The 144,179-nt window shown below is 35.7% G+C and overlaps 5 protein-coding genes and 2 long non-coding RNA genes across 13 annotated transcripts; 2 read left to right on the top strand and 5 right to left on the bottom strand.

The window, feature by feature from the left end:
• Window positions 1-46,187: 46,187 nt before the first annotated feature.
• On the bottom strand, window positions 46,188-64,052 carry yata (N-terminal kinase-like protein yata). 2 transcript variants are annotated; one of them, XM_073960802.1, is made up of 13 exons: window positions 63,049-64,052; window positions 62,768-62,991; window positions 62,192-62,518; window positions 62,000-62,078; window positions 61,716-61,937; window positions 61,496-61,651; window positions 61,314-61,429; window positions 61,093-61,241; window positions 60,862-61,026; window positions 59,008-59,153; window positions 58,815-58,943; window positions 58,270-58,660; window positions 46,188-47,068 (listed from the first exon to the last, which is right to left on the bottom strand). In XM_073960802.1, exons 1-13 carry the CDS (start codon window positions 63,427-63,429, stop codon window positions 46,941-46,943), a joined length of 2,613 nt encoding a protein of 870 aa, XP_073816903.1. In that variant the 5' UTR covers window positions 63,430-64,052; the 3' UTR covers window positions 46,188-46,940. The 2 variants fall into 2 exon arrangements, with proteins under 2 accessions (XP_073816903.1, XP_073816904.1); XM_073960803.1 differs by having other exon boundaries at window positions 58,815-58,934; window positions 63,049-64,041.
• Window positions 64,053-65,498: 1,446 nt separating this feature from the next.
• On the top strand, window positions 65,499-101,950 carry LOC141389361 (general transcription factor 3C polypeptide 1). 2 transcript variants are annotated; one of them, XM_073960779.1, is made up of 16 exons: window positions 65,499-65,587; window positions 65,656-65,778; window positions 79,744-79,940; window positions 79,995-80,134; window positions 80,197-80,406; window positions 80,538-80,820; window positions 80,927-81,083; window positions 87,684-87,909; window positions 88,005-89,151; window positions 91,859-92,671; window positions 92,733-93,677; window positions 99,847-100,583; window positions 100,653-100,806; window positions 100,874-101,295; window positions 101,360-101,631; window positions 101,693-101,950. In XM_073960779.1, the coding sequence occupies exons 2-16, from the start codon at window positions 65,691-65,693 to the stop codon at window positions 101,806-101,808; spliced, it is 5,907 nt and encodes a 1,968-aa protein (XP_073816880.1). In that variant the 5' UTR covers window positions 65,499-65,587; window positions 65,656-65,690; the 3' UTR covers window positions 101,809-101,950. The 2 variants fall into 2 exon arrangements, with proteins under 2 accessions (XP_073816880.1, XP_073816879.1); XM_073960778.1 differs by lacking the exon at window positions 65,499-65,587 and having other exon boundaries at window positions 65,590-65,778.
• Window positions 101,951-104,301: 2,351 nt separating this feature from the next.
• Window positions 104,302-107,572, bottom strand: IntS11 (integrator complex subunit 11). The gene is made up of 3 exons (XM_073960777.1): window positions 107,186-107,572; window positions 105,150-106,124; window positions 104,302-105,090 (listed from the first exon to the last, which is right to left on the bottom strand). Exons 1-3 carry the CDS (start codon window positions 107,397-107,399, stop codon window positions 104,486-104,488), a joined length of 1,794 nt encoding a protein of 597 aa, XP_073816878.1. The 5' UTR covers window positions 107,400-107,572; the 3' UTR covers window positions 104,302-104,485.
• An 826-nt stretch (window positions 107,573-108,398) lies between these two features.
• Wdr24 (WD repeat domain 24) lies at window positions 108,399-113,506 on the top strand. Its single transcript, XM_073960804.1, has 8 exons — window positions 108,399-108,815; window positions 110,330-110,777; window positions 110,947-111,147; window positions 111,210-111,554; window positions 111,619-111,700; window positions 111,759-112,385; window positions 112,450-112,635; window positions 112,861-113,506. Exons 1-8 carry the CDS (start codon window positions 108,713-108,715, stop codon window positions 113,215-113,217), a joined length of 2,349 nt encoding a protein of 782 aa, XP_073816905.1. The 5' UTR covers window positions 108,399-108,712; the 3' UTR covers window positions 113,218-113,506.
• Gnpnat (glucosamine 6-phosphate N-acetyltransferase) lies at window positions 113,287-120,565 on the bottom strand. Of its 3 annotated transcripts, XM_073960840.1 has the most exons (6): window positions 118,656-118,740; window positions 118,092-118,524; window positions 117,750-117,960; window positions 114,302-114,429; window positions 114,172-114,233; window positions 113,287-114,115 (listed from the first exon to the last, which is right to left on the bottom strand). In XM_073960840.1, exons 2-6 carry the CDS (start codon window positions 118,107-118,109, stop codon window positions 113,824-113,826), a joined length of 711 nt encoding a protein of 236 aa, XP_073816941.1. In that variant the 5' UTR covers window positions 118,110-118,524; window positions 118,656-118,740; the 3' UTR covers window positions 113,287-113,823. The 3 variants fall into 3 exon arrangements, with proteins under 3 accessions (XP_073816941.1, XP_073816942.1, XP_073816940.1); XM_073960841.1 differs by lacking the exons at window positions 118,092-118,524; window positions 118,656-118,740 and adding an exon at window positions 120,157-120,565; XM_073960839.1 differs by having other exon boundaries at window positions 118,092-120,537.
• Window positions 120,566-122,456: 1,891 nt separating this feature from the next.
• On the bottom strand, window positions 122,457-124,380 carry LOC141389394 (uncharacterized). The gene is made up of 3 exons (XR_012409031.1): window positions 124,091-124,380; window positions 123,705-124,017; window positions 122,457-123,063 (listed from the first exon to the last, which is right to left on the bottom strand). It is a non-coding gene; the product is annotated as an uncharacterized lncRNA (long non-coding RNA).
• A 3,963-nt stretch (window positions 124,381-128,343) lies between these two features.
• On the bottom strand, window positions 128,344-133,208 carry LOC141391200 (uncharacterized). 3 transcript variants are annotated; one of them, XR_012409587.1, is made up of 5 exons: window positions 132,925-133,208; window positions 132,391-132,851; window positions 128,749-129,007; window positions 128,598-128,689; window positions 128,344-128,536 (listed from the first exon to the last, which is right to left on the bottom strand). It is a non-coding gene; the product is annotated as an uncharacterized lncRNA (long non-coding RNA). The 3 variants fall into 3 exon arrangements; XR_012409588.1 differs by having other exon boundaries at window positions 128,770-129,007; XR_012409586.1 differs by having other exon boundaries at window positions 128,598-129,007.
• Between the last annotated feature and the right edge of the window lie 10,971 nt (window positions 133,209-144,179).

The raw sequence follows: 144,179 nt of genomic DNA, 5'->3' as shown, positions 1-144,179 counted from the left end.
ACGGTAGAGTAGGTGGCCTTTTGGGTCATCTACGGTAGAGTATATGGCACTTTGGGTCGTCCACGATAGATAGATGGCCATTTGGGTCGTCTACGGTAGAGTAGAGATGGCCCTTTGGGTCGTCTACGGTAGATTATAGTAGACTATACGGTAGAGTAGATGGCCCGTTTGGTAGTCTACGGAAGAGTAGATGACCCTTGGCTCGTCTAAGGTAGAGTAGATGGCCCTTTTGGTAGTCTATGGTAGAGTAGATGACCGTCTATGATAGAGTATGTTGGCTTTTGGGTCGTCTACTGTAGAGTAGATGACCCTACGGTAGATTAGATGGCCCCTTGGGTCGTCTACGCTAGAGTAGAGATGGCTCTTTGGGTCGTCTACGGTAGATTATATGGCCCTTTGGGTCGTCTATGGTAGAGTAGATGACCCTTTCGGTAGTCTACGGTAGAGTAGATGACAATTTGGGTCGTCTATGGCAGAGTAGATTGTCCTTTGGGTCGTCTACTGTAGAGTAGATGACTCTTGCGGTCGTTTAATGTAGAATAGATGGCTCCTTGGGCCGTCTACTGCGGAACAGATGTCCCTTTGGTATAGTAGATTATACTTTGGGTTGTCTACAGTAGAATAGAATATCCTTTGGGTCGTCTATGGTAGAGTAGATGGCCCTTTGCGTCGTCTACGGTAGATTAGATGGCACTTTGGGACGTCCACCATAGATAGATGGCCCTTTGGGTTTCCTACGGTAGAATAAATGGTTCTTTGGGTCGTCTATGGTAGAGTAAATGACCCTTTGGGTCGTCAACGGTAGAGTATATGGGCCCTTGAGTCGCCTACTGCGGAACAGATGCCCCTTTGGTATAGTAGATGACACTTTGGGTCATCTACAGTAGAATCGAATATCCTTTGGGTCATCTATGGTAGTGTAGATGTAGATGGCCCCTTGGGTCGTCTACGGTAGAGTAGATTGCCTTTTGGGTCGTCTACGGTAGAGTAGATTGCCTTTTGGGTCGTCTACGGTAGAGTAGTTGGGCCTTTGCGTTGTCTACGGTAGAGTAGTTGGGCCTTTGGGTCGTCTGCGGCAGAGTAAACGGCCTTTGGGACATCTACAGTAGAATAGATTGTACTTTGGGTCGTCTACGGTAGAATAGATGGGCCGTCTGCGGTATAATAGATGAGTGGATGGTCCCTAGGGTCGTCTACTGTAAGGTACATGGCCCCTTGAGTCGTCTACTGTGTAGTAAATAGCCCTTTGGATCTGTAGAACAAATTGCCCTTGGGGTCGTCTACGATAGAGTATATGGGCCTTTGGATCGCCTATTGTAGAGTATATGGCCCTTTTGGTCTGTTGGGTTTATTATAGTGTAGATATCCTTTTAGATCGTGAATTGTAGGTTAGATGAGCCTTTCAGTTGTCTAATATAAAGTAGAGGAGCCTTTTGGTCGTCTACGATATAGTAGTTGACCTTATTGTTGAATATATGACCTTTTAAATTGTCTATTGTAGAGTATATGGTCGTTTTTTGTACAGTAGATGGTCCTTTGGGTCGTCTCCTGTCGAGTAGATGGTCCTTTGTGTCGTCTATTGTAGAGTATATGACTCTTTTGGTCGTCTTCTGTCCAGTAGATGGCCCTCTTGGTCGTCTTCTGTTCAGTAGATGGATCTCTGGGTCGTCTTCTGCACAGTGGATGGACCTTTGGGTCGTCTTCTGTACAGTGTGTGGCCCTTTGGGTAATTTATTGGAGAGTATGTGGCCCTGTGGGTCATCAACGATATAGTATATGGCCCATTGGGGGTTTAACCAATAAAATTAAATTCTAAATCGCTGTGCGTCGTTCACTGAGTAGTGAAACTGGGAAGACTTCAATTTCGGATGTCGCTTCATCAGTCTTCGTAGTCTTTGAACATTGTATAGAATTCAATTCAAACAAATTTTGTTTTCCAAAATAAGACTGCCACCTCTTATTTTGCATTTTTATTACTTCACACCAATTCTAGTGGTTTGGGGGAGGACAATAACAACAAACAACTGTTGCTGCTGCTGTTGCTGTTGTTGTCGGTCGAAAAAGTGTGTCAAAGTACAAAACAAAATCCCTTTTTTGGTACAAACAAAAATACAGGCAAAGCAACAATCAATGAGTTGTTATTGTTGTTGTTAACAATTGTAAAACGTAATAAACGACTTCAATGAAACGGGTTCTTATTAACCGCATTGCAAAATATTGAATATGTTGGTGCAGTGTTTGTCTTTTTTTTTCTCTCCTAACCTGAAGTGAGTGAGGAAAAAACACACGTGTTCCACGGACAATTTTTTGTATGTACTTCTTGGCTATAATGATTGGCGTCTGCTGCAATGAAAACTTCCTAGATAAAAATACTCCAAGGGAAAAATGTTGATGCAAGTCTGAAGACCAATTTATATCTGTGTCACAGTTTTCAGTTTTTTTAGTCACCACTAAACAATACTTTCCTAAAATATCCTAAAATGGGCGAGTGTTGACTTTTCCCATATGCTGACCAATTCTATTTTGGCTTACGGACCAAATGACCTTACGAATATACTACGAAACCCTACGTGTAGATAGTTGTTACATATGACTGAAATAGGAGAAGTTTACCCACCTCTGAAAAATATGATGTTGCATGATCACAGATTCAACACCATGCACTCACCTCCGATTCCCAATAATAATGAATCATCACAAAAATTAATAGAAATAATTTAACTTTAATTTTGAGTGTTTCTATTTTAAAAACCCTGCCAAAGTAAATAATGAAACGAAAAACAAATTTCCATATTTGTTGTCATTTTTTTTTTTTTTTGTCTAAGTTTTGGTTCTAAAGTCCACAGAGTGTGAACTAGAAATAACGAAACCAAACAACAACAAATGGTTGAACGGTTGCATGCAACAAACACAGTCGCCAACAAATTGGGTCAATTTCAATTTGTATTAATGAATTATTGGCATATAAATAAATTTTGGCTTAAAAACAAACGGGTGACACGTTCAAAGATAGGAGTTTGGCAAACTAAGAAATAAAAAATAAATAAAATTAACTGGTTTATTAACAGATGTTTATACATAAAGTTGTAGCGATTATTAGGGATATTAGGTCAGATTAAAAATCCGAAATTACATTTTAAAGAAAATAAATTTTCATGTGAAATACTTTACCTAAAATTGGAAATATTAAGAATTGGAATGTTTAAATCGATTTATTTTTATCAATCGTGTTATTTTATAAACTGAATAAATAGACGCGGACATTTTGGCGGTTGTGGGGAAAAGTCTCTCGACAACGCAACTCGCGTCGACAAAAAAACAGATTCAGAACCCATGTGTGTGAACGACATTCGTTTCACACAATTTGGAATCGATTTAATCCGTTTATCTGCCATGAGCACACTATAACTCTCGAACGGATATTTTATCTATACTTAGATCATGTCCCAAGATGGGTCATATAGGTCCACTTCTTCAAAATTATCTTCGCTAAAATGGTGCACACGATAACTTTCGAAGTGAGTTGGGATGCAACCGTAGTTCGCCTCCTCGTGGTGCATCCTGGGTAACGCTAAATGAACTACAGCGAATCGGAAGCCAAATAATCAAGTTTTATTCAATATCAACCGAAGAGAACCTCTTGCCTTAAGAAGAAAAAATACACAGGGTTTACAAGAAATGTCGAATAAAACCCAACAAATTGATAAATAAAAATAAAAGAAAACCAGTAAGGAAAGGATCAAAGTCGGGCGGGGCCGACTATATGATACCCTACACCACTGTGAATATGTAAAATATAAATCGGAGCTATATCCATATCTAAACCGATTTTGATATAATTTGGCACATTTATTTCCAGACCGAATTCAGTCACACATTCCAAATATCATTGAAATCCGACTTATATAGCGTGTTTGGAGCAGCAAATACGCGAAATCGGCCGAAAATATATATGGGTGCTATACCCAAATCTGAACCGATTTCGATATAATTTGGCACATTTATTTCTAGACTGAATTCAGTCACACATTCCAAATTTCATCGAAATCGGAAATATATAGCGTGTTTGGTACAGAAAATACGTGAAATCGGCCGAAAATATATATGGGAGCTATATCCAAATCTGAACCGATTTCTTTATAATTTGGCACACTTATTTCTATACCAAATTCAGTCAAACATTCCAAATTTCATTAAAATCGGACGTATATAGCGTGATTGGTACATCGCATACGTGAAATCGGGCGAACATATATATGGGAGCTATATCCAAATCTGAACCGATTTCGATATAATTTGGCACGATTTCTTTATAATTTGGCACACTTATTTCTATACCAAATTCAGTCACACATTCCAAATTTCATCGAAATCGGACATATATAGCGTGTGTGTTACAGAAAATACGTGAAATCGGCCGAAAATATATATGGGGGCTATACCAAAACTTGGACCGATATAGCCCATCTTCTAAATTGATCTTCCGACGGCTAAAAAAATGGTATTCCCCAATTTTCAGCGAAATCGGTCAACAAATGCGACCTGAATGTTGCGGACGGACGGACGGACATGCATAAATCGACTCAGAAAGTGATTCTATGTATATCCCTAGAAGGAACTATGGGTCTATCTCGCTTCCTTTTGTATGTTACATACAAATGCACTAACACATAATACCCCTTACCACATAGTGGTGTAGGGTATAAAAACTGTCCGATTCCCAGTCTGATATCCGTATTGATATCTACCCAAGAAAATTATATATACGAAATTATATGACCAACAAAGAAAAGAAGATTAAAAGAAACCAGAAACCACCAAAGCACACATAATTGAACAAATGGCAAAATCAAATAAAGCAGTAGGACCACAGGTCCGAGTATGCCAACTAAACATTGAAGGCATCAGCAATGCTAAGACAGACTATCTGTCCCGCATACTGGCAAATGAAAAAATTGACGTTGTCCTAATACAGGAAACCCACACATCATCCCTGGAAATATTAGACACCAGAGGCCACATCCCCGGCTATAAATATTTAGCAGCCATCAACCACTCGAAATACGGTATCGCGACAAACATCCATAACAACATTAGCGGCGCCGAGGTTATCCAATGTACAGACGAAGTTGATATAACACTAATCACAACACGAATTCAAGGTCTGCATATAACTAATATATGCAAACCTCCTGCTATATTTTGGTCTGAAAACGCACTTCCCACTTATCCCCACCCAGCAATATATTGTGGAGATTTTAACAGCCACCATAGCCTCTGGAGGTATGTCAAAGAAGACGAAAATGGTGAACAACTATCTCAATGGGCCGAAATAAACGATTTGCACCTGCTATTCGACGCAAAAGATCCCGGTAGTTTTCACTCGGCGAGATGGAACCGCGATTACAATCCTGACTTATGTTTTGTATCCTGCGTTAACGGCACACCGCTCCATGCATCAAAACATATACTCCCCAACTTCCCACAAAGTCAACACCAGCCTGCTATAATAAATATCGGTGTTACAATACCAGCCATACGGTCCAACCCAAAGCCAAGATGGAACTTCAGGAAAGCCGACTGGTCGAAATACACAACAAAACATGTTTGCGACATCAGATTCATCCCTCCAACCGCAAAGAATTTCGATCGACTCATCGGATTTATCATCGCAACAGAAAAAAAGTGTATCCCCCGTCGTTACCGAAAAGATTTCATCCCTTGCTGGAACGAAGAAAGTGAAAGTCTTCTGGAAGAGTTCCGTTCCACACAAAGCCCAGAAGTTGCAGATTAATTAATAAAAAAACCTTGACGTAGCTAGAAAATCGGAGTGTGTAAACACCGTCAACAGTATGAACTTCAAGCACTCCAGTCGCAAAGCTTGGAGTCTCCTACGAAAGCTCGGAGCTGCTAACCCTCCTCCATCTTCAAAACCATCTGTGAATGCAAATGCCATCACTTCACATATAATAAAACTATCTAAAGCCGATCAAGACAAACCATTTTCACGCAAAATCAACCTCGAAGTCAAACAACTACGCAACAACACAACCCCAAACGATCTCTATTCACACCCCTTCTCTAGATCTGAAATCGACCATGTTCTCTCAAAAATGAAACCAGGCACAGCCGCCGGCGTCGACTGCATATCCCCTATCCTAGCGGACCACGAAAGAATGGCTCGCAAGATTTTACACAGACATTCTGCACCCTGGCTACCTCCCCCGCTCCTTTAAAATATTAAAAGTAATCGCGCTTTTGAAACCAGTTAAAGATCCAGCGGAAGCATCGAGTTATCGGCCCATTGCTCTTCTTTCGGTGTGCCTGAAGCTTTTCGAGCATCTTATTTCATGCCGCATTGAAGATGAAATTGACAAATTCATCCCCAACGAACAAGCAGGTTTCCGCAAAGGCCGAAGTTGCGCCGACCAAGTACTGGCACTAACGAACTACATCGAGAATGGTTTTGACAGGATGCAGAAAACCGGAGTGTCTTTCATTGATCTAACGGCAGCCTACGACACAGTCTGGAAGAATGGTCTGTTACTAAAACTAAAGAAAATAATCCCCTGCAGTAGGTTATGCAACATTATACAGGCTATGCTCAGCGACAGACTTTTTACCGTCCACTTAAACGAAACAGCTTCCCGTAAATTCAATTATGCAGACGATATGGCAATCGCAACGCAAAACACGAACTTCGAAATCTTAGAGAAGGTTCTGGAATCAGATTTATCTTTTATATCATCCTACTGCCACAAAAGGAAATACCTTGGTATAAATCTTGACAGAACCCTATCTTACAAACAGCACCTAGAAAAATCGGCCCAAAAACTGAAGATAAGAAACAATTTAATCCAGAAACTCGCTGGAACAACTTGGGGAACATCCGCCAATGTTAGCTAATATCCAACTCCCCTCTTTAAGAAGAAGACTATCTCTGCTCCAAGAGTATAGAAAAATCGTGGCAAACCCCAGTATCCCTCTTAATCAAGACTTATCGATAAACTACACATCGAGACTCAAGGCGAGAAAACCACCATTGCTGTTAGCTAAGCAACTCCATATCGAGAATTATAATATACAACAATAATGCTTGATGCGGTGGAATGATTGCGGCCGCAGCAGTCCTCTATTTAATCCTGATAACCGGACAACAGAATTCAACCTTCCCAGACAAACATGGTGCAACCTAAACCGTTTACGTACTTTCACAGCCAGAACATCAGAGTCTCTAACAAGGTGTCCGATTACGCTAGCTAGCCCAGACTATAGAACACATTATCCACACCTGCCCTATCCTTTCATTCCCAGGATGCATTGAGTAAATCCAATCCCTTACACCAGAAGCAATATCCTGGCTCAATTCATTAAATCTTTAAAATCAATATAGTACCTGCTAAAAAAATTATATAATATATAATTTGTACTAAACTCTGTACCTATCTTCGAAAAATCCATACGCTAAATAAAATAAATATTTCTTCGAAGTGAGCCACCCTGGTACAATCAGAATGTCTGCGGTTCAATCCCTGACCAGATCATCAAAATTTTCGGCGGTGGCAAATATCCTCAGTGTAATGTTGGCTTACATTTCCTGACAGAAGTCTCTCTTGTCCTTCGGCTTCATCCCACACATGATTTCAGACCAGTTTTCGCATCGATTTAATACTTTTACAACTCATTCCGCATTACAGCGGTATATTTTTTTCTTCCGAGATAATATTCCTAAAAATCTCCTAAAATGACTGATGAGTACGAGATCTTACTAATCAATTATCTGATTTGGCCGAAACCTTACGCATCCAAACGTACATCGTGTTCCAAGGAGGTTTATATTTTCGAAATTGGTGTAACTCTGAACCCAACTTCATACATTTTTGTGGGCATACTAAGTAATTGTCCTTGAAAGTTGGAATTTAAAACTATCTAAACCGATTTATGGATTTAGTGGATAGTGGAGAAGGAATGTCTTCTTTGGAAACACATTTATTCGATTTGTACTGTGGTGCCAAAGAAAACTTCTCAATAAAAATTAATTAATCTTGTTATTCATTTAAAATTTAAATATTAAAACAATCTCTTCTTCTCTTCTTTATTTGCATATTCGATCTCCGAATATAAGCGACCAATACAATTATATATCATTATTTGTTACAAATTTTAAGGTATATTCATATATTATTCGTGATCTCCATAAAAGCTTCTCTATTTCTGGCTTCACTCAGTAGGAATGAGAAATTTTCAATGCCGGTCCATTTCAGAATATTGTCAATCCATGATGTTTCTTTCCGTCCTCTGGATGGCTTCCCTTCTATCGTTCCACCGATTATGGTTTGGAGCAGCTTGTATTTTCGGTTCCTCATTATATGTCCAAGATATGACACTTTTCTTCTTTTTATTGTTGTAATTAGTTCACGTTCTCGATTAACCCTTGTCAGAACTACTGAATTGGGTATCAAATGTGTCCATGGGATTTTTAGGATACGTCGATAAATCCACGTTTCAAAAGATTCTAGTTTCTTTATGTCAACGGCTTTTAGCGTCCATACTTCTGAGGCGTACAGCAAGACCGACCAGACATAAGTTTTAACAAATCGAATTTTTGTTTCCATGTTTATGTCATGACTGCATAAGACATTTTTGTATTTGAAAAATGCACCTCTCGCCATTTCTATTCTGCATCGTATTTCTTTTGTGTTATCCCAGTTTTCATTTATTTTGACGCCGAGATATTTAAAAGTCTGTACTCTATCTATATGTACATTATTTATTTGTAATTCGGTTGTTTCTTCGTTTCTGGATTTGGATATAATCATATATTTAGTTTTTGGGATGTTGATCTTTAACCCATACTTTTCGCTACAGATATTTAGACGAGTCAGAAGGAATTGTAATTCTGACAGGCTACTTGCAATTAATGTGGTATCATCTGCATATCTGATGTTGTTGACGAATGTTCCACCAATATATATGCCTTTACGAACTTTAGAGACTGATTCTTGAAAAATTCTTTCGGCGTAAATATTAAATAGTAATGGTGATAGTATGCAGCCCTGTCTAACTCCTCTCGATATTGCAATGGATTCTGTAAGTTCTCCATTAATGTCGACTTGTGCTGTTTGGTTCCAATATAGTTCCTTGATGCACTGTAGTTCCTTTCCTTGGATGCCAATAGAAATGAGGATTTCCACCATTTTGTCATGCTGTACGGTATCGAAGGCTTTTTCATAATCCACAAAACAAATGTATACGTCCTTTTGTACATTTCTACATTTCTGTATTAAAACTTGTATAGAGAGTAGGGCTTCTCTCGTACCCATGCCTTCTTTAAATCCAAATTGCGATAGCCCCATGTATTCTTCACATTTTTTATATATTCTGGAATGTATAACTCTTAGAAATATTTTGAGAGCGTGGCTCATCAAACTTATTAGTCTGTAATCGGTACATTGTCTTGGGTGGTTTTTCTTCGGAATTGTGATGAAAGTAGATTTCAGCCAGTCCTGGGGGTATCTGCCTGAGTCGTATATGTAGTTAAAAAGTAATACTAAAAGCTGTATGTTTTCGTCGTCTATCAATTTTAGTAATTCGGAAGGAATTTCGTCTGGTCCACAAGATTTTTTATTACGTAATAATTTTATTGCAGATTCCAATAACAATGGAATTACTTATTTACTTAGGTGACCCGCTACAGAACACTTGTCCTATAAGCCGAACTGTTTACTTCATCGAAGTCTTGGCCTTTAAGTTCTTCATACATTTTAGAGATACAGTGGTAAACACGTCCCCCTTGCACTCAAAATGTCTGCGGTTCAATCCTTGACCAGAACATCAAAACATCGGCGGTGGCAAATGTCCTCAGAGTAATTTTGGCTTGCATTTCCTGAGTATTTCAGCCATGAAACGGACTCGGCAATAAAAAGTTGGTCCCATATCATTGATCCAATATGAATCGGCGGACACTCATTCAGATGAGAGAAGTCTCCTTTGGTCCTTCGGTTATGCTGTGGGAACATATCTATGTAGTGGTTCATCATCGCTCATTCTTATGACATGGCTTAGCCACTGCGTTTATCTCGATACGTTAAACTATACTATTGTCGTTGTATAAACGATACAGCTCGATATTCACCGTTAACACAAAATTGACATTGAAATAGCAAAAATTCCCACAAAGCTGAATTTTGATGGGGAGCTAGGGGTTGGCATTAGAAGCAACGTTCTAAAAGTCTCCATCGACACCATGTGTGCAAAAAAGTTATTCGGGGTCAAAGGTAAATATTTAAGGGTTTTTTAGGTTTTCGGATTTATTTTTTGAAAACGGTTGATCCAAATGACTTAAGTAAATATTGTAGACAGAAAAATTATCTACATGTTTGGTCTTTATATGTTATTTCCTAGAAGGATATATAAAAACACATAATTATACCCTCAGCCTTTAGGCTAAAGGGGGTATTTACACTTTGATACGACCAAAAATGTGCCTCATCGAAATAATGGTTTTAGACCCCAAGTATGTTTGTACGATATCCGTTTCAGACAATTTTGAGTAGATCTAGCAATGTCCGTCCGTCTGTCTGTCTGTCTGTCTGGCTGGCTGGTGCGCACGATAACTCTCGAACGGATCAATGGATTCGGTTCAAATTTTGGGTATCGAAATATTTTGTTCAGATTCGATTTAAGTTCGAAGATAGGCCATATAGGTCCACTCCTTCAGGTACCTCCCCCACAAATGTTCAAAAATTGTCGCAAAACTTGTGCGCACGATAACTCTTGTAGGGAATAACCGATTTGGTCCATACTTTGCACATCGTGTAATTTCTAGCAAACTTAGATGAGGTTCCAATATGGACTCAATCGGTCTACTCCTTCGGGTACCTCCCACACACAATTTCGGAAAAGTTCGGTTTAGGACCTGGTCTCGAATCTCTTTGATTTTTGTTTACGCAAGTTGTATTCGCTGTCCTCTATACGACGCTGTAAGTTTCATTAGGGGCAAGTCCATACTTCCTGAGAAAATAGCCCGAAAGTTACAAAAAACCCTATGACACCGTGTGTAGTGGTTGGAGCGCAAGATAACTCTCGAACGGATCTGCCGATTCGGTCCAAAATTTGGCTTTCGTAATATTTTGTCCAAACTTAGTTCAAGTTCAAAGATGGATTATATCGGTCCACTCTTTCCGGTACCTCCCCCACAAAAGTTCGAAAATGTTCGGAAAATTTGTGCGAACGATAACTCTTGAAGGAAGTAACCGATTTGGTCCATACTTTGCACATTATGAAATTTCTACCAGACTTAGATGAGGTTTCATTATGGACTCAATCGGTAAACTCCTTCGAGTACCTCCCACACAAAATTTTGGAAAAGTTCAGTTTAGGACCTGCTCTCGAATCGCATTGGTTTTTGTTGTAACATCTTGTATTCACTGTCCCCTATGCGAAGGTACAAGTTGCTCAGGGGCAAGTCCATACTTCCTGAAAAAATAGCCTGAAAGTTGAAAAACAAACCCTATGACACCATGTTTATGGGTGGAAACGCAAGATAATTCTCGAACGGAAATTCCGATTCCGGCCAAAATTTGGCCTTCGTAATATTGTTTCCAAACTTAGTTTAAGTTCGTAGATAAGCCATATCGGTCCACTCCTTCAGGTACCTACCCCACAAAAGTTCAAAAATATTCGGAAAAATTGTGCGCACGATAACTCTTGATGGGAGTGACCGATTTGGTCCATACTTTACACATTCTCATAATATCTACCAGATATAGATAAGGTTCGAATATGGACTATATTTGTCCACTCCATCCCGTACCTCCCACACAAAATGTTGGATATGTTCACTTTAAGACCTGCTATTGAATCACTTTGATTTTTGTTGAAGCAACTTACATTCGCTGCCTCAATTACGATGGTAAAATTTGTTTCAGGGGCAAGGCCATACTTCTTGAGAAAACTGCCCGAATGGTGTAAAAACCCCCTATGGCAACCCCATGGTCTATGACGGTCCATTCCTTTAAGTACCTTTTCCGCAAAATTTTTGAACTTTGATCCTAATCAACATTTTTGTCGGTTCATACGACCAAAATTTTGAAACCCCCTAAATACATACAGTATGCAAAGTTCATATTCGTACACCCCTAAAATCGTTATTAATTCCATATTTTATGTGCAAATAAGAAATAATTGATAGGAATTACCATAACGAAGAAAGATTTAAGAATAACAAAACAAATTTTTAATTTACTCCGTCATTTAGGTATAGATGGCGCCTGTGTGAGTGGTAAAGTTCGTATTCGAATAATCTCGTAATATATTTGGAGTTTTTTAAGGATTTTCAAAACAAAATACCGTAGATTTTTGTTCTTTTCTTCTTTTGGAATGCCTCTGCTATAGAAATATGTAAAAATAACGGTAATTTTATTAAAAATTGTGCATGAATAAAAAGTCGGACGAATATTTAAAATACTTAAGAAAAATGTGCTAGATATGATTAACTATTGCAATTTATTCCCGAATTTTGGACGAAAATAGCTAATAGCAGTCCTTCTGTAACAATATTCGAGGTCTAAAATGAAAAAAATGTGGTCAGCGTTTGGATATGCAAAAAAACGTAATCCGGGCTTAGGTAAAGTCAACACATGTTTGGTTTTTACTTGGTGAAAATCACAAGTTTCGTTTTATATTTGACATTAAATGTATAGAAGTTTTAGAATACGGTTTCGAAAATCATTTTATGTCAAGACATATCGGGAAATTAATTTTTAAGAAAGAAAATTTCCCCGAAAATAATACATTTCATCAAACGGTTACCCCACGTTCTTTCCTGGACAATTTATTCCATTCTTTTGACATTTTTGAACTCATTTTGGATCCTTCGGTAAAGAAATATAATTTTCAAGAAGTAAAAACCATTATTTTCGCAATTTTGGCAGTCATAAGCCTCGTTCATAGTAAGCGTAGAATTTCAGTCGTACGCAGACAGTATGAAAACTTGTACAGTTTCATTTTTCTTCATAATTTCTCACAGTTTTCGTCATAAAATGATTTTCGAAACCGTATTCTAAAACTTCAATACACTTTATGTCAAATATATAACGAAACTTGCTATTTTTACCCAGTAAAAACCAAAAATGTGTTTACTTTACCTAACCTCGGATTACGTTTCTTTGCATTTCCAAACGCTGACGACACTTACTTTCATATTCGACCTCGAATATTGTTACAGAAGGACTGCTATTAGCTATTTTCGTCCCAAATTCGGGAATAAATTGCAATAGTTAATCATATCTAGCACATTTTTCTTAAGTATTATAAATATTCGTCCGACGTCTTATTCATACAAAAATTTTAAAAAAATTACCGTTATTTTTACACATTTCTATAGCAGAGACATTCCAAACGAAGAAAAGAACAACAAATTGCGGTATTTTGCTTTGAAAATCCTTAAAAACTCCAAATATATAGTGCTTAGTGGTGTACGAATATGAACTTTGCCAACCACAAAGGCGACACCTATACCTAAATGACGGAATCAATTAAAAATTTGTTTTGTTATTCTTAAATCTATCTTCGTTATGGTAATTCCTATCAATTATTTTATATTTGCACATAAAATATGGAATTAATAACGATTTTATTAATTTTTTAGGGGTGTACGAATATGAACTTTGCATACTGTAACTCTTGTGCCAGACACTGGAAATAACACATGAAAATATTTTAGCTTTTAGGAGAGAGCGGAGGTAAAGGAGCTCCCTTTCTCCCTTCTTACCCATCACCGACGTAGCCAGGGGGGGGGCCCGGGGGGCCCGGGCCCCCCCGAAATGTTTTTAGTTCCCATAGGATATTAGCTTATGTTACACATTTTTTAAATTTTTGAGTAAAATTTTAAACTGTTTTAAATTGTTCAAGAAATATGTAAAGTAGTTGGAAGTATCACAGAGAATTATTTATCTACATTGGTATACTTATTGTCCAACGTCTTTGAAAGTATAAAAATAATGAACAAGTTAGGCTTTTTGTTAAGTGTTAAGGTGTTGTTTAAGCGTTTAATCGGAATTTTAGGCTGACTGTAAGTCTTAATGTGTTCAGAACAAAATGTTTATTTGTATTTTTTGAACGTTTGTAACATATTACGTCCAATACTTTGGCTTATGAACAACATGCAGAAAAAACATTTTTGCGATATTTTGTTTTTGAAATTTTTTATAGAGCAATTTAACAATAAAAGATAAAACCGTTGCTTAATCTTTGTGGTTTTAAGTGTTTGTATATTTTCTCTAACTCGTTTTTGTAATGAACTATTTTGAAATTCATAACATTTACAAATTTTTTTTATTATGTTTGAAATTTGCAATAAAAAAACTATATCAACCATTTTTTATATCATAAAAAGTGGTTGATATAGTTTTTTTTTAATTTTTTCTATTCCTCTGCAGTGTCGTAAATGTCTATTGGACAAAAGGATTTTTCTGTCGAATTTTTATGTTTTGTTCGACCTTTCGAATGTTAATAAGATCAAACAAAGATCAAACAAACGTACAAACATTTTTCTACTTTATATATGGCAAAAACCAAAAATGTTTTACAATCGATGAATCCGAGTTTCACTCATTTAGAATTCGCGAACTGTCGACCATTAAAATTCATTTTCGTTGAAGCTGTGAAAAAAATGGGTTGAGGCCAACAAGTTTTTTTATGTTCCCTCCCGATTTCTGGCTTAACCTTACATTTGATAGCCCTATGGCCAAAAAAGAATCACGGAATACTCCGTGGGCAACATAATACTAGTGTATGATTTTTCGATATATCCACCGCATCCACCTAAAATTTATGCTGACATATTGAAGCCGGAATTTCGGGGTTTTTCGAAATTTTTTAATAATCAGGACGCGCAGCAAGATAATGCTCCAATCACATTAAAGGATAATATAACTCGTGTTTTTGCATCGTTTAATGTATATCTCATGAGTGTGCTCCATACAGCATCCTAGTAAATGGACTCTACACATGATTGCCTTAGGTGTTCTTTACAGCTTTCGGGTCATTTGCTCTGGAAGTGTAGACTTGCCTCTGAAAAACTTGTACTGTAGTAATAGGGGCCCCGAGAACACTTGTTGCAAAAAAGCAAAGTGTTTCCAGAGAGTTATTTTTATCTATTAAATTACACTATGCAACACTGAAAATGCAAACAACTTCTAATATGCATTTTTTTAAAGTACATATTTAGACTACAAAAACCCTAGTAGGGGTTTGTCCTGTCAGATCCAGTTCGGATTTTATGGCCTTATCAAAACCGGGCTAAATCTACACTTTTTTGCATTTATCAGGCCTTTATCTCAGAAACGAATAGGAATTTGGCCTTGCTGTCTTTAGCAATATTGTAGTCCTAAACTAGTAGAACTTATCTTTTGAAAAAAACACATAAGAAACAATTCATCTAGGGCACCAAAATCTATAAAATATAGATAATTTTACATAATTGCAGAAATTCTGGTCAGTATCGGCTAAACTATTGGGAGTTGAACCAAGTAACCTTTTGTAGAAATCTTCTAAATAAAGTTCTCAACAATTCTTTAAAACATTCTGAAACTCTAAAATGCTTACTTCATGTTGTTTCAGTGGTATTTTGCATCATATCTTTTGCAAGACGTATTTCAAACACAGTTCACACCAACAGTTTATTCTCGCATTTCGGATTTCACTACATTATTGACATTTTTATTAAATCGTCGTTGAAAAATGTACTGAAAACAACGGGATAGAGGCATTTAACAACAATAACATGTTCTGAAGAGTTGTGTATTACATTCCAGCGAATATTTTTCCAAAAGAAAATATTCAGAAAAAATTAACGGTTTTGGAGATACGGTACGAAATGTATAAAAATTGTGGTATTTTTGCATATATTTTGAAATTTTAGGCAATAAATGTAGTTTTTGGAGTTCATTATTTCTCCAAATATTTTATTCTTGTCCTTATCTACAAATTTGCTTCAGAGGTCAGAAGAAGATTCGCATTGGTTTCAGAGATATAGCCCCGAATTTCTTTAAAAACTCAATATTTAACCATGTTTAGATGGGGCCATAAAATCCGAGCTGGATCTGACACAACAAAACCCAACTAGGGTTTCTTGTCGTTTGGGTCTGTACTTTCAAAAAATCCTCAATTCGAATTGTTTGCACAAGATCACCCTAAAAATGTTGCACAGTGTTTTTTATTTCATATTTTTACTTATAACTAAATTATTAGCATAAAGGAAGTGAAGCCATGACCATTGAGGTCTTAAGCTTACACAGCTTATTCAGGGAGGTCTTAAACTGCATTCGCTGAAAATTTTCGAAATACTCTGCGGAAGTTTGTCGAAAGAGTAGATCGATATGGCCCATCTTTGAAGTTGATCAAAATATCACGAAGGCTAAATTTTGGACCGAATCGGTTGATCTGTTTGAGAATTATCGTGCTCTCCAGGCAGCTACCCAGACGAACGGACATAGCTAAGTCGACTCCAAGTTTTCTGAAACAGATTTCTTCCAAACACACTTTGGCCCTAAAGCCATTATTTGGATTAGGCACATTTTGGCTAAAGGCTGAGAGTATAAAAATGTAGATTGGGAAAAATTGTGTTTATGCATTTTTGCTAAAAGAATGTATACAGGTATAGACCTTGGATTGGGCGACATAATTTCATTTTAAAAGAATTTAAGACTGGATTCCAGAGTTTCCCTTATTCCTGATCAATTTATGAGAAGATCCAGGATAGGAAACCAGAATTTCTAGAAGTGAAGTCCGACGATTGGACGCCAAAATTAGTCTATTGATAGATACACGATTTGGCGACAGAATTTGTCATTTACATAACCGCGATTAGGTTCTAGAATTTCTTGATGGATAGACTAAATATTGCTCAGCATTAGTTCTCGGCCTTCGGAATTTCTTTGTGATAAGTAGACATCGGATTTTTGCATATATTTGAATATTATAATGTTAAGATATTTAAAAATTAAATCTTATTATATTTCTAAGGTTTTCCGATTGTATTCGCTTTCTTTTGGTCTTACCGAAGTGATATCACTGAATTTCATAACATTCACTGTAGTTGTGAATTATTTGATAAATGATACGCCCAAAAATATATGGGATTATTAATATGTTCATTGTTTTGACCATATATTACTGTTACATATTGTCAAAAAAGTTCTAAAAAACAAGATAAAATTGGCCAAAAAGGTTTACGCCATTTTCATTAGTAAAATAAGTCTACATCTTTGCTAAATAAGACATATTCGCTAACATGAACTTTCAAAATTTTGGTCAGGTGGGCCCCCCCCCCCCCCCCGAAATGAAATCCTGGCTACGTCCCTGTTACCCATAAGCTCAAAACATTTTCATGAAAATGTTCATAGTCTGGCACAAGAGTAAGTTTTTTGTGAAAAAAGTGTTTCAATTTGCACAGGCTGAGGGTATATCTCTGTCGGCAAAGCCGACTGATACTTTTTTACTTGTTTTTATGCACATCTATATATATAAAAGAGCTTAGTGATGACTGAGTGAGTGAGTGAGTGAGTGAGTGAGTGAGTGACATGTATATCATCGCCCAGACGAAACCGCTGAAGCTAGAAAGCTGAAATTTTGACTGTGGGTTGCTGTCGGTGTGTAGGGGTGAGATAAGGCTGGGTTTTGGAAAATTCGACCTATAAGGGTACGAAAAGTACTAAAAGGTACTAAATATGGTACCCTTTGTATTAGGCAAACGGGAAGAGCTAGAATTCTGAAATTTGGAATGAGGGTAACTGATGGAAAGTTAGAAAGATGTACCAATGGGTTTTGGGAAATTCTATCTCCAAGTGTACGAAAAGTACTAAATTTAGTACCAATTGTATATTTTGAACGGATTTAGCTAGAAACTTGGAATTTGGTATGGAAATGAAGGTTGGGAAGTGGTGTTTATAAAAAGAAATGGTTTGTGAAATTCGTATTCATGTGTACGAAAAGTACTAAATGGTACTAAATTTAGTACAATTTTGATTTGGGTGAAAGGATGGAGCTGGAAATCTGAAATTTGGAATTAGGATTACTGACGGAGTATAGGATTGAGAAATAGGGGTAGTTTTGGAAATTCGTACTTATGTGTACGAAAAGTACTAAATTTAGTACAACTTGGATTTGGATGAACGGATAGAGCTAGAAACCTGAAATTTGGAATTAAGATTACTGACGGAGTATAGGATTGCGATATGGGGTAGTTTTCGAAATGTGTACTTATGTGTACGACAAGTTCTAAATGGTACTAAATTTTGTACAACTTGGATTTGGGTGAACAGATAGAGCTGGAAACTTGAAATTTCGAATTAAGATAACTGTTGAAGTGTACGATTGATATATGGGGTAGTTTAGTACTTTTGTTTACGAAAAGTACTAAATGGTACTAAATTTGGTACAATTTGGATTTGGTTGAACGAATAGAGCTGGAACCCAGCAATTTCGTACTTATTTCGTACAAAATATGGTATCCATGGTATTAGGCAAACGGGAAGAGCTAAAATTCTGAAATTTGGAACGAGGGTCACTGATGGAGAGTTATAGAGAGAACCATTTGGTATGGATTTTGGAACTACCACCTATAAGTGTACAAAAAGTACTGAAAGTTACTAAATTTGGTACCAATTGTATATTTTGAGCGGATATACAATCTTCAAATTTGGTATGGCAATCAAGGTTGGGAAGTGGTGTTGATATAAGGAAATGATTTTGGAAGTTCGTACTTACATATGTGTACGAGAAGTTAAATAAATGGTACTAAATTTGGTACAATCTGTATTTGGGTGAACGGATAGAGCTGAAAACCTGAAATTTGAAATTTAGATTACAGTCGAAGTGAAATATGGGGGTAGTTTTGGAAATTCATACTTATGTGTACGAAAAGTACTTAATGGTACTAAATTTGGTAAAATTTGGATTTGGATAGACCTGGAAAACTGAAATTTGGAATTACGATTACTGATGGAGTGAAGGACTGAGGTAGTTTTGGAAATTCGTACTTATGGGTACGAAAAGTACTTATCCTGAAATTTGGAATTAAAATTACTTTTGGAGTGTAATTCTGGAAATTCGTACTTATGGGTACGGAAATTACTAAATGGTACTAAATTTGGTAAAATTTGGATTTGGATAGGCCTGGAAACCTAAAATTTGGAATTAAGATTACTGATGGATTGAAGGACTGAGGTAGTTTTGGAAATTCATGCCTATGGGTACGGAAAGTACTACATGGTACAAAATTTGGTACAATTTAGATTTGGGTGAACGAATAGAGAGAATCCTGAAATTTGGAATTAAGATTACTGTTGGACTGTAGGATTGAGTTAGTTTTGGAAATTGTTACTTATGGGTACGGAAAGTACTAAATGGTACTAAATTTGGTACAATTTAAATTTAGGTGGACCGATAGAGCTGGAATCCTGAAGTTTGGAATTAAGATTACCTATAGAGTGTAGGATTGAGGTAGTTTCGGAAGTTCGTACTTATGGATACGAAAAGTACTAAATGGTACTAAATTTGGTTCAATTTGGATTTGGGTTAACGGAGAGAGCTGGAATCCTGAAATTTAGATTACTGCTGGAGTGTAGGACTGAGATAGTTTTGAAAGTTCGTACTTATGGTTACGAAAAGTACTAAATTTGGTACAATTTAGTTTTGGGTGGACGGATAGGGTGGAATCCTGAAATTTGGAATTACTGTTGGAGATAGTTATTGAAAATCGTATTTTCATACAAAAAGTATTAATGGTATTATGAATAGAGATGGAATTCGGAAATTTGGTATTATTGACCCTCTACCTACACATCAGTAGGGTTGAGATATGGATGTGGTTGTGGATATACCTACAATAAGTGTACGAAAATTACAAAATGGCACAGAATTTGGTTCAAATTGTTATTGTGTAAATTAGTAGAGCTGAAATTGTGAAATTCTTTATTATGTATACGATTATGCGATTTTGATTTAGTTTTGGTTAAAAGACAGTAGTTTTTTAACTTATACATATTGTAAGTACTGAATTTGGTACCATTTTGGCGTTGCTTGAAGGGTTAAAGGTGGAATTTCCAATTGTTGTATGAGGTATGGTGTTGGTGTTAGATAAGGATTTTTTGAAATGCATACAAATTCTGAAATTAGGCTGAGGGCTGGCTGACTTATTGAGAAATACGAAATGTACTAAATGCAATGCAAAACATTTGGTATTGGTCTAAGGAATAGAAGTGGAATTCTGGTATATTATTTATTTGTCAGGTTCATTGTTAGAAGTGGTAGTACAATAAATGTACTAGAAGTATTAAGTTATACTAAATATTGAAGCACTGGTATTGAGTGAATCGATAAATGAAATTTGTTGTGAGGATCACTGTTGAGATTAGATCAGAATGTTTATTAAAATCGACCTTTAAATGTATGAAAGGTTTCTACATGTAATACCATTGGCATTGGGTGAACAAGTAGAGCTAAAACTGTAACATATGAGCTAATGTTCTGGATTCTAAAAATTTTACTGAATAATGTACTATTGTTTCTATATTAACATGAATTCGGTTTCTAAATAATGTAATAATTGTTCCATAGACACCCCGTTTCATATTAACTCAATGATATGGGACCTACTTTTTATCGCCGAGTCCGAACGGCGTGCCTTACGACACCACTTGTAGAGAAGATTTACATGGCTGAAATACTCAGGAAATGTCATTATTGAGGGATATTTTGCCACCGTTGAAAATTTGATGTTGCCTGACCGGGGAATCGATCGGTTTTCTACATTTTGATATCACAAATTCCAAAATTCGGTTGGAAAATGTGGATAAAATTTTCAAAATACCCATACCGTTCTTATAAAACATGGACTATAATTTAAAATGTACGCCGCTGTTGAAGTGTAGAGGTCTTTTTTTGAGATTCGAATAAAACGTGTACCAACAGTACTTGAAAGAAATTAAATATCAATTCAAATAGGTATTAGTACATAAAAATGTTCATTGTTCACCACATTAAATATTTTTTTGAATATTATTCCTTTTCCGCATACGAAGTAGCGGGTATTTTGCTAGTACATACATATAAGGGAAATATGCACATACTCAGACGAACCGGGTTTGTCCCCCAAAAAATATACGTTTCCTTGAAGAGGGAAATTATACCTATTTTTTAAAAATAATTCAATCAAAATCGGAACGTGTATAGTAGAGTTATTCCATGTGAGGCAAAATGGGCAAAAATGTTCCATTTAACCCACATGTGTAATCGAAAGCCCAATGGGAACGACCCCAACGAAAACACCGATTTTTATGAATTTTTGTCCCATGGTAGGGTTTTTTGCGGTGATTACGGATACTTATAATTTGCATGGGCGGCGGATCCTGTTCGCCGGTTATTCGACCTGAAATGCCAAATTTAAAAACCGGGTTAGACCCGGTTCTACTCAACCGATTACTGCAAAGTGGATATCGTTTGAAAGCTTATGGAAATACCTGACACATAGTGTTGTTATTTTAACCGGTTCGCCTCATAATGTACTTACGCGGCTAATTTTTAATTTGACCTTTAGATCGCGATATCTCGAAAATGGAACGTCTTTTTTAAAATACATGAAGACGACTCCTGTTGTTAAATCTACAACTTTTACTTTAGCCGGCTTTTGCTAAGTCTTACAGTTTTTGAGAAAAATAAAAAAAAAACTGAATAATGCCTCCAAAAATGACCTTTGACCCCGAATAATTTTTTTGGCGCACATGGAATCGACGGTGACTTTTAGGACGCTGCGTCTAATGGTAAACTCTAGCTCTCCACCAAAATTCAGCTTTGTGGGAATTTTTGCAATTTCCCCTTATACGCATGTCTATTTTGACTGGGCTATAGACCTTTCGAAGAATTTGGTATCAAACACACCAGGCTTTGGAACCATACATTAGCACGGGTAGTATCACTTAGCCAATACTATTCTTCTTTATACCCTTAGCATTTATGCTAACGAGGGTATATACACTTTCATACGAGCAAAATGTGCCTCATCGAAATAATGGTTTTAGACCTCAAGTATGTTCGGACGACAATTTGGAGTCCTTCAAGCCATGTCTGCCCGTCTGTCTGTTTGTCTGGCTGGCTGGAGCGAACGAATTGGCTCCAAAATCTGGTCTTCGTAATATTTTGTGTAAACTTAGTTTAAGTTCGAAGATCGGTCATATCGGTCCACTCCTTGAGGTACCTCCCCCCCAAAAGTTCGAAAATGTTCGGAAAAATTGTGCCCACGATAACTTCTGAAGGAAGCAACCGATTTGGACCATACCAGACATAGATGAGGTGTCAATATGGACTCTATCGGTCCACTCCTTCTAGTACCTCCCACACAAAATTTCGGATAAGTTCAGATTCTTTTTGCAACAACTTGTATTCGCTGCCCCCATTACGACGAGCTATATCTGTTGAACGGAGCTACCGATTTTGTCCAAACCTTGGTTCTCTTAAGATTTTGTCCAAATGTAGTTTAGCTTCGAAAATGGGTACCACCCCACAAAATTTCAACATTTTTGTTTATGTGCAATTTAGGATCTCTTCGAAGATCTATTGGCGATATTATGTCATTCGTGGGCAAGTCCATGATTCAATTCACACAAGCTTAGGGTATAACTCTGTCGGCAAAGCCGACTGATACTTTTTCACAACTGATGTTGTTTGTTGTGTTAATGCCGTTGTCGAGGTAGATGAAGTCTTAACCATCTCAAAATTGTAGGTAGTCAACCTTACAAAGTTGGTCCGAGTTCCATGGACGCATTGCTCTTCGATACCATCAACTTTATCATGTCGCCATTTACTGTAGGACCCTCTTTAGCTAATTCTCCTTCGACCTTCATAAGAGTATCAGTTACCTATTTTACTGATCGACCCATGATGTCAATAAGCATAAGTGAGTAACATGTGACTATTAAAGTAATTCCTTTTGATGTTTGCATATCGTATAACCTTTCCCAGTAGGATATTGAAGAGATCACATGAAAGGCTGTGTCTCCTTGTTTGAAACCTCTATTGCCACTAAACTGTTCGGACAGGTTCTTTCCTATATTAAATGAGGACTGGGTACCAGTGAAAGTCATATTCTCACAAAGCCGAATGAGCCTTGTGGAAATATTAAATTCAGACATGGCTTGGAATACCTCTGACAGTAAGGGACGCCTCACTTATCGACACAAATATGTTAGGTGTCGATCTGCATCTCTTGGCCGCAAGGTACATATCTGGTCAATGGTGGATTTGCCTGGTCTAAAGCCGCATTTGTATGGTCTAATTATTTCGTAGACCGTAGTCTTTTGTCGTGCACACAATATCCCAGACACTATCTTATTTGCAATTGGGAGCGGACTTATGTCCGCATAATTTGAACACACAGTTTTATCCCCTTTCTTGTGGGCGGGATATAGAATGCTCACGTTCCAATCATCGGATACGCGTTCTTCCTGCCAATAGATGCTAGCTAGCTGACGTATACATCATATCAGCGTGCCGCCTGCGGTTTTGAATAGCTCATCTTTTAATCATCTCCCCCTGCTGTCTTATATTTATCTTCAGCAGGTTTATTGCTGTCTTTACTTTATCATGGTCGGGCGTTATACATTCAATACAATCTGTGGTATTTTCATCATCTTCACTAGTATTGATTTGGAAAAATGTGTTTCTATATCCTGATCACACTGCCTGTATCTGTTACCAAATTACCTTTCTGGTCTCTAGAGGAGGATGTCCCTGAACCAAAGTCATCAGTTTGATGTTTCACTCTTTGCTAGAATTTTCGGACTTCATTCCTGTGCACCTCGATTTTTTTTCACACTCTCGCTTTTTCCATTCCTTAATTTTTCCAGCGGAAAAGACGTTTCTCCTTTTCCCCCAATGCCTCTCTCGAGCGCTGCACGTTGCTACTTATTGTAGAGTAGCCCTATATGCCGCATTTGTTCCCTCGGCAGCAGCACGACACTGCTGCTCATACCATGGGTTCCTTGGTGGAGGTCTCTGGTATCCAAGAGTGGATTTTGCGGCTGTATGCATGGAGTAGGGAATACTTTACTACTGTACTGGTATGTTATCGGGACGAGGAGTGCTTTGATTAAGCAACTGGGCCAGTTGAGTGGAATATGCTATGGCTATTGTGATTCCAGCTTACCGATGACCAACTTCCGTGGTGTATGTGTCCTACTCTTTGCTACGTATAATCGGGTACGTACCTTTGCTGCAACCAGGTGGTGGTCCGAGTCGATGTTTGATCCTCTCAACAATCGTACATCCAACACGCTCGATTAATGTCTTTCATCTATTACAATATTATCAATTTGATTTCTTGTCTTTTTTATGTGGTGAAAATCAGGTGCCCTTATAAATGCCGAGATGCTAAAATCTGGTGCTGCTAACTACCATGTTTTTTGCAGCTGCGAAGTCTGTCAGCCTTCCGTTATCAGACGCTTCACGGTGGAGACAGAATTTCCAGTCCTTTGGACCAAAAATATTCATCTTTTCAATTTTGGCATAAAAATCGCCTAGAATAATTATACCCTCAGCCGTTAGGTTACAGAGGGAATATACCCTTTCATATGGGCAAAATGTGCCTTAAGGTGTCCACTCATCTATCAGTCTGCCCGACAGCATTTGTAATAGAATGTGTAAATTTTCGAAAATTTGAGATTGTATGTGTGAGTTTTTCAAGACTGATGAAAATCAAAATTGTTTTGATTTCAAAATGGACCCCCATCAGTCTGGGTGAATTGTGTTTATTTTCAATATGTCAATATACAATTTTGAAAAACAAATAACAATGTTTGTGAAGGAGCAAAGAAAAATTTAAAATTAATTCATTTTTTGATTTCGGGAATTGACTGAAGGCTTTGCTACACACCTGCCTGGCTGGCTGGAGCTATAACTCTAGATCCGGTCCATAATTTGGCCTTCGTAATATTTTGTCCCAACTTAGTTTAAGTTCAAAAATGAGCAATATCGGTCCACACCTTCCGGTACCTCCCCCACAAGGGTACTCAACTTTTCGTAAAAATGATGCGCTCGATAACTTTCGAAAGCAGTAACCGATTTGGTCCATTTGCGCATCGTAATATTTCTACGAGATCAGGTTCGAATATGGACTATATATTAGGGTGGGGCGATTTGTGTGGAAGCAAAAAAACCTTAATGAGCCCTTCGCGTTTCTGATTCCTGGGATTGAACAGAGCAAAAAAGTCCACTGGACCATATATCTACCGTGAAAATCGAGCCTCCCGATTTTGACTTTAAATTTTTTATTGACGTTTTTTGGATATTTTGGCATATAACCGCCAAACCATTGGGATTATCGATCCAACACAAAGACAAACATTGTAGCCAAGACAGTAATTGAAAACTCTCTTATACATCGCAAAAGCATTGGAACGCTACTTCAGGCAGTTTTGGCCTTAAGTTTGTGCAAACTGTTCGGAAAATGTCGATAAATGACATTGTGCTACAAAATTTGACCCGAAAAATATTCAAGTGTTCTGATGCAAAATTATATCGTGTTGGGATCCATGGACAACGACAATGCCCTTATTTCGTTTGGGTCACTTCGCTTTATTTTTTTATAACGGTAAAAGTAGTGAAAATCTGGGTATCTTACATTTTCAAATTTAAATGGGCATATCTTATTTTTCCACAACGGATTTCTTTTAATCCTTCTTCCTTTTAAAGGGGTGAATAATGTCTTTTGAATAAGCTATTATTGTTTTAAATCGGTAAACAAACGGCTAAGTTATAGTGGTTTATGTCTGAAAAACCCCACAAAAAAACTATAAAGGAATTTCTCATAATTTTCAAAATAAATATTGAACAAATCAAAAAACATTATATTTTTGAAAATTCTGAGATTCAGACATAAACCACTATAACTTAGCCATTTGTTAACCGATTTAAAACAATAATAGCTTATTCAAAAGACATTATTCACCCCTTTAAAAGGAAGAAGGATCAAAAGAAATCCGTTGTGGAAAAATAAGATATGCCCGTTTAAATTTGAAAATGTAAGATACCCAGATTTTCACTACTTTTACCGTTATAAAAAAATAAAGCGAAGTGACCCAAACGAAATAAGGGCATTGTCGTTGTCCATGGATCCCCACACGATATAATTTTGCATCAGAACACTTGAATATTTTTCGGGTCAAATTTTGTAGCACAATGTCATTTATCGACATTTTCCGAACAGTTTGCACAAACTTAAGGCCAAAACTGCCTGAAGTAGCGTTCCAATGCTTTTGCGATGTATAAGAGAGTTTTCAATTACTGTCTTGGCTACAATGTTTGTCTTTGTGTTGGATCGAAAATCTCAATGGTTTGGCTGTTATATGCCAAAATATCCAATAAACGTTAATAAAAAACTTAAAGTCAAAATCGGGAGGCTCGATTTTCATCGTAGACATATGGTCCAGTAGACTTTTTTGCTCAGTTCAACCCCAGGAATCAGAAACGCGAAGGGCCCATTAAGGTTTTCAAATCGCCCCGGCCTACTATATATGTATGTATGTCAACTCCTTCGGATACCTCCCACATAAAATTACGTAAAAATTCAGTTTAAGAGCCGCTCTCCAATCCATTTGATTTTTGTTGCAACAACTTGTGTTCGCTGCCCCCATTACGACGTTACAAGTTTTTTTCAGGGTAAGCCGTAAGAGCCCCTATCAAAATGCCTTATATAGTGGTTGGAGCGCTCGATAACTCTCGAACGCATCAGCCAAGTCGGTCTAAAATTTGGCTTTCGTTATATTTTGTTCAATCTTATGGGTCTATTCCGTATTGCGACAAGCGTCGAGTCGCGTTGCCAGTTACAATTTTTACATTACGGATGGCAACAGTCGCCTGACACCGTCAAATGCTGGTTGAAAAATGGAAGCCCACCCAAACATAGCTCGTGGAGTCAGACTTTTTGGCGAAACTAAGGCCACTTTTAAAGAGGTATGGAGGATGTTGCGAAGCAATTTAATTGTTGTGGTCCACCAATCCGTACACCAGATGAATAGCATAGAGTGTGGATTCATTTTAAAGCCAAAATAAAGAGAAAACAAATAAGAAAGTATCAGTCGGCTTTGCCGACAGAGATATACCCTCAGCCTATGTGAATTAAAACTTTCATCTACGGACAGATCGAATGTATTTAGGGTCTTTTCACAAATTTGTGGCCCTTTTTGGACATTTTAACTTGCCGACAAAAATGTGGATTAGGATTAAAGTTCAAAAGTGTTACGGAGGAGGAGGAATGGACCAACATAGTCCATTATGGAAGAGGATCTTATTTTGAGAGTCATATCTATTCGACAGATATCGCGCACACTAGTCATTTCAGTGGGTCATCGTATAACTTTTGGAGCAGTATGCCAGGAAGCATGGACTTGTCTACAGAAAACATAATATCGCTGTAAACAGGACCACAACGAACAGCATCGGTATAGATTTTCCCGAGGATCTTCGAACAGACCCTAAACTGCACTTAGACACAAATGTTGAACTTTTGTGGGGGAGGTAACCTAAGGAGAGGACCGATATGGACCATTTTAGAAGTTAAACTAAATTTGGACAAAATATTAGGAGATCAAAAGTTTTCATCAAATTGGTTACCCGTTCAAGAGATATCGTGCATACCATTTTAGTGACATTGGGGGAAGTACCGGAAGTTGTGGACCGGTGTTGCCCATCTTTGAGCAGAAATTAAGTTTGGACAAAATATGACGGTTAATTCGGTTGATCAGTTCGAGAGTTATCATGCTCTCCAGCCACTACATATGGTGCGATAGGGGTTTTTACAACTTTCGTTCTGTTTTCTCAAGAAGTATAGACTTGCTTGACGTGTGCTCAAAATTCCATGGACCGATCGAGTGTCAAATGCCGAAGTTCTGCGAAGAATGAATGTACAACGGCAGCTAATTAAAACCATCAAAACCCGGAAAGTTTCCTATTTGGGACATTTGATGAGGAACAACAAATATAAGATCCTGCAGATCATTCTCAAATCCCAAGTTGAAGGAAGACGTGGTAGAGGTCGACGAGAATTGTCCTGGCTAAAAAATATTCAAGACTGGACCGGATACCGCGATGAACTCAGTCTTCTAACAGCGGCTAAAAACCGACAATTATCGCTTTCCACATAAACTAGATATTTGCAAGAACAATGTAATAAAATGTAATATTGTATGATCGCTTAACATCCGGATAACGGATATGCAAATAAAGAAGAAGAATAGACTTGCCCCAGAAAAAAACTTTTACCGTCGTAATTGAAGAAGCGAATGAAAGTTGTTTCAACAAAAATCAAAGTGATTCGAGAGCGGGTCTTAAAGTGAACTTATCCGATATTTTGTGTGGGAGGTACCCAAAGTAGTGGACAGATATAGTCCATATTCGAACCTGATTTATATCTGGTTGATATATTAGGATGTGTAAAGTAGGATAACTCGTTATCGGCGATTAATTTCGGTCGATTTACGTAATACAAATTTTAAATGTAGTCGCAGAGACGACTGGCTACGCGACTCGACTCTTGTCGCAATACGTAATATGTAGACCAATTAGTTTAGGTTCGAAGATGGCTCATATCGGTCTTCTCCTTAAGGTACTTCCCTCACAAAAGTTCAATATTTTTAAGTGCAGTTTAGAATCTCTTTGGATCGTCTATTGTCGAGTAGGTGTCCGTTGAGCCGTCTATTGTCGAGTATATGCCCTTTTTGGTTGTTTACTATAGTGTAGATCTGTACTATACTATAGTGTAGTGGATCTATTCGAAAATATTTTAAAACGTTGAAAACTACTAGAATCGTCAAATATTGGAATATTTTCGCCTAATCGGCAAAAATATTCCCTTTTTGGACATAAATACGGAAATAAAAAATTGTGAAATTGGGGAAAGAAACAAATTCGGCACGAAATGATTGCCCTGATTGTGTTTTACGTAACCAAGTCCATGCTTTCTGACATAGTGGTCCAAAACCTCTTTTTCATAGAAGAATATTTTGAATAGGGTTGGGTTATTGTTCTTATGGGTGAACGCGCGGCACATTTCGTATGAAAGTGTTTAAAACTTCTGTAGTCATGAGGTTGTGGGTAGAATGACATCGAACATGTTCATCACTAACCAGTTCTTTCCTTTTTATTATTAAAAAAAATCTGAATATTTATTTTTTCAGTTTCATTTTTATTTTTTATAGTTTTACGTTTAATTATTAAATTACCACTTCAATGAATTTTTATTTTTTCTTTTAAATCTCTTTAAATATATTTATAATAATTTTTTTCTCATTTCATTTTGTTTGCAGTCTTAAAAAATTTTCTAAACATTAATTTAGTTCATTTTTTTTTTTTTTGTTTTTAATTTTCTTTATCAGTATTCTAAGATCTTTTTTAAATATATTTTTTTATTTAAATATAATGATTCCAAAAATGATTCTTCCTTTGTTGTTGCTGTTGTTTTACAAATTCAAATTTACAAGAGACATTTATTTATAAGATTTATGTTTTGGTTTTTATTTTTAGAGATTTAATGAAATTTGCGACGAATTTTCTTGTTTTGAATGGCGAGGATGTGTTTTTTCATTTGTTTTTGTAAAAATTCTATTTGCTGTGGTAATTTGTGTTAGTATTATGTATTTGTAGTAAACGTTGTGTAAAGGACAATGAGAGAGTTAGTTTTGGTTATTTTTAGTTTTCTTTTTTTAAATTTGTTGTTCTTTTCTTTCTTTTTTGTAATGGAATTTATGTAAAAATTCGTTTCAATTTTTTGTTGTATTTGATAACAATTAAAAAAATGATGCCCACAATTATAATCAGGGAAAACGAGAGAGAGAGAGAGAGTGAATGAATGAAAGTGAAATTTAAACTCGATAACTTTTCTTCTGCAACTCTGTCAATTAAGTTTGAATCAAACAGCATGCACACACATTTACACTGAGATTTTAATTGAAAAATATTTGTATAAAGTTCATTTACTTTCTATTTAACACGAAGAATGATGTATGAATGTAATACCACATGGACTGAGGATTATGATAAGGAAAGTTTTATTTTCCATTAGTTAACAGTAACCCTCCTAGAAGGTAAACTGTTTTTATTTCGCTTTAGATACTAAACCTTAAAAACTGTGTATATGCCACTGGCCATCCGTTTTTTGATCATGAATGAGTTCCGTGGAGTATTTGATACACTCACAGAAACATAATAAAAACACAAACAAAAATTTCAAGACATATACTTAGTTTAAGGTAGTAGGTGGCTCTTTGCGTCGTCTACTATAGAGTAGATGGCCCTTTGGCTCGTCTACTATAGAGTAGATGGCCCATTGGGTCGTCTACTATAGAGTTGATTGTCCATAGGGTCGTCTACAATGGAGTAGATGACCCTTTGGGTCGTCTATTATAGAGTAGAGGGCCTTTAGGTTTGTCTATTATAGAGTAGATGGCGAGTAGATGGCCCATTGGGTCGTCTACTATAGAGTAGATGGTCCATTGGGTCGTCTACTTTAGAGTAGATGGCCCATTGGTTTGTTTACTATAGAGTAGATGGCCCATTGGGTCGTCTACTATAGAGTAGATGGCCCATTGGGTCGTCTACTTAAGAGTAGATGCCCCATTGGGTCGTCTACATTAGAGTAGATGGCCCATTGGGTCGTCTTCTATAGAGTAGATGGCCCATTGGGTCGTCTACTATAGAGTAGATTGTCCATTGGGTCGTCTACAATGGAGTAGATGGCCCTTTGGGTCGTCTATTATAGAGTAGATGGCTCTTAGGGTTGTCTATTATAGAGCAGATGGCGAGTAGATGGCCCATTGGGTCGTCTACTATAGAGTAGATGGTCCATTGGGTCGTCTACTTTAGAGTAGATGGCCCATTGGGTCGTTTACTATAGAGTATATGGCCCATTGGGTCGTCTACTATAGAGTAGATGGCCCATTGGGTCGTCTACTTTAGAGTAGATGCCCCATTGGGTCGTCTACATTAGAGTAGATGGCCCATTGGGTCGTCTTCTATAGAGTAGATGGCCCATTGGGTCGTCTACTATAGAGTAGATTGTCCATTGGGTCGTCTACAATGGAGTAGATGGCCCTTTGGGTCGTCTATTATAGAGTAGATGGCTCTTAGGGTTGTCTATTATAGAGTAGATGGCTCTTAGGGTTGTCTATTATAGAGCAGATGGCGAGTAGATGGCCCATTGGGTCGTCTACTATAGAGTAGATGGTCCATTGGGTCGTCTACTTTAGAGTAGATGGCCCATTGGGTCGTTTACTATAGAGTATATGGCCCATTGGGTCGTCTACTATAGAGTAGATGGCCCATTGGGTCGTCTACTTTAGAGTAGATGCCCCATTGGGTCGTCTACATTAGAGTAGATGGCCCATTGGGTCGTCTTCTATAGAGTAGATGGCCCATTGGGTCGTCTACTATAGGGTAGATTGTCCATTGGGTCGTCTACAATGGAGTAGATGGCCCTTTGGGTCGTCTATTATAGAGTAGATGGCTCTTAGGGTTGTCTATTATAGAGTAGATGGCTCTTAGGGTTGTCTATTATAGAGCAGATGGCGAGTAGATGGCCCATTGGGTCGTCTACTATAGAGTAGATGGTCCATTGGGTCGTCTACTTTAGAGTAGATGGCCCATTGGGTCGTTTACTATAGAGTATATGGCCCATTGGGTCGTCTACTATAGAGTAGATGGCCCATTGGGTCGTCTACTTTAGAGTAGATGCCCCATTGGGTCGTCTACATTAGAGTAGATGGCCCATTGGGTCGTCTTCTATAGAGTAGATGGCCCATTGGGTCGTCTACTATAGAGTAGATTGTCCATTGGGTCGTCTACAATGGAGTAGATGGCCCTTTGGGTCGTCTATTATAGAGTAGATGGCTCTTAGGGTTGTCTATTATAGAGCAGATGGCGAGTAGATGGCCCATTGGGTCGTCTACTATAGAGTAGATGGTCCATTGGGTCGTCTACTTTAGAGTAGATGGCCCATTGGGTCGTTTACTATAGAGTATATGGCCCATTGGGACGTCTACTATAGAGTAGATGGCCCATTGGGTCGTCTTCTATAGAGTAGATGGTCCATTGGGTCGTCTACTTTAGAGTAGATGGCCCATTGGGTCGTTTACTATAGAGTATATGGCCCATTGGGTCGTCTACTATAGAGTAGATGGCCCATTGGGTCGTCTACTTTAGAGTAGATGCCCCATTGGGTCGTCTACATTAGAGTAGATGGCCCATTGGGTCGTCTTCTATAGAGTAGATGGCCCATTGGGTCGTCTACTATAGAGTAGATTGTCCATTGGGTCGTCTACAATGGAGTAGATGGCCCTTTGGGTCGTCTATTATAGAGTAGATGGCTCTTAGGGTTGTCTATTATAGAGTAGATGGCTCTTAGGGTTGTCTATTATAGAGCAGATGGCGAGTAGATGGCCCATTGGGTCGTCTACTATAGAGTAGATGGTCCATTGGGTCGTCTACTTTAGAGTAGATGGCCCATTGGGTCGTTTACTATAGAGTATATGGCCCATTGGGTCGTCTACTATAGAGTAGATGGCCCATTGGGTCGTCTACTTTAGAGTAGATGCCCCATTGGGTCGTCTACATTAGAGTAGATGCCCCATTGGGTCGTCTACATTAGAGTAGATGCCCCATTGGGTCGTCTACTTTAAAGTAGATGGCCCATTGGGTCGTTTACTATAGAGTAGATGGTCCATTGGGTCGTCTACTATAGAGTAGATAGTCCATTGGGTCGTCTACTTTAGAGTATATGGCCCTTTGGGTCGTCTACTTTAGAGTATATGGCCCTTTGGGTCGTCTACTATAGAGTAGATAGTCCATTGGGTCGTCCACTTTAGAGTAGACGGCCCATTGGGTCGTTTACTATAGAGTAGATGGCCCATTGGGTCGTCTACTATAGAGTAGATGGCCCATTAGGTCGTCTACTTTAGAGTAGATGCCCCATTGGGTCGTCTACATTAGAGTAGATGCCCCATTGGGTCGTCTACATTAGAGTAGATGCCCCATTGGGTCGTCTACTTTAGAGTAGATGGCCCATTGTGTCGTTTACTATAGAGTAGATGGTCCATTGGGTCGTCTACTATAGAGTAGATAGTCCATTGGGTCGTCTACTTTAGAGTAGACGGCCCTTTGGGTCGTCTACTATAGAGTATATGGCCCTTTGGGTCGTCTACTATAGAGTAGATGGCCCTTTGGGTCGTCTACTATAGAGTAGATGGCCCTTTGGGTCGTCTACTATAGAGTAGATGGCTCTTTGGGTCGTCTACTATAGAGTATATGGTCCTTTGGGTCGTCTACTATAGAGTAGATAGTCCATTGGGTCGTCTACTTTAGAGTAGACGGTCCTTTGGGTCGTCTACTATAGAGTAGATGGCCCTTTGGGTCGTCTACTATAGAGTAGATGGCTCTTTGGGTCGTCTACTATAGAGTAGATGCCCCATTGGGTCGTCTACATTAGAGTAGATGCCCCATTGGGTCGTCTACTTTAGAGTAGATGGCCCATTGTGTCGTTTACTATAGAGTAGATGGTCCATTGGGTCGTCTACTATAGAGTAGATAGTCCATTGGGTCGTCTACTTTAGAGTAGACGGCCCTTTGGGTCGTCTACTATAGAGTAGATGGCCCTTTGGGTCGTCTACTATAGAGTAGTTGGTCCTTTGGGTCGTCTACTATAGAGTAGATGGCTCTTTGGGTCGTCTACTATAGAGTAGATGGCCCTTTGGGTCGTCTACTACAGAGTAGATGGCCCTTTGGGTCGTCTACTATAGAGTAGTTGGTCCTTTGGGTCGTCTACTATAGAGTAGATGGCTCTTTGGGTCGTCTACTATAGAGTAGATGGCCCTTTGGGTCGTCTACTACAGAGTAGATGGCCCTTTGGGTCGTCTACTATAGAGTAGATGGCCCTTTGGGTCGTCTACTACAGAGTAGATGGCCCTTTGGGTCGTCTACTATAGAGTAGATGGCCCTTTGGGTCGTCTACTATAGAGTAGATGGCCCTTTGGGTCGTCTACTATAGAGTAGATGGCCCTTTGGGTCGTCTACTATAGAGTAGATGGCCCTTTGGGTCGTCTACTATAGAGTAGATGGCCCTTTGGGTCGTCTACTATAGAGTAGATGGCCCTTTGGGTCGTCTACTATAGAGTAGATGGCCCTTTGGGTCGTCTACTATAGAGTAGATGGCCCTTTGGGTCGTCTACTATAGAGTAGATGGCCCTTTGGGTCGTCTACTATAGAGTAGATGGCCCTTTGGGTCGTCTACTACAGAGTAGATGGCCTTTTGGGTCGTCTACTATAGAGTAGATGGCCCTTTGGGTCGTCTACTATAGAGTAGATGGCCCTTTGGGTCGTCTACTATAGAGTAGATGGCCCTATGGGTCGTCTACTATAGAGTAGATGGCCCTTTGGGTCGTCTACTATAGAGTAGATGGCCCTTTGGGTCGTCTACTATAGAGTAGATGGCCCTTTGGGTCGTCTACTATAGAGTAGATGGCCCTTTGGGTCGTCTACTATAGAGTAGATGGCCCTTTGGGTCGTCTACTATAGAGTAGATGGCCCTTTGGGTCGTCTACTATAGAGTAGATGGCCCTTTGGGTCGTCTACTATAGAGTAGATGGCCCTTTGGGTCGTCTACTATAGAGTAGATGGCCCTTTGGGTCGTCTACTATAGAGTAGATGGCCCTTTGGGTCGTCTACTATAGAGTAGATGGCCCTTTGGGTCGTCTACTATAGAGTAGATGGCCCTTTGGATCGTCTAACATAGAGTATATGGCCCTTTGGGTCGTCTACTATAGAGTAGATGGCCCTTTGGGTCGTCTACTATAGAGTAGATGGCCCTTTGAGAGTAGATGGTCCTTTGGGTCGTCTACTATAGAGTATATGGCCCTTTGGGTCGTCTACTATAGAGTAGATGGCCCTTTGGGTCGTCTACTATAGAGTATATGGCCCTTTGGGTTGTCTACTACAGAGTAGATGGTCCATTGGGTCGTCTACTATAGGATAGATGGTCCATTGGGTCGTCTACTATAGAGTAGATGGCCCTTTGGGTCGTCTACTATAGAGTAGATGGCCCATTGGGTCGTCTACTATAGGGTAGATGGTCCATTGGGTCGTCTACTATAGAGTAGATGGCCCTTTGGGTCGTCTACTATAGAGTAGATGGCCCTTTGGGTCGTCTACTATAGAGTAGATGGCCCTTTGGGTCGTCTACTATAGAGTAGATGGCCCTTTGGGTCGTCTACTATAGAGTAGATGGCCCTTTGGGTCGTCTACTATAGAGTAGATGGCCCTTTGGGTCGTCTACTATAGAGTAGATGGCCCTTTGGGTCGTCTACTATAGAGTAGATGGCCCTTTGGGTCGTCTACTATAGAGTAGATGCCCCTTTGGGTCGTCTACTATAGAGTAGATGCCACTTTGGGTCGTCTACTATAGAGTAGATGGGTCGTCTGTAATAGAGTAGATGGGTCGTCTGTAATAGAGTAGATGGCCCTTTGGGTCGTCTACTATAGAGTAGATGGCCCTTTGTGTCGTCTACTATAGAGTAGATGATCCTTTGGGTTGTCTACTATAGAGTAGATGGCCCTTTGGGTCGTTTATGGTAGAGTAGATGGCCATTTGGGTCGTCTATGGTAGAGTAGATGACCTGCTGGTTGTGTACTAAAGAGTAGATGACCTGCTGGTCGTGTACTAAAGAGTTGATGGCGCTTCGGCTCGTCTACTGTAGATTAGATGGCACTTAGGCTCGTCTACTGTAGATTAGAAGGCCCTTTGGGTCGTCTGCGGTTGAGTCCCATTCTATAGTCTACTACAGAGAATATGGTCCTTTGGGTCCGCTACTATAGAGTAGGTGGCTCTTTGGGTCGTCTGCTATAAAGTAGATTGTCCTTTAGGTCGTGTATTGCAGATTAGATTACCCGTCTACTATAGAATAGCTTAAGTGCGTTTTAAGGGTTGTACGAGTATAGCTTCCAATTTTTTTACGGAAAGTTGTCCTTGATGTTCCCATTATAGCGATTTTTTCCTCGGCAAGTCCATACTTCCTAAAATAATGGCCGTAAAGCTCTCGAAAAAAATTCTTCAGTGATCAACTAAAATGGTTAATGGACATTAAAACTATCGAAAGAAGTGGCTTGTAAACGTAGATGAAGTCCAAAGACGAACTATTTTGTCCCATTCCTTCAGGTCCCTCCTCCAAAATATGCGCTTTAGAACAGTTCCAAACAATTGGGGGTTTCTAAACATTACCTTGGTTTTAGTGATACGAGCTTTCCGACAAAATGTCAATGTTTAGGGTCCACACCATGGCACAATTACCAAGGTAGTGGTATCGTAAAATTTTGAATATGCTATATCAAAATTTTCTTTATGTTTTTAGGGGAATTTCAACAAAAATAATTTTTTTATAAAGGGATTTGACTTTTCATATTCGAACAGCTGGTGTTATTGTGCAATTGTCCACACCTTCATACACCTATGGTACAAGTGTTGTCAATACCAGGTATTTACAGAAGGTAGTATTGGTATCGTTTATGGATATCAACCTAACTCCAGTTGCGTTGCCCACAGCAAATTTAGTAATATTGATTACATTTGACAAAAATTTCCATTTATTTGCATGATTTTCTCTTCTGGCAACGCAACTACAGTTGAGTTTCTATTCATAATCGACCACATTATCTCTATACTATCCTCGAAAATGGCCTTAAAGTTTAAAAATCTCTGCCCAAGTGGTGTTCTTGTTATGTAGGAAGGAATATAGATTTTGTTCTTAAACATATAAACTGGAAAATTTTGAAACTGAGTGGTATACAAAAATCTGTCTGCCAAGGATGGATTTTCATTTCCCGTAAAGAAGAAAAAGTAGATGGGCCAATGTTTTTCAAAGTAGTGTGTTTGGGAACATTTATAGTCGGAGTGGAAAAGGATTGAACTCATGGCCTTCTTTCTATAGGCAAGGTGGAGATGCTTTTCATTGACTAATGATGGCTCATTTCGTAATGTAGTAAATTTCTTTTTTCCTTCTCAATCCATGTTTTATATAGTACATATAAATTCACATATCACATCCATACATAAATGCAATGTAATGTTTATTAATGTTATGAACTGTAATAGGTTGAATAAATTGAACTTTCTATCAAAAAAAATGTATGATATTATTTTAAAACTTTTTTGGTGCATTGGAGATTTATAAAAAATTTGGAATAGAAAAAATGCGGTATTAATAATAGAGGTTTTAAAAACAAACAAAGGGTGAAATTAAGGCAACTTATTGGGAAATGGTGCTCTTCTTATATATAAATTTAATGTTACTTTTTTATTATTCTTTAATATAGTTTCGATTTTTTATACAAAAAAAGCTTTACAAGTTTTAAGTTAAATTTATTTACTATTATTATTTTTGCCGATGACAACAACTTTTATTTTTTCGAAAAGGTTTTTAGGTTTAATTTTGTTTTTTTCTTAAATTTTGCATTTTTTTATAAAAAATATTTTCGTTAAATTTATTGATATTCTTTGTTGTAATTAAATACTATTAGTTTCGCTTTATGGTAAGTTATTTTTGTTTTTGGAAAAATATTTTTTTTATATTCTCTTCTATTCTGTACAATTTTGTTCGTAAATTACAATATGTTGGGAGAAATAATACAAAAGGCAAAAACTCACAGAAACAATCGTTAACATTTAAAGAAAAAAAAAATAGGTTTTATCGCAATAAAAATTTTAAAATCAGTAACTTCTTAAAAAAAGTATTACTAACAAAAACCCGAAATATGAAATGCAGGAAAATTATCTGATTGTTGTGATTCTAAATAATATTCAGGGCAATCATGAATAAAAATTCCGTGCGGAATTTGTGCCCTTTCCCCAATTTCACAATTTTTTTATTTCCACATATATGTCCAAAAAGCGAATAAGTGATTCCAGTAGTTTCAAACGTTTTAAAAAATTAATTTTAAAAGAATTTCACTTTTTAAAATTATTTTCCGTGCGGATAATTCCGAGGGATATTTATTTATTTATTTATTTATTTATTTATTTATTTATTTATTTATTTATTTATTTATTTATTTATTTATTTATTTATTTATTTATTTATTTATTTATTTATTTATTTATTTATTTATTTATTTATTTATTTATTTATTTATTTATTTATTTATTTATTTATTTATTTATTTATTTATTTATTTATTTATTTATTTATTTATTTATTTATTTATTTATTTATTTATTTATTTATTTATTTATTTATTTATTTATTTATTTATTTATTTATTTATTTATTTATTTATTTATTTATTTATTTATTTATTTATTTATTTATTTATTTATTTATTTATTTATTTATTTATTTATTTATTTATTTATTTATTTATTTATTTATTTATTTATTTATTTATTTATTTATTTATTTATTTATTTATTTATTTATTTATTTATTTATTTATTTATTTATTTATTTATTTATTTATTTATTTATTTATTTATTTATTTATTTATTTATTTATTTATTTATTTATTTATTTATTTATTTATTTATTTATTTATTTATTTATTTATTTATTTATTTATTTATTTATTTATTTATTTATTTATTTATTTATTTATTTATTTATTTATTTATTTATTTATTTATTTATTTATTTATTTATTTATTTATTTATTTATTTATTTATTTATTTATTTATTTATTTATTTATTTATTTATTTATTTATTTATTTATTTATTTATTTATTTATTTATTTATTTATTTATTTATTTATTTATTTATTTATTTATTTATTTATTTATTTATTTATTTATTTATTTATTTATTTATTTATTTATTTATTTATTTATTTATTTATTTATTTATTTATTTATTTATTTATTTATTTATTTATTTATTTATTTATTTATTTATTTATTTATTTATTTATTTATTTATTTATTTATTTATTTATTTATTTATTTATTTATTTATTTATTTATTTATTTATTTATTTATTTATTTATTTATTTATTTATTTATTTATTTATTTATTTATTTATTTATTTATTTATTTATTTATTTATTTATTTATTTATTTATTTATTTATTTATTTATTTATTTATTTATTTATTTATTTATTTATTTATTTATTTATTTATTTATTTATTTATTTATTTATTTATTTATTTATTTATTTATTTATTTATTTATTTATTTATTTATTTATTTATTTATTTATTTATTTATTTATTTATTTATTTATGTATTTATTTATTTATTTATTTATTTATTTATTTATTTATTATATTTATATCTTTTGTTTTATATTTATATCTTTTGTTTTATATTTTATATTTTTATTTTTTTATTTTTTATTTAATATTTTATTTTTTATATTTTATATTTTTTGTTTTTATATTATATATTTTTTATATTTTATTTTTTATATCTTATATTTTATATTTTTTGTTTATATTTTATACAGAAAGCTTTGATAGATACCGTGCCCATCATCCATTTTTGTTGGCCAGGTAGGATTTTTAGAACCATTATGTCAGGAAGCATGGACTTGTCCACAAAAATCATTATTTTATAGTTGTAATCATGACCACAAGGAGTACCTTCTGTAAAAAATTCAAAAGGATCCTCGAACAGCCCTTAAACTTCAATTTTTAACTTTCGTGAGGGAGGTGCCCGAATGTGATGTGCGATATAGACTTTGTTGGAATTTGATGTAGGTTTGGAAGATAATTTAGTTGTTGCAGGGTTTTTGTAGCTTTTGTTGCCTGCAGAAAAAATTGTACCATCATCATAAGGGCCGTTGTTGACCGATATAGTCCACATACGAAACCGATCTATGTCTGAAGGAAATATGACGTTGAACAAGGTAATGACCAAATGGAGTTTTCCCTTCGTGAGTTGTTGATCGCAACATTTTACCGAATATTTTGAACTTTTGTGGGGGAGGTACCCGAAGGACTGAACCGATATGTCCTATCATCGGACTTACTTTATGTTCGGACAAAATTTTACGGGATGTAAAATTTGGATCAAACAGGTTGATTTGTTCAAGATTTACCGTGCGCAATACCAGACGAACGGACATGGCTAAATCGATACTTTGATTGTTGGCAACGGCTCACAGTGGTTCAGAATCGTTTTTTTCCTGGTCAAAATTATGTAATTTTTGAACGGATAAAGATATTTCCATAATTCTTTTTTTTTTTTTTTTGTTTGACAGATAACAGTTTAAGCTTTCCGACACATTAAAAGCGACCAAATTCGGTCAAGCGTTTTGCATCAAAATACGAGTGTTTTTGAGTTTTTCATATCTTTTAACTATTTAAATAAGGTCAAACCCCAATAAACAAACAACAAAAATACAAAAACTTAAAAAAATTGGAAAAAAAATTTAACAAGTAAAAAAGCGTCAGTCGGCTTTGCCTACAGATGTATACCCTCGTCCAATGTGAAGTGAAACTTTCACCTACGGACAGATCGAATGTATTTAAGATCTCTTCAGAATTTTGTGGGCCTTTTTGGACATTTGAACTTGCCGACAAAAATGTGGATTAGGAATTAACTGCCCTAAGACACACATGTTGAACTTTTGTGGGGGAGGTACCCTTAGGCAGGGCCGATATGGGCCATTTTAGAAGTTAAACTAAATTTTGACAAAATATTTTGAGATCCGAAGTTTGGACCAAATTGGTTGCCCCATTCAAGTGATATCGTCCTAGCATTTTAGTGACATTTTTTTAATATTGGGGGAAGTACCGGATGTTGTGGACCGGTATTGCCCCATGAAACTAAGTTTGGATATAATATGACGAAGACCAAATGTTGGACCAAATCGGTTGAACAGATCGAGAGTTATCGTGCTCTCCGACAGCCACATAGGGATTTTTACACCTTTCGGGCTGTTTCCTAAGAAATATGGACTTGCCCCTGAAAAAACTTTTACCGTCGTAATGGAGGTAGCGAATGGAAATCGCTTCAACAAAAATCAAAGTGATTCGTCTAAAAGTAAAGGAGTAAACAAATACAGTCCATATTCAAACATGATCTATATCTGGTAGATATATTAGGATGTGCAAAGTATGGATTGCATTGGTCACTCCCTTCAAGAGTTATCGTGCCCACCATTTTTCCGAACATTTTTGAACTTTTGTGGGGGAGGTACCTGAAGGAGTGGACCGATATGGCTTATCTTTGAATTTAGACTATGTTTGGACAAAATATTACCAAAGCCAAATTTTGGACCGAATCGGCAGATCCGTTCGAGAGTTATCTAGAGCTCCATCCACTACACACGGTGTCAAAGGGGCTTTTTGCACCTTTCAGGCTATTTTCTCTGGAAGTATGGACTTGCCCCTGATGAAAAATAGTGAGAAGAAAAATAGTGAGAAATACATTTTATGTCATTTTAATTATCTCATGCGGCTCTAAAGTTTATTTTCAATTATAAATCTGTTTTCAGTGACTTCAAAAAATTTTCCATAATTTTGATAAATTCAAATTTTAAAATCATTTTGTGCGTGAGGTTTTTTCCACCGAATCACCTTATAATTAAGATTTTATGTAATCTTATGGCAAAACTCATCACGTTATGATACAGGGATAGGAGGTTGTAAAAAAGTCATAACCCTAATATATAAGCTGAAAGAGAACACTCTCGGACATCATCGAAACTTTGTTCCCTAAAATGTTCTAGTCCACTAAACTTGGAATTTTACTAAAAATTAGTACCTGTGGAAAAATAAAATAGCTCACTTCGTGTAAACGCTACGGTGACTTAAAGCCAACAATCCTACCTACCTAACGAAAAAACAATGAACTAGATAGAGTTGGGCAATCTCGTTCGATTGAACGATCCGGATCACTATCTCGTTCAATGGACACCGGTAATTTCTTTGACAACACGGCGTATACTTAATTTCACACGTTGGTTTTTATGATGTTAATCATTCGTCCACTCCTTCCAATATTTTGATCTAATTTTTTTGCTTTCCTTAGTTTCAATATGGGGTGACGTAGGGGATGTATGATACCAAGCAACGGTCTTGACCGGCTTTAATATGGCAAAGCCCAGGATTTATCTTGGTCCCTCGTTCATCTCAAGTGGACACTGACCTCCCCGATGTGTCACCTGGGGAGCTGCCTTTTACATCCGTCAATGGTAGTGAGCTAAGATGTGAACGCTAAAAACTTGGGTTGGGCGTTGGGTTAGTAACTCACCCCCTCAAAATACTACCCCCTCAAATACTACAAAATAATACTATGAAAAAACAAAGCAACAGAAGAAAAACAAACCCCTCTAAAGTTGACGAACCCCGCAAACGTTTTAAGGACCATGATCTGCGAATCTGCACCTGGAATGTCAGGACTCTCTATAGATCAGGTGCTGTTTGCGCACTGGCGGATGTACTTGGCAAGTACAAAGCTGATATTATCGCCTTACAGGAAGTGCGATGGAACCGGGCAGACATAAAAATAACAAACGACTACGCACTGTACTATAGCTGCCATGAAACGAAACATGAGCTAGGTGTTGGATGGATTTATGGTAAATAGGAGGCTTAAAAATCTCGTCTCCAGCTACACTCCGGTTGATGAGAGAATTGCCACAATCCGTATAAAAGCAACGTTTTTTAACATCAGTCTCATCTGCGCCCATGCCCCAACCGAAGAAAAAGATGAACAGACCAAGGATATATTCTACGAGCGCCTAGGGAGAGCATATGACCGCTGCCCTGGCCATGACATTAAGATTGTTCTAGGAGATTTTCATGCTAAAATTGGGAGAGAAAATATCTTTGGTCCCACGACCGGAAAGTTCAGCCTTCATGAAGTAACATCCGACAACGGAATGAGGCTGATCGATTTTGCGGCAACAAAAACATTGTAGTGAGCAGTACCAGATTCCAACACCTCAACATACACAAGGCCACGTGGATATCCCCAGATGGGAAAACAAGAAACCAGATTGATCATGTTATGATAAACGGAAGACACTCGTCCAGTGAGTTAGATGTCCGATCGATTCGAGGAGCGAACATCGATTCGGACCATTTCGTTGTAGCAGCAAAGGTACGCACTCGGCTTAATGTTGCGGCAAAAATGCGATCTAACACAGGACGGAAGCTGGATGTCGAGAAGCTGCAAACACAACAGATAGCACAAGCCTATTCCGCTCAACTGACTCACATGCTGGAAGACGGCACTGCTTGTCCCGATAATGTGGAAGCGCAGTGGCAAAGAATAGCCCACTCACTTCAAACTGCCGCAAAATCTGAGCTTGGGTACCAAAAACCACCACCAAAAAGTCTATGGTACGATCAGGAGTGCCGTAAGACTACTGAAGAAAAGAACGCGACATACAGAGCAACACTGCATTCAGTAGCAACACGTAGCGCAAAAGAAAAATATCGGGAGGTGAGGAGAGAGGAGAAGCGTATTTTCAGAAGAAAAAAGAAAGAGCAAGAAAAACGTGAGCGTGATCATGAAGGGAATCTGGTAACTGATACAGATAGCGTACTGAGGATCTGGAAGGAGCATTTCATGAAGCTCTTAGTATCGAATATTGGCGGCGATGAAGATACACCAGAACCAATCGCAAACGACGACGTTTAATGCCTTCCACCTAGCCAAAGCGAGGTCATGACAGCAATTAATCCGCTGAAAAACAATAAAGCAGCAGGAGCTGATGGGCTGCCCGCCGAACTGTTCAAGACCGGTGTCGAAATACTGATAAGGAGTATGCATCAGTTAATTACCGAAATTTGGCAGGAAGGGAGCATACCCAACGATTGGAACCTCAGCCTCCTATGTCCCGTACGCAAGAAAGCAGACAGGACTGCGTGCACAAACTACAGAGGCATAAGTCTGCTCCCAATCGCATACAAAGTGATGTCGAGTGTACTGTGTGAACGTTTAAAACCCATGGTCAATAACATAATCGGGTTATACCAATGCGGTTTTAGACCTGGTAAATCGATAATTGACCAAATCTTCACTCTGCGCCAAATACTGGAGAAGACCCACGAAAGACAGATCGACACATACCACCTGTTCGTCGACTATAAGGCCGCCTTCGACAGCCCAATTCGATCAAAGGTGTTTCAAGCCATGTCTGAGTTTGGTATCCCTGCAAAACTTATAAGATTATGCAGGATGACATTGGCTAATACAAGATCAGCTGCTGAAGTAGGAAAAAACCTCTCGAAACTTTTTGAAAGAAAACGAGGTTTTAGGCAAGGGGACAGCCTATCATGTGACCTTTTTAACATTCTATTGGAAAAGGTCATACGAGAAGCGAATGTATATGCCGATAGAGATAAAAATAGAACTATATACAATAAGGATATAATATTATTAGTGTTGGGCAATCTCGTTCATTGAGCGGATCAATCTTTTTCATTCCGTTCACCAAAAAGATCCGGGTCGTTCACTTCGTTCGTTGGCTCTTTTTCATTCAATAAAACATATTTGTCCATAATTTTCTTTTGAATGTCGTTCACGGTTCCTCTTCTCTACGTTGATTTTTTGTGTGTGTCAGTTTGTGATGCTTGCGTTAAAGCAGCTTGTGTGAGTTTGTTTGTGCGCCAAAATGGTGGTTGTTTTCTGAAAGTGGTGGTGGTGATTTGAATATGAACCAAAGAAGCAAAAAGAACCAAAGAAGCTAAAATAACGAAATGAACAAAATGATCTACTGAACGACATGAGCTACTGAACGATATGACCTATTGAACGAATCATTCATTGATTGTGTTGTGTGTGATGCTTGCGCTAACGCAATTTTGTGTGCAAAACTAATTATTGTGGTTCTGCTGCTAATTTTGTAAGCATCAATGTCCTGGCCATCAGGGATCTAAATGAACGACATAAACGAATGTGGTAGATACAGATCCGTTCGTTCTTCTCACGAAATCGTTCCTTGGAACCGGTTCGTTCATGAACGACACAACTCTATAATTGTGTAAGCAGCAATGTCTTGGCCAGCAGGGATCTAAATGAACGACATAAACGAATGTGGTAGATACGGATCCGTTCGTTCTTTTCACGGAATCGTTCCTTGGAACCGGTTCGTTCATGAATGACACAACTCTAAATATTATAGGCCTACGCAGACGATATTGATATAATAGTTAGATCAACTCGATGCGAAAATTGAAAAAAGAGTCTGCCAATGTGGGTCTGGCAGTCAACGGCGATAAGACAAAGTTTATGGTATCAACACGCAAGACGTCCAATAGACTCGGACCAACTGTTGATGTTCAGAACTACAATTTTGAGGTAGTAAATGACTTTATTTACCTCGGCACCGCCATAAAAAATACGAACAACATCAGTTTTGAAATCAAAAGAAGAATAATATTGGCCAACAGATGCTACTTTGGTCTAAGTAAACAGTTTAAAAGTAAAACCACCTCTCGTCAAACAAAACTTACGCTCTACCAGACACTGATACTAATTATGTGTGGATCATGGGTTCTTGCAAAAGCAGATGAGACAGAACTTGGTGTGTTTGAGAGAAAAAATCTTCGAAAGATTTATGGACCAATATGCGTTGATGGTGAATACGGACGTCGTATGAACCACGAGCTATACCAGCCGACCGACATCGATATACATAGTAAAACGTATCGAACTACAACGATTGCGTTGGCTTGGCCATACCAGCAGGATGGATAAAGATGCCCCCCGCCAAAAAGGCATTTGAATACGAGCCACTCGACGGTATACGCCCCAAGGGAAGGCCAACTCCGATAGAAAGAAGAGGTAAAGCAAAAGATCGGTGCGTTTGGAAATCTGTTCTTAGTTCGGCTTATGGAACAAGACGTTCTGTTTAATATAAAAGTCATCTAAGTAAGTTTCAATATGTTTTCTATCGAATCCCATTTAAAAATTAACAATCGGTGACAAAAAAATGGGGATTTTGGCCAGGAAAATCGATTTCTGAATGACTGTGCGGCGGCGCTTACGGCGTTAAGGTAACAAACCTAAATTGTAAAAAATATAATCAAAAACAGGAGATACATTTTTAACATACTATGAAAATAATAAAAAATGAAAAAACAAAACTTTTTAAAATCTTTCTTTAAAAATTTTAAAATTTGAATAAAAAAGAACAAGAAAATATATATAAGATTCTTTATTAACAAAAAATATTTTTTGCTTATTTTAAAACTAATGATAATTGGAATATTTTTTTTTAATTTACAATTTTGATAATTTATCTTTAATACAATTTTCAGCGTTTTTCTATTTTATGGATTTTGAGTGATGCCTAAAAATATTATTTTTGGCAAATATGTTTTCCTTCTTTTTTTCTGGGTACTATGTATATAAAAAAAATAAACTATTTATAAAAAATGGAGGAAAAATCGAAAAATTAATGGCGATAATTACACAAATGTTGCCTTGGTTGGTTTCATCAAATAATTAAATTGCATTGAATGCTTAAAGTATTATTTTTAAATTTCTAATAATGTGTATAAGTTTTTTTCTCTTTATTTTAGGGCATGCATTTTTATTTTTCAGAGGATTTCTTTAATATTATTTATCTATTAAATATTGCATAATTAGTCTAAAAAATCGTTATTTTTGCATTTTTTAAATCTTAAGTTAGAAATGAAAAATAAAAATGACAACAAATATTTTTTATATACGTTTTATATATATATATATAATATTAATAGTATAGTTTGTGTGTATATTACACGCACTTACAAAGAGAACAAAACGGTAGGTAAAAGAAAAAAATGCACATAAAACTGAAATTCCACTTCCTTTGTGTGAGAAATTAAATAAAACGGAAATTATCGAATCGTCGTAGGTTCCAGTCAATTGTCAACAACATTAGCAAGGGCATTGAAGTTGTGTCGGTATTTTAAAGCTTTTTAGCGCCCAATTTCATTGGACCACTGTTGCGTTGTGCACGTCTCGCCTCTAGTTCACGCTGACGTTGTAATTTCTTTTCTTCACGTTTTCTTCGAGCTTCATCAAGTTTGGGATTGCCTAAAATTTGATTTTAATTCAATTGTTGAAGGGGGTGGGGTATATTCATACACAGATTTTTAATAAAACAATTTTGAACAATATAGTACACAATAATTGTTAATTACAAACACAGATGCAGTTATATAGTTACAATATAAGCGTACTAATTGAAGTGAAGCAATAAATAGGTACATGGTGAAATGAGAGTGATAGATCTTTGATGACATGCTAATGATTTTTAGTTAAGATTGTTATACATTTGTGTTAATTACATTTTATGACAAAACTAAAACACAAAATCTGTAGTTTTTGCAAAGATTTTACTTCCTCCAAACACATTTTATTAGATTTGATTGCAGTGTATGTATGTAATTTAATTTATAGTATAAATATGAATATAAAATTCTTAGGAAATAACCTCAGCCTATGACTGCACCAAAAAAAAAAAAATAAAAATAACAGAAGTGGTAAGCCCTACATTTACTATCAACAGATGCGTAATTTTAAACAAGTGAGCAAAGACTATAGACGGGACAGGGCCGCCTACACCTACACCACTACCCCTGTGCATAAGCTTTTCACTCGTAAACATTTCTTTTAGGGAAATACTAAAGTTTTAACCTATCAGGCTTTTATACGAAATGACTTAGGGCGAACTGAAGCAAAATAACTAATAATTAATTTTATATTTGACTGTCGACATCTAATTGGTACTGATTGAAAGCTTTGCTGGTCTTCTTGATTAGCACTTTACATGTCTTTAATACACCAAATAGAAGCAGAGGTATTTGTCATTAAAGTAAAAAATTTCAAAATATTAAAATTGTGATTGCTTAGCACCTTTTGCAATAACTGTGATATTTTACCATAAATGCCACATTTTGTATAAATTTCTCTCCTTGGATAAGAATAAAACTTTAAATTTTTGTCCACATAAGTTTTTTTCCCATTCCGACTCCTGAATATTATCCGAACATCCTCATCCATTGACGGGCTTTCCTTTTGGAATACGACTGCTTAAAACGGAGATATTCGCATTAGAATAAAACTATAAATTTTTGTCCACATAAGTTTTTTGCCCATTCCGACTCCTAAATATTATCCGAACATCACTCAATATGCTTCTTCCTTCCTCTCTTGGAGCCCTATTAACCACAAAAATTTCGTGACGTTCCTATTAAAATTGCGACCTGTAGCGTGATTACAAAAAATACAAAAATGGGATGCATTACCGACGTTTGCGATATCTCCGTTGTTTGAACACCTACGCCCAACTTTGCAACAATGTAAGGCAAATCTTATCTTCTTCCATTGACGGGCTTTCCTTTTGGAATACGCCTACTAGAAGCGTAGATACATATTCGCATATTAATAAAACGTTTAATGTTCATCATATAAGTTTTTTGCCCATTCCGAACCCTGAATATTATCCGGCCACCACCAAAATCAGTAGTCTTCTTCCCCTCAGGGACCCCCATTAACCACCATAATTTGGTGACGATCCGATTAAAATTGCGGCCTGTAGCGTGATTAAAAAATGGAAAAGTGGGATGTATTACCGACTATTGCGATATCTCCGTTATTTGGCCACCTACGCCAACCTACTTTGCATGATTGTAAAGATGGGATTTTCTACTTTCAAAGTCAGGCTTTGCTTTTGGAAGGTCCCAAAGTTGTGATATTCGTCATTATAATTAAAATCGCAAAAATGAAAAGTTGGGTTTTATTTGCAACTATGGTGATATCTTCGTTGTTTGACCACCTACGAAAACCTACTTTACATCGTTAGAAAGGTAATATTTTTTACTTTCATTTTCATACCCTTATTGTTATACCCTTATAGAAGCTGAGATATTCGTTGTGGAAAAATACGTTGACTTTTTCTCCAAATAAATTGTTTGTCCATTCCTAGTCCCTAAACATTATCCGACCACCTCCAAAATCAATAGGCTTCTCCTCCTCCGGAACCCTCATCAACACCCAAAATTGGGTGACGATCCAATCAAAATTTCGACCTGTAGCGTGATAACAAGGTTTAGATGGACAGACGGACGGACGGCCGCACATAGACAGATCGACCCAGCTCGTCGAGACATTCATTTTGGTGCATAAATGTATGTGTCTACGACCATTATTTCGATACGTTACAAACTCTTTGGCCAAGACCAACTTATAATACCCTCCCCACATAGTGGTATATTTATAATTGTCCCACAAACATCCCAGGCGAGACAAGGGAGACTTCTCTCATATCAATGAGTGCACCCCGATTCATATTAGCTCAATGATATGGGACCTACAGTTTATTGACGAGTCCGAACGGCGTGTCCTAAGACACCACTTGTAGAGAAGTTTTACATGGCTGAAATACTCAGGAAAGGTCGCCAACATTACTGAGGGCTATTTTAAAAATTTGATGTTGCCTAGCCGGGGAAACGAACCCACGACCTTCTGCGTGCAAGGCGGGTGTGCATAACATTGCACCACGGTGGCATAGTGGTATAGGGTATAAAAATAAGTAGTATTGTCCTCTGCGACAAAAGAATTTTCCATGGAACATTTGTAGACGTTTGAGGGATAAGTAACATAACAAGTGACCCTAATTATTCCACTGACAGATCCAATCAACACAGTCCAAACCAAAAACATAATTACTCTTATGTTGTACGAATACCACTTGAACGGGGTTTTTGGTATGTTCGGATCATTATCGATGCAAGTGTGAAGAATAAAAAAATTATAGAGTTGTAACAAAGACTACTAACATTTAAATAAAAGGGTGTGGCGCTTAATGTTGGGACATTTCGAGACTCATATCTTGGGATGTATTGCAAAAAATATTATGTTGTAGTCAATATCACATTGACTATCCCTTATTGAAAATTCAACACGATCCGAGAGATGCTCTTCAACTGGATTAAAGCGCAAAAGTGTTGAACTTTTGCGAAGGTAGAATCGAAAGGAATGTATCAACATAGTCTTGGGACTGGATCTAATTGGCGAGCCATTTGTTTTGATACTTATCGTGTCAATCATTTATTTTAATTGATCACCGAAGGATTTTTTCAAACTTTTGGGCCAATAATAGAGTCACTGAAGTTACAACGCATTAAACGTTTCTAAATAACTTCTGAAATGTGTTTTATGGCCCATAAATAAAATTCAGTCAACATTTGTCCAATTTGGGGGTTGACCTTGTATTAGGCAGGGCAGAGCCTGTAAAGAGCTGTGCGAAATAATAGAGCCACTTTAAGTAAATAAGACAATTTCTTAAGCAAATTTAAACTTGACCGCCAAACAACTTTAGTTTTCCTTCCTAACATTATTTTGCTGAATGAACCTGCACCAAAAATTAAAATTGTAATTCCCCTTCTAGAGTTAATGGGGCTGAAAACCCATATGGACCCAGAATCAAAGATAATGCCCCATAAAGACCTCCAATATATTGCAAATATCAATAATATTTGTGATTGTGAAGAAAATGTGCTAAACTATCATCAAAAATAAGAAAACATCAAAAATCCGTCGAAAAAAGGTAATATTTTTATGATTTTAGATCAAAAAAATGGGAGATCCTGTAAGGAATATTACCCTTTGTAGCTCCTCTGCTCCAATAAACGAGCAAATAATGGATTGCTATCAACTCTAGCAGATCTTAGGTGTTATTTAAGAACAGCCTAAAACAATTTATGGGTACAGAAATCACGAATCTTTAACGTAAAGACAGAATATGTTTAAACGTGATCGTAGATGAACGCGTGGGTTGGCCTATGGCTGAACATTTTCCTTGACAGGTGGTATAAAATGCATTTAATTTGAACGGACAGTTTCGAATATCATTTTCATTCACCACTGGTAGCCTGGACATTTAATAAAGCTATCCTCGATGTTTTATAAGGCCTGAAATACTCAGCAACGAAAAATTCAACGAACAATTCAAAGGTTGAACCAACGTCAGTTACTCCACGTAGGATTTTTTAGAGCTTTTGGAAAGCATGGACTTGCTCACATAATAATGCTTGTCATCTGAATAAAAAAGACTACCTGCAGGAAATCAATACGTAACTTATCGTTAGACAGCGGTATTTAATGCAGCCCCTATTTTTGGTCCGATTCATGTTAAATTTTGGGACTGGGCATATTTTCTTATGCAATAAATATTTCAATAATAGGTACAAAAATGTTTGTATGTACAATTTTTCTGTTTAATATTCTTTTGAGACAAGTCAATGAAATAGAGAAATGTATAACCACAGACTTAACCTTCAAAATACCGAAAATCCGGAGGTATCGTTCTATGGGGGCTATATGAAGGCCTGAACCTAAACCGACAAATTTCAGGTCGAAAGTTTTATACCTCCAAGGAAGACTTAATACCACATTTCAGCCATTTCGGTGGGATTTTTAGACCACAAATCCTTGTATATAATTTTGCCTTTGCTCATTTTATGTAAATATGTAAAAATATGCACGATATGCAAAAAAATGTCTGGGCCTAATTCGTTTTATTTTGTGATAAAACGAGTTTCTGTCTAATCAGATTTTCTCTACGACCATCCTAACCATATATGCATTTGCATAGGATTCCGCTGCTAATTATCGTGCTCATTAGTCCTTCCAGTTAGTACAGACAGCGTTTTTTAGAGCTTTTGACCCATTATCTTGGTAGTATGGATAAAAATGTTGTACCATCGTAATAGGGACTGCAAAGATAACCAGATACAAAACAATTTCAGAACGATCCGAGACATGTCCTTAAACTGGACTTAAGCAAAACGTTTGTACTTTTGTGAGGGAGGTGCCCCAAGGAGTTGTCAATGTTGTCGATTTGTATTTAGGTTTTCGAAAAATATTACGATGTACAAAGGTTGGAGCAATGCCGGTCACTTTGATAATTATGATAACTATCATGCATACCAGCTATTTTGGTTTGGTTTTAGAGCTTTTGGACAATTATGCGCGCAAAGTACAATATATATTTTTAAGCAGGATAACAAGGTGCTCCACCATTCTAAAGTTATAGGGCTTCTTAAGTCATTTAAGTTCGTGGTGACAGGGTTCTAGGGTCATTATCTCTGGAAGTGTGACCTCGCCCAAAAAAACTTATACCGTCGTAATAGGGGTCACGTAGACAACCTGCTGCAAAAAATATACGAATCGCGCCAAGACATGCTCTTAAGCTGCATTTCTGCGAAAAATGTTGATACTTTTTGTGGGGGGTACCTGGACTGATATAATCTATGTCTAGAAAAAAACATACATATTCCACAAACTTTTCGAAGGGATTAGCTCAATGATATTGGACCTAGCCGAGTCCGAACGGAGAGTCGCCAACATTTCAGTGAGAGGTATTTTTGCCACCGCTGACAATTTGATTTTGCCTTTGAATCGAACCCGGACATCCAGTGTGCAAGGTTCTCAACTTTGGACCACGATCGCTATCATAAGTTTGTGTGTATTTTCGCTTGTTATTTTAACCGGAAGTTTTTATAGCCTTAATAACAAAAAAATCCTTTACATACCCAGCATATGAACTTAGACTACATGACAGGTTGCATTTGTTAAATTGGCCCACCAAACTAAGTCCTCTTTTCCATTGACAAATCCGCTTCAATCTTTCGGGAAATTACACAGTTTTAATAGAAGCGGCATAGGCTAAGTTTCGAAAAGCCGGAATCCTGAACCGATTTCTGTTTTTTTTAATACCCTCAAAAAGCCGGAAAAGGGGGCCTATTATAGGGGATCACAATATTTGCCAAATTATAGCCTTAAATTTTCTCCTGGCATTAGTATTTTTAGAACTTTCGGAAAGGGAACGTTATACAGTTGATACAGGCTAAGATTCGAAATACGGAATCCTGAAGCGAGTTTTTTTTTTAAACCCATAGAAAGCCAAAAAAGGGGGTATTATTGGGGATCACAATAGATATTTGCCAAATTATACATTGCACTTCATCCTTTCCTAAATGTTTCTATACGGTGCAATATCTTCCCTAAATCCAGAGACATTCGCCTTAGAATCATAACAACCCATAAAACAATTTTCATGCCTTCTACTTTTTTCTTAATTCTATACTTTTTCTAAGATTCGATTTTCTTATCTGAGGTAGAAATCAGTTCAGTAGAACCCTGTCTAATCCGTTTTCCTTTTTTTACCCGGACATTCAGGTCAAATAAAAGAATCCGTCATCTAAGAAAAGATTCCTAGAAAATTAAAATGGAGAGTTTTTTCTAAGCAAGTGTTGTTCGTGGGTTTTAAATATTTGCTAAATATCGATTAAAACCGTAAAATATTTGTTGTTCGAAAAGTACATACTTCACGTGATTTTGTTCCCAGTAGTCTCAAAAAATCCACTTACGGCAAAACGATCATCTATATATATAAAAGAGTAATGAGGTGAGTGACTGACTGACTGATTGACTGACTGATTCATCAGCGCCCAGACGAAACCGCTGAAGCTAGAAAGTTGAAATTTTGGGTGTAGGTGTGAGATAAGGCTGGGTTTTTGGAAATTCGACCTAGAAGTGAACGAAAAGTACTAAAAGGTACTAAATATGGAACCCTTTGTATTAGGCAAACGGTAAGAGCTAGAATTCTGAAATTTGGAATGAGGGTAACTGATGGAGAGCTATAAAGATGTACCAAAGGGTTTTTGGGAATTCGAACTATAAATGTACGAAAAGTACAAAAGGGTACTAACTTTAGTACAATTGAGATTTGGGTGAACAGATAGAGCAGGAATCCTGAAATTTGGAATGAAGGTCACTGATGAAGAGTAATGATGAAATTTTTTTGGAAATTCGAACTATAAGGGTACGAAAAGTACTAAATGGTACTAAATTTAGTACAATTTGGATTTCGGTAAACGGATAGAGATGGAATCCTGAAATTTGATATGAGAGTCGCTGATGAAGAATAACGTTGAAAGGTTTTTAGAAATTCGAACTATAAGGGTACGAAAAGTACTAAATGGTACTAAATTTAGTACAATTTGGACTTGGGTGAACGGATAGAGCTGGAATCCTGAAATTTGAAATGGAGTTACTAATGGAGAGTAACAAAAAAAGGTTTTTGGAAATTCTTCCTATTAGTGTACGAAAAGTACTAAATGGTACTCAATTTAGTACTATTTGGATTTAGGTGAACGGATAGAGCTAGAATCTTGAAATTTGGAATGAGGGTCACTGATGGAGAGAAGCGATGAAAGGTTTTTGGAAATTCGAACTATAAGGGTACGAAAAGTACTAAATGGTACTAAATTTAGTACAATTTGGATTTAAGTGAACGGATTGAGCTGGAATCCTGAAATTTGGAACGAGGGTTCACTGATGGAGATTAACAAAAGTACTAAATGGTACTAAATTTAGTACAATTTGGATTCGGGTGAACGGATAGAGCTGGAATCCTGAACTTTTGAATGAGGCTCACTGGTGGAGAGCAACAAAGAAAAGTTTTTCGAACTGTATGTGCACGAAAAGTACTAAATTTAGTACAATTTGGATTTGGGTGAATGGATAGAGGTGGAATCCTGAAATTTGAAATGAGAGTAGCTGATGAAGAACAACGTTGAAAGGTTTTTGGAAATTCGAACTATAAGGGTACGAAAAGTACTAAATAGTACTAAATTTAGTACAATTTGAATTTCGGTAAACGGATAGAGATGGAATCCTGAAATTTGAAATGAGAGTCGATGATGAAGAACAACGTTGAAAGGTTTTTGGAAATTCGAACTATAAGGGTACGAAAAGTACTAAATGGTACTAAATTTAGTACAATTTGGATTTGGGTGAACGGATAGAGCTGGAATACTGAAATTTGGAATGAAGGTCACTGATGAAAAGTAGCAATCAAAGGTTTTTGTAAAGTCTACCTATTAGGGTACGAAAAGTAGTAAATGGTACTAAATTTAGTACAATTTGGATTTGGGTGAACGGATTGAGCTGGAATCCTGAAATTTGGAATGAGGGTTCACTGATGGAGATTAACAAAAGTACTAAATTTTGTACAATTTTAATTCGGGTGAACGGATAGAGCTGGAATCCTGAACTTTTGAATGAGGGTCACTGGTGGAGAGCAACAAAGAAAAGTTTTTCGAACTGTATGTGCACGAAAAGTACTAAATTTAGTACAGTTTGGATTTGGGTGAATGGATAGAGGTGGAATCCTGAAATTTGAAATGAGAGTCGCTGATGAAGAATAACGATGAAAGGTTTTTGGAAATTCGAACTATAAGGGTACGAAAAGTACTAAATAGTACTAAATTTAGTACAATTTGGATTTCGGTAAACGGATAGAGATGGAATCCTGAAATTTGAAATGAGAGTCGATGATGAAGAATAACGTTGAAAGGTTTTTGGAAATTCGAACTATAAGGGTACGAAAAGTACTAAATGGTACTAAATTTAGTACAATTTGGATTTGGGTGAACGGATAGAGATGGAATCCTGAACTTTGAAATGAGAGTCGATGATGAAGAATAACGTTGAAAGGTTTTTGGAAATTCGAACTATAAGGGTACGAAAAGTACTAAATTGTACTAAATTTAGTACAATTTGGATTTGGGTGAACGGATAGAGCTGGAATACTGAAATTTGGAATGAAGGTCAGTGATGAAAAGTAACAATCAAAGGTTTTTGTAAAGTCTACCTATTAGGGTACGAAAAGTACTAAATGGTACTAAATTTAGTACAATTTGGTTTTGGGTGAACGGATAGGACAGGAATCTTGGAATTTTGAATAAGGGTGACTGATGGAGAGACAGGTTTTTGGAAATTCGAACTAAAGGTGTACGAAAAGTAGTAAATATAGTACAATTTGGATTTGAATTAACGAATAGTGCTGAAATTTGGAATAAGGGTCACTGATAAAGAGTAAGAAAGGTGTACCAAAGGTCGAAAAGTCCTAAATGGTAGTGAGTGAAACTTGGAATTAAGATTACTGTTAGAATTAGAATTGAGATATGGAGGTAACTTTAGAAAATCATACTAGTGTGCACGAAGCAGTACTAAATGGTACTAAATTCGATACAATTTGTATTTGCGTGAACAGATTACTGTTGGAGTGTAGGATTGCTGTTACTTTGGAAATTCGGATTGGCTATAATTTGGATTTAGGTGAACGAAAGAAGTGAGTTATGCAAGTTGTTTTTGGAAAGCCGTGTACGATAAGTGGCAAATGGTACAAAATTTGGTACCTTTTGGTATTTGCTATATGGTACAGAATTTTGTACAATTTGTGATTTTGTAAAGGGGTGGAATTTTTAAATTTGAAATTCGGTATTAGATTAGCAATTGTTGTTTAGAGTAGGTAGGGATGAAGTTTTTAAAATTCGCACTTATTTATACAAAAAGTATTAAATAGTAATATAATTGCTTTCAGCGGAACATATAAAGCTGGAAAAGTGAATTGCGGTCGGGATATATGTTGAGTATAAGGAAGTAAGCTTTGAAACCTTTAATTATGTGTACGAAAAGTTTGGTAACATGTTGTTACCAAAACCATTTTGGTATTGTGTAAACGGTTAAAGTGAGAAATACCTACTATAGGTGAACGAAAAGTACTAAATGGTACTAAATTTGGTGTTGGGTGTAGGAACAAAGCTTGGATTATATAATTTGGACAAAAAATACGAAATGGAAAAATATTTGTTATGAAGATCACTCTGAACTTGGAGATAAAGTTCGGAGTTCAGTTGGAAAATGTGCATAAAATCTTCAAAATGCTCTAAGTCTTCAAAATACCTCTTCTAATAAAAGTGGATTGAAGTAGACATTTTTTAAATAAAGCTTTTATATCCTCTGAGTATTCAAGATCCAAATGTAAAGAAAATTGGACAGTATAGATTTGTTCTATTTTTAAAAAACAGTAAGTCGTGGGGTACCGTTATATGGGGATATATTTCGAAAATTTTACGAACCTATTCGGGTTCTTGGCGAAACCGCTGAAGCTAGAACCTTGAATTGTGAATGTGCGTTATTGTTGTTGTGAAGGGGTGAGAGAAAGTTTAGTGTTTGGAAATTCGTATTGGGAGGGAATGCTGTGTAAGTGAAGGAGTAAAACCAGAAGTCAAGTCTGAAATTTGCAATATGAGTCGCGGTTGGTGTATGTCTGTGATATGAGGTCGTAGTTTTGGAATTCCGAAATAAAAAATATGGTAGCTGTGTAGCGGTGCGATACGGCAGATATGTTTTTTTGGAATTAAATCGATTAAATGTTGGTATTTAAAATAGGTTTTAATACAACAGAACAGAGTTCATATATATTTTATGCCCTTTCCGCATACGAAGTAGCGGGTATTTGCTAGTCTTCCATCAAGAGCTTACCGAATACTTTTGCGATTTTTAAATTACTTCATACGACGACTTTAAGAAGTTATGATCCTTATCATTCGGATATTCGGATGAAGATGTGAAATAACTACTCCAAGATTTGCAAATTTCATTAAAAATGTTGCTGGGATTTATTGTACAAATTACACTCTGTTTTTGTTTCTCTGCGCCATTTTTAGCAAGCCTTTTATGTAACGTTTAAAGTAACCGTAATAGTAATCCAAATTTTGTTTATAAAAGGTTTAATCTCCATAGCAATAACCAGAAAATTCCTTCAATCATTTAACTCAAAAGACACATCACTCAAAATATCTTCCCCCTAACCGATCATAACCGTTAGATATTCAGGCAATAATGTAGAAATGTCTCCTTTGATCTAACAAATAACTGTTAGGGAAATAATAACCCATATTAACATATCGCTCATTTACTCAATGAGTGACATAACTCAAATAATGCTTTTTCTGAGTTAGCAATTTCTATTTTTTCTGCGACTTCTACTTCATCTTGTGTCAAATTTTCATGCTGATATCTCTAAAACTCGACGAGTTACAGCTCATTTACTAGGAGTTTCGCATAATTCAACGCAAACGTTTTTAGAATTTATGAAGCACTAAAAAAACATTTCAAATCATGCCAATTAGTTAGTTTAATTTTTGTGTAATATCTTTTCAAGTGTCACTCTTTGAGTAAATGAGCGATGTGATAGATGAGGTGGAAAGATGCAATAAATTAATGAGTTGTGAACTTATGAAAATGCGTAAAAAATGTACTGAAAGCGATATAACGTGCATATAAACGAAAGCAAATTTACATTTACACATGTACATCATTCCCAAAAAACATTCCCAAAATACGAAAACTGCAAATTAGCAAAAAAATGAACTTACCTGTTAAAGGTTCGTCAATAGGTTCAAATTCACCATCTGCCCAGGAATCGCTATTCCAATTGGCATTACTATTCGTTGAGTTATTCATGTGATGCGGTGATTTCTGTTGTGGCGGACTAATGTTATTACAATTGAGGAATGGTGTAGGCGATGTTGTTGTATTACTAGCCGATGATAGATTGGCTGATAAATCTCTTGGTCGTAGACTAGAGGATAGCGACGTTGAACCGAGAGTTGATTTGGAAGGTGATGTATTGTGGGAGTTAAGCTTAGCCAAAGGTTCAATTAATTCATTCAATTGGTGTTGTTGCAATTGTTGTTGATGTGGCCGTATGGGTGATTGTCGTAATTGCATTTGTTGTTGTTCTTGTTCTTGAGCTTCTTCTTCGCCCTGAAATTTTTGGGGTTTGGAAAAGGAAAAATAAGCATGCATTATTCATTTGTCAAAGTGAAATTTGTTTATTAACAAAATGTCGTTTTAGGCAAGTTTATATTCCTCAAAAAAATTTGGGAAACAAATTCTTGTTTCTTGTTTAACTACTTACCGGATCTTCCTCTAGACTTCCCCATTCTTCATTGTCCCAACCATCTCTGACATCCGCTAACGCTGTATTAACAGACAATGGACCATTATTGGGTGAACCAGCCATTGGTGAACTAGGATCCTGTGATGTCTAAGAGAATTTTTATTTAGTTTAAAACAGTAAAATTGGGAATCTAAATTTATTTAATACTCACGTCCATTTCACCCCAATTTTCATTGTCCCAATCATTGTTGCCATAATCGGAGGCCGATGCGGATGTATCATTGCTTTCATGTTCCAATGAAGTCATGGACGTTACAGAAGAGGTGGTTGTCGATAAACTACTGCTTGATGGTTGTTCTAAATGGAAGAATGAAACGGGGGTTAGTTTAGAATAAATTATAGACATGTAAAATAGATTCAGACGATTTTATCGACTTCTATATACCCTATGACTGTAAAAATACCAGGATTAATCTTCACTGCTGAAACATTTAAAAAAAATATATAGTTGAACAACAACGATACCTTCCCGACCTTTATCTGTCAGGACCACAAAGACTTTAATTGGTATACATTTTCAAAACGATCCAAGTCCAGCCTTAAAATTGAGGTAAACCTAAATTTGTAGGCTTCTGTGGAGGAGGTATCGGAAAGGACGGACCTAATTATTCCACTGACATATATAACATCAAACCTGTGCTGCTACAGCAATTAAACCCACAATCCTCGTTTACTAAAAAAAACAACATTGGTATGAACTTTCCAGTCCTTAAACTGCACATAAGAGCAAACATTTTGGTTTTTTTCATGAAGTATAAACAAACAACTGCAAAATTCGGCTACTCCTTTAAGGTTTTATAGTTTTCAGACTGTTGTCGAAAGAAGTGTGAACTACTTCAAGAAAAAGTTATCTTCTTGAAAAAGAGAAATATTTTCGCGCTACTTTACTTTCATCAACCGAAATCGATAGAATTAGTCCCCCGAGGCCGGATGCAGTTGATGAATTAGCTACGACATTTAGAATAGCCGAAATCGTTCCCACAACCTCTGTTTGCATTGTGAATAGGATGACTAAAGATAGAAAGCACGATGCTCTGCCTCCGGAAGAGCGACGCTAGGAAGTTCTCATTTCAAATTTATCCTTTCATATACTTAAGATTAATCAGGATTTCGGAGGACATTGATTCCTCTTTGATGTTCACTGAGTGGTGACTGAATTTAGAAGCAACATCAACTCCAATAGTTCCTGAGAACACATTGTGGGTGATGCTCATAAAACTCAAACACCTCTGCGGGGCTCATCTTCAACTCTCTTCGATGGTAATCGTGCCCACCAGAAGTTTTTAGTTGGCCACAGAAGGATTTTTAAAACTCTTTGGTCATTATGTCAGGAAGCATGAACTTGCCCACAAAAAAACACGAGTACTGCATTCGATGATAATTTCAAATATATCCTCGAACAGCTTTTAAGCTCCTAAGCGAAAATGTTGACCTCAAAACTCTCCTAGAAGAGAGGTACCCGAAGATTTTTTCCGATATACCTTCCTGTAACTTCATACATAGTTTCATAGCAATCTAATAATCATTTCGTAACTTATTATGATCGTCAGTCATTTTAGTTGCTGCAGGCAGGGTTTTTTTAAGCTTTATCTCAGAATGTATGGTCTTGCTTCCGAGAAAATGGTCTGTCAAACCGCTGCAAACGATCCCGATATGATTGAAATTTTGTTTACTCCGTGCGAAAAAATTGGCACTTTTATGGAAGAGAGCCCGACCCGATGGATAAAATATTACGAGGTTTAAAGTTTGGAAAAAATTGGTTGATCCGTTCGAGAACGCACCACTCAGATAGGTTGACAAACGGACGGAGAGGCCTAAATCGTCTGCAAATTTTCAGAAACAGGTTTCTTCCAAACATACTTGGATCGTATCAAAGTGTAGCCTAAAGGCTCAACCTATAAAAATGTTGCTTTCTATTTTCTAAAATGGGTGAAATCTTCCCCAGTTAAAAAATATTTGAAAATGATTTCATGTAGTATGGAAGAACAATTTCAAAATTACTTACCTAATGATGCAGGTTTTGATAAGTTTCGTCCTGTTAGTGGTGGTCTAGGTCTTGAGGAATCACTTTGACTACGATAGAACTTAGATGTGACAGCTGTTACAGCCCAACCAGCCCATGTGGCAGCAGCATTGCCAATTGATGGTGTTGCTGTGTGAACATCAGCCTCTGTAAATATAAAATGCATAATTATATTAGATTTCCATATGTAAATGTTTTGAAATGAAAACCTACCCATGGTCTCTCTTAGGCTTGGATCTTCAGAAACTTTTTCCAATTTACCCAAAAACCCTCGAATTGTTTTAAAGGCTGGATCGCGTACACTTTTTTCGGGATCAATTGTAAGCGAACACAATGCAGGTAAGACACGATTTGCAACTTCACTGTAATATTTTGGGAAGATATAAAAGGATGTCTTTAAAAAATTATTGTCTTAAAAGTAATATTCCACTTACTTTAACAGGAAGTATTGTTGGGTGGCGGCTAAAGCTAAAACACCAGCAACCCTGGCGGGAGGAAATGGATCGCGCATTGCTCGAATAAAAGCTGATACTAAAACACGCTGTCGTACCTACAAGGGAAAACGAGAGACATTTTATTCAAATGTTCGAATTTCCAATTAAAATATTTGACCAACCTGCGGATGTAGATGAGGTGCTATTTTGCCCAAGCAAACGGTGGTATTTGTACGTATTCCACCCTGATCATCACGGGCCTGAAGACGTGCAAAATGTCTTAATACTTCCACATTTAAATTATTGTAATTTAATTTTGGTGCCAAGTGAATGATAGACTAAAAAAAGGAAAAAAAAGTTAGACCATTACAAAAAAAAACAAACATAATTCATTGGTCTTACTTTTACAGTCTGTTCCCTTATGGTAGCATTGGTATCAAGGAATCCATGAGCAACCTGTGGAAAAATTTGTTCATTTACAACCTGCGGCTGCAGATGAGCAATAAACAATTCAAGCTGCTGTAGTAAACGTGAACGTGTTACACGGTCCGTGGAACCAAATAATTTAACAACACAGGGAACAATACGTTTTTGATATTCAGCCTCATCCAAAAGTTTACCAAGCTAAAACATAGAAAGGATTAAATTAAATTTAAAGTTTTTAATAATACAAGTAAAACATTTACCTTAAACATTGGCGCCAATACAGCTGAACCAGCATCACCATATTCATAGGCTGTTATCAATTGTGGTAATATTTTGTGCCTTTACAAAAGAACAACAAAGAGAAAACATGAAGTTAAATTTGAAATTTTTTGTTTACTTCATCTCTTATCAGTAGTTGTAGCATTGAAACAGTTGGTCTTACGAAGACTTACTTGCACACATTATCAGGAAAATTGTCCAAATGTAATGTTAGACCCGAAAAGAAACGATTCTTCTCAGCTTTATCTTTGATTTGTATTTCTTCAAGGAACAATAGTGTATCGACTAAATCATTTTTAAAAAATCCACCAGGTTTACGACAACGCGTTATAATATCAGCCGGATTGGGACGATTTGAGGGAGATGCACCAACCAATTCACAATACAGTGATTGCAGTGATTTGGGTATACAATCGATATCTTTGAGATTAGAACGTGAACGCAACGGTCCATTAAAGGATTCCCAAACTAGGCAGCCCAAGCCCCACATATCAGCGGAACTGAAAATAAAAAAAATGAATTCATAAATTTTATTTCAAATATCAAAATGTTATTTTTAACTCCTTTTGGAGTATATGAAGCGTTGGTCAACAAATAATTCCTTTCCGTAATCAGCGCTAAAAAATCTATCATTGCAAAAAAAATCAAAGGGTTTACTAAATATTCCTAATCTGATTTTTTTTTGTATCTCCTAACTGCGAAACAAAACCGATATACGATCAATATAAGTTCTATAAACCATTCCTTACCATTTTGTAGCTGCCTTTAATTTTGTTTGATCATTTTTTTCCGGTGGATCATAGACTTCTAGAGAAGGTGGAACTTTAATGGGTGGCATTGGATTGCCATCGGCCGGTGAAACATATTCCAAACTACCCAATTTCCATTCTCCCGATGAATTAACAAACACCGACCACACAGAGACATTGTTGTGTCTTAGACTTCCATCGTTGTTGAGAAAGGATAAAGCGCGCTACATAGAAAAAATCGCATAAAAATACATACATACAATTAAACTCCAAGCACTTACCGTTATTTGAAATATACCCCATGCTAAATATAAATCCTTTTGTGGACCATCTGCTGACAATTTGGCTATATGTAAACCCAATGGTTCAACATATTCCGTTGCTACATACAACAATTTATCTGTCTCCAGCGAATCCAAAAATTGCAAAATACTTGGATGTCTCAATGTTTTAAGACGTTTCAATGCCGCCTTGGCCAATTCACATTTAGCATCTGAACCACTACGCAAATCAAAAACAAATACCGATACTTCTTCTTGGGTTCCCTTTCGTTTGGCTTTGTGCAAAGTCCATATGGAGTGATTTTCAAAACCTGCCACTGGTTCACCAATGTCATAGGGGAAATCTTTGGAGGAGTCGCGCGAAAAGAACGACCACATCATGTGCTTTGCTCGTCGGCCAAATATTTTGTTAATAAAATTTACTTATGACAAGTTGCAATCAACTCGCCTTGTCTTGTTAGAGGTGGAGGGGAGGATACCAAAATTATTACTGCTGCCTTTTGTGCAATTTTATTGCAGCTTGGAATATTGATTACTTGTTTCTTTTTCACACTTCTTTAACAGCTGCTTCAAAAACAACGATGTGTGGTCCAAACAATTGAATTAATAAAACCAATTTTTGTGTGTTTTTTCTTTGTTTTTATGTTCAACAATTTTTTCTTTCGTATGATGATTTTTTTTTTTTTTTTATTCTAAACCACTTTCGTTCGCGTTTCGTTCACTTCAGCCAGTAGTTCGCAATCACACTTCTTCATATGCAAAATTCTTTTACACAATTTGCATTTTCTTTAATTGCCCGCTAAACGTTGAATTATCATTTTTCTTATTCTTTGCTGTGCGCAGTTTGTTTTTGTATAATTTTCGTGCAAATATCAAACATATTTTCCTTAAAATTTTCACTTTTTCACAAACTTTTCATGACGTAGCACTGCGAATATTTTTTCTCTCTGCTTGTCATCTGTCATCTGTATGTTTGAATTGTCTTTTGTAAACAAATTAGGGTTATGTAAGTTGAAAAATTGCAATCGACTTTTCTTATTGGATATCATGGATGTCCTATGCAAATTGGAGATCGTCGTGGTGAAATGATTCGAAACTCAGGTAACCACACATTACATACTAACCCGGATTTTGCCATATCCCTGAAATATGTTTATTTGTAAATACTTTCAGATATCTGTTTCAAGCTCCTTTCAAATTTTCTTCAATCCGAACAGTCATAACGTGTTTGTTGCGGTATGTGACTTTAACCCTTCGTTGGACACCGATATTGTTTGTCACATTCGTAACACATGAGTCTGGCCAGACCCATGTAATAAATATAAATTTTTTAGTAAACTTAATTAATATTTTCGTATAAAATGTTGTAGAATATGTTTTAAGGATCCTAATCTTACATATATAATCGTTATTTGTCAAAAAAACATACCGAAAAACACTAAATTTAATTAATTTTATCAAGTTAGTAAAAACGGACATAATGCCTATGGAGTAAAAATTCGTACTTTTCTTGTCTCTATGCTCGAAAATCCTATTTATATATAATATTAATGCACTATATTTTATTTTGGGGTATTACTCTGAATGCATAGGGTCTATTTTATAACTTTACAGCTTATTGCAGTACAATAACGATAATATCAATAGGAAAATGAGGGCATATGTCCTAAGGATTTTCTTCTAATTCATATGGAGAATCCTATATTTGAACCATTTCGCTCCACAAAAAGAGCATAAAGACTTTGTAATGGGTTTTATTTGTCCAGTTATGTGTAAAATTGTCTAAAATAAATGTGTAACCATATTTCCAATGGATTTTTTTAGGTTGTGGTACGTACGCTGATTTCAAACCCATCTCCTACTTTTGCGACCTTTTTACGTGCAATTTTGGAGACATGGTAGGGTGAAATGCGATAAATTTCATAAAATGGTATTCATTCTGTCAAATAATGTAGAAAAAGATCCAATTTTTAGAAAAATTTTGGAAATTTTTCAATAAAAAATAGGCGGGGTCTGGCCAGACTCATGTGTTACGAATGTGATATCTATGTCAAAAAATACTTGTAGCTCCTTTTCTGGTGATCCTTTTGACTTCATGTTTCTTTCGTTGGAAAGCTAAGAAAATTTCATGAAGCTACCTGAAATCTCAGGTCCATAGCTTTATTTTAACCCAGTTTAAAATGCAAAATAAAATGAAAAAGGCCTGGCTAGACTCAGGTGTCCAACGGAGGGTTAAGCTCTATATATATGATAAATCCGCATTTATGAGCATACGAACTATAAACAAATTTCCTATAAGTGACTTCGTACTATTTTAGACAGGTCATTCGGGTTCGGAACAATTCCAAAGTTTTTTAAGGATAATAATAATCACATAAATAACAAGTGTAAATTCCCTCTAATTTATATAGAACATCGAACGTATAAACGTTTCATAGCATCCTGCTTTCATATACATACCTAACTGTGTGCTAACCATAGACAGTGAATATTTTGTAATATTAAGAAGAAGAATTTTTGTTTTTCTTTCATTCCACAGGTATTCTAAACATTACTGTTTTGTGAATTTGTTTTAATCACACTTTATTGGTCATTTTGTTTTCGTAGAAGTGTAATACAAGGATTAAAACTTAAATTATGAAATGGATTCCACACTGAATCGAGGATCCTTTCAACGTATTGTTTTGGATGAAATAGCCTTAGAGGGATTGGAAGGAGTGACAATAGAATGTGAGTAACATACTTGTATTTCGTACCAAAACACCGTAATTGACTAGGGCGGACGGTTTCGTTTATGCCTCAACCAGAATGACTGAGCCCGCTAAGAATGGCATCAACTTTATTAAAACGATGTTTAAAGAACCCTGAACAAAGCTGTTATGAGGAAATTTCCTTTAGCGGAACAAGGCGGAAAAATTCGGCATTTTCACCACATGTGGTCCTGATCCCAACGGTCAATAGCATTTGTCCCGGAAATGTATACTCCCCGAGATAAAGGCCTCGAAAGTTCTATGGACAGGTGCAAATCTCGGGAATTGGAACAAAATTTCGATTTAAATGTCGTTTAGGGGCACCTCTCAGGCTGAAGCTTTTACAGTAGATAGCCCTTGACATCCGGGTGACGTAGGGGATGGAAGATACCAAGCAACGGTCCTGACTGGTTTTAACATGGCAAAGCCCAGGATTTATCTTGGTCCCTCTTTATCCCAAGTGGACACTGACCTCCCCGTGGTGTCACCTGGGGAACTGCCTTTAACACCCGTTAAAGGTAGTGAGCTAACTTGTGTCGCGCGTTCATCCATAAGAACGTTAAAAACTTGGGTTTGGGTGTCGTGTTAGTAACCCTCCCCTAGAAAAAACAGCCTACTATGAAAAAACAAAAGAAAAAAGAAAAACAAACCCCTCTAAAGTTGACGAACCCCGCAAACGTTTAAGGACCATGATCTGCGAATCTGCACCTGGAATGTTCGCCCTCTTTATAGAGAAGGTGCAGTCTTCGCATTGGCAGACGTACTTGAAAAGTACAAGGCCGATATTACTGCCATACAGGAAATACGATGGAACGGGAAAGGCGTCACAACAACACCTTTAGGTGACGCACTGTATTATAGCTGCCATGACGTAAAACATGAGTTTGGTTGCGGATTCGTAGTTAGTCGGAGACTAAAACATCTGGTATCCAGCTTCACCCCAGTGAATGAAAGACTTGCTGTAATTCGAATAAAAGCTAAATTCTTCAACATCAGCTTTATTTGCGCTCATGCTCCCACTGAAGAAAAGGACGAACAGACCAAAGATATATTTTACGAGCGCTTAGAAGAAACATATGACCGTTGCCCTGCCCATGACATTAAAATCATTCTAGGCGATTTTAATGCCAAAATTGGAAAGGAGAATATCTTTGGCCCAACAGTCGGGAAATTCATTCTCCACAGTGAAACATCTGACAATGTTATGAGGCTGATAGACTTTGCAGCTGCAAAAAACATGGTAGTTAGCAGTACCAGATTTAATCATCTCGATATTCATAAAGGCACCTGGCTGTCTCCAGATCAGAAAACAAGAAATCAAATTGATCATGTTGTGATAGATGGAAGACATTCATCGAGCGTGTTGGATGTACGATCGTTCCGAGGCGCAAACATTGATTCGGCAGCAAAGGTACGCACCCGCTTAAACGTAGCAAATAAAGTACGAACAGACACAACACGAAAGATAGACATCGGTAAGCTGCAATCACAACAGATAGCCACAGCATATTCCACTCAACTAGCCCAATTGCTTAATCAAAGCAATCCCGATAACATATCAGCGCAATGGCAAAGCATTGCCCACTCCATGCAAACAGCCGCAAAATCCATACTTGGATACCAGAGACCTCCACCAAGGAATCCATGGTATGATCAGAGAAAAATGCGGCATATAGGGCTACTTTACAATCCGTAGCAACGCGTAGCGCACGAGAGAGATACAGGGAGAAAAGGAGAGAGGAGAAACGTCTTTTCCGCAGGAAAAAGAGAGAGATGGAAAAGCGGGAGTGTGAAAAAATCGAGATGTACAGGAGCCAGAATGAAGTCCGAAAATTCTACCAAAAAGACAAGCATCAAACTGATGGCTTTGGTACAGGCACATCTTCCTGTAGAGACCAGCAAGGTAATTTGGTAACTGATATAGATAGTGTACTCAGGATATGGAAGGAACATTTTTCAAATCTGTTGGTATCCAATAGCAGTGAAGACGACGAAGATTCCACAGTCCCAATCTCAGAAGATGGTATTGAATGTATACCGCCCAGCCAAGACGAGGTAAAGACAGCAATAAATCGGCTGAAGAATAATAAGGCAGCAGGGGCCGATGGCTTACCAGCCGAGCTGTTCAAAACCGGAGGCGACACGCTTATAAGGTGTATTCATCAGCTAGTTAGCACCATCTGGCAGGAAGAACGAGTACCCGACGATTGGAACCTGAGTATCCTGTGCCCCGTCCACAAGAAGGGAGATACGACTGTATGCTCTAACTATAGGGGCATAAGTCTACTCCCTATTGCCAAAAAGATCTTGTCAGGGATATTGTGCGAACTGCTAAAGCCTATGGATATTGTGCGAACGACTAAAGCCTCTGAATTTGGTATCCCCGCAAAGCTCATCCGGCTTTGTAAAATGACTTTAACTGACACGAGGTCCTCAGTTAAAATAGGAAAGAACCTCTCCGAAGAGTTTGGTACCAAAAGAGGTTTCAGACAAGGAGACAGCCTTTCGTGTGATCTCTTCAACATCCTGCTAGAAAAGGTTATACGAGAGGCAAACGTCAAAAGAAGTGGCACAATCTACACCAATAGTCACATGTTACTTGCTTATGCTGATGATATAGACATCATGGGCCGATCAGTAAAAGAAGTAACTGATACCTTTATAAAGGTCGAAGGAGAATCTGCTAAAGTGGGTCTGGCGGTAAACGGTGAAAAGACCAAGTTGATGGTGTCGACGCGCAATGCGTCCATTGAGCTCGGACCGACTGTGGAAGTTGGTTCCTATAATATTGAGGTAGTAAAAGACTTCGTCTACCTCGGCACCTCCGTAAATACAACAAACGACATCAGTTGTGAAATAAAAAGGAAGAATTGTATTGGCCAACAGATGCTACTTTGGTTTAAGTAAGCAGTTTAAAAACAAAGCCACATCTCGTCAAACAAAAATAACGCTCTACAAAACACTGATACTACCCGTGCTGATGTATGGCACCGAAGCCTGGGTACTTGCGCAAGCAGACATGGCAGTGCTTGGTGTGTTTGAGAGAAAAATTCTTCGAAAGATCTACGGACCAATCTGCGTTGACGGTGAATATCGACGTCGCATGAACCACGAGCTGTATCTGCTGTGCAACGACATCAATATTGTTAAACGTATCGAGATGCAGCGATTGCGTTGGCTAGGCCATATCATAAGAATGAGCGATGATGACCCCGCTAAAAACCCAGCAAAATTTTATGGAAGTGGATCCATGAGATGCCATGATTTCACTGGATCTTTTGCATTGGTTCAAATGAAGTCGTGAAAGATCCGATCTTTTCATTAGCATTTAAACCCATGCAAAGGAAGTCGTGAAAGATCCGATCTTTTCATCAGCATTTGAATCATTTTTACAGATCACTACAAAAAAAAAATAGTCGATTTGTACATCCCTACATGTAGCGACATCAAAACAAAAGAGTATACATTTCCAAAAATTTTGTTATAAAATTACAAGTTAAATGTAGGTTCACGAACAGAAAATCTTAAAGGAGTGCTGTTGGAGTCCATGTCGAAATCTGAACTGGTGATGAGAAGATAATAGAAAAGCTTTTGTAAGATGAAACAAAATCAGTGGCTGAGAGTGGACGAAGTAAACTCTGTTGCGGTGCAGCGGCGGTGTTAAGACTGCCATAGCTGGGACAGCCGGAAGTCAAGTTTCTCACTTAAATTTACAACCTGTCGCTTGCCAAACACATCGTTCCCGAAGTCTGGAAAATAGGCCAGCTACTGAAGCCCGAAAAGGATGCCAGCAAATTATAAATAAATTATAGTTATTTCATTAACTCCTTTGAATTAATAAAATAAAAAAAATAAAATCATTTTTCAATACAGCATTTTCCGAACAAGACGTGAAAATTACATGCCAAAGGGTTGGTGAAAATGACATGCCAAAGAATAGTGAAAATGTTATTCTTGGGAATTGGTTAAGATGGCAAGCCAAAGGATTGGTATAGATGCCATTCCAAAGAATTGTTGAAGATGCCATTCCATCGAGTTAGTAAAGATGACATGCTTAGGATCTGAAAATGAATTGCATCTTTTGGGGGTCACGCTCTTGTAAAAAGAATGAGTGAAGATGCTGAAAAAATGACATTCCATTTCACTTGCACCCATTCTTGAATATCATCTTTGGCATCGAACATTTTGCTGGGAAAGGTGTATAAACACGGACCGCTTGGCGGTGCACGCAGAATTGGCAGGCCAAGGAATATATGGCGCAAACAAGTGGATGATGAGATGAAAAGGCGCGGTATTCCAGAGTGCGAAGCAACAAATAGAGAGGAATGGAGATCTCTTCTTAGTTCGGCCTATAGAACAAATGTTCTGTAACGGGCCAGCTAAGTAAGTAAGTAAGCCCTTGACATCCTGAATACAACGATATACAATTTTCCGGGGGGAAGTCCATCCTTCCCGAGATATGGGTCTTGACATTTTACAATTCTATCGTGGGCAATATGGGCATCGTTTTAAAGCTTATGGATTTATTATTTTTAAAAATAATAAATGTATGAATGTATGAAATTCCTGTTCAAAGCCGGCTACTTAGGAAACTTTAAATTTACAAGAAAGTTTTGTTTGCGTAGCCCACTTTTGTCATTGTCTATAGGAGAAAGTCTTAAATCCCCGGCCGAAGGTCGGCTATTTAAGAACACTTTCAATTTAAAAGAAAGGTTTGATCGCGTAGCCCACTTTGAACCCTGTCCATAGCAGAAAGTCTTAAATCCACGGCCGAAGGCCGGCTATTTAAAAAAACTTTCAATTTAAAAGAGAGTTTATATAAGGTAAAGTAAATACTACAACAAATACAACTCGAACAACAACCACAAAGGAATTTGTTTTTGTTTGTAACGTTACTGCAAGTTGTATTTGTAAACAAAACAAAGAAAAGTCCCGGGCCACACTAGACTAATTTCATTGAAATTTTGACATGAAATTATGCGTCTATAGATCGAGTTCCATAGAAGAGTAAAATCATGAAATTGCTGTAGTGGGGAATTCAACCTAAGAACACCTGATTTCATGAAATTTTTTAATGAAATTCACTCTAGTGTAGACCGGGACAAATTATTGGAATTTAAAAAACTAATAATTTTTCACATTTGGTTGAATATTTTGGAAAACATTAATGAAAATTCGTTACATTTTCAATTTTTATGTTTCCACATCATTCCACTAAATGCATAACTTCTCGCAGAAAGTAGAATTCTTGCAGAAAAGTTTGGGGTCGCTGGAAATTCTTAGAAAAAGGAGAAGCTGTTTCAATGTTTTGTTTTAGAAATCAAAGAAGCACATGTTTATTAGGGCTTTATATTTTTTTTAATTTTAACAAAATACCTCACATATTAACAAACGTTGTATCGCCTCTACAAGCGGGGATTTACTGCGCGGCTTATCGTTCGAACTTGGAGGAGGTTACATATCATTGATATGAAGAAGTCTTTCTGGGAAATGTTTTTTTTTCCGAATGATATATTTTTTTTCTCAAAAAATATATGTCCCTAATGTACATATAAATAGAAATAAATGTATAAAATGTCATATGAAATTTGACACTAACTTTACAATCCAGTTCAGTCAGCTGTGAATTGCTGCTACCTTTTCTTATTCTACCATGACCCATATCTCGGAAAGTACGGACTTCCCCTCGGAAAGCTATATCGTTGTGTTCAGTGTGCCAAGGGCTATCTACTGTAAAAATGTCAGCCCGTTCCCAGAGTTGCCCATAAACTTACAAGTACGAAATCTCCGAAATGTCAAGACCCATATCTCGGGAAGTATGGACTTCCCCCGGAAAATTATATATCGTTGAAAACAGGGTCCCAAGGGCTACCGATGGTAAAAATTTCGGACCGATCCGAGAGGTGCCCCTAAACGACACTTGTTCCAAAATTTCTTTTGAATTGTAAATTTTTCCTTAAGTAGCCGGCAATCACTGGCAACACTGACATGACCAGCTGAAATAATTTGTGTGCTCCTGATAATTTTATTTAAATTGCAAGAAAGTAGTTAAATATCATATAAAACATTGTGACAACTCAAAGTGCGAAGCAGTTTGGATACTCTGAACTATAATTCTTGTGTGTGAAGCAATTATTGCATTCAATTTCTTCGTTTTTTTTTATTTGGTGCTGAAACAGATATTTCTGTTGTTTTGTGATTCTTACCACACACACACACAAACAGCTTTTTTGTCGTTATTTTGCATCTTCTTCTTTGTGACATATGGCGCCTGCTACAAAAACAAGATCTAAAACAGTGTTAATCACCACTGGGCTCGCGAGCCGTGTCTGTGTGAACACACACAATCACAATTGTGGTGAGTTTGAAAGTTGCTCTCACCACCGATCATCTTCTTTGTTTTAGCAATGAATTAACGCACATGATGTTTATCTAGAGAGGGATAGATAATCTCGTGTGTGTGCCCAACACAAACGCAGCGGTTGAATTTGTTGTTGCTGGTGAACACTGATCTAAAACCACCGGCATTGAAGACAGTGGTAGAAGTATATGCCCAATTTGTTCTCTTGGAATTTCTAATGGAGTTTATAGTGTCGGTTGCTCTGGATGCACTGATTATTTCCATCCTAAGTGCATTGGTAGTTCTACGGCTGAAGTCAAAGCCAACAAAAATTTTACATACACTTGTAGAGTGTGCAAGTCAGCTAGTGGTGGCTGCGCTGTTGCTGTCGTCAACACTTTGACTATGGATCCACAAGACGATGTACCTAATTCTGCTACGTCGCAGCTGAATATTGTATCGGCAACTAACAATAACGGTGATATGCAAACCTGGTTCGATAACCTAGCTGCTGAAATGAAGAAAAAGATAGATACTCAGATCCAAAAATGTGTTGATGATGTCCAGTCAGCTGTTGACGATGTTGTTAGCTCATTTCGAAACGAATTTTTTGATGCTCTGCGTAACGTGAAAGATGATTTAAGTTCATGTCAAGGAAAAGTTGATGATATTGACAAAAATGTTCGTGAGTTAAAGGGTGATGTGGAGGCATGTAAACAAGTTTCCTCGACTGTTAGTGATCTACAGAGCAAATTGGATACTATGGAGAGACAAAATAATGTACTGCAAAGGCGCTTGAACAGAGCAAATAATCTAATTAATGGATTGCCTCAAGGGCTAAAAGATATTAGTCAGGCTGTTATAAAATTGTGTAGCCTTTGTAATGTAGCTCTGAATGTGTCCGATTTGCAACACTGTTGCTATTTCGCCAAAGGTAAATCTATACTGGTGAAGTTCAACTCTGTGTTGACCAGGGACTTGGTTATGGCGAGCTACCATCGTGCGAGCAAAATTAAAGTTAATGATGTCATTGGAGGTGAATTACTGTCGAGGGTCTACCTTAATGATCACCTTACTCCTGATGCTGCTAGGCTTGTTTATATTTGTCGTCAGCTGATTCGGCGTAAGCAGATAAAAAAATATAAGCTCATAAATGGTGATGTACCGAGAGTAGAAATTTCTTATTCTGATAAGCCAAGTCAAACACTTAATGTGAGAGAATGCGAAAGTATATTTGGAGATTTTAATAATGAATAATTATGTGATTTTGTATTAGAATTTTTCGATGAATGTATGTATGTCATTAAATTAAAATTTTTCAGGAACATTTTTATGAATATTTTTGAATTTGTTTTCATGATTTATGTTATGTTTTTCAACATTATTGTTATAATGGTAAATTTTTGGTTCCCCAGCATTTTTTTTTACACTTTTCTCAATGGCACATAATGTAAACATTGGGCCCATCGTTAATAATGCGGACTTTTTTAAAAATTCTCTTCGTAAGTATAAGAATAACATATCCTTTGCACATCTGAACTGTCAAAGTATTTGCCCGTCAAATTACAACCTGAAGTTTCTAGAGGTTAAAGATTTGATTAATGGGAGTAGTTTCGATATTTTTGGCCTATCAGAAACATGGTTAAAGGACCATATCGCTTCAAGGTCTATATCTATTCCTGGCTACTCTTTTGTAAGGAACGATCGACCTACTTCTCGAGGAGGGGGAGTTGGAATGTACATTTCCAACAACTTGAAATTTCGTGTAGTATATCGGTGCCAGGAATATGGTGTCTGTGAGTCAATTTTTGTCGAATTTTCTTCTAACAGTGACGTGATCCTTTTCGGAGTAGTTTACTTGCCACATGGTCAAGTAAATGTTTTTGAAGAATTTCATGATGAGCTTTTTGCCAGGTATTCGAATATAGTCGTGGTTGGAGACTTTAATTATAACCTATTTGACATAAACCGGTCTGAGCATATGAGATTGCTATGTTCGCGCTTGGGATTATCTGTAGTGCATAATTCTTTGCCAACTCATCTTGATGTATCACACATGTCTACTTCATTAATAGATTTTTCTTTATTAAGTCGCAGCGAATTGTTGGAATACTCAGCACAGGTTCAATGCCCATCGATCTCACATCATGCACTTATTTTCGGTTCACTGAAAGTTTGTTTGCCTCAGCGTGATTCATTCATTGAATATCGTGATTATAATAGAATTAAATGGGATGATTTTCACCAGTTTTTATCGACTGTTGATGTCGATTCTTTCTCTTTTATAGCAGATGCCAATGAACAGCTCGAAGTTTTGAATTATATTATATCAAACCTGCACTCATTTGTACCTGTTATTAAAAAGAAAATAAGTTGTTCGAATGATATGTGGCTTAAGTCCAAATCCATTTTGTTATCGAAGTCCTTAAGGGATCTAGCCTACAAGGAGTATGTGCGTCGGCCTACACCAGAAAACTGGGACATCTTCCGTTCATACAGGAACAGAGCTAAATCTGTCCTTCGTCGTGAAAGAAGAAATTACTTCACTAAGTTGTTTAGAGGATTAAATTCCTCACAGATTTGGAGTAGGTTGCGGGCAGGTGGTTTAATTGGTGATGATGCTGGATGTGTTGGTAGTCAATTTGATGTTAATGAACTAAATGATTTTTTTTGTCCAGTCTGCGTCTGATCCAATTGCTGAGAGAGTAGACTTGTCTGGGTATATTGGAGAACATCCCTTTTTTTCTTTTGACTGTGTATTTGAGGAAGATATATTCAATGCGCTGAATGCTATTAAATCTCAGTCCTTGGGTATTGATGGAATACCAATTTCTTTTATAAAAATTATATATCCATATCTGTCAAATTTATTTCTTCACTTTTATAACACAATATTTACGACATCAGTATTTCCTACTGCATGGAAGGTTGCCCGTGTAGTACCCATACCCAAAACTAAAGGTTGTTGCTCTGTTGACAACATGCGCCCAATAAGTATTCTCCCTTCACTTTCTAAGATTTGTGAGCATCTTATGAAAAAGCAAATGTTGAATTTTATTGAAAACCATAAATTACTAAATCCATTTCAATATGGTTTTAGGCGTGGGCATAGTACGGTTTCGCACCTATTGCATCTTACAGAGACAATTAGGGAAGCAGTAGATGTTGGTAATAGTGGTGTATTGATTTCGTTAGATTTGTCTAAAGCTTTTGGCAGAGTAGACTATGCGACCCTTATCCAAAAATTGAGTAGGGATTTCTTCTTCAATAATACTGCTTGCAGACTTATTTTTTCTTACTTAAATAGTCGCTCTCAATTTGTTGATTATAATGGGTCTGAGTCTAGAGTACGTAGTGTTAGTAGTGGGGTTCCACAAGGTTCAGTTCTTGGCCCCCTGCTATTTATTTTGTACATTAACGATTTCAATGTTTCCGTTGATATGAATACCTGTCTTCCATTTATATATGCTGATGATATCCATTTATTTTTTCAGTCTGCTAATACTATTAGCTTGTCACCAACAATTAATTCAACTTTAAATATAGTTGCTTCTTGGATGCAGGAAAATAATTTTGTAGTTAACGTTAGCAAGACAAAGTCGTTACTATTTGGTCCCGTTCGGCAGAGTAGCCATATGTTTACAATGAGTATGAATGGTAATGTGGTTGAAATTGTTGATAAAATAAAGTGTTTGGGTATTTGGGTTGACTACAAACTTGAATTTAGTCCCCACATTGATACTTTATTTCCTAAAGTGATATCTATATTGCGTAAACTTCGTGGTACAAACTTTTATCTGCCACTTTTTGTAAGGAAACAGCTTGCGCATGCCTTATTGATCTCCACTATTACTTATGGTATTGAAGTTATATCTGGCACGAGTCAATCATGCTTAGATAGGATTTTGCGTATTATTAATATGGTAGTTCGTTTTGTTTATGGATTGAGATATCGTGATCATGTTTCGAACTATGTCATGGAGTTTTTGGGTGTCTCCTTTCAATCGTATGTTAATACTCGTGTTTTGACTTCTTTCTATAAAATTATAAAAAATGGAGCTCCTGAAAAGCTTTGTGAGAAATTCTCTTTTTCTCGGTATATACGCAATCAACAAGTGCGGCTTCCTCGTTTTATATCTGTAATGTGTGATCGATCATTCGTCGTAAGAGTGGCTAGGGTGTGGAATTATCTTCCTCTCAATCTACGTAGTTTCGCCAGTTCTCCTGGTACATTTAAACGAAATTATTTAATGTACCTTCGTCGACGTCAATCTGGTTCTTGAAATTAAATTTTAGGGTCAGCATTTTAACTATGAGTCTTTTTTATTTTTATTTTCATATATATCTTATTGGCTGGGGAGCCAAAGTTTTTCCAATGTTACATTTATATATATATATGGCGAAAAACAAAATTTTTTTACAATCGATGAATCCGAGTTTCACCCTTTCAGAATTCGCGAACTGTTAACATATTCTATATAGTATGATATACATTCTTTAAACTGAAGTGTTTTAGGAGGAATCCCATAAGGTCGACCATTAAAATTAATTTACGTGGAAGCTGTGTTGGCATCAATGTAGAAAAATAGGTAAAAATGGGTTGAAGCCAACAAGTTTTTTATGCTCCCTTCCGATTTTAGGCTTAACCTTACATTTTATAGACATATGCCCAAAGAAAGACTCAAAGAATACTTCATGGGCAATATGATACTAGTGTATCATTTTTCGATATATCCACTGCATCCACCTAAAATAGATGCTAACATTTTGAAGCCGGAATTTCGGGGTTTTTTGAATTGTTTTAATAATTCGGACGCGCAACAAGATAATATTCAAAACTCACATTAGGATTATAAAACTCTTGATTCTACGTCGTTTAATGCATATCTCATGAGTGTGCTCCTTACAGCATCCTAGTAATTGGAGTCTAAATGCCAATATTTGATGTGTGATTTTTTTTAAAAAACCTATTTTTTGCGTTTAAAATTTACAAGTGCCATTCAATTTCCTTTGTACCCCGCGTGAATTTAGTTTTTTTACGCGACGGATCTAATGAGACCTTCCGCGAGCGAATCCATCCACTAAAACCGCGGATATAGATACCCTGAAAATAGGAAAAGCAGCAAAAAATTATTTCGAAAAATCCGCGTACTAAGCCGCGATTTTCTTGAAATTTTTTTACGTAAATGGAATCCTTTATACGCGATTATAATATTTGCGAAAACGCGTGTCATAAATTACTGAGATTCGCGTGTAATATGGGTTTTTCACCAAAAATAGAATGTGGAGGCACATCCGCGGTTCTTGAAGAATCTAATTAAAATTGGTATATTTGGACGTATTTTTGATAGGCGCTGACGAAATCGGATGCGCATCAAAATCGTATGCACATTGCGCGACTTTCTCCAACTTTAAGGTTTTTTGCAGTGTATGATGCAACTGGTGGCACACAATGGCCCCTGAGTGAAACATCGAAATATGCATAAATTTTGACAGAGATTGATTCGCTGTATCCAAAAACGGATGCGCATCAACCGACTTTAACTAATTCGCGAATAACAGGCTTTTTTATTATAATATTAATTGAATGATTGTAATTTCAATATTACTCTTAATTTCCTACCCTTATAAGTTATCACAGTAATCAGTTAAACGCTCGCGATGGTAAACCATATGTTTTGATGAAGTTTTAACTGTATACATTCATTATTCTATGGGATTTTAGCAAAATAGTTGGAGAACTCCCAAATTTTTTTTTCTAATTTTTAGAATCAAACAAAAAAAATATTTGCAACAATATTTTCCAACAATAAGTTTTTCTCTTTTGTTGTTGCTATAATATGCAATTTATGTACCCAATCTCTATAAATTTGGTATCATATTTCTCTACGCATTGTCTAGATTCCGCATATATTCTTTAATTTATTTTTGAGGGTTTGTACGGATTCTGGGACAGGATAATTTGGATTTACTTCAAAATTTTTTTATTATTTGTTGACTTTCCGCGGAAATAATAATAAATTTAATAACTATTTAAACATCTACGAATAGATATGGACTCCTGTTAACGATTTATGCATACATTTTCTCATAACAACAAAAAATATATTTTTAAATATTTTTTCTTTATATGAGAATAAAAACCGCTATAACTTTTGCGCGCATTGGCCAATTTCGTGAACGCGAGCAGATTTGAAACCGGATTTTTTTCCTTTACCTCTGTACCAAAAATCGTAGATGTGCTCGTAAAAAAAATTTTTAATTTTTTTCAAATGGAATTGTAAAGGAATTTTGTTATTCGCCATATATATTTTTTTTTTTTTTTTGATATTTTTATCTTAATTTTTTTTCTCAATAATAAGTATAATCTAAATAATTTTCCTTAAAGAGTTATATTTGGTCATGTACATATGCTGAATATTTGTATTCTATGTAATGCTAAATTTGGTCTGAAAGACTTACTGGCATTGTAATGTATGAATAATAAATGAAATGAAATGAAATGAAATTCGAAAAATATTCATGATCAGTAGTGCGATTCTCTAACTCATTTTTTGAATTACCGACAAAAATCGGTAAAATTAAAACGCAAAATTATGAATGAAAAGCTCAAATAAAAGTTGACAACACTTTTGCTCTCGGTAGAACTTTACGACTGCTTTTTATTCGTCGCTAACTTACCGAAAAACATCGGTAATTACCGAAATTATAAGCATTTTAATTTTACCGACAATTGTCGGTAACTCAAAAAATGAGTTAGAGAATCGCACTACAGGAGAGATATGTCCATAGAAACAAGAGTCATTTAATCATTGGTAGTGTCGCATACGCTCTATAGAATGAATATCACGTTTGAAAGATATTTAACTGCCTCTCGATTCGGTATAATCCCACGGAGTCATGATGCCGTCCCGGTACGTCAGCTAAAATATTCTTTATCTATCAAGAGTTCCAAATTAAAGGTTGAGTAACATTCAGAATGAAGGTCACATACAGATCACCAGTCATCTATAACATTTAAAGTGGAGGATATGAGAAGATTGATTTTAACGAAATTTAGAACGCAATTTGTGATTTGATTGTGCAGAACATCTTTCTGACTAAATCCCCTAAAATAACAGAAATCTCATTACGTTTCAATTATACTGGGTTCGATTATTAATCATACCCCCATTATTATAAGTCTTCTTATGTTATAGTTTGGATTTACCGAACAGATTTATAGCTTTCCGGTTAACATAAAGTTAAAAGTGATGATTAAATTTCAAGGAGAAGCTTCTTGGCAAAAACTTTCAATGTAAAAATTATATTTATAATGCCTCTAAATTGGTTTATTTTGCGTTTTCAAATCCATCAGATAGTAAAAGAACACATATAATAATGGCCCATAATGTAATAACTTATTATACACCATTGTAGGTTATGATAATGTTTGTATATACATATAATACTCCAAAATTTGCCTTGAATCTTATAAAATAAAGTTATTAATTTTTTCCAACGTTCTATTAAATTAATTTAGTTGCTAAATTTTCATTATATTTTGGTCAGTCCTGTCGGTAATAGCATACTTATTAATTATTCTTGTTTTATTGTTTTTTTCAGCACTATGGGTTTATATAGGTAAATCCATGAACTTACCACTACCCTTGCCTGCAAAACTACTAGAACAGACATGGGCATTTATATTACGTGTACATAAGCATTTGGAATTCTATGAGCTGCCCGTTGAGAGGGAGACCGTTAAATTATTTGATCGTTATCAATTTGTTGACCCAGATTTGGGAGTTCCAATAACTCCGGTAATATCACACCAATCAATTATTTTCAACATTTTATATTATAATTTTGTGCAGGAAGTTTGTCCAGCTGTACGCTACAAATGTGTGCCCGTTAGTGATGGTGAAATTCTGGGATCCTGTGAATTTTATAAGGAAAGAAAACTAATCCCCTATAATGCCATAAAGGACCTTAAACTGGAAGACGTGGCAGCAAGGTTAGCATTGAAAAAGAATTTTTAAGAAAAACCATCCCATATGAGTTTATTTATATTTTCAGATGGGGTAAGAAGTTCGTAATAGTGGCATCACAAGAGCTACGCTATAATGCTATTACACCGGAGAACGTACCAAGACCAAAAGAGCTAACATCTATACAGTATTGTATTTGGGAGGGCATAGGACGGGCTCGTTTCAATGGTGAAACGACATCAGGAACATGGTCTTTAACTCATTTCTGCAAAGATTCAACCATTGTGTTTTATATAAAGTAAGCTTCAGTTATAACTTCAAAATGATAATGGCATCATTTATAATTGTCCAGAGTAAATCAACACATATACATATTACCACCACCACCATTTTATAGACGCAAAATTTTAACAACTTTTTGATTTTCAGAAACAAATTAATACGCCATGGTGTGGTAGTCAATCAATTATTTAATGAAAAACGCGGAGATCGCTTAAGTGTCACCACATTGTTGACTTTACCACGTTTTTACAATACAAATCGCAGCAGGCTTATAACTATGGTAGAGAAACTATTTCTTATGTTGAAAGAGAAGGAAGATTTTACAATGCCTTTGGTTGAAGTGCGTTCAATATTTCCTTCATTTGAACGACAAAAGTCGTTGAAGAAAGCCATGTTAACACATTTATTTCGACAAATCTTTGAGACGAGGGTAAGTTATAAATTATGAAAATAGCTGGGCAAATAAAACAAAAAAATCCATGCTTACCTTACAACATTTATTTTGTACTAATTTTTAAAATGTTTATCCTCAAAAGTCGGTACCGTATATAGACGTTCACCCAAATGCCAAATCTAAAGGGGGACCATCAAGTAGAACCGCTACAATGGTACGCCTACGCTATCCAGAAAAATCCATAGACGATTTATTTGAAGATATGGAAAATGAAAATGATAGAAATAATGAAAATAATGGTAAGAGCAAAAAATAGTCCTCGATAATGGAAAATTTCTTTTGTGATTTAAAGTCCTTGATGATCATGCCATGAATTTGACCTACATACATAGAATATCGAAAATCATTAAGGTTTCTGATGCATTAGATCAAAATTTTGACTTGTGTTGTGAAGAACATTTAGATAGTGACTTGATAAAATGTGACATTGAGGTCAGAATGGAAAAAGTATATGTGAATTATGATTTAATAGGCGAGGATAACGTCCTCAAGAGTAAGTGAACCAGAAACAACGAATGGGCCAATGATTGAAAAGGGAAAACCAATCACATCTTCGTTATTATTATCCAAATTTATTTTATTTGTTTTTCGTAAATCTCGGTGTCTCCAAAAAAATAATTTTTAGAAGCTCAACGAATAAGTGTTGTAAAAATAAGCTTGTATAAGAACTTTGGACTTATACTATTGAGACGACAAGGCCAACAAACGTACACATTTTCCATATGAACCAAAACTTGGAGTAAACTGGATTGACTCTAACAGGTTGGTCGGTGAGCATAAGGAACAAGCGGTTAAATCATCTGAAGTTGCAACTAATTCGAACAGGGCGAAGAAAAGAGTACTATGTTGCATTCCTGTCGAGCAGCGCAGGGTGGTCCCGCTATTGAAGGATGTCAGCAAAGGTGAATCGTTCAGACCGATATCGCATTTGTCGCGAGCAGCTAAAATTATTTTTTAAGAAACGTGGAATTTTTAAAGAATATTTTTTTCAAAAATCGTCGATTTTTTAATGAATGAATTTTTTAAAGAATATTTGTTCAAAAATCGTGGATATTTTAAATAATACTTTTTTCAAAAATCGTGGATTTTTTTAATAATATTTTTTTCAAAAATCGTGGTTTTTTAAAGAATAATTTTCAAAAATCTTGGAATTTATAAGGAGGATTTTTTGAAAAATCGTGGACTTCATAAAGAATATTTTTTCAAAAATCGGGTACTTTATAAAGATGATTTTTTTTAAGTAGTGTTTATTTAAAGAATATTTTTTCAATAGTCTTGGAATTTATAAGAGGATTTTTTTTTTAAAAAAAATCGTGGACTTCATAAAGAATATTTTTCACAAATCGTGGAATTGATGAGTTTTTTAAAGAATCATGGGTTTTATTTATAAAGAAGATTTTTGCAAAAATCGTGGACTTTATAAAGAGGATTTTTGAAAAATCGTGGACTTCATAAAGAATATTTTTTCAAAAATCGGGTACATTATAAAGATGATTTTAAATATGATTTTAAAGATGATAATAAATTAATTTTTATTTAAAGAATATTTTTTCAAAAATCGGGTACTTTATAAAGATGATTTTTTAAGTATTTAAAGAATATTTTGGATTTTTTAAATAATATTTTTTTCAAAAATCGTGGATGTTTTAAATAATATTTTTTTCAAAAATCGTGGATATTTTAAATAATACTTTTTTTCAAAAATCGTGGATTTTTTAAATAGTTTTTTTTTTCAAAAATCGTGGATTTTTTAAATATTTTTTTCAAAAATCGTGGATTTTTTAAATATTTTTTTTTTTAAATCGTGGATTTTTTAAATAATATTTTTTTCAAAAATCGTGGATTTTTTAAATAATATTTTTTTCAAAAATCGTGGATTTTTTAAATAATATTTTTTTCAAAAATCGTGGATTTTTTAAATAATATTTTTTTCAACAAGTAAAAAAGTGTCAGTCGGCTTTTCCGACAGAGATATACCCTCAGCCTGTGTATATTGAAAAAATGTTTTCCCAAAATAGGTATTTATTTATTGGGTTTTAAAAATTTTGGGCGTTTGAACCGACAAACATTTTGATTAGGATTAAAGATTAAAACTTTTGCGGAGGAGATACTAAAAGGAATGGATCGAATGGATCTCCAGCCACAACATATGGTGCCATAAGGGTTTTTTTTACATTCTTAGGGCTGTTTGCTCAATAAGTATGGACTTGCCCCAAAAAAACTTTTACCATCGTAATTGAGGCAGCGAATGCAAGTTGGTTCAACAAAAATCAAAGTGATTCAAGAGCAGGTCTTAAAGTGAACTTATCCGAAATTTTGTGTGGGAGGTACCCGAAGGAGTGGACCGATTGAGTCCGTATTGAAACCTTATCTAAGTCTGGTAAACGTTTCACGATTGGCAAAGTATGGACCAAATCGGTTACTCCCTTCAAAAGTTATGGTGCGCACAAATTTTCCGAACATTTTCGAACTTTTGTGGGGGAGGTACCGGAAGGAGTGGACCGATATAGCCCATCTTCGAACTTAAACTAAGTTTGGGCAAAATATTACGAAAGCCAAAATTTGAACTGAATCAGTTCATCCGTTCGAGAGTTATCGTGCGCTCCAGCCAGCCAGACAGGCAGACACACGGACGGACATTGCTCAATCGACTCCAAATTGTCTGAAACACATTTCGTCCAAACATACTTGGGGTCTAAAACCATTATTTCGATGAGGCACATTTTGCCCGTATGAAAGTGTATATACCCTCGTTAGCATAAATGCTGAGGGTATAAAAATCGTGGATTTTTTAAATAACATTTTTTTTTCAAAAATCGTGAATTTTTTAAATAACATTTTTTTCAAAAATCGTGGATTTTTTAAATAATATTTTTTTTCAAAAATCGTGGATTTTTTAAATAATATTTTTTTCAAAAATCGTGGATTTTTTAAATAATATTTTTTTCAAAAAGCGTGGATTTTTTAAATAATATTTTTTACAAAAATCGTGGATTTTTTAAATAATATTTTGTTTTTCAAAAATCGTGGATTTTTTAAATAATATTTTGTTTTTCAAAAATCGTGGATTTTTTAAATAATATTTTGTTTTTCAAAAATCGTGGATTTTTTAAATAATATTTTTTTCAAAAATCGTGGATTTTTTAAATAATATTTTTTTCAAAAATCGTGGATTTTTTAAATAATATTTTTTTCAAAAATCGTGGATTTTTTAAATAATATTTTTTTCAAAAATCGTGCATTTTTTAAATAATATTTTTTTCAAAAATCGTGCATTTTTTAAATAATATTTTTTTCAAAAATCGTGGATTTTTTAAATAATATTTTTTTCAAAAATCGTGGATTTTTTAAATAATATTTTTTTCAAAAATCGTGGATTTTTTAAATAATATTTTTTTCAAAAATCGTGGATTTTTTAAATAATATTTTTTTCAAAAATCGTGGATTTTTTATTTAAATAATATTTTTTTCAAAAATCGTGGATTTTTTACTTAAATAATATTTTTTCAAAAATCGTGGATTTTTTAAATAATATTTTTTTTTCAAAAATCGTGGATTTTTTAAATAATATTTTTTTCAAAAATTGTGGATTTTTTAAATAATATTTTTTCAAAAATCGTGGATTTTTTAAATAATATTTTTTTCAAAAATCGTGGATTTTTTATTTAAATAATATTTTTTTCAAAAATCGTGGATTTTTTACTTAAATAATATTTTTTTCAAAAATCGTGGATTTTTTAAATAATATTTTTTTTAAAAATCGTGGATTTTTTAAATAATATTTTTTTCAAAAATCGTGGATTTTTTATTTAAATAATATTTTTTTCAAAAATCGTGGATTTTTTACTTAAATAATATTTTTTTCAAAAATCGTGGATTTTTTAAATAATATTTTTTTTCAAAAATCGTGGATTTTTTAAATAATATTTTTTTCAAAAATTGTGGATTTTTTAAATAATATTTTTTCAAAAATCGTGGATTTTTTAAATAATATTTTTTCAAAAATCGTGGATTTTTTAAATAATATTTTTTCAAAAATCGTGGATTTTTTAAATAATATTTTTTCAAAAATCGTGGATTTTTTAAATAATATTTTTTCAAAAATCGTGGATTTTTTAAATAATATTTTTTCAAAAATCGTGGATTTTTTAAATAATATTTTTTCAAAAATCGTGGATTTTTTAAATAATATTTTTTCAAAAATCGTGGATTTTTTAAATAATATTTTTTCAAAAATCGTGGATTTTTTAAATAATATTTTTTCAAAAATCGTGGATTTTTTAAATAATATTTTTTCAAAAATCGTGGATTTTTTAAATAATATTTTTTCAAAAATCGTCGATTTTTTAAATAATATTTTTTCAAAAATCGTCGATTTTTTAAATAATATTTTTTCAAAAATCGTGGATTTTTTAAATAATATTTTTTCAAAAATCGTGGATTTTTTAAATAATATTTTTTCAAAAATCGTGGATTTTTTAAATAATATTTTTTCAAAAATCGTGGATTTTTTAAATAATATTTTTTTCAAAAATCGTGGATTTTTTAAGTAATATTTTTTTCAAAAATCGTGGATTTTTTAAATAATATTTTTTCAAAAAATCGTGGATTTTTTAAATAATATTTTTTCAAAAATCGTGGATTTTTTAAATAATATTTTTTCAAAAATCGTGGATAATAATATTTTTCAAAAATCGTGGATAATAATATTTTTTCAAAAATCGTGGATTTTTTAAATAATATTTTTTCAAAAATCGTGGATTTTTTAAATAATACTAGCTGACCCGGTCCCCGTTGCTGGCCCGTTTTTGAGGTCCCGGTATAAACATTTACAACTATAACATTTTTCTACAACTACAACTTTTTTCTGCAACGGATTTCTACTACCAACACACCAACCAATGATGTAGACCACAATTATGTCATGTTTACCAATAATAATATCTGAAATTTCACGTCCCGGTCAAAACAGCTGTGGGGGAGGTCACCCGAGACCACTACTTCCCGTTATACTATGGGAATTTGCATTGAAAGCTGTTATTTCGATATTTTGAAGAACTTTGGCTGATGTCCCAATCGATTGTTTTGGAGTTTTGGTCAAGTGCCATTTCAAATTATAGGAATTTTACTGTGAAAATTGTGAAGTTGACCGCAATGTCTAACTTATTGAAGCCAGTGTTTATAGCGCTTTTAAAGACACGCGTACTAACATTAAGGATATTATCTGCAATTATACATTTTTGAAAAAAAAATTGTGGACCGCGATATTTCACTTCCGCGATGACCATTCAGGGTCAGAACAATAATTACCATAGCATTGCAAAGAATTTTTAAACAATAGGTTGAAAAATATCTTCGATTTCACGTTATGTTAAAAAAAATTGTGTCGGAGGTACCCTGGTCACTTCACTGACCACTATAAAAAGTAGTTAAAAACCTATTCTCAGACCTACAAACTCCACATACAAAATTTCATCAAATTCGGTCCAGCCGTTTCGGAGGAGTTCAAAGCCGAACACCGTGACAGGAGAATTTTATATATATATAGATTTTTTCAAAAATCGTGGATTTTTTAAATAATATTTTTTCAAAAATTGTGGATAATAATATTTTTCAAAAATCTTGGATAATAATATTTTTTCAAAAATCGTGGATTTTTTAAATAATATATTTTCAAAAATCGTGGATTTTTTAAATAATATTTTTTCAAAAATCGTGGATTTTTTAAATAATATTTTTTCAAAAATCGTGGATTTTTTAAATAATATTTTTTCAAAAATCGTGGATTTTTTAAATAATATTTTTTCAAAAATCGTGGATTTTTTAAATAATATTTTTTCAAAAATCGTGGATTTTTTAAATAATATTTTTTCAAAAATCGTGGATTTTTTAAATAATATTTTTTCAAAACTCGTGGATTTTTTAAATAATATTTTTTTCAAAAATCGTGGATTTTTTTAGAGAATATTTTTTTAAATCGTGAATTTTTTTTATTTTAAAGATAATTTTTTTCACAAACCGTGGATTTTTTTAAAGAATATTTTTTTAAATCGTGAATTTTTTTATTTTAAATATAATTTTTTTCACAAATCGTGGATTTTTGTAAAGAATATTTTTTTTTAAATCGTGATTTTTTTTTATTTTGAAGATAATTTTTTTCACAAATCGTCGATTATTTTTTCACGAAACTTGTATTTTTCTATAAAAAAAAGTTTTGTTAATAACCTTAAAAATAATCAACCGATTTGGTCTAAACTTTGCACATCCTAATATTCCAGTGCAGTTTAAGGACATGTCTTACTTAAAACGATTGGAATTTTTTCGCATCCGGTTGTTGTCTCGCAGTCCTTGTATCGACTATCTAAAATGACTCTTGAGCACGATAACGTATCATAGTTACAACTAGTAGAATTTCTAATAAACGTATCCCAAATTCCTATAAGGTCTATATTGGGCCACACCTTGGGTTACTTCCCTAACAAAAGATCAAAGTTTTACCTTATGTCCAGTTCGAAAATCATTTAAAATATTTGTCGAAGGTAGTCCTTGTGAATCTGATTACAACGATATAATTCTTTCTTGGGCAAATCCATGAATACTTCCTGAAGAAATGTCTCATCTTTCTACATTTGTGGTGTTTGGAGCATGTATAAATATTCTAAAAATCTGAATAAGACTTCCCGACATCTATCTATCCATCCGTTATTATGCTACAATCGCTACAAACATGGTCACCAATCATTAAGTGCCTTCATCTCCAAAAGGAATTTTTTCATTCTAGATTTTGAGCTTCAAATTGTGTGTACCGTGAAACTTACGTTTTTGATACAATTTTCCAGGTGATGATGATTTTCATAATGAAAAACACTCATATCTTGACATGCCGGTACGTGAAGAATTCTATCAGTGTGTAGCTAGATATGGAGCTCGTGGTTGTAGTCAAACAGAAATCTATAGACACATGGCCATACATCATTTGTCATTAAGGCAAATAGTTAAGCAAATGGTTACAGATGGTCTGCTAAAATCCTACTGCCTTGATGTGGGTCGGCAAAGAGTAAATATGTAAGTTTCAAAGCATGAAAAATTACATTTAATTTCCAATTATTTATTTATCCGTCTCAGCAGTAGTAAATGTATTCATTTTTTGATTCTCCCAGGTTTGTGGCCGTTGAACATTCAGATGCGATAACGAAAAAAGTCAAAGATTCAATGGATGTATTACAAAATCTACAATGTAACGACGAACCAAATATACCCCGTGACGATGTACAATTCACAGATATACCACAAATAACAGCCCGCATTAAACCCTACGAATATAAAACACGAACAAATACCGCCCGTGAAAATCACAGTCAACGTTTAGTAGCGCGCAAGGCTTTTGCCGTCAAAATGATCAATGAAAAATGTGTCCTACCAGTTTTGCTGTTGCGAAAACTTCTCCAAATCCATGAAAAAGAAAAAGGCCTAAAAGACGAGATTTGTCGAAAGTCCATACGTCGAATGCTACACAATATGAGTGAAAGTAACATCGTGCGGATGTATGAAATCATTTTACAATGTGAAGAACATATACGCATTTATCGTTATGTTACACATCCGAAAATTGATATAGATCACCAAGTTTTAAAAAACGAAACATTAAAACTGAAAAATAGTTTCTTCCTAACACTGGAGGAGAGGCGTATGCGTACTTTGGCATCTTTACGTTTGCAAAATACTAAGAAAATTAAATCGAATCCCAAGAAGGCAAAGATCGTCAGTGAGAGTAAAATGAATAAAACTGTTTTGGTCCCGTTGCAAGTTCATAAGCCACCGAAATTTCTCATCTCAAGATATTTGCATGAATTTCTATTCTATATTGTGGTGGAGTTGAATGAACAGCATAAACCCTACGAAATGAATCATGAGTTAATGGAACATTGGCAGGCGTCTGAACCGTCGTTAAGAATTAACGATTTTTTGGAACAATATAAATCGGAGGGTATAAATGTGAAACCCTTCACCAAAGATATAAGTTGGCGTACATTTATTCAACCACTTCCCAGTTATTCGGATAAACCTGCTGGATGGGTTTATTTTGTTGATGCGGTGGATCGTATGCCTTTATCGATATTCAATAAAATCTTTCACATTGACAAGGGAGCTGACGAACGTTTAACCGCTTTCCTAAATCATCCGGTTAAACAGCATTATCTAATGCGTCAACTGCCTTCGGATTTACAATACAAAATTGCACGTGTCCAATTGCAGAGGGTTTATGTTTCAGTACTTAAGCTATTGAATCATATGGGATTGATACAGGTATGTTGAAAACAAATCAAGTCTACCTCCATATTTATATTAGGCAAGTTTCCTTGCGGCAATTGTCAGTTTGATAGAGAGAGAGGTGAGGCATATGGTAACCCTTTGCCTCTCAACACCCTCTCTCACCTACAAACTAACAATTTCCGCAAGGAAAATTGCCTAATGTAAATATGGACTAAATTGTATTGAAAAATTGGAGAATTAGCAGTAGATTTTGGTTTTTAAATAGTGTGGATAATTGGGAAGTTAAAAATATTACATCAATAATGAAAGAAGTAAAAAAATACTCGGCTTTGCCGACAACTAAGTACCCTTTCAAAACTGCACTTTTGCGAAAAATTGTATGTGGGAGGTACTCAAAGAAGTAGACGGAAGGACCTTTTTTGAACCTCATCTATGTCTAGAAGAAATATTACGATGGGCAAAGATAGGAACGAATCGGTTACAACTTTCGCAAATTATCGAGCGCACCATTTCAGTGAAGAGTTTTGATCTTTTGTGGGGAAGGTACCTAAAGCCGTGGGCCGATATGACTTATCTTCGAACTTAAGCTATGTTTGGACAAAATATTACGCAAGCTAAATGTTGGACCAAATCGGTTAATCCGTTCGAGATTTATCTTGCGCTCCAACCACTACACAAATTGTCACAGGGGCTTTTTGCACCTTTCAGGCTATTTTCTCAGGAAGTATGGACTTGCACCTGATGAAACATGTACCGTCGTATGGGGGGCAGTGAATACAAGTTGTTACAACAAAAATCAAAGCGATTTGAGAGCAGGCCCTAAACTGAAATTTTCCGAAATTTTGTGTGTGAGGTTCCGGAAGGAGTGGTCCGAAATAACCCATCTTCGAACTTAAACTAAGTTTGGACAAAATATTACGAAAGCCAAATTTTAGACATCGGTTGATGCGTTCGAGAATCATCGCGCGCACGTTTTTTTGAATATTTGTGAACATTTGTTCAAGAGGTACCCGAAGAAGTGGAACGATATGTTCCTTATTCGCATTTGATTTAGGTTTGGACAAAATATTACGAGGGACAAAGTTTGGACAAAATCGGTCGGTCGGATATCCTGCGCCCAGGTTCCAACGCGTTGTGCCTTTTCAAAGTATATCTGACGAAGTTTGGCGATAGATAGACTTACGGAAAACACCGTATAGGCATTGCCGTTTAGCCCACTCATCTTATTTTTATACAAATAAGGTTCCGGGGCTAAGGCAATGTCGATATTCAAGGTCGATAGAGTTTGTAGAAGTTCGGCAGCAGCAGCTTCTTACTGCTTCCGTCCTATCGGGTCTTCGGAGGCATAACCTTTCTGAAGTTTAGCACCCTATTGACTTCGTAGTTAGTCTCCTCCAGAACAAGTTATCCTCCTCTGGCAAGCTTTATTACTGGCCCGCCATTTGTCCGAAAGGAATTGAAGACCCTCGAACTTCACATCCGAAGACCGACGTTCCGCTTCTCGACTAACTTGTGTGTACTGTCCAGTTCCATGGTAGAATGAAGGTACCCATACTGAGGTTATGCCATTAACTGCCTGCATAAGAAAATACATATATCGATTTCCTATTCTCGTTCCACAACGTCTGAGATGAGTAAGACCAATTTGCCAAAACGCTTACCTGGCTTGGCAAACACATCTAATACAATTTATCTGCTACTCCCCACAGGAGGAAAACGACTGCAGCCATAACCACAATCAACAGACACACACCTTCCACCCACAGTCACCAACCACACGGCACTCTTTTCCACCTACACACACATTCAACCGCATCAAACCACATCAACCAAACCAAGACTCTGAGAGATCCTCGACTAGCAACCAATGACCATTGCTAGTACGCCCATTGGGATCAACCTATCCATGATTGCCAACACGAAATCAGTCGCACAGCATTGCTAATATGCTTCGGGTTAGACGAGCATGGTTTCTACGAAGAGCTAGGCTTTAACTGTGCTTGCTAGCCTTTGCAGACGTACAAGGTTTCTGCAAAGATGTACTGAATGAAAGATTTTTGTGTCTCCAGTAGTGATCTGCTGTCCAACCATTTTCATCACCGAAGCATATGAAACAGAGGAATGGGCCATTTGTGACTGTGTCAACTTCTTAGCGAAGAAGGGGGTGAGGCCTTCATAATCACTGGTTGTGATTTCGGATTGGCCGACTGAATACCAGCGACCTATGAAGTGTTTGACGCTGTCTGCTCGGCCCATTCGAATGGTTTTCCTCTGTCCATCAATTGTCTCACCTCCGTTAAACTGGTGAGGGGTGTTGGTGTTTTGGCAAATAAAGAGACCAGAGAAATGATCTCGGATAAATTCTTCGCGTTTTTTTGTATTCTTCTCAGTCTTCTTATAAGTACCGATTTAGCCACCTTGGTCGAGGACGTACCATTACATGAACAAAAGGTTCGCACCGCCGTCACTTGCTTAGGGGCCTCGACGTCCTGTTCTTGAAGTTGGAATTTCGCTGATAGGAATTTCCCTCTTAGCTATGTGAGGATAGTTACTCTCGAACTTCCTCACAAACTTGAGATTTGATTTTATCAGCTGTAATTCCCTTTCGGTGATTGTATTTGGATCATTATTCGCGTAACGACAGCAGTATATAACTGACCTATATTGTTATTCTAGCGAGGGAAATTACTTCCTTTTATTACATTTCTCTTAATTTCTTCTTCCCTTTTCTAATTCCTAGGTTGGAGAACGTCTCAATACCAAGGATCCCCTGGTAATGTGGATATTTCTGAATAGAAAAGCCCGTGTTTTGGATACAACAAATACAGAACCCTCATATATGAGCATAAATGCTAATCGGGAATATACTCCCATCACGTTTGACTTGCGCAGTTTCGATGATATACATCATTATTGGACAACATTACAACGTATCTGTGTTTATACCAAGCTTGGTTTTCGCAGTAGAAATCACGTAAAACTGGAACGTACCAAGGAACTAAGTTTCCTTAACCCCGTTGACTATGATGAAGCGCCGCAGCATGATGTTGGCTATCAACCGGGTGATGGTTTGGGAGCTGCCGGTTTGTCTACACATCTATTTGCACACACATTCCGTAATTGGTCATGGTCTGTGCAGAGTAATAAGAAAATTAATGTACGCAATATACGTACAGGACGTACAGCCGGTTCGGGTATGCTGCGAAGTTCAAGTAAAATTCTGCGGGTTAAGAGTAAGACACGTCAACAATTGTCGACAATTAAACGAGCTAAGGCTCAAAACAACACAAGCCGAATTGAGAAAAATTTGAAAAAGACGGCACCAAGAGATGCCATCGATCGTGATGCATTGAAAAATATGCGAACACTTCGTGTGAAATGGAGCAAGGTCGAAGATGAGGTATTGATGATAGCTAAAGCGACGTCGGTATATGTGGCAGCACCAATACCTTCTTTAGGTCTATTGGCAATGGGAAAAGCTTGTCGTGATATAATACGGCACAGTTTGGGTATCTATAACAAGACTACCCAGGCATGCTGCAGGAGAATGCAAGTAAGTTTTGAGATTATTATTTTGTAAGAAAAAACTCTATATACAAATATTCTCTTTTTAGTTTGTTATACGCCAAAAGCGGCACATTCCTCAGGTACCATCATGGTTGCACATCTTGCAGACCGATGAATTTATACAAAAAAAGTACGGAGACAATTTTTTGCAAAAACTTAAAAAAGCCTATCCCAATCGTAACGAATTTATCGACGCCCTGCTAATACATTTCACCCTAATCATGTACCATCTATATAAATTGGTCAATAATTCGCATGATCCAGCAGGCAGTTCGAGATATGTTTTACCCGATACAATTCAAGAATTCCACAAACGTTTTCTTGAACGCATACCAACACACGCTGATGATGATATAATATTCTATAAAAATCCAGATGATCTTGAAGATCTTCAAGTTTTGATTGTTATAAATGTTCTGCACTCTGCATTGTGTGCAGTTCGCGATAAAACACTATATAACCTACAAGCCTTTGAGATCTACAAGAATTTTTCTGAAGATGTGCTAAAAGCTGCCTTCTGTAAAGCAAGAACCGAATCTTTGGCAGTGGCTATAAAACGTCAAAATTTTAATATGTTTTCTAGTCAAATTGGTGGTCCCGCTTATGTTTTGTCATCCAAATATCGTCTGAAGTTGTTATTTTTACGCATCCCTTATGGAGTATACGATGCAACTTATGAATATTATGAAAAGGCGTTACAGTGTTTGTTCAATACAACTGTGGCGAGCAGCAGCAGCAGCACCAGTGTCAAGGATCATTTAGAATTGCGTTCACCAACATTGGGTCAATTCATTGTTATCGGCGAAGGTTTATCACGTCAACTATGGTCCATTGATATCAAATTACCGGTGAATATATTAACTGTGGATGTGGAACAAAATCAAAATGTAAATCCAGCTGATCGTATATTAGACCATTATCAATCTATTTTCAATAATGCACCACAGCAGGAATATACGAAGGCAATGGAAAATGAAACTCCAGGAAAGCAGGTAAGAAAGAGATCACATTACAAACATATGGTTAGTTATATTGTGGGTATATGCAGGGTTATTAAAAGCGTCAAATTTCAAGTTAGGCATCACGGCAAGTCGGTCATGAACACTCACTCTGGTATCTAAACAGTTAGTCTGAAACTGGTGGTTCTGAGACGTTTGTTGACATTTATGCACATTACAAAAATTTTGAATCTCAGGCGCCGATAGCTAAATACCCTCATCCTATGGCTCTGCAAAGAACAGCAACAGGAGAGGTGGACGGACCTCAATGTGCAATGAACAGGTCCATATCACAAGAAGTAATAAGTTTCCCTAGCAAAAGAAAATATACTGTTGTAGACATTATCACATAATGATCCTAGAAGTGACCTTTAAACTACAGCCTCTTGAGAAGGAGTTGCCTAAAGGGGTACTATCCCTTGCAATTTGTATTAATTTTAGGAAACATCCCTTTCGGCAATTTTCGTGACAACCAGACATTTCAGTTGGCCACCGTAAATTTTTTTAAAGCTTCAGGAAGCATGGACTTGCCCACGAACACATTATATCGTTGTAATCAAAATCCCAAGGACTGCCATAAACATTTCCAACAGACTTTAAACAAGCGAAAATTTTGGGCTTCTGTATGGGATGTACCGGAAGGAGTTGTCCAATATAATCCATCTTTGAACTTGATTTGTTGTATTATTTATTTATTTATTCAATCAATAACATTTCGAGTCCTTTAACAGTGGTGAATACTTAAATATAAAGAGTTTAGGAACACATTTCCTTTTCTACTTAGTTATGATATTTATTTGTAACATTAAGAGATATGATTTAGCATATTTATGATGTTTATGTAAGGAAAAAAAAAATAAACCTTACTATTGTATTGACTAGATTTGGTGGATTTTTATGTTAAATCCATTTATGAAATGATTTCATTAATGTGAGCATAGCACGAGGATAGACATCGTGCCTCAAAATTGGCCCTAGATTTCTCCAGTTTGTCTTTTACTAGTGGGAATCCAGATAGGGTATGCAGTCTTTGCGTAGAATAATGCCAAGGCAGATTAAAAATCATTTTTAATAATTTGTTTTGTGCAATCTGTAATTTCTTGACGTGGTTATTGGCTACTGACGAAAATAACGGTGCACAATAAAACATTATTGGCAGGAAAATTGATTTAATTATCAATTTCTTGTTTTCTTTGTTTAAACCGGATTTACGGTTTATTAGTGGGTACATAATCCTGGTAATCTTATTCATTTTATCGACGACATATGAAATGTGGTCAGCGAAATTGAGTTTTCTGTCCAATATAACTCCCAAGTATTTAACGTTTGCTTCCCATTCAATGCTGTGATTTAGAAATAGTAGTGGTTGTTGCGGCAAATAACATTGTTTTCGTTTTCTTGAAAAATAGATGGCTTGTGTTTTATCCGGATTAACAAGAATTTTCCACTTTGTAAAATAATCGTTTATTTTAACGAGAGCTTCTTGTAGTTGTACTGTTATGGTGTTCGAGTGCATTCCAGAACTAATTATAGATGTGTCATCGGCGAAAACAGATACAACGCAATTACTTAATTGAGGTATATCTGCAGTGTAGATGTTATACAAAATTGGAGATAAACACGAACCTTGAGGACATCCACTTGGTATTGTAATTTGCCTGGATTTAGAATTTTCAAGGTGCACACAGAAGGATCTCTCTATTAAGTAGCTGTGTATAATTTTTGTAATTTGAAGGGGAAATCCAAACTTCTCCATTTTGAATATTAAGCCATTATGCCAGACGCCATCAAAAGCAGCTTTTATGTCTAATAACACCATGCCGGTAGACAGTGACTTGTTAAAATTGTTTTTAACTATATTTCTTATTTTAACTAGAGGATAGCATGTGTTAAGGTGTCTTCGAAAACCGTATTGTTGTGGTGGCAATATGGTGCGCGTCTCAATAAAATCATTTAGATGTTCCTGTATGATTTTCTCAAAAATTTTACTGACAGATGACAGTAAACTAATTGGTCTGTATGACTTTGGATCATCATAAGGCTTGCTTATTTTATGAATAGGAATTGTTTTTGAAAGCTTCCATTCACGAGGAAAATAACATTGTTTTAAACAGGCATTTATTATGTTTGTTAGATATTTTGCTCCAGCAATTGGCAACATTTTCAAGCATTTGTTGCTAATCCCATCCATACCAGGCGCTTTTTTGTTTTTTAATTTTTTAATTAAACTTAAGACTTTTTCAATGGACGTGAATTTCAGACTTTGTGGATCTGGTCGTGCATTCCTTATGTAATTGACAGTATCATTTACTTGGTTAATGGTATTGACATCGCTAAGTGAGGAAGATATGTTATGGTTGTTTAAAAACGTTTCAGCTAAGACCTCACATTTTTCCTCTTGCGTAAAAACCATCTTATTATTCACTTTAAGAGGTGGAATAATATTTTTCTTTTTCCTCAACACCTTTGATATTTTCCAAAAAGGAGATGAGGCTTTTTCCATTTCAGTTAATTTTTTATTCCAATTCTTGTTTCGAAAATGGGATAATTCAATATTAATTTTTTTACTAAGCACATTCATTTGGTGTCTGTCATCTGAATCCCTAAAACGCTTCCAATTTCTTTTATAAATGTTTCTGAACTGAATCATTTGATTTAAGTTTGTGAGAAATATTACGATATGCAAAGGTTAGACCAATGTCAGTCTCTCCTTTCAATAGTTATTGTGACTTCCAGCCATTTTTGTTCATGCCGTCACAATTTTTTATAGCTTTTCGACCATTATCTTAGGCTTGGGTAATTATCTTGGATTTGCTCGCGAAAAACATTATATTGCTGTAAGCAGGACTACAAAGAGTACCTTCGGTAGAAATTAACAAGTAAAAAAGTGTCAGTCGACAGATATATACCCTCAGCCATTGTGAAGTGAAACTCTCAAATACGGACAGATCGAATGTACTTAAGGTCTCATCAGAATTTTGCGGCCCTTTTTGGACATTTGAACTTGCCGACAGAAATCTGGATTAGGAATTAACTGCACTAAGACACAAATGTTGAACATTTGTGGGGGAGGTATACTTAGGGAGGACCGATATGGGCCATTTTAGAAGTTAAACTAAATTTTGACAAAATATTAGGAGATCCAAAGTGACATTTTTTAAATATTGGGGAGAAGCACCGGTTGTGGACCGGTATTGCCCCATGAAACTAAGTTTGGATATAATATGACGATGACCAAATGTTGAACCAAATCGGTTGAACAGTTCGAGAGTTATCGTGCTCTCCGACCGCCACATATGGTGACATAGGGATTCTTTTTCCTAAGAAATATGGACCTGCCCCCGAAAAAACTTTTACCGTCGTAATGGAATTAGCGATTGCAAATCGCTTCAACAAAAATCAAAGTGATTCAAGAGCAGGTCATAAAGCGAACTTATCCGAAATTGTGTGTGAGAGGTACCAGAAGGAGTAGACAAATATAGTCCATATTTGAACCTGATCTATATCTGGTAGATATATTAGGATGTGCAAAGTATGGATTACATCGGTCACTCCCTTCAAGAGTTATCGTGCACACAAAATTTCCGAACATTTTCGAACTTTTATGGGGGAGGTACCGGAAGGAGTGGACCGATATAGCCCATCTTCGAACTTAAACTAAGTTTGGACAAAATATTACGAAAGCCACATTGATCCGTTCGAGAGTTATCGTGCGCTCCATCCACTACACACGGTGTTATAGGGGCTTGCATCTTTCAGGCTATTTTCTCAGGAAGTATGAACTTGCCCCTCATGAAACTTGTACCGTCGTATGGGGGGCAATAAATACAAGTTGTTGCAACAAAAATCACAACGATTCGAGAGCAGGTCCTAATTTGAACTTATCCGAAATTTCGTGTGGGAGGTACCCGAAAGAGTGGACCGATTGAGTCCATTTTGGAACCTCATCTAAGTATAGTAGAAATTTCACGATGTGCAAAGTATTGGTCAAATCGGTTACTTCCTTAAGGAGTTATCGTGCGCACAAATTTTCCGAACATTTTCGAACTTTTGTGGGGGAGGTACCGGAAGGAGTGGACCGATATAGCCCATCTTCGAACTTAAACTAAGTTGGGACAAAATATTACGAAAACCAAATTTTGGAACGAATCGGTTGACCCGTTCGAGAGTTATCGTGCGCTCCAGCCAGGCAGACAGACAGACGGACGGACATTGCTCAATCGACTCCAAAGTCTCTGAAACACATTTCGTTCAAACATACTTGGGGTCTAAAACCATTATTTCGATGAGGCACATTTTGCCCATATGAAAGTGTATATACCCTCGTTAGCATAAATGCTGAGGGTATAAAAAAAAACGATCCTCAAACAGTCCTTAATCTGCACTTGAGCGAAAATTTCGGCCTTTGTGAGAGAGGTACCCGAGGTTGTCCAAAATGGACGTGCCAAGTTCGTGTCATTAGTCTTTTTAGTGTGTGTCGACATGCTGTCATGTGGGATATATCCGAAGGAGTGGGTAATTTCACAGTTTTATGCTCTGTAACTTTGTCCGTCTTCTCAGAGGATGGTCGTTTTACAATTGGCTTAACCACTTTGACTTTCTCGCAGCCTGTGGAAGTTTGTAGACCCGATTTTTCCTCCGCTATACCCTTGCCTTTCGCTTTTGAGTTGGGCTTGTAGGCAGACCTCTTCGCCAATTGTTCTGCTTTACAAATGTCGTTAGGTTTATGAGTAGACCCTTTAGCTTTCTTCATTCACTTCCGGGTTGGTTTCGGATTCGAAACAGAGATTGACTCCACATTTTTGCTTGGGACAGTATGTTTCGCCAATCCTCCTTTTTTGCTTGCTGCGCAGCTTCCTTAAAGCCTTCTTAGTTTTTTCTCTATCAGTCAATGATTCTGTGCCGATATAAGACCAGCTGGGCTTGCTACCTGTTGAGCACTTGAGTCCATAATCCCATCCTCAATCTTACTCTCATCGTCCCCAGTAGACTTGGCTGGTGTCCAACTCGTCGTCAGTTAAGGTCAAATTGAATAACATGTCTCCGGGGGTATGTCCTCGTTTTTCTCTTCTGGAACAAGTGTTTTCAGTTGGTCGAGGAGTTCCGTACTGTCTTCTAAGCTTTCAACAATAGTTGTTGGTATCCCGTGTAGTACGTTCCCGCCCAAAGAATTACAGGTTTACAGCTATCTTGGCTTTATCGTTGTCATTAGAGGCGCCCGGTTCATCATCTTTCCAATTGTTAATGTTTTGTGTAGCAAGTATAGCTGTAGGAGCATTGGCATCAAAACCTAAAACAGCTGGATCACACCCGCTTGATCTTGACGACACATGGCTTACGGTCTCACCAACGCTTGCCGCCGGTATTGGGTTATTTAGGCACTGCACCGTAACTTTATTCCTTTTATTTTGCCTCCAAATCGTAGTTATTAACTTTAGGGGAACTATCCGATATATTTTTGATCCATGGATCCCAATGGATCCACATAATGTAGGTAAGAGAGGATTTTTCTGATGGTTCAAAAGATCCCCAAGAATAAAAATGTATGTTAAGTCAGTTATGTCAGAGGTTGTCCTCAGACAGTTATGATTTAACATGTCAAAGCCAGCCAGTCGGGAAGACGCGCCCAGTAGAAACATCCTATCCCTCCCGGCACAGTTACTCCCTTCAAGAAATATCGTTCGCACCATTTTTGCGGAACATTTTTAACGTTTGTTGTGGAGGTAGCCGGAGGAGTGGACCTATACATATATTACATAACGATGTGTAAGGTATGGCCCAAATTCCCTTTGAACGCTATCGGTCGCACCAGCCAGCCAGACAGACGGACGGTCAGGGCTAAATCGATTTCAAATTGTCTGTAAATGATTTCGTCCAAACAAACGTGGGGTCCAAAACTATTATTATGATGAGCTTAAAGGCTGAGGGTATAATAAGTCCAGATTTTAATATGTTAAAGTCGATTAGAGCTGTAGATAGGTATCTTCTAAAATGTCCACATATAAAAGTCTATTAACAGCCCGGCCTCTAAACATCCGCGTTTAAAGGTCTCTTTGCAACCAAATTGCAATTATATTAAAAAAATTAAGGTGCTCTTTGTAATCCCCTAATATTTAACTCAATCCCACAAGTTTAATTCCAAAATATTATTTTTACTTCACAGATTCGTGTTAAATTCCATCCTGCCAATCTAAGTTATAAAATTAACTACACCCCGTTTGATTTGATTTCAAAACTACCCTGCAGATATTTGCATTTCTTTTGTGCTCTCGATTATATTGATCAAGAAATTGAAATCAATTTTAGTAAACTGCAACGTGAGGAAGAAGATGGACAGATTGTCATTGAATGCCCATTTAAGTGTATATTTAAATCCGCCGATTATCTATCGGAAATAAATCGCATCGTAAGAGAAAAGAAATCAGTATTAAATTCCTTAACAGAAATGGCTCCGCAGAAGCTATTAAATTTGGCAACAAGTGGTCTTTCCATGAAGGTTTACACGTCAAATCTATTGACATTAATACGTATGCTGGAATCGTATTGGTATGAAAAGGAAATGCAACATGAACGCAAAGATCTGGGTAAACAGGCGAGTGCCTTGAAATCGACCAATACCATCGATTGGAATGAATTGTGTAATGAAATTTTGCAATTTAACGTTAACTCGGATGATGATTTCGATAAAACCGATGAATATGAACCGACGTTGAATAAAGATGAACGCGTGATTAGGGCACAAGATGTATTTGTGGTTAATTTGCCTCTCATACAAATAAAGGCAAGTAAGGAAATAAAAGAGGAGCCGGATACAATTGATTACAATGGTGATTTAAGGGTACCAAGGAAAATCGTATTTACCGATCAGCAAAGAGAGGCCATATTGAAGCGAATTTTAGAGTGAGTATTCTTTGTTATAAAGGATTTAAAGATACATGGCTTTATAAATGTTATTTTTATGGAATTTAGCGAAGCCTATTGGAAATACAATGACAAGACTATCAGCAGTGTTAAACCAAGAATGATCGAATGCAATTTCTCAGATATGGAACAAAAACATTTGGAAGAAATTCACAACTTTATTGAAAAACACAAACTTGGGGTATCCATTTTGGATTTACAGGTTTGTAGTGAAAATTTAAATTTCCAAAGAAAACATAATATTATGGTATTTGTATTACGCTCTTTAGAAAGAATTCCCTTATGAACAATTTCTTCTAAGGGCTCTCAGCTTCTTAGCTTCCGAATATTTAATTAAAAGAGTTGGGGTGGCTAATTTTATGTATGTTCATAAAAACTATGTGAGATCATGGGTGGTACACACTTTTAATTTGAAGAGGTTAGACAGAGAAAATTTGGGAACCTCAACAGCTGCTCTGAAAAGATCCTATGAACAGATGAGTGCTGGAGAGGAGAAGGAGAAAGACGATGCACCGAGCGAGGCTAAAAGAAAAGCCACCGATAACAACGCTGACGCTGAAGAAACAAATGCAAGCAACGAAAAACAAACTGAGGCTCCCTCAACGTCCACAAAAAGAGTTTCCAAACCGGTTAATCGTTTCAATCCCAATGTGGTGGAAAGTAATATGAGTATTAATAACACCAAAGAAAGGTAATTTAAAATATGTGGTATCTAATATATAACATTTCATTCATAGTGCCCTTTAAATTGATAGAGAGGTCATTGTCATGAAACCAGTACCTTGGATACGTTTAAATGGTTCTATCAATCGTAGAGTTTTGGATCGTTGGATGGGTTCAATACTCACGGAATGTATTGGCCGCAATGGTTGCTGTGTTATAGATATATGCATGCGTTTTTCTCATATGTTTCCCACTGATATTATGTTTCTATTGGAAATTCTAAGTGAAATTGGTTGCTTGCAATTAAAACAAATGCAACGAGAACCTGTTGATATATTTTCGCAATATGAAAATATCAAGGAATGTAAGTATACATAGGTAAATTTTTAAACGAATAGTTGCGAACAATTACCTTACATTTTCAGCTCCAGTTCCATTTGTTTTTGATCCAGAATGTACTTACATCCAAACTCATGGCGATGCTTGCTTGCGTTTTTCTTTGTTTATTGGCAAAAAGAAATATTCTACTGAATTTATATAAAAAATGTAATAAGGGCTAATATCGAATAGATTGTGTTATTGTATTCTTTTTTAATGAGTTTTACTTAACTCGTTTAACATTTCAATAAATGATTTTTCCAGGAAATGGATTTATTTAGATTGTAATAACTAAAAATCAAAAATGTATATCATAATTTTAAAGGGGTAGCATGATCTGGGTTACAAGTATGCTACTGGATTAATAACGATTTGTTTACAAAATTTCTCAACTAGAAAGTGAGGGTGATGAGCTTCGTGGTACGAACCCTGAATATCCAAGAATCAGGGAACTTACTATTGAAGTCAACAGGCTAGTACGCCAGCACAAGCGGAAAAAGTAGCTAGACCAACTTTGGGCAACGATTAAATAACTCTCGAATCCGGGAAAGAAATGATAGAAAGGCAGTTAAGGTGTGACAGTGACCGATCTGAAGATGTTATCTGTTTATTGTACGTGATAAGGCGAAGAGGAACCTGTGGAACCTGTTATGCTGTATAAGAGCCTGCTCATCACAGATGGATCCGAAACGCAAAACTATCCAAAGTGTTGAGCCTACACGGAATCTAAATGGTAGTGCTTAAGCAACTGAATGAATGCGGAGTTGAGTATTTGACAAGTGTTCTCAACTTATCGTTAGCGATTCATATTGTACCAGGAGGAGCCTGTAATGTAGGCAGATTGGTTCCGCTACTGAAGCTAGGCAAATATGCCAGCCGAGGTGAATCGTTCAGACCGATTTCTCAACTTATCGTTAGCGATTCATATTGTACCAGTAGCCTGCAATGTAGGCAGATTGGTTCCGCTATTGAAGTTAGGCAAATATGCCAGCGGAGGTGAATCGTTCAGACCTATTTCGTTTTTGTCACCCGCAGCTAAAATTATTTTTTCAAAAATCGTGGATTTTTTAAAGAATATTTTTTCAAAAATCGTGAATTTTTTAAAGAATATTTTTCAAAAATCGTGGATTTTTTAAAGATTATTTTTTCAAAAATCGTGAATTTTTTAAAGAATATTTTTTCAAAAATCGTGGATTTTTTAAAGAATATTTTTTTTTCAAAAATCGTGGATTTTTTAAAGATTATTTTTTCAAAAATCGTGGATTTTTTAAAGATTATTTTTTCAAAAATCGTGGATTTTTTAAAGAATTTTTTTTTTTTCAAAAAATCGTGATTTTTTTTAAAGAATATTTTTTCAAAAATCGTGGATTTTTTAAAGAATATTTTTTCAAATATCGTGGATTTTTTAAACAATATTTTTCAAAAATCGTGCATTTTTTAAAGGACTTTTTTCAATAATCGTGAATTTTTTAAAGAATATTTTTTCAAAAATCGTGAATTTTTAAGGAATATTTTTTCAAAAATCGTGGATTTTTTAAAGAATATTTTTTCAAAAACTGTGGATTTTTTTAAAGAACATTTTTTCAAAAATCGTGCATTTTTTAAAGAACATTTTTTCAATAATCGTGGATTTTTTAAAGAATATTTGTTTAAAAAATTGTGGATATTTTTAAAGAATATTTTTTAAAAATCGTGGATTTTTTAAAGAATTTTTTACAAAAAATCGTGGTTTTTTTAAAGAATATTTATTCAAAAATCGAGGATTTTTTAAAGAATATTTTTTCAAAAATCGTGAATTTTTTAAAGAATATTTTTTCAAAAATCGTAGATTTTTTAAAGAACATTTTTTTCAAAAATCGTGGATTTTTTAAAGAATATTTTTTCAAAAATCGTGGATTTTTTAAAGAACATTTTTTTCAAAAATCGTGGATTTTTTAAAGAATATTTTTTCAAAAATCGTGGATTTTTTAAAGAATATTTTTTCAAAAATCGTGGATTTTTTAAAGAATATTTTTTCAAAAATCGTGGATTTTTTAAAGAATATTTTTTCAAAAATCGTGGATTTTTTGAAGAACATTTTTTTCAAAAATCGTGGATTTTTTAAAGAATATTTTTTCAAAAATCGTGGATTTTTTAAAGAATATTTTTTCAAAAATCGTGGATTTTTTAAAGAATATTTTTTCAAAAATCGTGGATTTTTTAAAGAATATTTTTTCAAAAATCGTGGATTTTTTAAAGAATATTTTTTCAAAAATCGTGTATATTTTAAAGAATATTTTTTCAAAAATCGTGGATTTTTTTAAACAATATTTTTTCAAAAATCGTGCATTTTTTAAAGAATATTTTTTCAAAAATCGTGCATTTTTTAAAGAATTTTTTTTCTAAAATCGTTAAATTTTTAGAGATATTTTTCAAAAATCTTGGATTTTTAAAGAATATTTATTCAAAGATCTTGCATTTTTTATTATTTTATTTTTTTTTTCAATCGTGTTTTTTTTTCTTCGAATGTTGTTAAGTTGTGAAGAATTATTAATCCGAAAATATAAAATGTGCGCTCAGTAAGGGTTAATATTCTCATTCCTTAAAGTTTTCATTCCAGAACTACTGCAGCCTAATATTTACAATACAGATATTTATGTAGCTGTATTCTTCATTATTTTTCTTTGAAAAAATATAAGTTTTTATTTCATATGTGGTCACTTCCTTTTCATATTCATCAAAAAATATACAATGTAACGTTCTTTTAAATGATAAACTAATAGCTAGCATTCAAATTCTGTGGAATGCTTTCAGTTAAAAAAAAAAAAATAAGGGAGAATCTTATGTTGTCCTCCTCTTCCTCAACACATATTTTGTAACAAATTCAATATGTATGCTCCAATATCTTCATCTTGATTAGTCCAAGTAATTAACAATGTCTTGTGTTTTGGATCTTTTTCGTCTTCTTCGATTTTTATCTCCACAGTCTCCACAACAATTGTACAATTCTCTTGCATTGCAACAGTCCAACCGGTTAGTTTTTCCTGCAACAGAGCCAATAGCTTTTCTCCCGTACGTATTTTTGGTCCAGGATCATCCATTTTTACTTTAGACGTGAAACGCATAACATGTCTATTTATGCCGATTTCTTTTAAAGCTTCGGTGAGATTTTGTAACATTATGCGATTATCTTTCATTACCAATACGCCGTGAATTAAACGTCTACGTTTGGGGTCGGGTGGCTGAGCATTGTATATGCGTGTTTCCGCCTTAAGTAATGAAACTGAGGCATCTACGGGGATTTTGACGGGAGTGGATATGACAGATGTTTCACCATTTGCCGGCATATATGTTTCAATATTGAATTCTTCACGTATTTTGTTACGCAAAAATGCCATTTTTTCTGCCTCACCATGAACCAACATGACATTTTTGGGTTCGCAATTTTGTATCAGTTGCATTATACCTAAAATATTAAAAGAGATTAAATAAAAAGGTATTTTTTCAATTTCCATGTACACTTACCCTTTGCATCTGCATGTGCCGAAAAGCTCATGTATTCGACCGACATCTTAACATCCACAACTTGACGATTTTCAAATTCCACCTTTTTGGCACCACTTAAAATCTTATTGCCCACTGTACCCTGTACACAATAACCAGGCATAATAACCATATTGTTCTCATTAGGTGCCCATTTTTTAAATATTTGCAATGACAAACCAGCATGTAACATACCCGGCGTTGCAAACACCACCATAGCTCCAGGATTATCAATATAAGTCTTGTCGAAGGGTTTAATGTGTTTAAAATCGAACATATTACGATGCACAAAAGTCTTCCTGATCTTCTGATTAGTCCAAGTAATAAACATTTTATAATAGGTATTGGCTTTCTCGGTTAAACCCAAAGCAAAGTATATGGGATACTTTAGATTCATACGTTCCCAATAGGTTTCCAACAAAATACATAATTCCTGGGCTCGGCCCAAAGCAAATACAGGTATTAAAACTTTACCTCCCTTTGATACACATTCATGTACTTTCTTCAAGAAATCTCTTTCACGGCAGCGCTTAGAATCTCGTATGGTGGTGGCATATGTACTTTCAGATATCAACAAATCTGGACGGCATTTGTCAATCCAGGCAGCACCCAAATGTCGATCAGGAGTCATATTATAATCACCCGTATACACAACTGATTGGGAACCAACACGTATCCAAAACATTGCTGCTCCCAACACATGGCCAGCATAATAGGCTTTTATTTCCAGTTCACTGTCAACCATTACACTTTGATGTAGAGTGACGGCTGTCACCTTTTTCATGCAATCCTTTATCATTTGAGTGGTAAAGAAATTCGATTCTCCTTTACGTTCAACAGCTACTTTACGCATATCTTCAAGAAGTATGGGAGCTATGGCTTTTGTGGGATGAGTCATGTAGATGGGTCCAGAATATCCTACCATTTCGGACATGTAAGGCAGAGCTCCACAGTGATCTGAAAATTTAAATCAGATATTTCTTAGAGTATGGTGGGGGTATTAAATCTTTTTCAAATTATAAGGTCCTCACAATGGCTTAGAGGTCATTTCTACCAACAGTGTTTTTACGTCATGCCTCAGGCGAAATTGATAAGACAACCCTCCGAAATGTGGAATGTTACTTGTAATACATTGCGTGCTGGGTAACTTCATTCTTGAGAGTTTTTCAATCAATTGATAGTTCCAAAGCATAAGGCCAGTATCAAAGCATATCCATAATCCATAATTTTTTGATATTCTACTTGCAAAATTTCAAATTTTGTCCGAAATAGTTTCGAGATGTATTTCCGGCTACGTCCCTGCTAGGAACAAGCCTGGATTTTGAAAATTTCAACTTTGAGCAAAATGCATTATTTGCTTAGAAACAAGTCCAATTCATGGGCTCCAGCTTGTCCGTTTAAGTTATTATTGTTAAATTCATTTTGTATAATTGTTTCTTTCGTTTAATACATTAATGGTACGCATTGTGAAGACTTGCATATTTTTAAGAAAAAAATCGTAAAAAATAGTTAATGAAAGAATGATAGAGCTCAGCCTTGTAGGCTAATTTTGGAGCACGCTCTTTATAATAACTGTTCCACAAACATCCCAGACGGGACTTAAGACTTTCACAAGTGCAAATCTAGGGAATGGAAACAAAACTTTATTTTATATTATTAATTTTTCTCTAATTAGCTGGCCTTCGGCTACATATTTTTGGAACTTTAAAGGCCTATATATCGGGAAGTATGGACTTCCCAGAGATAATATATTATTTTTGTGTTCAGCACGACGAGACCTACCAAAGAAATCGGGTGTGCGCTCGTATTCCTGACTTTTGCCAAGTTTTACATGGCTGAAATACTCAGGAAATGTCGCCAACATTACTGAGGGGTATTTTGCCACGCTCCTTGGGAAACAATTAAAACTCTATACAATAGTGATCATAAAAAGGAAAGAGAGCAGCAGCCATCATTATTACTTTCAATAGTTAACAAACTAAATTTTGATTTTGGGAGGAAACTTGTGGCCTACTTACCCAAATGAAAATGTGATATTATAACACAATCGATGTGACTGGTTATTGGTCCATCGGGAACAATATACGAGAAATCTGGAAACCGTCTTTCATCATTGTAGCCCATATGCATGCCACAGTCCAACATGATATTTTTGCCGCCCATCGACAACAGTAAACAGCTTCTACCCACATCCTGACCAGCACCCAGAGGTGTCACTTTAATATCGGGCATATTTCACAATGAAATATGCAGCGGATATAAGATTTTTTATTAATATTTTTATCGGGAAATGTTGGCTTTGTGGAAATCTTCTTTTAGTGCTAAGTGCAAAATAAACAAATTAAAGAAGCAACAGCTGATTTGAATTTTTTTTGTTGTGGAGGATGAGAGGTAGAGCTGGCAAACCATCGATATTCCCAACATTAGATATTTTCGATATAATATTTTAAAATATCGATTGCTATTGATATTATCGTTAAGTTGTCAACACCCTTAATTTGGAGATGAAAATGGCGGAAATGTCAATGCTTTTCGTTACATTTTGCACAAGCAGTTCACAGAAATGTAAAGGAGAGTAAACAATTGCTTTTATTTTATAAGAATATTAAAAAATACGTTTTACTTTTCCGAAAAATGTGTACGTGTGACTACGGACTTACTACCTCACACACAAAACCGAAAAACAGCGAAATTTCTATTTATTTCAATGTATTTTAGGTTGGCGGTTTTTGTTCCGATAATATCGATAGGCAAAACTATCTATCGATATTTAATTTTTAAAAAAACAATCGATTTTATCGATATTGCCACCGATTTTTTGCCAGCTCTAATGAGAGGTGTATGGCACAATTACCAAGGTAGATACATCAGCCCAGCTAATCCAATTTGAGAAACGTCAAAACAAGTTGTTGTAAAATGAATTCGTCGCTAAAACATACGGCAAATTATAAATTTATTTTTTTATATTAATAATTTTAGCACACTATGCTATTAATGCTGAATAGCGGACAAATAAATAATTATTTTACCGTTTAGACTTCATAAATATTGGTTTTGTTTGATTAAAATAAACGTTGTATATCAAAGCGAATTTATGTTTTTCGCCTTTTTACAAATTTTGACATTCCAGTCTATTTTGTTATTTTCAATTCGATCAACTAGCCTGATGCATCTACCTTGCTAATTTTGAGAGGAGAGACGTCAGCTGTTTATCGAATTAAACCGACTGGCGACATATCAAATTTGATGTTTTTAGTGTTAAGTGAAAAAACTATCTGCTTTATTTAAAGTAAAAGGCATAAGTTTAAAGATTTAATTGGAGAAAGGAAAGTCAATTCTGTGTTCTCCATGGAAATTGCCCTCGTATTTATAATTTTATAAAATTTCCATAATAAACATTTTAGTTCTCGTTGTTATCGATAACATTGAACTTCTGTTTGGGCTCTCTCCCTCTCTCTTTATTTCATCTGTTTTGTAAACAGTACAAGAATTTAATTTGTAAACATTGGAAACAGTCAGGAAAGTAAGGTGGAACAGTGAGGAGAATGTTGGATGAAACCGTGTCCTTGCGCATTTGCCAGGATGGACATGCAAATGCTCTAGCTCTGAACAGAGATTGCAATCAAATTGCTGTAGCTGGAAGAAGCTGTAAGTCCTTTTGAAAGTCTGCAAATTTTAGACATTTTTTGATAAGAGGGAATTGCAAGAACCACCCCCCGACAGACGGGAGTGTGCTGGACAAAAGCTGTGCATTGGAATGCACTGAAAAGAACATACCTTTGAGGAGAAGAAATTGGGCTTATCTTTCCTTTACCGACCCACCTCAGAAAATTATGAAAAAAATACCACAGATAGTGCTTTTTATCCCGATTCCAACCATGTATTGCTTTTGTTGCGGAAATGTATACTTCCCGAGATATGGGCCTCCAAAGTTCCACAACGGCCCTAGTCTAAAATGTTGGCAAACCACCGCAGAAAATTATTTAAAAATTACCACAGATAGTACTTTTTACAGCGAATCCAACGAAAATATTTAATTTAAAAGAAAATTTTGTTCCCATTCCCGAGATTTGCACCTGTCCATAGGAGAAAGTCTTAAAAGTCTATTTAGAGAAAAATAGGTTAGGGTCTTTGTGGATCTTTTGAGGCCCATATCTCGAGAAGTATACACTTCAACAAAAGCAATACATCGTTGGATTCGGTGTAAAAAGCACTATCTCTGGTAATTTTTTTCATAGTTTTCTGCGGTGGTTTGCCAAAATTTTAGACTAGGGCCATTGTGGAACTTTGGAGGTCCATATCTCGGGAAGTACACATTTCCGCAACAAAAGCAATACATCGTTGGAATCGGGATAAAAAGCACTATCTGTGGTAATTGTTTACAAAGTTATGTTTTGCCAAAGTTATAGGTTAGGGCCATTGTGGATTCGGGCAGCCACAAATTTTCTTACGCATCGCATTTTTCTTACGCATCGCAATAGAGAGTAACCCCCTGTTCCGGAAATACGTAGGTAGTGGATCCTGAGTCATTTAGATGATTTATCATATGAGCACAACTGATCCATGGGCATCCAGCCCATAGCGGCGGCGTAAATAAGAACCGATTTACTAGTTCAATATGTTGGTACGCTCCTCACTTATTTAGTCCAAAATGTGGCATTGGATTCAATAGTTTAAATATTTAGATTGAAGATTAGATTGGAGTTGTATGAGGTTGCCAAGGAAAAACTTCTCATTGAACTTTTTTCTTTGCTTACCTTTATACTTCGAGCTGACGATTGATGTTTGGGTATAAAAAGTTTCTTGTTGAAGAAGTTATTGAAAAATAACTTCGGTGGAGAATATCCACAAACAAGAAACAAGGAAACTGATGAGATCCAATGGCGTGGATCGAAACTATAGTATTCCCTGCCTTACCCCTTGGCGAACAATGCCAAATTTTTTCCACTAATAAAATTGTTGTTTTAAAATATTAAAACAACAACAATGGGATTAAGCCAGACTATTTTGAAAAAAAAACAAGATCGTCCTTAGTGTTTACTACTTCGACCCTGGATATATCTCCCCTTGACCCTTCTGGGATGGTCGTTGAAATAGTATTTTTAAAAAGTTCTATATCATATTTTGAATACGCCTATTTTTTTTAAATTATAATTTTTCAGTATTAAAACTCTTCGCTATTGACAGCGATGATGGAGGTTTCACTGAGGTTTGTAATATGCGTAGTGGCAAAAATCAAAATCTTAGTTATTCATCCAACGATGTGGCGTGGAGTTCTTTGGATAATAATATTTTGGCAACTGCTGCAACAAATGGAGTCGTCTCTGTATGGGATCTTTCAAAATTTGGCCGACAAAAGCAGCTTTTGGTTTACAATGATCATCAGCGTACAGCGCACACAGTCACATTTCACAGTAGCGAAATGAATCTTTTAATATCTGGATCACAGGATGGTACCATAAAATGTTTTGATACACGATGTGATAAGGCTGTAAATACATTCTACAGCAATTCAGAGTCAGTACGTGATGTTAAGTTTAGCCCACATAGTCCACATACTTTTTCGGCAGTTTCGGAAAATGGTACTGTACAATTGTGGGATTTAAGGAGGTAAATTAAAATTCTATGGGGGTTATTCTGAACGTAAATTCGCCCTGAGTTCTCTCACGCTATCCTTTAAGTTGAAACGACCGAAAGACAAAACTCACGTTGAATTTTCGTTCAGAATAACCTAACCCCCTCATGAATGGAAGTGTTTTTAAATGAATATTTTTTACAGAGCCGACAAGTGCATATTACAGTTTACTGCCCACAGCGATCCAATTTACACTTGTGATTGGCATCCCACAAATAATTGGCTGGCTACGGGTAGTAGGGATAAGCAAATAAAGATTTGGAATATGGATGGTAAAGCTTCTTTAGATCATACCATACACACAATTGCTGTTGTGGGTCGTGTCAAGTGGAGGCCAGAGAAGACGTAATGCTTTTATAAAAAAAAAAAAACAGTAGAATTTAATGATAATCATTAATTATTTATAGTTATCACATTGCAAGTTGTGCTTTAGTGGTTGATTATAGTATCCACATATGGGATATTCGACGCCCATTTATACCATTTGCCTCATTTAATGATCACACAAATGTAACCACTGGTATTGTTTGGAAGGGAACCGACACAAACTGCTTGATCTCAACGAGTAAAGATTCAACAATTTATAAACATGCCTTTAAGGATGCTTCAAGGCCCGCCCTTAAAGCCAATGCCCAAGGCGCAAGTTTGGGAAGAAAGGGAGATATATCGTTTGCAAATAAATTAAAATATTTTTTGCCGGTAACTGCTGCACAAGTTGTTAAGGCAAATAGCAACAATAACAATAATATGGTGTAAGTTTATTTAATTTAAACATACATTTTTCTATGCTCTTCTAATCTTGTTTCCTCTTTTTAGGACACGACAAAGATCCATAACTGGAACTGAACAATTTCATATTGGAAAATCTGACATGTGTAGATTCCTATTGAATTCATCGGTAAGTTCATGAATTTGATGTGCAACCGTTTTCATTCAATATTACTTTGTTCGTTTAGTACACCGGCTATGTAGATCCTGAAATTTCAGTACAACTAAAGGAACACGAATGCTTTATTGGCTGTGCCAAAGAGCTTATATTGTCTGGAAAGAAGTTATCAGATATTTGTAAACACAATGCCAGTGTGTGTCGGAAATATGGTAAACACAATGCCACAACATTATGGTATTTTGTTGAGATTGCCTACGGTTCAAATGATTTGAATAAACTAAAATATGAACATCGTAATTCATTTTCTACACAAAAGAATTCACAAACATCACGACGTCCTACACAGGTTGTAAATACAGACGTGCTAAAATGGGATCACAATGAAAATAATAATGTCAACGGGTCCGATAATGACACAGAACTTAAATCTCAAGATGATGATCTTATGGATCATCTTAATGGACCAGGTGGTAAACAATTTTATCCATCATATGGTTCAGTGATATTGTCTGAATCACAAATTTTAACTGAAATTACATTTGATAATTTTGATAATCTACGTAATGGTTTTACATATGTTGGACCACCGGATATTTCTAAAGCTTTAGCACTGCCGGAAACGACACTGCACTGTGATGTACAGGCGGCACGTCCACAGTTGGATATAAAGGCTGAAGATCGTGATAAATCACCGGTATGAATTAAAAATCAGCCTAGATATTATTAAAAGTTTTAACAAATAGTTTGGTTTATTGTAGCCTCCCAATATGCCAGTTGAATTAAAAGTTTCAACTGTTCCTCCTGTACCACTCTGGGAACCTCACCAGTTTATAGCTGATGCATTATTGCTGCAAAACGATGTTGGCGATGTTCAAACTGCTCTATCGGTGCTAATTGCTATGGGTGAAAATCGTAAATATTTGCCGATAAATGAGGCGTTAATAGTAAGTAAAAGTTAAATTCATATTATCACAGTTTCTCGGATGAGCGGATTTTGTTAGTTTCTGCTCAATTTTGGTCTTTGCCGGGAGGACTAAGAAGACCCCACATTACCTTAGTTCAGTTCGGCCTTTCGAGGCGGGTGTGCATGCAATTGCACCACGTTGGCACTCAATAAAAATAGTAACCTAACCTATTTTTTTATTTCATTTGTTTCCCCTTCTTTTTAGGAACATTGGTTTCAAACCTACATCGATCAATTACATCGTTATCAAATGTGGAATGAAGCATGTAGGGTAATAAACCTTTCCTGGCTGAGATCTGTACGAGAACTTAATCAAAAATCAACCACAGTGCATACAAACTGTGGTGATTGTGGAAGACCGCTAGGCGGAAGTGTGGGTTGGTATTGTCAGAAGTGCAAATCAATGCGTTTGGCTAAATGTTCAATATGTGGTCTAATTGTACGCGGTCTTTATGCTTGGTGTCAAGTTTGTTCCCATGGTGGACATCTACAACATTTAATGGCATATTTTGCTAACAATTCAAATTGTCCAAAATGTGGCCATCTTTGTGAATATAATTGAACAACAAATATATAATTAAGGTACACTTCCTACACTGTCAGTGTAGAAGTTAATTAAGTTAGATTACAGTTTTTGTTTTGTTTTTCATTACTTATATTATTTCTATATTTCTGTAAACCTTTATTAAGAAAAATATCCAGAAATTTTTACAAAACAATAGACATTTTTTGTATATAATTTTTCAATTGATAAATGTACTTTTAAAAGGCAATATACACACTACCTTCGAAAGCGGCATTAAACGATAATAAAAAGAGAAAAGAAAACACAAATAAAATATTAAACAAAATACATAATATGAAAAGAGATTTGGATAAAGTAGTGTATGCAAGTTAAATGTAAGTACTTAAGCACTTGAGTATAGAAATGCTTGGACGTTGCCCCTAACTACAAGCCAAGCCTACTATTTTGTGCCAGAACTGCCCTCAAAGCCGAAAATATATTGGAAAATACATTTTCTCTAACAAAACTTTGAGAAATCTAAACTTTAATCGTTGTTTCTTTTAGCTATTGCGGAAAAAAGGGACAAAAAAATTATCCCTTTTTTTGTAAAAGAAAACAAACAAATTAAAGTTTCGATTTAGTGGCAGTACTGGCGGCTAATTGTCAAGATGAAAATTCAAGGCTCACTGTTTGGCAAGCATCACCACCAGCAGGCATTGTACCATCAACATTAACCGATGTTGGTGTATTGGCTAAGGGGGTTGCTCTTTTAAATGCAGTCAAATTATTTTTAACAGCTGGAGATTCATCATAACGTATTGTCATGGAGTTGGAATTGCCTGGTATCAGGACATAACCCAAAGATTCATAAAATTTAATAAGTTTATCCTTGCAATCCAAAGACATTTTATAGCAACCCAAGTATTGAGCCAACAATGAAACGGTAACAACAATCCTAAAAAGAAAATAAAGGTAAAATAAATAATGTTTAGAAAATGCTAAGGAACTTACAGTTTTCCCAATTGTTTGCCGCGATAGGTGTCATTAACAACAACATCCTCCAAACGGCCACGCTGAAGAAATAATAAAAATTTAAAATAAATAATATTTAATTTTATATTATACTGGAGGAGTTGCTTACAATTGCACAGTTGTGTATGAATTTACGTTCAATAACTAATGAAGCTGCACCAATAATTTCATTTTTGCGAGTATCCTCAATAACAGTTACAAAATAATCGCCACTGGCTTTCATTTGGGAAAAGCGAGCTGAAAGTGATAAAAAAATATATTGATCTTCAATGTTACTGTTTGAATTTGAGGACTATTTAAAAAAGTTCACCGAGCCTCCTAGTCTTTAGCAAATCACCTCTTAAGAATTTTTAAACCGTTTACGTTTATCATTGGGTACTTCTAAAAACTTTAAAATCCACCTAAATATCTTCAAAAAATTATTTGAAATATTACCTATAAATCTTAAAAAATCATCGTTGGGTTCTTCTAAAAATCTTTAAAAAAATTCACGTTATTGTCTATTTTGTGTTCTCCTAAAAATCTTAAAAAATCCAGGTTTATTGTCTATTTCGGGTCCTAATAAAAATCTATAAAAAAATCCACGTTCATTGTCTATTTTTGGTTCTCCCAAAAATGTTTAAAAAATCAAATTTTATTGTCTATACAGGGTCCTCCTAAAACCTTAAAAAAACACCCGTTTTTTGTCTATATTGGGTCCTCTTAAAAACCATTAAAAAATCAAGGTTTATTGTCTATTTTGGGGTGCTTCTAAACATCTTTAAAAATCAACATTTATTGTCTATTCTGGACAATCCTAAAAATCTTTAAATTAAACCAAAGTTTATTGTCTTTTTGGGTCCTCCTAAAAATCTACATGTATATGTATGTATACATGTATAATTGACATTTATTTGCTTTCTTTGTATTGATTGAATAAATAAATAAATAAAATCTTTAAAGAATCCAAGTTTATTGTCTCTTTTGATTCATCCTAAACATATCTAAAAAATACACGCTTTTTATCTTTTTTTTTTTTGAGTGCTCCTAAACATCTTTAAAAAAATCCACGTTTTTTTTTACTTTTTTGTGTTCTCCTACAAATCTTTTAAAATTACACGTTTATTGTCTATTTCTGATCCTCCTAAAAATCTTTAAAAAAATCCAAGTATATAGTCTATATTGGGTCCTCCTAAAAATCTTTAAAAAATCCGCGTTTATTGTCTATATTGGGTCCTCCTAAAAATCTTTAAAAAATCCACGTTTATTGTCTATATTGGGTCCTCCTAAAAATCTTTAAAAAATCCACGTTTATTGTCTATATTGGGTCCTCCTAAAAATCTTTAAAAAATCCGCGTTTATTGTCTATATTGGGTCCTCCTAAAAGTCTTTTAAAAATCCACGTTTATTGTCTATATTGGGCCCTCCTAAAAACCTTAAATAATCCACGTTTATTGTCTATGTTGGGTCTTCCTAAAAATCTTTAAAAAATTCACGTTTATTGCCTATATTGGGTCCTCCTAAAAATCTTTAAAAATCCACGTTTATTGTCTATATTGGGTCTTCCTAAAAGTCTTTTAAAAATCCACGTTTATTGTCTATATTGGGTCCTCCTAAAAATCTTAAAAAAATCCACGTTTATTGTCTATATTGAGTCCTCCTAAAAGTTTTTAAAAAATCCACGTTTATTGTCTATATTGGTTCCTCCTAAAAATCTTTAAAAAATTCCCGTTTATTGTCTATATTGGGTCCTACTAAAAATCTCTAAAAAATCCACGTTTATTGTCTATATTGGTTCCTCCTAAAAATCTTTAAAAAATTCCCGTTTATTGTCTATATTGGTCCTCCTAAAAATCTTAAAAAAATCAACGTTTATTGTCTACGTTGGTTCCCCAAAAAAAAATCTTAAAAAATCCTCGTATATTAAACTCTTCGGGCCCTCTTAAAAATCTTTAAAAATCCACGTTTCTTAACGTATTTAGGTCCTCTAAAAAATCCACGTTTATTGCCGTTTTGGTTATATTTAATAAAATCTTTACAAAATCTAAGTTTGCTGCTCTCGTTGGTTCCTCTTAAAAGTCTTTAAAAATCCAAGTTTATTAACCCCTTTGGGTACTCCTAAAAACCTTAAAAAATTCATGTCTATTAACTTATTTGGGTCCTCCTAAAAATCTTTAAAAAATCCACGTTTATTGTCCATATTGGGTCCTCCTAAAAATCTTAAAAAGTCAACGTTTATTGTCTACATTGGGTCCTCCGAAAAAATCTTAAAAAAATCCTAATATATTAAACTCTTCAGACCCTCTTAAAAATCCATGTTTCTTAACGTATTTAGGTCCTCTAAAAAATCCACGATTATTGCCTCTTTGGTTATATTTACAAATCTAAGTTTGCTTCCCTCTTTTGTTCCTCTTAAAAGCCTTTAAAAAATCCAAGACTAATAACCCCTCTGTCCTCTTAAAAATTTGAAGAAAAAAATACGTTTATTAACCTCTTAAGAACCTTAAAAATTCATGTCTATTAACTTATTTGGGTCCTCCTAAAAATCTTTAAAATTCCACGTTTATTAACCTTTTTGGGACCTCTGAATAATCTTTAAAAAATCTTTAAAATTCCATGCTTTAAAATTATTGGGGTTATCATGAATGAAATTTCCCCGTGAGTTTTGTCTTTCCGCCGTTGCAACTTAAGGGAGAATGTAAAAAAATTCACGGGGAATTGCCGTTCATGACAACCCCCTATATGTTTTTCCTCTTTTAAGCCTCCAAAAGTTCGGTAAAAATACTCGTTTATTTTTGCTTTTGGAGCCCCCTAAAATATGTAAAAATAAACCTATAACCCTATTATTATGTCTTCTTTTGTAAAAATTTTGATTTTACGGACAGATTTATAGCGTTTCGATTAACTTATAGTTAAAAGTGATGACTAAATTTCAGGGAGGACTTCCTTGGCATTAACTTTTAAGTCAAAAATTATATTTTTAATACCTCCAAAATGGTTTATTTTGCGTTTTCAAATCCATCCAAGGCTTAAGATGAGTTGAAGCATTAAGCTCGGATCGGGACCAAATTTTTTCCACAGGTAGGTCTCGTTACCCTGATCACAAATATATATAACATATTGCGGCAGTACATTCTTCCCGAGATATGGGCCTCCGAAGTTCCGAAAATTCCCTTGTTAAATGTCGGCTACTTAGAGAAAAATTTTAATTTAAAAGAAAATGTTGTTCCCGTTCCCTAGATTGGCTCCTGTCCATAGTAGAAAGTCTTAAATCCCCGGCCGAAGGCCGGCTATATAGGAAAAATTATAATGTTATCCGATCTTAATGATTCAACTCAACTTGCTCCCCATCCAATAGTAAAAGAAAACATATAATAATGACCCTTATTGTCCTTATAAAAATCTTTATAACATTTCCTCATTCATTCATTCATTTTCCTCATAAAAATGATTTAGAAATCTTCTCTTTTGGACATTCTCAAAATATCCCCTTTTCTTTTCCGCACACAAAATTAAATCAAGTCTATGCCACATAAACACCTATGCAATCAATGCTTTGTTTACATGTATGTACTTACTTAAAAATTGTGTCCTTGAAACTGGTCCAACATGAGTCAATTGTGACAGCAATTGTAGGAAGCCACGATCATAATCTCCATCCTTCAAAGGTCTGACCTTCAACCAAGTTTCACCTGGACATGCTGCCGAAATGAAAGGATTGAATTTTGCTGGACTTTGATGGAAATCCAACTTTAATAATAAATCCGGATCATAGAGATATGTCTCCGTCTAAACACAACAAATAAACAAAAAAATATTAATACTGTTATTGACATTACATATTTATGATATTGTTAAAAACTGATAAAATCTCTAATACTCCACTTAAAACATTTGAAGTGTTTTCTTTTCTAAATTACCTGCAATACCCCAACCATTTTGTATTCAATTGTTGATAAGTTTTAACTAAATAACGCAATGTTGTATAAGCGAAACGAACAAAAAAGATGTCAACGTAACCACATACGAAACTCGTCTACTTGTACTAAAAGTCAAGCTCAACGCAGCAACCTACCTCTGCCAACTATGGACACAACAAACATATTGATACCGGTTTAAAATTTAAATTCCTTTTCTACCAATAAAACCTTTAGGTGTATAAAATGTACTAGTCTGAATCTGAATGACAGAGCAGGGCAACAACCACATAATAAAGCACAACAACAATTCTTTCTTTATCATTATTAAAGTCAGGTTTCTTTGCCCGTTATACACCATCATCACTTGCACTCTTTTCCACCCATACCAAATGTCAGAAGAAAAAGGTGTAACCGCTGTCTGTCTGTGTAGTGGCTTTGGTTTTCAGGTAAATCAAGAATCAAAGAAAGAAGGAAAAAATAATCTTTAATGAAAAGTGAAGGCTAAATTAAGAGTAAAAACCTGTCCCAAAAAAAATAAATAAATGACAACAGAACTAGAAATACTTTTTTCAGTTTATATGCAGTGTGAGCCGGTAAATATGAACTACAAAAATACTACAGCGTAAATGACTAAGAACATGACCAAAATAATATGAATTTGTGTTTGTTTTTTAATTCTAGTTCAGATTTCAATCAATACTTGGTTGGTACGCTATTGTGCCGTACATAAAATGTAAATTTTTATAAAGACCGGTTAAGATACATATGTATGTATATTGTTGAACGAAGCATAGTTTTATATAGGAAATAAAAATATATGCATTGTTATTAATATGCTGCTATATGATTATTCGTAGAAGAGGGAAGCTGCAATAAACTAATTGAACCATTGAGGCACATAAACTTGAAGATGCATAAACCAGTAATTTATGTAGAGAGGTAGACGGAACATTTATTCTTTGGCCCTACTTTTTAATAGGATATCAAACGCGCCTCATTTTAAGATATCTTGTTCCACTTTATCTTTACATCTGAGTTTTGATCTTTCCCATCTGCATGAACCGTTATTAAGCTCGTTATATAAACAATTTTAGCAGTAGCAAACTCATACATAGTCTGTTCCTTTACTTTTGAAAATGGTAAAACCGGCAAAAGTATTAAAAGTTGTAAACTACTTCCATATGAATTGTATTGTGTCTAAAGTAAAGGAACGCTTTTCGTGTAAAAAAGGTAAAACTTGAAGATTCTTGCACGTAAAGGAACAGAGCTACAATGTTGTAGCAGTAACAGAAGTAATCACATAATGTTCATAATCCTTTCGTGAGGAAGGTATCCGAAAGTATTATCTTGAAACTTTATGTTCATTTCGAAGACTATTGTGCTCATCAGTCATTTTACCCCATGCCGGCAAAGTTTTTTTTAGAACGTTTGGGCCATTATCGAAGTTACATTTTTTATCGCATTAATCCCTTGTGCCAGACTATGAAAATGTTTCACATCCTCTCTCTCCTAAAAGTGAAATAATTTTCATGTTATATTTTCTATGTCTGGCACAAGAGCAAGTATATATACCCTCGATAGCCTGTAGCTTGTTGGATATCAAATCTTGTATGAACACTTTGAATCGCCAACATTTGTAATCTCTACAAAAGGAAATCGAATCCAATTAGTTTCTTTCTTTAAGTTAGTGCCGAGGGGATGAAGTAGTTGACATCAAGTCGCAACATTTTCGCTTTTTCGAGGCCATATTATAATGGGGAACGACGAGAGTAGTATAGATGATCTCCTTTATAATTTGACATGTGCAGTCACCCACCCGTTAATCCTCGGTTGGACATCTGGTTCTGGCCAGACGCTTTTATATACAGTCAAAAATCATTACATTTACGTATGTTGTGACTTGTTGTTGTAAATGCAAATGAATAACAATTGCGACACCTTTATTTGAATTTCCAGCAAAATTACATTCACTTTTAAAGTGCAACGTGGACTTATATGCTCTACTTAAAAAAATGAATAAAACAAGTAACTTTGTTCAAAAACTTATTTATTGATAAAGACTTACCATTTCCGCCATCTAGTACCGTCAGTGAAGAAAGAAACAAATAAAGATAAAAACAGTTCCACGTTTGCAGATGTAGTCAAACAAAAATCACATTACCTCTGAAAATGTATCGTATTTTCAAAGTGTTTACTTTTGCTGGGTTCGGGTTGTAGTTAGAAAAACAAAACAATTGCAAACTACCCGCCGCAAATATTTTTCGTTTACTACTCCACAGCTCTTTCAAAACACAACTATTTTGTTAAAAAAAACAGCTTCTTGCCTTTGTCTTTTGTTGCACTTTGCTGGTGCTTTCTTATTTGCCTGATTGATTAATTAGCGGAAAAAGAAAAAGTTAATAATTCGTGTCTGTTATGAAGGTATGCCTAAAAAATAAAAAAACAACAACTGCTGATTGTTGTTGTTTGTTTGTTTAGCGGTGGGTATGAGGGGGATAATGTGATAACAAACAGCTGTTGACAGAGTTGCCAAGACAACTCAGTAGAGAGTGCAATTTAAAAAGGCAACTAATACCCTAGACAGGCGGCAGCGTTTAACCCTGCGTTTACAAATGCCAGTATTGGCAAAACACATCTATGGAGTAGGAGGAACACTATGTGGACGGCCATCCGTTAATTTATGATATGGAAAGAGAATTATTTTTGTAGCAATGGATAATCAAATAATTTTCGTAGACAAATTTCTAGTACGTTTACTTATAAATCCACTCGATTTCAAATGTCAATTCCATAGTATATACATACGTCAAATAAATCGTAGTTCTAAATCCACTAGATTTTATTTGACGTATGTATATTGTATGGGATTGACAGTTTAAATCATATTATAAGTTCATAGTCTAACAGGCGTTTTCGATTGTTAGTCCTTGGTCACACTAGAGTGTTTCATTGAAACAATTTCTAGGTCGAGTTCCACAGTAGAGTGATATCATGAAGTTGCTGTAGTGGACAGCTCGATCTATAAATACCTAAAAGTTTCAATGAAACCACTCTAGTGTGACCTTCGACCTAAATTAAATCATATCCGCCAAACTTCTTGTTTGTCAAATCAGCTGACTTCTTGCAAGTTTTTGCAAATTGTTGTTCGATAACATTCTGCAAATTTTAGCTTCGAGAGATTTTAATTAGCGGAGAGAAGTTACTGAGAACTTGTAAGTACTTTTTACTTGCGAAGTTATCGTACAGACCTATTGTAGCGGCTACCCAGCCAGCAATTGGAAGTAAGTTTCGCACTCCCTCGTCTAAGAAGACACGCCAAGGAAGATCGTTGGTGAATTACACAATTTCTATAGCCCTATTGTGATTACGTTTTATCGCGTATGCCGACACTTCGGAGTGACTTCTAAGTGACTTCCAAGGCGATTGTTTACATTTAAGTAATGATTGAACACATTTGAACAAATATAGAAAATTTTCTATTTCATGATTCCCTGCCAGCAATTGGAAGTGAGTTTCGCACTCCCTCGCCTAAGAGGTCACTCCGGAGACACCCCAAGGAAGATCGTCGGTGAATTACACAAACAATTTCTATAGCCTTATTGTGATTACGTTTTATCGCGTATGCCGACACTTCGGAGTGACTTCTGAGTGACTTCCATGGCGATTGTTTACATTTATTTAATGATTCATCACATTTGAACAAATATAGAACATTTTCTATGTGATGATTATATGAGACGGTGGGGCAGTGGTAATCACACTCGTTTTGCACTCTGAAGGTCCGGGTTCGCTTCACAAGTCAGGCATGGTAGAACAAATACAAGGTAAAGTTAATACTACAACAAATACAACTCGAACAACAACCACAAAGGAATTGGTTTTTGTTTGTAACGTTACTGCCAGTTGTATTTGTAAACAAAACAAGGAAATGTCTATAAATTATTGGAATTTAAAAAACTAATAATTTTTCACATTTGGTTCAATATTTTGGAAAACATGAATGAAAATTCGTTACATTTTTATAAATGCATAAATTCTCGCAGAAAGTAGAATTCTTGCAGAAAAGTTTGGGGTCGCTGGAAATTCATAGAAAAAGGAGAAACTGTTTCAATGTTTTGTTTTAGAAATCAAAGAAGCACATGTTTATTAGGGCTTTATTTTTTTAAATTTTAACAAAATACCTCACATATTAACAAACGTTGTATCGCCTCTACAAGCGGTGATTTACTGCGCGGCTTATCGTTCGAACTTGGAGGAGGTTACATATCATTGATATGAAGAAGTCTTTCGGGGAAATGGTTTTTTCCGAATGATATATTTTTTTCTCAAAAAATATATGTCCCTAATGTACATCGAAATAGAAATGAATGTATAAAATGTCATATGAAATTTGACACTAACACTACAACCCTGTTCAGTCAGCTGGGTATTGCTGCTACCTTTTCTTGTTCTACCATGCAAGTCAGGCAAAAAAACATAACATTTTTATAATGAAAAAATTAATGTATTCGGAAATTGCAAAGAATAATTTCTCTAAAACAGAAGAGAAATAAAAAATAAATAAATAAAAATACAAAATATTAAAAAAATAAATAAAACTTAAAAAATAAAAATAAAAAAATTAATTAAAAATAAATAGAATTTTTTTTTTAATTTCTAGAACTATCGCGGAAATGATCTTCTAGAAGTGTCGCTGGAGTGACTTCCAAGACGACACCCCGGCGTGGTTCATTTCTTCACAACGGAGGTCACTACAGGGTGACTTCTGCGACTATCGCCGCGACTGTTTTCATCGCCCTGGGCGACACGCCTAAGTCACTTCCGTGATAGTTTTTGCTTGCAGGGTTATGTGAGACGGTGGTCTCGCTTTGCACTCTGAAGGTCTGGGTTCGCTTCCCAAGTCAGGCAACAAAACATCACATTTTTAAAATGACCAAATTAATGTAGGCGGAAATGGCAAAGAATAATTTCTCTAAAAGAGAAGAGAAATAAAAACAAAACAATAAAAAAATTTAAAAAGTAAATAAAAATAAAAAAAAATTAAACAAAAATAAATAGAAAAAAAATATTTTTTTTAATTTCTAGAACTATCGCGGAAATGATCTTCTAGAAGCGTCGCTGGAGTGACTTCCAAGACGACACGCCGGCGTGGTTCATTTCTTCACAACGGAGGTCACTTCAGGGTGACTTCTGCGACTATCGTCGCGACTGTTTTCATCGCCCTGGGCGACACGCCCAAGTCACTTCCGCGATAGTTTTTGCTTGCAGGGTAATAGGATGTAGCAAAGCACTTTAATAGGCAACAAAAAAGCAGGATGAGAAATGTATCTGTATCAGTGTTCACCAGCAACAACAAATTCAACCGCTACGTTTGTGTTGGACACACGCCAGGGATGGAAAATTCAGTACAATAGTACTTTTTTCAGTACCATTTCACTATAAAAAGTACCGAAGTACCCCCGCGGCCAATTCAGTACCATTTCACATACTATAGTCCCACACATTGACAAATTTTATGTGAAACTAAAAATGAAAAATTCACACTTTGCTTCCAAGATTGAGACTTTTATATAAGCAATTTGCTAGAAAATTTAAACATCTGGATGAATGTACCTTCATATTAGAAATATACCAACATTTGGACCAATATTGATAATTTTCTTCGTGAAGTTCTTGCACCAATTGAGAATCCGAAATACTACAGTGGACTTATCATTTAAAAGTCTTCACATCGAGCGGTATCGTAGTACCTTCCAATCTGATAACCTGCAACACCTGTTGCGGTTGGCCCGGAGGAAAAATCCCATCAATCCACTCGAACAGGCCCTTCACCAGGTGACATGGAAGTGGGTGTTTTATCTGGTACCGAGAGGGTAGAATTATATTCGGCAAAATTAGGAGAACAAACAGGAGACCAGCTACAGACCTGGATAGACAGAAATAATAATAAAGTTAAAAAAAGAACAAACATTGCTTTATCAATGTTTAATCAACCTTACCGGCTGTTTATTGTGAATGTTTCTTCTCGCCTACAATGCAAAAGGCAAAGAAAAATAAACATTGCACACACAAGCACACACACTACTATATTCACGCCAGAAAACAAAGCAGGATTGCGTTGAAATAAATAGTATGAGATTCATTGCCCATCATATCCATAAAGCTTCCGTAATGTTCTGTCCCAGGAACTCGATATTCTTCCCAAAAATGTTTTTTTTTTATGAATAAAAAACAAATATATTTCTTTTCTGTCCGAAGGCTTTAATAAATCAGACGTGTTGTTATGAGTGGTGGTGGTATGTTGATGACAGCTGTCATATAACAGTTGGATTGTCAATAAGGTGGCCGATGTTACACCATTGTACAGTAAGAGGTAGTTACTTACATACGTTACATACCATCTCCAAATTAATTTTTTTTGAGGAATGGATTTCGAAAAGTAACAACTTTTCATGAGTAGAAAAAGGACGACTGGTACAGAAAATTAGCCATATTTAATATGGGAATATTTCTAATGAAATCATGTTGGGAAATGGTTCATATAAAAAGGGGGAAAGAGTGGAAAACAGCCATATTGGTTGTGAAGAAACTCGTGTCTGGACGTATTTTCCTAAATAGTGTGGATAATTATATCGTTTTTAACACGTCATACTGTTCAGTGCTTAATTTTTTTTAATATAAGTTGTTGCTTCATATAAAAAAGTAAGTGAACAATGATGATAATTATATTACAAGTGCTGTGTTGTGTTGATTAAAGAATGATGTGACTAAAGTCTAGTATTTTGTTCATAGGATTCGACACTGAGCAAATATTGTGGCACATAGGAGGCAGGCTCTATAAGACATCGGTAAGCAAGTCCACCGAGGAGCAAAGTGAGCCGAAACAGTAATACGTTCAGCAAATGCAAAGAGCTTTCTGTGTCCAGGTAGGACGTAAAGAATCAAATATTAATTGCTAGACCAATATAACCAGTCAGTGATAGCATCAATTATCCTTAAAAGTTTGAAAAACAAGTCAGTTTTTTTTTTTTAAACGGCCGTCCAGCCCTCAAGCGTTGAGCGACAGACATTACGGCTAAGAAGTTTGAATATATAATACGCCCTGTTATTGGAAAAAGTGTTCCCTGACTATCAGCTGCTGACTAATGGCAGTTGCGACTCCAACCATTTCAAGATAATTCGGTCAGTTTGGGAAAAGTTGTATACTATTATCTAACCATCATAAACTGACATAACCAATATCCACCATTATAATAGTTTAAATTGTGTAGTCGGCAACTAGGCGCTGACAAATAATTTTGGCAAAAAGAAAAAGACGTTTTTCGCCGTATTTTATATGTACTTATTAAAATCTTTATGTATTTTGTTTGTTATTTTTATATTTGTTTAAAATTTTTTTAATATTAATATTTTATCCATATTGACTAAATTTTGAATCTATTATTCATATTGAGATATCACTGTAAAGGTAAAGACAGACAGTATAGGGAAGGGTAATTTTTTTTAATATCATATGGGACCCATTAGGTCCGAATAGGTTGACCATCTAAGTGAGCTCATTTAGGTAGGAACCGTATCTGATGTAGAGAGAGTTGGCTGTAAGAAAAGCCGTATACCCTATCCAGCTAGTCTTTTCTTAACCTAGTTAGGATTTTGTTTTTTTTGTTAATGTAACCTTTTTAAAACGATTTAATGTTTGCTCATATTTTTATATTGACTCTCAGGATTGTCATTTCGAATTAACTTGATTTAAATTTCCCATTTATATTACCAATAAAATATGTTTTAAGAGAAGCATGATAAAAATGAATATGGAGTAAGTGTGTTCATATTGGGGGGGGAAGGTGACGGTTGATTGAAGGAAGGCATGTTCTAGGAAGAGTAGTGGGATCCCGTGAAGATTGATATGTGGAGATGAGGATCATGGTTGGGAGGGCAAGTGGGGGGGTCCGAACAGCAAGGACCCACATCCTAAAGAATATCCCCGTGTATGTCATGTGATAGTTGTGTAGTGTAATTGTGTTTGTTCATTATCGTTTTGTTAGACCTTTTGGCTGGGAATGGCGGGTTGAGAACCGCCCTGAGGTCCAGGTAGAGCAGCCGGCAGACCAACCTAGCTTCTATGGGGTCGTAACAAATAGATATTGTCCAGATATAGTTTGTTTTGGACTAGATCATTTGGGCTATTAAAACTATCTTGGACTATTTCTGAGTACGTAACTGTTATCATACTCAATTAAGTTTTCCTATAATCATCTATATTGATATAGGTCTGTTTTCCTTTGGGCGCCATATTTGTTACGACCCCATAGAAGCTAGGTTGGTCTGCCGGCTGCTCTACCTGGACCTCAGGGCGGTTCTCAACCCGCCATTCCCAGCCAAAAGGTCTAACAAAACGATAATGAACAAACACAATTACACTACACAACTATCACATGACATACACGGGGATATTCTTTAGGATGTGGGTCCTTGCTGTTCGGACCCCCCCACTTGCCCTCCCAACCATGATCCTCATCTCCACATATCAATCTTCACGGGATCCCACTACTCTTCCTAGAACATGCCTTCCTTCAATCAACCGTCACCTTCCCCCCCCAATATGAACACACTTACTCCATATTCATTTTTATCATGCTTCTCTTAAAACATATTTTATTGGTAATATAAATGGGAAATTTAAATCAAGTTAATTCGAAATGACAATCCTGAGAGTCAATATAAAAATATGAGCAAACATTAAATCGTTTTAAAAAGGTTACATTAACAAAAAAAACAAAATCCTAACTAGGTTAAGAAAAGACTAGCTGGATAGGGTATACGGCTTTTCTTACAGCCAACTCTCTCTACATCAGATACGGTTCCTACCTAAATGAGCTCACTTAGATGGTCAACCTATTCGGACCTAATGGGTCCCATATGATATTAAAAAAAATTACCCTTCCCTATACTGTCTGTCTTTACCTTTACAGTGATATCTCAATATGAATAATAGATTCAAAATTTAGTCAATATGGATAAAATATTAATATTAAAAAAATTTTAAACAAATATAAAAATAACAAACAAAATACATAAAGATTTTAATAAGTACATATAAAATACGGCGAAAAACGTCTTTTTCTTTTTGCCAAAATTATTTGTCAGCGCCTAGTTGCCGACTACACAATTTAAACTATTATAATGGTGGATATTGGTTATGTCAGTTTATGATGGTTAGATAATAGTATACAACTTTTCCCAAACTGACCGAATTATCTTGAAATGGTTGGAGTCGCAACTGCCATTAGTCAGCAGCTGATAGTCAGGGAACACTTTTTCCAATAACAGGGCGTATTATATATTCAAACTTCTTAGCCGTAATGTCTGTCGCTCAACGCTTGAGGGCTGGACGGCCGTTTAAAAAAAAAAAACTGACTTGTTTTTCAAACTTTTAAGGATAATTGATGCTATCACTGACTGGTTATATTGGTCTAGCAATTAATATTTGATTCTTTACGTCCTACCTGGACACAGAAAGCTCTTTGCATTTGCTGAACGTATTACTGTTTCGGCTCACTTTGCTCCTCGGTGGACTTGCTTACCGATGTCTTATAGAGCCTGCCTCCTATGTGCCACAATATTTGCTCAGTGTCGAATCCTATGAACAAAATACTAGACTTTAGTCACATCATTCTTTAATCAACACAACACAGCACTTGTAATATAATTATCATCATTGTTCACTTACTTTTTTATATGAAGCAACAACTTATATTAAAAAAAATTAAGCACTGAACAGTATGACGTGTTAAAAACGATATAATTATCCACACTATTTAGGAAAATACGTCCAGACACGAGTTTCTTCACAACCAATATGGCTGTTTTCCACTCTTTCCCCCTTTTTATATGAACCATTTCCCAACATGATTTCATTAGAAATATTCCCATATTAAATATGGCTAATTTTCTGTACCAGTCGTCCTTTTTCTACTCATGAAAAGTTGTTACTTTTCGAAATCCATTCCTCAAAAAAAATTAATTTGGAGATGGTATGTAACGTATGTAAGTAACTACCTCTTACTGTACAATGGTGTAACATCGGCCACCTTATTGACAATCCAACTGTTATATGACAGCTGTCATCAACATACCACCACCACTCATAACAACACGTCTGATTTATTAAAGCCTTCGGACAGAAAAGAAATATATTTGTTTTTTATTCATAAAAAAAAAACATTTTTGGGAAGAATATCGATTCCTGGGATAAATTGAAAGAGGCCCTTTTAGGCCAATATAAGACAACGAAATCCTCCTTTGAAGTGATGCGAGACCTGGTAGATCGCAAACAAATGGCGAATGAGTCCGTAGATGCCTACTTTCACGTTATGGGGCAGCTTAGGTCACGGTTACAGGATCAAATTACGGACAATGATATGATAGGCATCATAAAGGTCAACCTAAAAGAAAATATCAAATTAGTTGTATATCCAATGGCCATAAAAACGGTCGAAGCCTTACGCATTGAATGTAAGGAGGCGGAACGAAATTTCCCCAGGAAAGAAGCCCGTCCAGTGCACACAAACCCTCGGCCAATGAGGTTGGTTAATGAGCTGAAAATGGACGAATATGAGTACGAGGAACAAGAGCCATTAGCAGATGTTCCTTGTACAGTATCAGCTATACGGCATACCCAAAATCAGAATAAAACACTGATTTGCTGGAATTGTCGAACGCCTGGGCATATGTTCATTAACTGTCCCGCAGCTGAGAGGACCCTGTTTTGCTACAGGTGTGGCAAACCAAAAACTATTGCACCATTATGCACTGACTGCAAACAGGGAAACTACCAGAGGGGCGTGGCAAAGGCGGGGGAATCACGTCCGACAGAGGACCCTGCAGTGTAATGCAAGTTGTCGCGAAGACACAATCTGAAAGTAAAAATGAAAAGAAGATTAATTTGGAACCAAAAGTTTATAGTTATTATGCACAAATCCGACACAACATCCCATTATTGGAAAGGCAGCGAAATTACGATATCACGAGAAAAAGGATATTCGATCAAGTATGTAATGAGTGTATTCTACCAAAACGTGTACTCAAAATTCGACAGAAAACAGTGGAAAAAAGGAAAATGAAACGACTAATGACCGAAACAATAAGCCGCGCGGAGAGAGGCCGCTCAGATCCGAGGCCATATGCTGACATTTTAATAAAGAATAGGCGTATTAGAGGCTTGTTGGACACAGGAGCCTCGGTCAGCCTTCTGGGGAAAGGATGCAGAGAGCTAGTAGAGGAGTTGTCGATTGATATAATGCCAGTTTTTAAAAATATAACCACAGCCAGCGGACAGAACCATCGCATTATAGGTAAAATTACTGTGAACATCGAATATGGAACTGAAAAAAAGGACGTGACATTTTTCTTATGTCCCGATCTGGAGCAGGAAGTGTATTTAGGAGTGGATTTCTGGCGAACGTTTAACCTAGCTCCCGAATTGTTAAGCGTGGAAGAATTAAGGATGGACCAGATACCGGATGAGTTCAAAACTAATGGTGGCGAACACCGGTTAAAACCACATAATTTAACGAAGGATCAACGGGCTAGGTTAAATGAAGTAATTAAGGAGTTTGACTCGTTCGAAGAAAAGGGGTTAGGAAGAACGTCACTAGAGAAACACACCATAAAATTGATAGAGGGAGCCGAACCTTTTAAGGACAGGCATTACCCCATGTCGCCTGCTGTACAGAAGATTACTTATGATGAGATCGATAACATGTTGAAATTGAAAGTAATCGAAGAAAGCGAAAGCCCGTGGAGCAACCGAACCACAGTGGTGAGGAAGCCCGGGAAAAATCGGTTCTGCCTCGATGCTAGAAAGTTGAATAAGCTAACGGAGAAGGATGCTTATCCTCTCCAAAACATCGATGGCATATTAAGCAGAATCGACGAGACGTACTTTATATCAAGCGTAGACCTCAAGTATGCCTTCTGGCAAATTGAGCTAGAGGGCGAGAGTAAGAAATACACAGCATTCACGGTACCCGGACGACCTTTGTACCAATTTCGCGTCATGCCCTTTGGGTTATGTAACGCGGCACAACGTCTATGTCGCCTAATGGACAAGGTCGTTCCGAGCCGATTACGGGAGAATGTCTTCGTGTATCTAGATGACTTACTCGTAATCTCTAGCGATTTTGACCAACACCTATGTCTACTAAAAGAAGTTGCGAAATGTCTTAAAGCCGCTAACCTTACGATTGGGATGAAAAAGTCCCAATTTTGTTTCAGAGAATTGAAATATTTAGGATTTGTTATCGGCGATGGGATGCTGAGAACAGATCCCGAGAAAGTGGAAGCAATAAACAAGATTGCCATACCCCGGAACCCAAGGGAAGTCCGAAGCTTCTTGGGGACAGCGGGATGGTATAGGCGGTTTATAAAAGATTTTGCCTCCATTACCGCCCCCTTGACTGACATGCTTAGAAAGAGTAAAAAGTTTGCTATGACAGAAGAAGCCATTGAGGCTTTCAATATCCTAAAGAAAGCCCTAACGACAGCCCCAGTATTACGTCATGCTGATTTTAGCAAAAAGTTCTACATCCAGTGTGACGCGTCCGAATACGGAATAGGGGCGGTACTTTTTCAGCTGAATGACCGGGGGGAGGAGCACCCAATAGCCTTTTTCTCTCAAAAATTAAACTCATGCCAGAAAAATTATAGTGTTACTGAGAAGGAGTGCTTGGCAGCTGTTATGGCAGTGAAGAAATTCCGACCATACGTGGAACTGATGGACTTCACTGTCATAACAGACCATGCCAGCCTCCAGTGGCTAATGAGTATGAAGGACTTGAGTGGTCGACTTGCTCGCTGGTCATTACAGCTGCAATCGTATCGCTTCAACATAGAACATCGAAAGGGGAAAGAAAATGTTGTGGCAGACACTCTGTCCAGGCTCCCAACTATAGAGGAACTAGATTTGGATCAATTGTTCGATTTTGAGACAAACGAGTTTAATAGTGAAAGTTATCAAGAACTCAAAGCGACAATTGAATCAAATAAAGACAGGTTACCGGATTTACAAGTCAAAGATGACATGGTATTTAAAAGGATGAGAAAAGAAGGGGAGGAAGAGCTGGCGGAGTATGAGTGGCGATTATGGGTCCCAGAAACCCTAACACACATACTAATCCAAAAGGCCCACGATGCCCCAACGGCTGCACATGGGGGAATGGTAAAAACACTCAAACGATTAAGGCAACAGTACTATTGGCCCAACATGACATCTCAAGTTAGGCAGTACGTCAATAATTGCACGGTATGTAAAGAGACAAAGAGCGTAAACTACAGGACCCAACCAACAATAGGCAGCGAGGTTAAAACATACAGACCCTTTCAGAAAATATATGTCGACTTCCTCGGGAAATACCCTCGATCCAAGAGCGGAAACGCTTACATTTTTATTGTTATGGATCATTTCTCGAAGTTTGTGTTTCTTAAGTCGATGAGGGAGGCAACGTCAAGCAATGTGGTAAAATTTCTTATCGAAGAAATTTTTAGAAAGTTTGGTGTTCCTGAGATAGTCCATAGTGATAATGGCGCTCAGTTTAACTCCAAACAGTTTAAAGATATGATTGAGGCTTATCAAATACGCCACATGCAAACGGCCCCGTACTCCCCTCAATCAAATGCCTCTGAAAGGGTAAACCAGTCTGTTTTATCGGCAATACGTGCTTATTTGGAAAAGGACCACAGAGACTGGGACCTTTATTTAACAGAAATTGAATGTGCCCTTAGAACCTCGGTGCATGCGGCCACGGGGGTAACACCCTACTTCGCACTTTTTGGATTTCACATGTACACGAAAGGATCAGATTACAATCTTGCTCGAAAGTTGAAGTCCCTTACTGATCATGAAATTCTGTCGGTTCTAGATAAGAATGACAAATTAGCTCTCATAAGAGAAAAGATGAGAGAGAATATGCATGTGGCGTATGAAACCAGTGCCAAGAGGTACAATCAGCGGGCAAAGGTTACTAAATTTGTTCCGGGCCAAGAAGCCTATCGCCGCAATTATATGATTAGCGATTTTGGTAAGAATTTTAATTCGAAATTTGCCAGGAAGTTTACAAAGTGCCGTATAGCCAAACTGATAGGGAATAATATGTTTGAAATAGAGGACCTTCAAGGAAGACCTCTAGGTGTGGCGCACGCCAAAGATTTAAAACAATGAACCATGCGACTACAAAACCTTCCAGGCAACGATCATTGGTCCTACTAAGCATAAAGGGCCAAAATATTTTCCCTCACTTACCAAAATTATACAAATCATGTTAAATCTGCATAACGTAGCATCAGCTAATGTTGTTGTGGGTGAGGTCAAAGTGGTGTCTGTAAAAAGACAAAGAAAAAAAGTAAATGAACTTCAACGATAGATACAAAACAATACTTCCCTAATGTTCCATTTGTGCCCGGCTTATAAGACTTCAGGGTGTGGGAGTTCCCCACGTCGGGACTTATATCAAGCCGAAATTAACAAAAAAAAAAAAAAAAAACCGGACCCAGTTAACAATGGCACCACCGCACACCGTCTACTCCTGTGCGAGCTCGGCGTCGACGGAGTTTTGTTGCGGTTGGCCCGGAGGAAAAATCCCATCAATCCACTCGAACAGACCCTTCACCAGGTGACATGGAAGTGGGTGTTTTATCTGGTACCGAGAGGGTAGAATTATATTCGGCAAAATTAGGAGAACAAACAGGAGACCAGCTACAGACCTGGATAGACAGAAATAATAATAAAGTTAAAAAAAGAACAAACATTGCTTTATCAATGTTTAATCAACCTTACCGGCTGTTTATTGTGAATGTTTCTTCTCGCCTACAATGCAAAAGGCAAAGAAAAATAAACATTGCACACACAAGCACACACACTACTATATTCACGCCAGAAAACAAAGCAGGATTGCGTTGAAATAAATAGTATGAGATTCATTGCCCATCATATCCATAAAGCTTCCGTAATGTTATGTCCCAGGAACTCGATATTCTTCCCAAAAATGTTTTTTTTTTTATGAATAAAAAACAAATATATTTCTTTTCTGTCCGAAGGCTTTAATAAATCAGACGTGTTGTTATGAGTGGTGGTGGTATGTTGATGACAGCTGTCATATAACAGTTGGATTGTCAATAAGGTGGCCGATGTTACACCATTGTACAGTAAGAGGTAGTTACTTACATACGTTACATACCATCTCCAAATTAATTTTTTTTGAGGAATGGATTTCGAAAAGTAACAACTTTTCATGAGTAGAAAAAGGACGACTGGTACAGAAAATTAGCCATATTTAATATGGGAATATTTCTAATGAAATCATGTTGGGAAATGGTTCATATAAAAAGGGGGAAAGAGTGGAAAACAGCCATATTGGTTGTGAAGAAACTCGTGTCTGGACGTATTTTCCTAAATAGTGTGGATAATTATATCGTTTTTAACACGTCATACTGTTCAGTGCTTAATTTTTTTTAATATAAGTTGTTGCTTCATATAAAAAAGTAAGTGAACAATGATGATAATTATATTACAAGTGCTGTGTTGTGTTGATTAAAGAATGATGTGACTAAAGTCTAGTATTTTGTTCATAGGATTCGACACTGAGCAAATATTGTGGCACATAGGAGGCAGGCTCTATAAGACATCGGTAAGCAAGTCCACCGAGGAGCAAAGTGAGCCGAAACAGTAATACGTTCAGCAAATGCAAAGAGCTTTCTGTGTCCAGGTAGGACGTAAAGAATCAAATATTAATTGCTAGACCAATATAACCAGTCAGTGATAGCATCAATTATCCTTAAAAGTTTGAAAAACAAGTCAGTTTTTTTTTTTAAACGGCCGTCCAGCCCTCAAGCGTTGAGCGACAGACATTACGGCTAAGAAGTTTGAATATATAATACGCCCTGTTATTGGAAAAAGTGTTCCCTGACTATCAGCTGCTGACTAATGGCAGTTGCGACTCCAACCATTTCAAGATAATTCGGTCAGTTTGGGAAAAGTTGTATACTATTATCTAACCATCATAAACTGACATAACCAATATCCACCATTATAATAGTTTAAATTGTGTAGTCGGCAACTAGGCGCTGACAAATAATTTTGGCAAAAAGAAAAAGACGTTTTTCGCCGTATTTTATATGTACTTATTAAAATCTTTATGTATTTTGTTTGTTATTTTTATATTTGTTTAAAATTTTTTTAATATTAATATTTTATCCATATTGACTAAATTTTGAATCTATTATTCATATTGAGATATCACTGTAAAGGTAAAGACAGACAGTATAGGGAAGGGTAATTTTTTTTAATATCATATGGGACCCATTAGGTCCGAATAGGTTGACCATCTAAGTGAGCTCATTTAGGTAGGAACCGTATCTGATGTAGAGAGAGTTGGCTGTAAGAAAAGCCGTATACCCTATCCAGCTAGTCTTTTCTTAACCTAGTTAGGATTTTGTTTTTTTTGTTAATGTAACCTTTTTAAAACGATTTAATGTTTGCTCATATTTTTATATTGACTCTCAGGATTGTCATTTCGAATTAACTTGATTTAAATTTCCCATTTATATTACCAATAAAATATGTTTTAAGAGAAGCATGATAAAAATGAATATGGAGTAAGTGTGTTCATATTGGGGGGGGAAGGTGACGGTTGATTGAAGGAAGGCATGTTCTAGGAAGAGTAGTGGGATCCCGTGAAGATTGATATGTGGAGATGAGGATCATGGTTGGGAGGGCAAGTGGGGGGGTCCGAACAGCAAGGACCCACATCCTAAAGAATATCCCCGTGTATGTCATGTGATAGTTGTGTAGTGTAATTGTGTTTGTTCATTATCGTTTTGTTAGACCTTTTGGCTGGGAATGGCGGGTTGAGAACCGCCCTGAGGTCCAGGTAGAGCAGCCGGCAGACCAACCTAGCTTCTATGGGGTCGTAACACACCTCTTCTATGGGGGACATAATTAGTATCATCCTAGGAGTAATTAAAACTTCTGTACCAAATTAAAAAGCTCTATCTTATATTGCGAGCTGTATCTTTAATTTAGCCCTTCGTTGGACACCGATATTGTTTGTCACATTCGTAACACATGAGTCTGGCCAGACCCATGTAATAAATATAAATTTTTTAGTAAACTTAATTAATATTTTCGTATAAAAAGTTGTAGAATATGTTTTAAGGATCCTAATCTTACATATATATAATCGTTATTTGTCAAAAAAACATACCGAAAAACACTAAATTTAATTAATTTTATCAAGGTAGTAAAAACGGACATATGCCTATGGAGTAAAAATTCTTACTTTTCTTGTCTCTATGCTCGAAAATCCTATTTATATATAACTTCAATGCACTATATTTTATTTTGGGGTATTACTCTGAATGAATAGGGTCTATTTTATAACTTTACAGCTTATTGCAGTGCAATAACGATAATATCAATAGGTAAATGAGGGCATATGTCCTAAGGACTTTCTTCTAATTCATATGGAGAATCCTATATTTGAACCATTCCACTCCACAAAAAGAGCATAAAGGCTTTGTAATGGGTTTTATTTGTCCAGTTATGTGTAAAATTGTCTAAAATAAATGTGTAACCCTATTTCCAAGGGATTTTTTCAGGTTGTGGTACGTACACTGATTTCAAACCCATCTCCTACTTTTGCGACCTTTTTACGTGCAATTTTGAAGACATGGTAGGGTGAAATGCGACAAATTTCATAAAATGGTATTCATTCTGTCAAATAATTTAGAAAAAAAAACAATTTTAAGAAAAACTTTGGAAATTTTTCAATAAAAAATAGGTGGGGTCTGGCCAGACTCATGTGTTACGAATGTGATATGTATGTCAAAAAATCCTTGTAGCTCCTTTTCTGGTGATCCTTTCGTTTCTTTCGTTGGAAAGGTAAGAAAATTTCATGAAGCTACCTGAAATCTCAGGTCCATAGCTTTATTTTAACCCAGTTTAAAATGCAAAATAAAATGAAAAAGACCTGGCTAGACTCAGGTGTCCAACGGAGGGTTAACAGATGCTTTTATACTTTATAGGGTCTCCGAATATTCCGATGTGTTACAAACGGAATGACAAAATTAATAATATCATAACCTTTTGCAACATTCTCCTGATTTCATAGATATAAGCAGTTGTTGTTGTTTTTTACTGAATAGAAAGTTTTAATTTTTTCTTAAAAATACAATAAAAAGTACCTTTTTAATGAAAAAAGTACAATTTTAGTACTTTTTGAAATTTTTAATTTTCCATCCCTGGCGTTAATTCATTGCTAAAACAAAGAAGATGATCGGTGGTGAGAGCGACGTTCAAACTCACCACAATTGAGATTGGGTGTGTTCACACAGACACGACTCGCGAGCCCAGGATTATCATATTGGATTTATACCAGCACATATGGACTGGAAGAATAATGAAAACATAAGTAAATAAACGCTGATTGGAACCTGAACATTTTATGTCCAGTGCACAAAAAGGATAAACACGGCAAGTTCCAACTGCATATCTTTAAAAAAATTTTTATGTACTATCTGAACAGCATAATCCTAAAAAATATTTTATTTTTTATTTATTTATTTTTTATTTATTTATTTGCTTTGCAATTGAAGCCAATTTTGAGGCCAATTTATATAATTACAAAGAATCCACCTAAATATCATAGCTACTCTAAAAACAATTTCATATATATAATTCATCTTAAACCTAGAAATTGGAGATCTAATTATTTTGGTTACAATTATATTCTTTAATTTTTTTTAAATTCTTCATTACGTCATAGCTACTCCAATTTTAAAGCAACAGATTAATAATAAGTATATCGTATAAGTTATTAGTTAAATTATGAAATGATCATTAAGAGATGTATGGTGTGGTATGCAAATGATAATAAGTTTTCGCGCAGTGATAAAAACTGGTTAAAGCTAGAAAAAATTCTTCATTACATCATAGCTACTCCAATGTTAAAGCAACTTGTAAATTGAATACAAATTAATAATACAATATAAAAAATTTAATGTTTATAATAATCAACAGATATATGATGTGGTATGTACATATGTAAATGACAATCAATTTTCGTGCAGGGAAAAAAGTTGTTAAAGCTAGAAATTGGAGATCTAATTACTTTGATTACGGTTTGCTCTTCCGTTTTTTTTTTTTTAGAAAGTTCTTCATTACGTCGTAGCTACTCCAATTATTTCATAGCTACTCGGTTTATTGCCTACTCATAGTGGAAAATATTTATAACAATTTTCGCAAAAAAGAAGCACATAATATACAGATAATCAGTTTAGTCGACGTGACGAGTGGAAAATAAGCTAAAAATGAAACATCAATTATTCAATTCAATTTCAGCAAAATGTTGAAGAAGCTTTCTTTTATAAGTAGAGTACGAGTAGCAAAAAACTTTAAGACTATTCGGAAGTATATTAAACAGCCTAGCTACTCTAACTGCAAAAGATTCATTCATATAAGGCCCAACTACGGGTATGATTAGTTGATTCAATCGAATCGAATTAAAGAAATTAAAGTAGTTTGTTATAAACTGTGGATGTTGTTGTTTGTATATCTTGTAAAACAGTAACAATAGTCTATAGTTTACAAATGATTGAAAGGAACAGCCTAAAAAAGAATTAACACAGGGGGAAATGTGGTCAAAAAGACGTCGAGAATATAGATATCGCACTACTCTATTAAAAACAAGTTGCAGTTTTGACGGCTGCCTTGCATGCGTACCCGAAAATACTTCCAGACAGTACAGAATGTTAGGCATAATAAGGGCATGAATTAGTCTCTTCTTTTCAGTACGGGGCAACACTAAATCTGTATTGTACAACTGCCGAAGGGCAAAATTCGTATGCGCAACCACCGTGTCTATGTGGTATTCAAACGTAAGTTTGTCATCCAATACTACCCCTAAACATTTCATATGATGAACAAATTCTATATTCACTCCCCTATATTTTAGTTGCAAGCTAGGAAGGTCTCTGCTTGAGAATAACATTGCAGTAGTTTTAGCAGGGTTTACACAAAGGTGATTATTTAACATCCAATCACTAAGCTTGTTTAAAACAAGGTCAACTTTCGATTGCAGTACATTAATGTATTTGTAATCACCCGCAAAAAGCAACTGCACATCATCCGCATAAGCATAAGGAGTACACCAGCTATCCAAATACGTATATAAGTCGTTTAAATATAGAATGAATAAAAGAGGGCCTAAAACGGATCCTTGAGGAACCCCGCTCTTAACGGCAAGAACATTAGATGAACAGTTTTTAAGATATACAAACTGTTTCCTATCACAAAGATAGGAGTATAACAACTTGCAAGCGGTCCTATTGAAATTATAAATACTGCTAAGTTTTTTAACCAAGTGATAATAATCAACTTGATCAAAGGCTTTTTCTAGGTCGAGGGAAATCAAGACACAACATTTGTGTTGGGCAAGGTATCTTCTCGTAGTATCCGTTAAACCAGACAGCAACATGGATGTTCCTCTACCAATTCGAAATCCACACTGGCAATCATTAAGCATACTCTTGCTTTCAATGTATGAAATTATTTGACCACGCAACACATATTCAACAACTTTTGAAAGAACTGGCAATAAAGCAATCGGACGATATTCGCAACTAGAGGCACCATGATTTTTCTTTCTGATGGGGTTTATTTTTGCAGTCTTCCAGCCACATGGAAAAGTAGAAGTCAATATAATGGTATTGATGAGGTGTAAAAAAAATCTTGAAATGTACGGAAAGACCAACCTAAAAAACTTTCTTGGAAAACAGTCATTGCCCGCAACGTTAGATTTTACTTTGGAAAAAGCCTCCATCATTTCATTGTAGGTTATACCAGAGAATGAGAACCCATATTCATGGTCAGTAAAACTTAGCCAATCATCAACTCGACCTTGAGGATCTAATTGGTTATTAACAAATAATGAATTCATCTCATTAGCATTCAAACCATCATCATTGGAGCAATAATTGTCTTTGTTAATTAAGCCATGATTTCTAATTACGTTCCACATTTGCTTTGGACTACTGCAAGTTTCGAATAACTGTGTATGCGCTTTTCTTTTCAGCTTCCTTTTAATATTTTTTGTTCTATTTCGTAATTTGCAGTATACCTTCCATTTGTCCTCAGACTTGTCCTCGAGATAGGCTTTATACGCCAAATCAGACAAAGATTCATTGTAACGAATATGAGGGGAACGTATCCAATTATCACTGCTGTAATTCACTTTTCTTGTTTTCCTTTTAAAAACACTGTGCACAAAAGTTAGACCTTCCATTAATATGTTCAACTGGCCGTCAACATGTGGAATAGCAAAAATTCGTTCCAAACCTGCATTTGCTGCCTTTTCTTCCAACTCTTCAATACAGAAATCATTGTAGTCAACATATTCGTAAAAGGATTCAGTACGCCTAGGAGGATAGTTCAACGAAAGAAAAATCAATGCGTGTTTGGATATATTCGGACATATAGCTTGACCTGAATGCTGAACAGAGTCATATTGAGGCACTAAAAAATAATCAATCAGAGATGTTGATTGGTGAAAAGTGTCATAGTGTGTCGGACAGTTATTATGTATAATTTTAATATTCATTCTTAAACAGGATTGTCGCACAGCATAAGCCCTTGAAGGGTCAAAGAGATTATTATTAAAGTCACCCATTAAAACGAAGTTACTGTAGCACAACAGGAGGTCAGAAACATCATTTTCAAAAGCTTCGAAGTTACCATTAGGTAAATATACCACGCCTATTAAAAGTGGACCAGTTCTCGCTGTAACTTCTATAAATAAGCATTCGACACAGCCAAAATTATTGCCAGCGCAAATAACTTTATACTTTAATTTCGATGAAATCAAAAAGCCAACACCACCCCCTCTGCGATCGGGCCTATCATTTCTGCAGAAAGAATACCCACAGACATTCACCATCTCTGAGGGAATAGACGGCGTTAACCACGTTTCAGAAATACCAACAACGTCCAAGTTACTGTCCTCAACAATACTTTTAATTTCCGACAGTTTTGATGAATTAGGATTAATGTTTAAACTTTGAGAATTAAAATGCATTACATTAAGGTTCTGCTGCAGATTTATCAAATTCGATCGAAAAAACTGATTATCGTGGATAATGTCTCCAATATTGTTTAAGTTCATGGCTATGATTACCTAAAAGAAATTTAACATGTAGCTCTAAAAAATTTTAAAGACGAAGAAAACAAAGGCAAAGTGCATAACAAAAAAAAAAAATCGATCATTGAGAAAATGTAATAAGCAAATAAGTAATACTACTCTGTAACATTCGAAAAACCAATTCACATAGGGCTAGAAGTGGTAGGCACCGCTGACACTCCAAAAGAAACGCCTTGATCCAAAAGATCTGCACACTGCCCCACGTCGAGAGTACCATTGGTACCATTAGGGAATGTCACAAACACTTTTGGGATGTCTGCATTGTAAAGTTTATATTTCTGAATTTTGTTTTCTCTTCTCAATCTACGACATAAGAACAGAAGCTTGGAGGCCGCTTGATGCAAGTGATCATTTAGGTATACTTTGTTTCGCACCTCACCACCAAGAATGTCCGACAGTGTTAAGTGACATCCCTTGTTGTAGTTTGCCATAATTGAGTCTCTGGTATAAACGGAGTTAAATTTAACTAGGACTGATTTCCCCTGTGACATATAACAAGTGTGTTGTATATCTGACTGATTCAGATTCACGTTACATAACTCCGCAATTTTAATAACAGGCTCTCTTAAGTCATGTATGGCATTCGGGAGTCCATTTATCACAATATCAGCCCTATTCAGTCTTCTTCGCTGTATATCACTTTGGATTTCCAAATCTTGAATTTTTCTTGCATACATTGCTTCAAATTGTTTACCAACGGCAAAACAATTTTTAACATCTTCCTCAATTTTACGTATTTTAATATTAAGTTCTGTTTTTACTGCATCTAACAATTCGTCCATTTTGTCTTTAATTCGGACTATCTGGCTCTGGATGTCTTCATTCAATGTCGAGTAATTATTTTCAATAGAAGATGAAAATTCAGCAAAACGTTTACGCCATTCATCGCCCAATTCCACAGCGTTATTGCACGACGCATCTGTTGTGTTTTTGATAGGATTTGCGTTTACTGGTTTGTTGAGACATTTAGGGCATTTATATAAAAACATCTTGCTTTTATGTAGGAAAGAATGTTGTTCTTTTGTAACTTTTGCACACGCAATGTGGTAGAATTCATCACACATGAAGCATCCAATGCTATTCTCATTAGCCTTAACTCGCCTCTGGCATTTGGGACAAGTATATATCTTAACAGGCATTTTAGTAGGCATTATGGGTGGGAGGATGGATATATAAACAAACGTAAGTATTTTCTCAGCGTATGGGGAACAAATCTAGTTTAGTAAAAACTCTCCGATTTTTTTGAAATTTTTTCCAGAGGTAGGTATTTTTACGCTGATTACGGGAATATAAAATTTTCTTGGGGGACGGACCCGGTTACCCGGTTATTCGACCCGAAAGTCCGGGTACCCGGTACCCGATAGACCCGGTTCTACTGAACCGATTCTTACAAAATGGGTATCGTTGGAAAGCTTATGAAAATACCTATCCAACAAGTGGTCTTATGATGGGGTTATCTCCAGGGGTTCAGAAGTTATAACCAAAATACCTCTTTTTGGACCCGGGTTTTTCCATAAAACCCTCAAAAAGTCGAAAAAGGGCCCATTATGGGTGCTCAATTAATTCACGTAATTTTATAGCTCATACTTCAACCTTTCCAAAATGGTGCCATTTGTTATAATACCTTCACTGGGTCCAGAGTTTTTCTAAATTCATCACTTTTTTTAAGTAAATTTTTTTCTAAGTAGCCGGCCTTCGGCCGGGGATTTAAGACTTTCTCCTATGGACAAGTTCAAATCGAGGGAATGGGAACACATTTTCTTTTAAATTATAAATTTTCTCTAAGTAGCCGGCCTTCGGCCGGGGATTTAAGACTTTCTCCTATGGACAGGTTCAAATCTAGGGAATGGGAACAACATTTTCTTTCAAATTATAAATTTTCTCTAAGTAGCCGGGCTTCGGCCGGGGATTTAAGACTTTCTCCTATGGACAGGTTCAAATCTAGGGAATGGGAACAACATTTTCTTTTAAAGTATACATTTTCGCTAAGTAGCCGGCCTTCGGCCGGGGATTTAAGACTTTCTCCTATGGACAGGTTCAAATCTAGGGAATGGGAACAACATTTTCTTCTAAATTTTAAATTTTTCTCTCATTCTAAGGTCAATATCTCTGGACCCAGTGAAGGTATTATAACAAATGGCACCATTTTGGAAAGGTTGAAGTATGAGCTATAAAATTACGTGAATTATTTGAGCACCCATAATGGGCCCTTTTTCGACTTTTTGAAGGTTTTATGGAAAAACCCAGGTCCAAAAAGAGGTATTTTGGTTATAGCTTCTGAACCCCTGGAGATAGCCCCATCATATGACCACTTGTTGGATAGGTATTTTCATAAGCTTTCCAACGATACCCATTTTGTAAGAATCGGTTCAGTAGAACCGGGTCTATCGGGTACCGGGTACCCGGATTTTCGGGTCGAATAACCGGGTAACCGGGTCCGTCCCCCAAGAAAATTTTACATTCCCGTAATCAGCGTAAAAATATCTACCTATGGAAAAAATTTCGAAAAAATCGGAGAGTTTTTACTAAACTAGATTTAAGCCATATATGAGAATATTTCTCTTTATTTGTCTTTGCGTGCAGGAACAACAAAAAATTGTCACATTAAAGCAATGGTGAGCAAAATAGGAAAAGAGAATATTTAAGGGAGAATTATTATTTAATTTTTCTTGTTATTTCTTTACATATTTCCAAATTTTTAAGCATTAATGTTGTCTATAATCGTTGTACAAATGAATTATTAAAGAATAATTACAAAAAATACTTAAACGCCCAAGAGTTGTAGAATTAATTAAATTAAGAGTATTTTAGAGCATCCACCAGTGGATGGCCGTGCACACGTCTGCATTAAAGACTCCCAAGACTGCACGTAACCAGGGGTGTCAAGTTGGTGGTTTTCCCGCTACTTGTGGTGATTTTTGACGTACAAAAACCACTGTTTAAGCAGTAATGTCAACTGTTTGAAGGTAAAAATCGCTACAGACCTATGGTGCGTATGTGGCTGTAGCGATTTTTACCTCGGAAGAGTTGGCATCCCTGCACGTAACAACAGCAGCAACAACAACAACAAAGTACAAGCAGCAAGACAACTTTTAATATGCAGACCACCAATGCAGAAAAGTGGGCAGGCATACAAAACCAATACGTTGGAAAAGAGTAAGTTACCAGCAGCACAGCTGCGACTTCCAAAATTAGTTTCTGTTTGAACTTCAACCAATACGCATCAATATCAATTAGATGGCGGCAAATCGTTTTTGTTTATTCCTTTTTTCTTCTTCTTCTTTTTGTGATGCAGTAGCAAGAAAACTACTCTTTTATTATAATACAATTTGAAACGAATTTAATCCAAATTCGATCTGCACAACGTAAATAATGTTCACTTTTAATTTTTTTTTTTAACACATTGAACTACTATTAAACTTTGTTTTCCAAGTTTTTCTTTAAAATTTTACGAGCGCGAGTTTATTTACAAGTTATTCATTGTAGGGTTGCCAGATAATGCCAATAAATATTGGGTGACTTGGAAATTGCACCCTAGATTTCTATTCTATACACAGATCCACACAACATTAGATCTGTTCCAGAACTAAAAAGTTTTTACAATTTTTACCACTTTTACGCATTTTGCGTTCCCGTACACAAAATTTATATGAAAATCGTTTACGACTTTTACAAGTTTTACGACTTTTACCACTTTATAAAGTACGGGAACAGGCCAATTGTTTGGCATGTTGAAATGCTTACTTCAATACAAAGGCCAAAGCCAAGCCATATCAGAACATAGTATCCCAAGCTGCGAAACTGCTGTGCAGAATCAGCAGAAGATAACTTATCCGAGCTG

This window comes from Musca autumnalis, unplaced genomic scaffold (genome assembly GCF_047663935.1).
Source record: "Musca autumnalis isolate F117 unplaced genomic scaffold, ASM4766393v1 scaffold_1, whole genome shotgun sequence".
NCBI classification, from domain to species: Eukaryota; Metazoa; Arthropoda; class Insecta; order Diptera; family Muscidae; genus Musca; species Musca autumnalis.
The sequence above is the reverse complement of the archived record's forward strand: the minus strand, read 5'-3'. Positions and strand labels throughout refer to the sequence as shown.

Bases quoted from the DNA above. Each gene is read 5' to 3' on its own strand.
- Gnpnat (XM_073960839.1), bottom strand. The intron at 114,430-117,749 runs GTAAGTACATAC...TATCACTTTCAG, and splicing joins TTCAAGGACACAATTTTTAA to CTCGCTTTTCCCAAATGAAA. The intron at 114,234-114,301 runs GTAAGCAACTCC...TTATTTCTTCAG, and splicing joins TCATACACAACTGTGCAATT to CGTGGCCGTTTGGAGGATGT.
- LOC141389361 (XM_073960779.1), top strand. From the start codon at position 65,691: ATGGATTCCACACTGAATCGAGGATCCTTTCAACGTATTGTTTTGGAT. The intron at 80,821-80,926 runs GTAAGTTATAAA...TATCCTCAAAAG, and splicing joins GACAAATCTTTGAGACGAGG to TCGGTACCGTATATAGACGT. The intron at 101,632-101,692 runs GTAAGTATACAT...TTACATTTTCAG, and splicing joins ATATGAAAATATCAAGGAAT to CTCCAGTTCCATTTGTTTTT.
- IntS11 (XM_073960777.1), bottom strand. From the start codon at position 107,399: ATGCCCGATATTAAAGTGACACCTCTGGGTGCTGGTCAGGATGTGGGT. The intron at 106,125-107,185 runs GTAAGTAGGCCA...TTAAATTTTCAG, and splicing joins AATATCACATTTTCATTTGG to ATCACTGTGGAGCTCTGCCT. The intron at 105,091-105,149 runs GTAAGTGTACAT...TTAATATTTTAG, and splicing joins GGCACATGCAGATGCAAAGG to GTATAATGCAACTGATACAA.
- yata (XM_073960802.1), bottom strand. From the start codon at position 63,429: ATGATGTGGTCGTTCTTTTCGCGCGACTCCTCCAAAGATTTCCCCTAT. The intron at 59,154-60,861 runs GTAAGTAATTTT...TCTTCCATTTAG, and splicing joins ATCAAAACCTGCATCATTAG to AACAACCATCAAGCAGTAGT. The intron at 47,069-58,269 runs GTAAGTTCATTT...ATCAAATTTTAG, and splicing joins TATTGACGAACCTTTAACAG to GCAATCCCAAACTTGATGAA.
- Wdr24 (XM_073960804.1), top strand. From the start codon at position 108,713: ATGTTGGATGAAACCGTGTCCTTGCGCATTTGCCAGGATGGACATGCA. The intron at 108,816-110,329 runs GTAAGTCCTTTT...ATAATTTTTCAG, and splicing joins TGCTGTAGCTGGAAGAAGCT to TATTAAAACTCTTCGCTATT. The intron at 111,701-111,758 runs GTAAGTTCATGA...TTGTTCGTTTAG, and splicing joins GATTCCTATTGAATTCATCG to TACACCGGCTATGTAGATCC.